Source organism: Pogoniulus pusillus, chromosome 2 (assembly GCF_015220805.1).
Source record: "Pogoniulus pusillus isolate bPogPus1 chromosome 2, bPogPus1.pri, whole genome shotgun sequence".
Classification (NCBI taxonomy): Eukaryota; Metazoa; Chordata; class Aves; order Piciformes; family Lybiidae; genus Pogoniulus; species Pogoniulus pusillus.
Window position 1 is genome coordinate 10,173,510 of NC_087265.1, and position 101,910 is coordinate 10,275,419.

The 101,910-nt window shown below is 42.9% G+C and overlaps 1 protein-coding gene across 9 annotated transcripts; it reads right to left on the minus strand.

Annotated features, from left to right (window-relative positions):
- Window positions 1–292: 292 nt before the first annotated feature.
- Window positions 293–88,660, minus strand: GPR39 (G protein-coupled receptor 39). 9 transcript variants are annotated; one of them, XM_064156080.1, is made up of 4 exons: window positions 59,963–61,304; window positions 46,291–46,365; window positions 40,368–40,430; window positions 39,683–39,917 (listed from the first exon to the last, which is right to left on the minus strand). In XM_064156080.1, exons 1-3 carry the CDS (start codon window positions 60,828–60,830, stop codon window positions 40,411–40,413), a joined length of 963 nt encoding a protein of 320 aa, XP_064012150.1. In that variant the 5' UTR covers window positions 60,831–61,304; the 3' UTR covers window positions 39,683–39,917; window positions 40,368–40,410. The 9 variants fall into 9 exon arrangements, with proteins under 9 accessions (XP_064012178.1, XP_064012170.1, XP_064012150.1 ...); XM_064156122.1 differs by lacking the exon at window positions 46,291–46,365; XM_064156072.1 differs by lacking the exons at window positions 39,683–39,917; window positions 40,368–40,430 and adding an exon at window positions 45,364–45,451.
- Window positions 88,661–101,910: the final 13,250 nt, after the last annotated feature.

Below are 101,910 nucleotides of genomic sequence, written 5' to 3' on the forward strand. Positions count from 1 at the left end.
CAAGCCCTCTGCATTAACTGGCTTTAACAACATGCAGCTAACACAGGTTACTCCAAAAGTTTTTAAAAATCTGAAGCCAAGCATTACAAGAAGAGGTTTATGAGGCAAATTCCACACCCCCACACACACCTCCCAGCATCAGGAAGCTACAGCTCAGCAAGGAATCTTGCCTATGGACAGGCTCAATTCAGCATGTCTGGCCACTTGTTTGCCCAGGAATTTTAGTTCCCTGGAAAAACCACTCACAGACATCACAGCACTCCCTCTCCTTGTCATGTACATTGGTTCTTTATTGTGTATCAGCCTGACAGCTGTTGTGGAAGTCGAGCATGGGGTTTAGCACTCAGCTAGAGGATGGAGAAGCTCAGCACACACCAGCACACACTGTTCCGCTTGACAAACAGGGATCTGTGAGTACAGGCAGAGGGAAAGAACACCTAAGGCAAGGCATAGGATTTTGAAGAGCTGCAAACACAATATGCCAGTGCTAAAAGCCACATCACGTTACTGAACGGTGACAAATATACCTCCTGTCAGTGCAGGGGCATTTCTCCCATTTTTAGATTGCAGCTTTGAGAGGAGCAGCTTGCCTGCTTGTGTACAGCTGCCACCACACGATTTGCTCTGCCAACACTCCTTGATCTTTGCCTGCCCGTTAATACATCTGTAGGCTTTGATGTTTGACTGCACTACTTGCAGCAGAGTGATGGCTGAGTGTTTTACCAACCACACTACACTTCTCTAGCTTCCACTGTATGAAAAGAAAATCTCCATTACTGCAGGGGCATAGCCAGGCACCAAGTTTGCTATGGGCACCCTCGCACAATTGAGCTGAAGATAAATGATCATCAGAGCTAGTCCCCACAAATCAGAGTGCTGTAAACATTTGCTCTGTAGTTCTGTTTTGAAGTTTTGCCCATAGCACTTCTAAATGTCCCATTTGGGGTTCACTGATGATGGGAAACCAATACTTTTTGGCTGTTGCAGAGTGGATTTTCAGGTTAGGACATTCTTTTTGGATGTTAAGTCCTTCTAGCCAGTGTAAAGCTGCTGGTTATCTGGAGCATGCATTTGCAGGAAAAAAACTCTTAAAATGCAAAATTAATATTAACAATCTTACAGACTTGCTAAATGGAAATTATTCCACATCCCCGAGTAGCTCAGCCTCTTTGATTTTCTTTATTCCGCTTTATTTAATCACTGGAACAATTAATTCCTCACTCTCCTTCCTGTAGGATTACACAGATCAGTGCTGGGTCCCCCTTCTGCTGCCAGCACAAATTCAGCTGCCATTTCCATGCTGACAACTTAGATCTGCCTCTCCATTGCAGACCTGTCTCAATGTGTCCCAGCAAGACGCTCAGCCTGTCTCCATGACATTCCCCTGGATGCCCAGCTGTCAGCTTGTGAGTGGTTTGGCTAGAGTAAAAATCGAAGTCCTGCTTTCACCACATCCTCTTTTCCTGATCTTTTTCAGACACTGTTGCCTCATTGGTGATCTCCCTGCTCACAGCTCAGCCTCCTGCCCTGCCTGCAGCCTGGGCTCCGTCCTCGCTGAATGCCTGGGACTGACCTGAGCTCGCAGTATACAGCACTCACTGTGCTTGTTTCTTCTTCAGACTTAGCAAATGTTGCTCTACTTTGTTTGCATCCACCCAAAGCGCTCAAGGGACCTTTATTCCAGTCTGCTGAGATGAACATCTCACCCTTACACCAAATAAGAGAAGGGATGCTGTGCTAGTTAGAAGCAAGCTAGAATGTTTTGGTAAAAGAACTAGATAACGGGCAGTGGGAAGAAGAAGTAAAACATTCTCCATTTTGTCTTTCACTTCTGCCTTTGCCTTCAGACCTGGTCACATCTCATTAACCTTGCTCCCACTAACCCTGCTCCCTAACCTCTTGGCTGCACCTCTCTTCTTCCTGAGAACTGGGGTAAGGTTGAGAGGGCAAGGGGAGGTGTTGGGGTGGTTTGAGAGCCCCTCCTGGGGACTCAGGTTTCTGGGAGAGGAGTTGTGCTTTTGTATTGTTTATCCTTTGTATATGTCTGTATATAATTGTATATAACTGTATATATTGTAAATAGCTGCCTGTATATTTGCTGCTGTAAAATAAATAGCTTCATTTATATTCCCAGAGGCTGTCTGAGTTAGCTGGGGCAATTCCAAAAGTGTGAGGGGGTGGGTAAGAGCCCAAACCATCACAAATGCCAAGATAGGACATAGCTTATACCACCCAGCATTGACTCCTCACTAGCAGATAAGACATCAGTTTTCTTACACTCTTCTTGATTTTAATTAGTAATTCATGCTCTGTCCCAGGAGTCTCCTCACTCTCTGAACATCTGCAAAACTGAGCTCAGCTTACTCTAGAAAACTTCCACACCCCTACAGAAGGGTTTTTTTGGCAGCATTTAGAAGAATTTTAAAAAGGAATGTGAGCAGCTATGTACCTACAGCATGACACCTGGTTACACGACCAGGGCTGCTATAAGCTGCAGTGCTGCTCTTTACCACTGAAATGAAAGCAGAACAAATAAGGGAACTAGAATTTAACTAGAGCAAGAGCAACCCAGAGGATAGTGCCTCCAAGGACAGCTTCACAACATTTGCTGAACATCTTCAAGCACTCATTTCCAGAGACCTGTGCCCTGTTGAAATCTCTGCTCCTCTCTGTTCCTTCTCAGTTTGAAAATCAAAAGCCCAATAAAGCCTCAAACATTATTCACAATTTTCCAGACTTTGGAATGTCACCTGGAGCAGAGCATCTCACATGGTGGGCGCTGTGGTCCCTTTGTGTGATGGTTTGGGTGTTACCCGCCCCCCCGCATGCTTTGGAAATCACCCAGACTAGACTCAGCCAGCTCTGGAAATTGAATGAAGCTTATTATTTACAGCTTAGCTCAATATACATGCAGATATTTACAGTATATACAGTTATAGACAGAAATACACAAGGTAGAAGGTAATACAGAAACACAACAGCCCTCCCAGAAACCTGAGTCCCCAGGAGGGGCTCCCAACTGCCCCTTCACCTTCCCCCTACCCCTCTCAACCTTACCCCAGTCCCAAGGAAGAATGAAGGTGCGGCCAGGGGGTTAGGAAGCAAAGTGGATTAATCACAGAAATGGCAGATAAGTTACAGAGAGATGCAGCTTGGAGCTCCCCAGCAGGAGAAGTAGCCTTATCTATGTTTTGATTCTTATACCTCTCAGCAAGCCTATGAGGGAAGTAGACATCACCATTGTTTTCCTTCCACAGCCTGTAATCTAATTCTTTGCACCAAAACATGCTAGCTAGCTTCAAACCAGCACACTATGGTACCCTCTTTACATCCTCTCCTGAAGCAGTGCCTATCCCATAGCACTTGTAAAGCACAGCTTTGAAACCCACTCGCTGCCCTTTCCTAACAAGCCTCTGACAGAGGACAGGGAAAATCCACTGCTGCAGGAGAACGCACCATGGTACATTAGTCCAACATCATGTTTTTCAGAAATAACTTCTTGTGTCAAAATCCCTCAGCTGGGCTCTTACACAGCTCAGTTTATTGTTGCTGTAAAGGGCACAGAGTAGATACTAAATGACCCGAGCGTTACTGGCATCAGCAAACAGAAACACTCAAAATGCATTAATTTGGTCTGGTAGAGAATGAAATGAGTTGTACCTACGTTTTTTAGAAGTGTTTACAGTTTGAGAGATTACTTTCCAGTCTGAGTCCAAAGCATGCCTCAGGCTGTATTTCCTTTCTTCCCTTGGAAAAATGGAGATTTTAAAAAGAAAACAAATAAAATCCTGATTTGCATATCATGCACAACAAACTGAATTTGATGGAGAAGTTGGCCATGTAGTTCAGAGACTAAGAGTATCAGATGGAAAAGCACTCCAGATGTTAAGTTTGCAAAACACCATTTAATTAGGATTTTCCCTCCTAACACTTCTCCCTTGGCTAGAAGGAAAACGGACTCCAGTATCAGTAAACACTGCCTTGGCTAAAGGGACTAGAACATATGGAAATCTGGGGCTAATCTCCAGTCATTGCAGGAGACCTACTGATTCAAGGTACTCTGACAGTAGATTACCACCTTCTTCCTAGTGATGAAACTGCTAATTCGTAGTGCTCTGAGCATGAATGTATTGCAGATACAGCCCCAAAACAGCAACCTTTTCACACGCTGTGGTGGAGAGGCAGCAGCCCCAAAACTGAGGCCTCCCGATGCCTCTACATGCCTGGACATGTTTTTTCTGCCAGGACCCATGGCAGCAAACAGGTTGTGTAACACACACACGCCCAGTCTGTGTACCCCTGGTGTCCACCCAGGTGATCCCCTATTTGGGAGGGTCCAGGCAAACAGCTACTGCCTATTAAGGTAAGGTTTGGGCTTACTGCTAACCTGATTGGTCACTGTAGATGGCCAAACGAGCCACGAATCTCGGCTCAGAGTCTATAAAGAGGGGTGCAAAGGAGCACCACCTGTTCAGAGTGTTCAGAGGTTCAGACTTAGCTGTTCAAGCTCAGCTCTGATCCATATAGCAGCACATAGCTGCCCTGACCTGCTTGCATGGCCTAGACACAAGATCAGGGCCTCACTTGCATACTTTACTGAGGCTCAGCCCTCTTGCATTGATCTCAAGGCACAGTTAAGCTGTCTGCATACCCTCTGAGAAGCAGAGCGCATTCACGCCTGCATTTGGTACATATCTGGGGAGCCGAGAGCCCCCTGCCTAAGCCTAGAGCAGCCATACATACTGGCTTGCTATCCTGCATTTATCTATGGAGCTCAAGTCTCCCTGCAGTCTGGCATATATTGCATGCCTGCTGCCCTGTAAGCCTGAAGAACCAGGATCAGCAGACCTTCCAGATTGTCTGTAAACCCACAAACACAGCCTGCTAGCTGTGAGAAGACCGTGCCAGAAGCTGCACGGACAAATCCTCCTCCTGCACCTGGAAATCCTGCCAGCTGACCATCCCTGGACACCCAGCATCCAGAAGAAGCAGCAGCACCGAGGCAGAGACCACTTCACACCAGGAGAGAAGGTCAGAGAAATCCTGTTTACCCCAGAGACTGGGAACACTTAGCATTCACCTGCAAGCCGGGACAGATTCCAGCCTCACCAAGACCTGAACACTGGGCACACGCTGTGACACAATCCCGGGAGGGTGATTAATGATTAATACTTAAGAGCAACACACCTAAGTAAGCTTTAATTCCTTTGTAAAATAAGTTATCTCTGTCTTAGAGCACACACAGCTTTCAGCCCCTACTGGGCAGACAGTATAGTTGTTAAGAGGCATTAAGCCTAAGGGAATCTTTCTCTCTGTCTATAGTTGATAATTTGATAATTAATAATCCAATCCCTGCAAATATATCATATCCTAACTGTTTTCATAACTTTGCACAAAAGAACTTAATTACATAGTGGTTGGGGGTGGTACAAAATTGTAAATATTAATTTTAATAAATAATTTTATAAAAAATTAATACTGCCTCAAATTAATTTCTCACCTTCCCCTAATAAGGAAGGAATAAGAAACCTCCCCCCTCCACAACACACGTGCAGAACAGCTGCACTGTATGCAGAGACAAATGGCAGACACGTCACAAATGTGATGCATCAGAGCTCTATCAAAATTTCAGACAGTTATCAACTGGGGCCACAAAATAAGTCCAACTTGCAAGAATGAGACCTTCACTTTTATACCTGCCAACATAAGCAGCTCAGTGCCACACTGTCCTTCCCACTGCACCAGAGTGCAAAGCAGAATCCAGTGTTCAAACCTTTGAGACACACAACTGTGAATAAAATGCACAAGTCTTCTAAAACCTACATAAATTTCATTGTATGATTGCACATCCTTTATGCAGAAGCTATTTTCTGAGCATATGTGTGGTTGTATTTAGATTTCTTTCTTCTCTCACATTCTTTGATCTGCTTATTACACCTTTACTGAAATAAAAATGAGTTTTGGGACCAGGATCAGATTCTGCTGACAATCACAACTAAGGTTCTCTGTTCAATGCAAAACAAATTATTCCCTCAGACTAGTTGTTTATAATGCTTACACAGTAATAATTGCTGGCATTTCAGCATTAAAGTATATTCATCATAGTTTGACTTAATTTCTGAGACCTCTTGGCCTTAGAATCATAGAATCAACCAGGTTGGAAGAGACCTCCAAGATCATCCAGTCCAACCTAGCACCCAGCCCTAGCCAGTCAACTAGACCATGGCACTAAGTGCCTCAGCCAGGCTTTTCTTCAACACCCCCAGGGATGGTGATTCCACCACCTCCCTGGGCAGCCCATTCCAATGGGAAATCACGCTCTCTGGCAACAACTTCCTCCTAACATCCAGCCTATGCTTTCCCTGGCACAACTTGAGACTGTGTCCCTTTGTTCTGTTGCTGCTTGCCTGGGAGAAGAGACCAACCCCTACCTGGCTACAACCTCCCTTCAGGTAGATGTAGACAGCAATGAGGTCACCCCGAGCCTCCTCTTCTCCAGGCTAAACACCCTCAGCTCCCTTAGCCTCTCCTCTTAGGGTTTGTGCTCCAGGCCTTTCACCAACCTTGTTGCCCTCTCTGGACACGTTCCAGCACCTCAACATCTCTCTTGAATTGAGGAGCCCAGAACTGGACACAGTACTCAAGGTGTGGCCAGAAGAGCAAGGCTGTTGATGTACTTTTCAGCATTTCAGAATGCAGACTAAAAAAACCCAGGATTTGTTTTCTTTTATTTAGCTATTGTTGTGAATTGAGAGATGATGAATGAAGGAAAAAGAATCACTTTTTGCAAGGTGTTGGTTTTGACCCAGCTGAGAATGGAGGTCTTTCCTCTCCTATCAGTGGCAGATGTCTATCACATTCAATTAGTCTCACAAGATTAATTTTAATACTCACACTCCCAAGTACAAGAGTAAAGAGTGGTATTGTGCTTTTTTAGTAGCCAACTGCTTTTTCCATTGCAACTGTCAATCAATCAATCAGAAGGGAGGGACTTGGAAGTGATGGTCCTAGGTTTTCAAAGGCAAAAGGGTAACACAATTTCTAAGTAAGAAATTGCTTTCTCGGTTGCTTGAAGTGTTTACCACTATGGCAAGTAGCAAGCAGTAATGATTAGTTTCAGGTCCTTTTGTGGACAAGGCTGTGCTAACACCTAGTATATACGATGGCAGCTTGCTGTCCTTAATCATACAGTAACCTTGAATATTATATATCCTCTAATACTTCCAATCCTAAGTAGCCAATATTTTTTGGAAGCACAAGTTTCAGAAATGAGATTAGTTATGGAGTGGGGAGAGATATGGCCAATGTCCTCTGAGTGACTAAAGCCATTTAGTCCCCAGGTTTCATTTTAAACGTGGTTAAATAAAAAGTTGCCCAGCACAATCCTTATCCCTGCACATTTACACTTTGATATGCTTCTTGAAAAACAACACTGTATCAGAAGAATACAGCATTTCCCTGTCCTCAGTGCACTTCAGCAATTCAGAGAGAATTACTAAATATAATAAGTAGGAACATATCACTAAAGGGATGTATAGGTCAAGGAGCCCAGTCCCTTGATATTGGAGACAACCACATCACGCAATCCCTTTAATAGACTGATTAAGATCCATCTGCAAACTAGTTAGGTTTTCACCCTCTAAATCCCAGTGAAAGGCTTTTCCAGAACCTCACCTTTTTGCTGATTAAAAAGCTGCTTCTAATTTCCATCTGAAATTTATTCACAGGCCAGTTTATTACCAATTTGTTCTTGTGCCAGCACTGTCCTCTAACTGAACTAGCTCCTTTCCCTCCCTGGTATTTACATCTCTGCTGTATTTATATGCAGCAATTCACATCTCCTCTCCACTTTCATTATGCTGGGATAAATAAGGAGACTATTCTGATACCCTCGTGCAATCAAACCACATGGCCCCTGTGTTTGTCTGACATCACTTCCACTGAAGTCCCTTTCAGTTCCCCACAGTCCTTACCACATTCCAGAGAAAAGTCCACTGCCACAAAAAGCTTTTGTTCCAGAGGAAACTCCTCTGATATAAAATGTGTTCATTTCCTCAGCTTCCCATCATGGATCACATTTGACTCATTTCTAAGAAGCCTGAAAGAAGTCCCTGTAGCTACAGATTTCATCTGCAGTTCTGCCCTGTGAAATTCATGAGCTTACACTAGACATACTTGCCAAGGATACCTCTATTTTCTTGGTATGAGAATCAAGTGCTCTATTTAAATAATAATTTAAAAATAATCCCAAGATTATGGTTGGCAGACTCTTACTAAAAAAGACCTGGGGCAGGTGAAAGTTATGAAGGTCTCTCAAGCCTGGAATACTCAATGCCAGTGCCACACAACAGCTGCAAATCCCCTCCAGGCTCAGGTGCTCAGCTGTAGCACAGTGGGTCATGTCATGGACATGGGATCACATGGGACACCATGGGATTACCTTGACTCCCTAGTCTAAAATAAGATGGGGTCATGTCTATGGACTCCATCCCTTGATGATCCAAGACAAAGTTTTTCCTTTCTCAATAATGCCCTAAGGAGGAGAATTTCAGAGAGCCCCTGATCTCCAGGGCTTCACAAAATACAGTGCCAGCTTTTTCCAAGCCTCACTGAAAAGAAAGGCTTTTCTTCATTGTATGGTATGGTAGTGGCTCTAGAGTGGCTGAAGTACAAGTTTCTTTCACTTAATTGAAGGGTCTCCAGCTCACATCGCTTTGCTGAGGACACCAAACTTACACATCTATGGGTAATTCTGAGCTAACAAGAAAGCAGTCATCACTAAGATGAGATCACAGAATCATAGAATCAACCAGGTTGGAAGAGACCTCCAAGATCATCCAGGCCAACCTAGCACCCAGCCCTAGCCACTCAACTGGACCATGGCACTAAGTGCCTCAGCCAGGCTTTGCTTGAACACCTCCAGGGATGGTGACTCCACCACCTCCCTGGGCAGCCCATTCCAATGCCAATCACTCTCTCTGGCAACAACTTCCTCCTAACATCCAGCCTACACCTCCCCTAGCATAACTTGAGACTGTGTCCCCTTGTTCTATGGCTGGTTGCCTGGGAGAAGAGACCAACCCCCACCTGGCTACAATGTCCCTTCGGGTAGTTGTAGACAGCGATAAGGTCACACCTGAGCCTCCTCTTCTCCAAGCTAAACACCCCCAGCTCCCTCAGCCTCTCCTCATAGGGTTTGTGTTCCAGGCCTCTCACCAGCTTCATTGCCCTTCTCTGGACACTTTCCAGTATCTCAACATCTCTCTTGAATTGAAGAGCCCAGAACTGGGCACAGTACTCAAGGTGTGGCCTGACCAGTGCTGAGTACAGGGGAAGAATAACCTCCCTTGTCCTATTGGCCACACTGTTCCTGATGCAGGCCAGGATGAGATTCAAGCTGCAAGGAGGAGGAAGACTGGCATAGCCCTGTGGCTCAGGCCTCATCAGCTTGTTGCTGTTGTTTCTATATTATGAAACATAAAAGGATGTTGATTGTTATCAACATCGAAGGATGCAGTGGAAATCATCCATTAAAGCCTCCAATCTTTATGAACATTATCATCTGCACTGCACTGTCTAAGAAAACATAAAGATAGTTTTCAGCTAGGTTGTGACTACCACCTGTATTTATTTGTACCTCATTTTCACAGCTCTCCATAGGCCTTGTTCTGTGAGCCAGATTCCTGTAACATGCTTCTTACTCAATGGAGGAGTATGATGAAACTTCAAGGAATCCATCTAATTTATCTCTTGTTGCTGTTTTACCTCTAAGCAAGAGAAAACAAAAAAAAAGGAGGGAAAGAAAGGGGAAAAGGGGGGGACAGAAAGGGGAAAAAGGGGGGACAGAAAGGGGAAAAAGGGGGGAAAGAAAGGGGAAAAAGGGGGGAAAGAAAGGGGAAAAGGGGGGGACAGAAAGGGTAAAAAGGGGGGACAGAAAGGGGAAAAAGGTAGGAAAGAAAGGGGAAAAAGGGGGGACAGAAAGGGGAAAAAGGGGGGACAGAAATGGGAAAAAGGGGGGACAGAAATGGGAAAAAGGGGGGAAAGAAAGGGGAAAAAGGGGGGAAAGAAAGGGGAAAAAGGGGGGAAAGAAAGGGGAAAAAGGGGGGAAAGAAAGGGGAAAAAGGGGGGAAAGAAAGGGGAAAAAGGGGGGAAAGAAGGGAAAAAGGGGGGAAAGAAAGGGGAAAAAGGGGGGAAAGAAGGGAAAAAGGGGGGAAAGAAAGGGGGAAAAGGGGGGAAAGAAAGGGGAAAAAGAGGGGAAAGAAAGGGGGAAAAGGGGGGAAAGAAAGGGGGAAAAGGGGGGAAAGAAAGGGGGAAAAGGGGGGAAGAAAGGGGAAAAAGGGGGAAGAAGGGGAAAAAAGGGGGAAGAAGGGGAAAAAAGGGGGCAAGAAAGGGGAAAAAGGGGGGGAAGAAAAGGAAAAAAGGGGGGGGGAAGAAAGGGAAAAAAGAGGGGGAAGAAAGGGAAAAAAGAGGGGGAAGAAAGGGAAAAAAAGAAGAAACTGCCTTTCTGAGTTTTACAGATCCTCAGTAACCCTTTGCCTCCTGTTGCTTTCTCTTTTCTCTTGTTTAATACTTGTAGCCTTTAACATAGCTATCTTTAACAAAAATAAAGGTAAATCTAAGTCAAATGAAGTCAGACAGAGATCAAGTCAAAAGGATTATGTGCTATTTAAATGAACTCCAAGATTTCTTCCAGTACTTGTAACTGAAGAGGCCTTCAGTGGCCCCAGAAAAAAAATAATGCTGTAACCTTCAGGCCAGGAACAAGAACTGAATGAAAGGTTTAATGAGTTTGGAGACCTCCTTGCACACTGGGGGATATTTGCTATTCTGCACTTAAGGGGATCATACTGGAAGACATGAAGGTGAAGGACTGGCACAGTGATAGCAGAGTGAGCTGCTTGTTTGGACTTCCTCTACTTCTTCTCTGACTCCTCTTGTTAGTAATGCAGCCCCATAAATGTGAAGGGCACCAGAATGCTGCAATTCATGGGTAACATCTTTAAAATCACCACCATCAGAAGTATTATTTGTTTCCTATACACTGTTTCTTTGAGGCTGTTCAGGGTTTTTTTCCTCCTCCCTTTTCTCAGGGGTATTTCAAATTCATAAGCAACCAAGTAAGCAACAAAGCAAGTTTTGTGAAGTATAATAATGTAAAAATCAAATTAAACAGGTCCATATTTTCTGAAAATAACCTAGGTCCCTCTGGGCCCAGAACTCCAGAGGATTCTCTAGCTGGGGTTTGTTTTCTACACTCCTAGCTTTGGGAAAAATACGTGCTAAACCAAAATTGTTACAGAAATATATGCATGTCTTCAAACAAAACTTTCTCCAGGGAATGACCATCCAGTTACAGAGAAAATTTCTCATGTAGTCAGAGAGACTCGACCTCAAAATAGCCAATAACCTGGAAATTCAGACTAGGTCATAACCATGGCTCTGCCATTTATCTTCAACAATATTCTGTTGTGCTGAGTTTGTGTTTAGCAGGGCCCTGGTAGCAGGGGTGGGGGTCATGGTTCCTTTAAGAAGCTTCCAGAAGCTCCCCCACCTTCAAATCAGACCTGGCTCTTGCCAAAGTTAACCCAATCAGTGTTGCTGTGGCAACATGTTTAAGAGGGGTGAAAAATGCATTGGGCAAGATTCTTTGTTTTGGAGAAGAGTGGGACATGAGATAGACAACCCATGCTGATACCCAGGTGAGTGAGAAAGGAGTAAGAGAAGCATTGGAGCAGCCATTCCCCTTTGGCCCATGGTCAGTTGGCAGACTAAGCCTCTCAGAGATCAATGGAGGATAGGAAACCCACCTGCAGCCAGTGGAAACCTCCATGCTGGAGCAGGAAACTGTACACAAAGAAGTCAGCGACCCTGAGTGAAGCCCATGCTGAAGTGGTCCATCAGTGAGAGGCTTGCAGCAGGGGAGGACTGTGAAGAGCTTTCCCCCTAAGGGGGAAGAAATGGCAGAAACAACACGTGGACAGGCCAACAGTGGCCCTGTTCCCCTGTACTGCTAAGGGGGAGAAGATAGAGGACTGAGCAGACATGAGCCCAGGAAGAGGGCAGGGGTGAGGGAAAGGTGTTTTTAAGATGTGGTTATGTTTATCACAGTATCTCAGTATCACCAAGGTTGGAAGAGACCTCACAGATCATCAAGTCCAACCCTTTACCACAGAGCTCATGGCTAGACCATGGCACCAAGTGCCACGTCCAATCCTGCCTTGAACAGCTCCAGGGACGGCGACTCCACCACCTCCCCAGGCAGCCCATTCCAGTGTCCAATGACTCTCTCAGTGAAGAACTTTCTCCTCACCTCCAGCCTAAATTTCCCCTGGCGTAGCCTGAGGCTGTGTCCTCTTGTTCTGGCGCTGGCCACCTGAGAGAAGAGAGCAACCTCCTCCTGGCCACAACCACCTCTCAGGCAGTTGTAGACAGCAATAAGGTCACCCCTGAGCCTCCTCTTCTCCAGGCTAAACAATCCCAGCTCCCTCAGCCTCTCCTCGTAGGGCTGTGCTCAAGGCCTCTCCCCAGCCTCGTCGCCCTTCTCTGGACACGCTCAAGCATCTCAATGTCCCTCCTAAACTGGGGGGCCCAGAACTGAACACAGTACTCAAGGTGTGGTCTAACCAGTGCAGAGTACAGGGGCAGAATGACCTCCCTGCTCCTGCTGACCACACCATTCCTGATGCAGGCCAGGATGCCACTGGCTCTCTTGGCCACCTGGGCACACTGCTGGCTCATGTTCAGGCGGGTATCAATCAGCACCCCCAGATCCCTCTCTGTCTGGCTGCTCTCCAGCCACTCCGACCCCAGCCTGTATCTCTGCATGGGGTTGTTGTGGCCAAAGTGCAGCACCCTGCACTTGGAGCTATTGAACCCCATCCCATTGGACTCTGCCCATCTGTACAGGTGGTCAAGGTCCCGCTGCAGAGCCCTTCTGCCCTCCAACCCAGCCACATCTGCCCCCAGCTTAGTGTCATCTGCAAACTTGCTGATGACTGACTCCATGCCCTCATCCAGATCATCTATGAAGATGTTAAAGAGGATGGGGCCCAGCACAGATCCCTGAGGGACACCACTAGTGACAGCCACCAGCTGGATGTGGCACCATTCACCACCACTCTCTGGGTCCGGCCCTCCAGCCAGTTCCTAACCCAGCACAGAGTGTTGCCATCCAAGCCATGGGCTGACAGCTTAGCCAGCAGTTTGCTGTGGGGGACAGTGTTAAAGGCCTTGCTGAAGTCCAGATAGACCACATCCACAGGCCTCCCCACATCCACCAAGCGAGTCACCTGATCATAGAAGGAGATCAGGTTGGAGAGGCAGGATCTGCCTTTCCTAAATCCATGTTGGCTGGACCTGAGCCCTTGGCCATCCCTCAGGTGCACAGTTATTGCCCCCAAGATAACCTGCTCCATCAGTTTCCCTGGCACTGAAGTCAGGCTGACCTCAGTTTATATTTGTCCTACTCTGATTCAATTTGTGAAGCAGTAGCGGGGTTGTAGTTTAAATTAAACTATGTTTCCCCAAGTCAAGTCTGCCTTTTGCCTGTGACCCTAAGTGGCGAGTGCACCCTCCCTGTTCTTTGTCTCCACCCTTCAAAGGAGGGTAGGATTGAGGGAGTGGCTGCATGGTGCTTTGTTGCCAAGTGGGTGGGCTTAAACCACAACACTTTACCACCAAATTACTGGAGTAAGGGGAATAAAGGTGGGGAGAGTTCATCCTAGTGCAGAAGAAGAGAAAAGCACTAATATTTTGAAATTGAAGATGGAAAGGAAAAATAATTAATCTGGTTATACTTCTTGTTGCTGCCTTCTTTATTAAAAGTCTACGTTTCTATGCTTCAATCAAAGCATCCACATATGCAAAGAGACATTTGCTATCTTCAAATGAAAACATGTGTAAATTGGTCCTGCCTGTCCCAATTTGATGTTACATGTGGTGTACTAGTGACAATCAAACATACTATAACATCACACATTGTACCAGAACGGTCTGCTGAAGCCTCTATGTTCACTTTCTTCTCAAGCACAGATGCCACTGATGCATGTTAATAACCCCAAATACATAACATTCTCATTTCTTTTGACTACATCACTTTCCAACCCTTCTTTTTCTGCTCATCCCAATTTACTTCCTCTAGATAAAGATGAGGAAATTACCAGTTTTGATTGACCTCCCTTCTTACTTTGAGTGAAAACAATCAGAAGTAAAATTTCAGCCTTAACATCTTGCTGTAAGAAGTTCAATACAGCAGCAACACTGTGGCCATGGTAGCTGGTTACACTTCACAGCGCCTTCAGGAAGGCTACCTGTGGAGAAGGCCAAAGTTTCAGGGAAAAGGGTAAAATATTCACCTTGCAGTCACTGACACAAAGGCATTTCAATGATAGTGTTTGTCATTTCTCAATAATGAGGAAAATTATTTATATCAGGCGACGGACAACAGCGACAGTAGTTTGGGATAATCTGCCAGCTGGACTGAATACAAGTCTCAGCATCATACTTAAAAGGAATCATAGAATCACAGAATCAGCCACATTGGAAGAGACCTCCAAGATCATCCAGTCCAACCTAGCACCCAGCCCTAGCCAGTCAACTAGACCATGGCACTAAGTGCCTCAGCCAGGCTTTTCTTCAACACCTCCAGGGATGATGCCTCCACCACCTCCCTGGGCAGCCCATTCCAATGCCAATCACTCTCTCTGGGAAGAACTTCCTCCTCACATCCAGCCTATGCTTCCCCCAGCACAACTTGAGATTGTGTCCCCTTGTTCTGTTGCTGGTTGCCTGGGTGAAGAGACCAACCCCCACCTGGCTACAACCTCCCTTCAGGTAGTTGTAGACAGCAATGAGGTCACCCCTGAGCCTCCTCTTCTCTAGGCTAAACAACCCCAGCTCCCTCAGCCTCTCCTCAATAGGGTTTGTGATCCAGGCCCTTCACCAGTCTCGTTGCCCTTCTCTGGACACGTTCCAGCACCTCAGCATCAAAGTTAAGTTGCAAACTCTCACCTTTTATAAACACCAATATAGTGCTTAAAATAGGTTCTTAGCATGCACAAAGGCTTCAGCATCAGGAGAAACCTGCGTGTGGAAACATCTAGCTGAGGCCTGGGTTTTTTGTTACTAGCTAGAATGACTTAAAGTACCTTTGATGCTTCAACAATGTGCCTTCCAAACAGTTTGCTTGATCTAAATTGGCAGCGTTATATTACAAATGAACCCACTGATACTGATGTAACTGATACAGTTTTTATGCATTTAGCTTTTGTAAAGCCGAACTCCCTCTATGAAGCAATTAAGGCCATTTGTAAATGTGCAAAGTTAATTTAGAAATTATAAAATTAAGGCTAATGGACTCAATTATAATAAATGCATGGGTCAGTGATTGTAGCAATTTCTTTATTTCTAGGTTCAGTGTAATAGCATACTTCATCTCACAGTGGTGATGGTGTGGCAGGATCTGATCTCCAGAGTGGTTGTGAAAGCAGGAGAGGATGGGCACTAGGCTAGGAGGGACCAGCTGCCTCTGTCTGTCTGTCTGGAACCTGTCTAAAACCCTCACCCCACAGCAGGTTCAAGGCAGTACCCCACACTCCCAGCTGCATGGATACTCTCTGCCACAAGATGGGTACATACATGGCAGATAATCCATTGCTTCACAATGAGAAAACTTGTTGGGAGTCTACAACTTCCACACAGTTGACCTACAGCAGGATGTGAGTGCTCTTATATTAGGACTCTGAGAAAAGAGGCAGACATTGCCTCTCTGACTACTTCCCCTAGTGCATATGGCACAGATCTGGGGCTCCTGGAAGCACACACAAACCATCTCCTTTCCCTCCTCTGTTGCACTCCTTCTGGACATGAGGACATCCATAGCACGCCAGGGCCATCATCCAGGGAGACTTGAGAAACCTCATTTCAGAGCACTTCTAGGGTCTTTTTTTTAAATTATTTCTTATCTTTCTTCTGCCTGGAATTTCTTTGTAGATCCAAAGACATTGCTGATTTTATTCTCCTAAACACATCTGCTTTTTCCCAGACTGAAGTCCTCAAAATCCTTTTTGCGATGTCACACTCAGTTACCGAGAGTGTTTTGAAGTGAGTAGAGGGCTTTAGCTTCAGAAACTGAACAGCAGGAGATGATTAACACTTAGGGAGCAAAGCTGTTTCTTGTGTTTTAAATAGTGCAAAAGAGTTTGGTTTTTAAATTGCCTCTAATTAGTATAATGTCCTAGTGTGTGCATGCGCACACCTGATCGCTACTTCACAAGCACCAAGGTCCTTATCAGGCTACTGAACAGAAGCACAAAAATCCACAACATGAAAGACTGGCTGCTTTTTTCTTCTACAAATGCATGCTCAGGTGGTCTCCACAGACTGGGAGGACACAGGAACTGAGCTGCCCTCACTAATTCTTGACACCCATCTTCAGGGAAAGAGAAATGCAAACAGCAGGTTAAGTCTCCAGTGAGTGCAACAATAGCATGAAACATCGATTGAGCCAGGCTCATCCTTTCTGCATTTAACACTTGTTCCCAAGATGCTTTCCTTCAGGGATTTTGAAGCACCGTTTGCCTCTTGTTACTCTGAGTAACAACTGATGCAGCAAAAGCAAAAACAGAGCGTTAGACGTTACTCTCTTCTTCAGCTGCCTGCACAAAGGTCATTTTAGGATGCAATATGCTTGCAAAAGGTGGCCCTGGCTGAGGAGACACGCAGGTGAGTGCAGACAGCTGGGACATCCCATGGCCACACTCAGCTCTCCTTTTAATTTCTTTTATCCTTGCCTTGCTTACACATGAATTTGACACTGTTCAAGAAGGAGTGCTTTCTCTATGAGTTCACAGCTGAGACTATGTACCACAAATGCTTCCAGAGCATGAGGTTGAAGCCATTAGCTGGCCCTGCAGAATGGTCAGGCAGAAGGCACAGGAACCTGAGACCCCGGGATTCCAGCTACTGCCACAAGGCAAAAGACAAATGTTATGCTTGTGTTCACATCTTTCTAATCATCTGGACAGCTTGGCTTGTCCCTGGTTATTCAGCATCCATCAGGACCACATTAAGATGACTGAGGTAGGAACCTCAGTGTTAACCAGCACGCACTTAGTTAATATGTTGTTAATCAGGTCTCTGTCTACAACTACCTGAGGGGTGGTTGTGGCCAGGGGGAGGTTGCTCTCTTCTCTCAGGTGGCCAGCGCCAGAACGAGAGGACACAGCCTCAGGCTGTGCCAGGGGAAATTTAGGCTCGAGGTGAGGAGAAAGTTCTTCACTGAGAGAGTCATTGGACACTGGAATGGGCTGCCCGGGGAGGTGGTGGAGTTGTCGTCCCTGGGGCTGTTCAAGGCAGGATTGGACGTGGCACTTGGTGCCATGGTCTAGCCTTGGGCACTGTGGTAAAGGGTTGGACTTGATGATCTGTGAGGTCTCTTCCAACCCTGATGATACCGTGATACTGTCTCTTCCCTTTATTTCATGGAAGTTTCTGGAAGGGGATTCAGAAGCAAAACCCTCACCCACAACAGCTGAGGGATGTTTGTTAGCAACATCTCTAACCTAGACTACCTCATCTGTAACGAGAATACTGCAATATCTCACCAACAATAACCCACACAGCTTAAACAAGATCTTTCTGTAAGCAGCAAACCATCAACTCTATCTATTAGCCCTACAGGTGCCTGATAAGAAGCAAATTAAAATAGGGGAGATCAAAGAAATGGGAAATTATATTTAGCTGGCTCACATTAAATAAAGTTTTTGACTCAGACTCACTGGAGACTGATGCCTAAATTGCTACAAATGGAACTGCCATAAAGACAAAAGATATTATTAAATTTCTGTGCCAATCATTCAGATATAGGACCAGAGCTCTGCATTTTGAAAGCATCTTTCAAGTAAGAGAGAGTGAAAGCTATGAACCAAATATAGCATTAAGGCTTAAAATACTTTTTGGTATCCACTCAAACCATCTGGAAATCTATTCCAGAGATGCCACCTAAAATGACAACAATCTTAAAATGTATATTTGAAAGGAGGCAAACATCTAAACGGTGCAGTCTAAATTTATGTTGCAACATGACAAAGCAACCACATCTCTCTAAAATAATAGCAATACATGATTTCACTGAAAATGGTGTCTACAGTCACTGTGACCTAGATTTACCCACAGCAATATCAGGGGTTACCCAGGCATAAGTCTCATTGAAAGTGGGGATATATTGTGGGGACAGTTGTCCTAACCTGGACAGGTCGGCATACAAGGTCTCTCAGTGCCACAACTATCACAGATGGGAACAGTTACACAGAGCCATCCCTTCCATTTACTGGAGTAAGATATGACAAGCTCGACAGGTTCATGTAATGCAGAATTGATGATCACAGGCTGAGTAAATGCCAGAGACAAAAATGCAAGCTGGAATTCAGAGAGAAATAACCGGCAAGAGCTCTTGGTTTTATACCTCTGAGTCCAAATTCTGGGAGAGGGTAATGGAGTGAAAGAAAAGTATCTTTACTGGTTTTAAGAAGAAAGCACTTTTTTACTGATCTAAGGAGGAAGGAAGAAATGTGGACATGATGAATCCCTCCAAGATTCTTATACACTACAGGAATGAAGTAGACATCATCGATAGGACTTGACATATGTTAAATTTCCTCCTTTAATAGAGACCTGAAGAATATATAACATCTGTAGTGATTTCTAGTGTCATTATCCTATACTCCTAATAGCTTCTAATTATCCTAATGATCCAGTCCTCTCTGTAAATTGAAGATGCACTACATGATTAAGGTATGGTTGAAAAAGTCATCTTAAATTAAAATTAAGAACAAAAAATAATACAGCATATCTTGCTTCACCATCGGACTACCCAACACAAAGCAAAGGCAGCTTTTAAATCAGGGCATCTTTACTGGGGAAATCAGGGCCCTGAGCAATCATTCTGTTGGATGAAGGGGAAGGATTTTGGAAGCAAGTTCTCTCAAAAGAAATGAAAGTGTAAAATCCTGATTAAATGGGTTTTGTCATTCTGATGGAGTTGATAGCCAGTTCTCCAGAAGCCCCTTGGTCTCTCACCTTGCTGCATGCATTCTCAGACCAGTCCTGGCTCTGCATCCCCCCATGGTGGGACCTTGCCAATACTCATGGCAGGTATTGCACACACAAGACCACAAGGGCAATAATATAAACATCTGTTGCTGCAGACATAGCTGCCTTTTTATCGCTCAAACACACCTATATTTTTTGGAAACTGAAACCATACCACCACACATGCAGCTTCTGGGATGGTGAATACAGCAATTTTTCACTCTGTGGACCCTAAGTGATGCACAGAGCAGCACAGAGTGTTTCATACTGTGCAGTACTCATCATAAATCAGACTGAAATAAATTAGTGCTATCTTATCAACTGTGTCAAATGTGTAGTTATTCCTTTACAGATATATCACAGGTCTTTTATCCAGGGTAACATCAAGGTTAAGATGATTAAGTAAGTGATTTCATTAACAATGATAAATGTTAACGATGATAGAGATTTTTGGATACATTTGTGCAGAAGCAGGTTATGCTGAAGGGCCACTAATAACTGCTGTTATGTACAAAAGTCAAATATATCCACCAGGACTTAAAGAACTGTCTTTCCAAGCCACACTTAATGCTCAGATTTTACATTAGAGATGCAGTACATTAATACAGCACAAAATTGGATCACTTTCCTGACATGCAAATGCAGCCATTTGGGTTAAATGCTGCAGCATAAAGCTGTTTCCTCAGGGCTTGGAAGCAGGCAACGAGCTGTGTGTGGATGGGGACATGCTATGCTGCACAACACCAACTGCATGCCCTCTGTGCCCCTCGAATCCCAAACGGCATCCCTCCTGGGACTTGCCTTTGCTTTTACGGAGGTTTTTAGCAGGTGCCTCAACTCTGACATTTCCTTTCCTGTGACAGAATGATCCTCCCCACTTTCCCCATCTCTCCTGCATGACTGTGGGAAGAGAAGGCACCAGGAGCTCAATTCAACGGCAAGCAGTGAGGTGAGAAAGACAGAGAGCCACCTATTCCCTTTCTTTCCTTCTCCCAAGTGAAAACAGCTCTAAAACGCATGTTACTTTGTGCAAAAAGGCATCCCTGTTAGATTTTGTACTACCACCTGCTTGCACTTGAAAGCAGACTGAAATCAGCTTAAGAAGAGGTGAGGAGGGGGGGGAAATATACCTAAACTGAGTAAATGCTAATATTGAAAATGCTCAGATCCTGAAGCCCAAGCACCCTGTCTGGAAAGAGGCAGTCCTGGCTGGTAGAAGCAGCAGCATTTGCAACACGGGCAGCACAGCTATGGGAGGAAGCAGAGTCTGCCCAGCAAAGTGCTTTCTAAGCAAGTAGGCCAGGAATCACTACAAGGCTGGGTAAGAACATTGAGATTAGGTTAATTTGCTTGTTGTTTTTGGCCCTTGGCTCTTAGCACTCTACTCCCATCAGCCAATACTTGTCTAAAGCAGGATTTGTATTAACAGTGAGTCTAAATCTTGAAGCAGAGTTAAGTATCAGGGTCTGAACTCTGGCCAGGCTGCTAAAGCAATGGCTGGAACCACAGGGACAAATTCAATTCCAGACAGATGTATGAAGTTGGTCTTCATGGGGCTTCCTCAGAAGCATGCAGGCACAACAGGGTGGTATGCATTGGTGCATTTAGAGCACTTATAGATTACTGTACACCTGTTTGATCCTGTGTGCTACAGAGCATATAACTCAGTAGATGCTGTAAATATTGTGGTAGAGGTCTTTGAAACAAATCCAGTCATTCTGAAAATGAAGTATTTCCCATGGTCAACATTGCATTAGAAACACTAGACTTGCATTATTCAACACTCCTCACTGAATTTTGGGTCTCATATACATTTATTTAGAAGGAAGGAAAGTATGCTACTTTCTGCATCCATGTGTGACCAAAGTGCTTTAGCAAGACTGCCTGAACAGAATATAAGAGTCTCCTAGCAATGCATCCTTAAGTGCTTGAAGCTGATTCAGGTTAAAAGCATTAGGGGAAGGAGAAAAAAACCACAAACATACCCCACCTAATGCGTGTGCATGAAAATGCTGACATTCAGAGCATTCAAAACTTAAAAACATGGAACCAATTTCTCCAAAACCTGGAACTCCCCAGTGAGGGCTATAAACAAGCTAATTTGACATCGCTAGTTCCAGCCAGCTTAGACTTATGAGTGTGCACATATTTTATTCTGAAGATATGGGAAAAACAAATTTTCCCCATGCTTGCATAAATCAAAACCAGCTGAACCAATTCTGCTTAAATTAGAAAGTAAGAGAAAGGAAGGAAGGAGGGGTGAGAAAGGAAGGAAGGGAAAGGAAAGAAAGGAAAGGCTAAAGAAAAAGTTTCAACCTTCAGGGTAAGAAAAAAATAAAAATTTAAAACTCTCTAACAGGAAACAAGGTGCAATCAACATTAGCAGTGAAATAATGCACTGCTTTATATTCTTTTAAGGATTAAAATCTCAGAAAGTCGTTGAAGATCTTCACATGACTTGAGTTAGTGCCTAATGTGCTATAGTAGATCTCCTATTCTCGCATTTAGTCATTTCGCCCACTTCCTCTCTCATCCTACTGAGCCTCTTCTCTCTAACTCCTCCATGTGTTCCTGCCATTCCTACAACTACATTTTCCTGGGACACAGGTATATATACTATCTCTTTCCCCATTATTTGAGGCAGAACCAGCTCCATCCATTGCTGCTACAGGAACAGGCTCTGGCAGATTTTGGGACCCTCTGACTCAGAGACTGACAAAGACTTCCCCATTGCTTATGACCTGCAGCTACAGTTCCTTTCTGTGGGTTTCAGAGACAGAGGCTGTAAACCTTGGGGCATAGGGGAGGGGGGGTTACAATATAGGACAGATATCAGGAAGGACTAGGGAGAAATTGCACTGTGCGAAAGAAGAAATTACAGGGATGCTGTGCAGCCAGCCCCAGCATGGACTATGTACAGGGCACCCGGTTTGCAGTCTCACAAAGCCTGCAATTAATGACCTGGAGGAGGTCATTTTACTCTCCTTTCAAACCACAGATTGAACTAATGCCATAAATCAAATGCTAACTGAAAAGCAATAGCAAGGAGAGACTGAACTTCCTGGAAGGATATGTCTACTGGCTGGTACAGCATCTGTGCCACCCAAAGCATGTGTTGTCACCTGCAGGGATCTGGAACATCAGGGACAGAAAGAGTCCTTCCAAGACTGTTAATTTTTCTTCTCCCTTTCCTGTTCTGTTCCCACTCCCACTCCCACTGCAAGTTCACCCCTCAGGAAAGCTCTCTGCCTCTCATTTCACCAATTGCACCCTCCTTCCCCATCACAGTCATGGCAAACTCCAAAGCAGTAAGTGCTGACGATGCAGAGAAATGCAGAACTCAGTAAGAACTCAACAAAAGCTAAAATTATCAAGCCACTGCCTACACCACCACTGCCACCACCAGCTGGTGTTAACAGCCAGTTTCAAGTTTAGGAGATGCTGCCTCTGTTGCTGTGCCTTCCCATAACAGTCTGCAGCACTGCTTCAAAAATCTGACTTCTAGCCATCCTTGAAGCCTGCCCTGGCTTCACAGCATTGCATGCTGTGGGGATGCCACTTGCTGTAGTCTGGCGCTAGCACCAAGCAGCCAACAACCTCCTGCTCCACAGCAGCTCTTACTCTCTGCAGCCATATGCACAGCAAAAGCCTCAGGCACACTGAGGCTGTACATCTACCTGTCAGCTCCAACTATTTATGGTCATTTATACTTGATGTCTACAGCATCTGTTTAGCTAGTTTGTTTATAAACAGATTTGGAATATCCAAATTACAATAATCTGCTCAGATTTTAAGGTCCTTAATACATTAAATGCAAATTAGAGAGTAAATGAAAAATTAAGTGATTGTGAGAATCAGTTTTTACCATGCAAAGCCAGTTTCATTATAAAAATGAGAATCATAATCTACTTTACATATAATTTTCTGCAGGGTTATGCAATTTACAGCTTATACAAAGCAACATGAAGATTAAAGACATCTTTTGAATTAAAACTAAAGTGCTCAGCAGACACTCCACAGTAACAGTTTACTGCACCCTATGCAGCGTGAAGGAAGCCAAGGAGCGTTTGTCCAGGGAGCGGAGGGGTGGCACTTCCAAGAGATTTCCTTGGAGAAGGCGCAAGCAGCAGATACGAACCCCTCCCAGTGCATCCCACTCCCGCCCGGAGCTCCTTCCTGGCAGATGCTTGATGAGTACCGCTTTGTTCTGTGCGGTGCCAAGCAATGCCGGGCAGTGCCGCCCCCTCCTGCCGCCGGGGCTGACTGCCGCTCCTTGCCCGGGGCCTCGGTCGGTGGAGCAAGAACGACTGCACCCTTTGCAGAGGCCGCGTACATGATGCTGACCGTGCTCGCTAACCTACTGCACAGTTTAGAAACCCATGTCGGGAACAGAGGCGAGAGGCGACACAGTGCCCGGGTGTAAGTGCCCCCTTCCGGACCCCGCAGTAGTCCCGAGGATGCTCTAAAGGAGGAGGTCTGCGGAGAGGTCTCCTGCAGTGCCTCACTGGCAGGTCTCACACGCGCTGCTGTGACACTGCTTTCAAGAGGAAGGTCAACGCAGGAGATACGTCGGAAAAAAACCCTATTTATTAGTGTTTCTTAAGAAAGCATGACTACATGAAATGACTGAGAAGAGGCTTCCATTTGGGCTTGTGTAATTTCTCTTGGATAATGTCTCTCTTTTCATAAACGTTTCATGCATAGAATGAAACCACAAGGTATCACCAAGACAGCAAACTCCTCCCTTACTTGTGAGTTAGAGGATGCCCCAATTCTTTCCCCACCAATGCCTCTGAAAGGCTGGTAGGTTCATGAGAAGTCCAAGCCTGGACATAACCCCTCCTACACATTTATTTTTAGCAATACTGTGAGTATTCATTGTAAAAAAAGAAAATAAAGCATTAAATGATTACTTAAAAACATAAAACTGTGCAGTGAGCATCTAGGGTTTAAGATGCATATCACAGATCTCCAGTGATCCAAGCAACAGAGTCTTATGAATTCAAAATTGAGTAGATTAATTGATTTTTTAACATGTCTCTTAGGTAAACACATCATCTTAAAAACAGATCTAAAGACAGCAGTCTCGTTTCAAAGAGCTGCTTGGTAAGCTCTTCATCCTAGAAAATGTTTAGTGCTCCACAAAGAGCTTCCTACTAAGTAGCCAGCAGGATCACTTGCTGGAGCAAGCATAATTCCAGTTTGCAAACACCCTGAATCGATATCCTGGTAGGACAAGAGAGGTTATTCTTCCCCTGTACTCAGCACTGGTCAGGCCACACCTTGAGTACTGTGTCCAGTTCTGGGCTCCTCAATTCAAGAGAGATGTTGAGGTGCTGGAAGGTTTCCAGAGAAGGGCAACAAAGCTGGTGAGAGGCCTGGAACACAAACCCTATGAGGAGAGGCTGAGGGAGCTGGGGTTGTTTAGCCTGGAGAAGAGGAGGCTCAGGGGTGACCTCATTGCTGTCTACAACTACCTGAAGGGATGTTGTAGCCAGGTGGGGGGTGGCCTCTTCTCCCAGGCAACCAGCAATAGAACAAGGGGACACAGTCTCAAGTTGTGCCAGGGAAAGTATAGGCTGGATGTTAGGAGGAAGTTCTTCACAGAGAGAGTAATTTCCCATTGCAATGGGCTGCCCAGGGAGGTGGTGGAGGCACCATCCCTGGAGAAGTTCAAGAAAAGCCTGGATGAGGCACTTAGTGCCATGGTCTACTTGACTGGATAGGGCTGGGTGCTAGGTTGGACTGGATGATCTTGGAGGTCTCTTCCAACATGACTGATTCTATGATATCTTGCAGTAAAAGAAACTAGTTGCCTGGGCTCCTAAATCAAACTTCAGCTTTTAATACCCATTCAGAACAAAAGACTTTACAATTCTCACACACACAACATTTAGCAGCAAAACTCCCCCAAATGACACAGCAACACTTTCTTCCAAACTTTCCTGTGTTTGAGAAAAAGGTTCAAGGAACAAGCCCACAGAGCACACTGGCTCATCACAGATTTTGTGACCATAAAACGTTCTGTTCAAATATGAAATAATCCAGAGGTCAAATAGGTTTCTGCAGATGCGTTCCTGCTGTGAAAGCTCAGTGAGGAGATAACATCAATGTAGAGGGTGTGCTTTGTTGACTGCACAAATGTGTCACAATGTTCACAACAGAGCTCTCCTGAATGCCTTTATTTCATTTTAAATGGGCATCTGTGTGTCTCCCCTATGCTGCAAGGCTTAATCTAACTTCGGCGTGGGTGTGCCAGCAAGAGGACTGGGTCGATCATATTTCTCTTATTTCCCAAGGTGTCCAAGCTTTGTTGACCATTTGTCTCCAGTATTGGAAAGTGCTCAGTGTGCCCTGGGAATTGCACTTTGGCAGCAACGAGAACAAAAGCCCTGGAGACTGGTTGGGCACCTGTGTCCTCTTTAGACCCTGGCCCAAAGCACCCCTTTGTGGCATCTGTCTCCTACCGGTGCTTGAGCAAGTGGTACCCACCTCATGGCCAGTTTGCCTCTACTCTTCTCACACCTGAGAGGGCTTCTGCTCCTAGCTCCCATCACTCTCCTAAGCCCACAGACATTTAGGGAGATCTGAGCCAAACTGCAGGGCTACAGGCTTCTCTCATAATGATTCCCTTCTGCTCACCCTCTCTCTTTCACTTGTGCCTTCTGGGTCTCCAGCACCCCAGCAGCATAATAGGGATTCCCACTGAAAGTAGTTCTGTACTTTCCAGGTTCCCTGAACAAAATCCATGCTTTAAAAATCAGGAAAGCTATCCCGGGAGCACCTCCCAAAGAGGAGTTAGTTGGTTCAATGTTGTTCATTATATGTCTCAGAATCAAATCAACATCCTATTTTTCCCATTGAACAACTTGGTTCCCATTCCCTATAGCCCTTTTATCTCAACCACAACTTAATGAGGCCTCATAAAAATGCATGGGTCTGCATGTGTATGCAGAAACTTGTTTCCAGTCCGATTCCTACTTCCTACAAGTCCCTCTGTGATTAGACAACAAAACCTGTTTGTGCTGCTGCCCACTCACAGCATGGACATGCTCACATGGTCCTCACTGGGGAAAAGTGTACACTAATGAAGGGTCCCAAAGTTGCCAGATTTCATGGCAACTTTAAAGCTCTCTGCTGGAGCAAAGCATTGGAAATAAGAAGTCTTCCCCAGTGCAATTGCAGGACACAATTGGTTTGGGAGCACTGAGATGTTCTTACATGTACACTGCTCTCAGGAACACATCCATTTTCTCTGCCTGGGTTTACACTAGTTTCTCACAGCAGCAAGTTCCTAAGCCTGTGTCACATAAAGTTGTTTGCTGTTATTTCTCTGAGTCCTTCAACTATAATTTAAACCTACTGTCAATGTTTGCACTCTATTGCCATTCCAGAAGTCATTAATCACTGGGAATGACAGTCTGTTTAATAGAATAAAATGCTCAAAGATACTTCCCTCTATAGCAGCATATGTCTCTGGATTTTCCATGCAGGAGGTGGTTGCAGCTCAGGGCTGCTCACTCCCAGCTCCCCATGCAGGACAGGCAGGACAGAGCAGGACCTGGGTTGCTGCAGCTCACTCCTGCATCTCAGCCCCTCTTTCAGACAGCACATGTGGCATTTCTTCGCCTCCCCTAAGAGCTCAATCATTGTGTGAATACAACACAAAAATACATTTGTATTAGGATGCTTGCTGGGTGTGAGTTGTTCTGGGGCGAAAATCAACCCAATTACCAGCAGTTTAGTTCTAGCTCAAATCACAGTCCAGCAAAAAAAAAAAAAAAAAGTTTTACTGGTCACAGCAATTTAAAAACACAGCTTGGATACAGAGAGTGAAGATACTGTTGCTAAGCCCTTATTTCCTTGGGCTGGCAAAACCCATGTCATCCTTCTCATCAAAAAGTGAGAGTGGAGGAGGAGGAGGGAGAGAGGGAGGACTAATAAATACATTGAGACAGGCCATTCAGAGGTTGAGTCTCCAGTCCTTATCATTTTTACTTTTTTTTTTTTTTTTTCTGGTTTGATCACTGGAAAGCAATCTGTAGCTCAGGCAGAACACTTAAAAACACACTTATTCCACACCATATAGCTACTCTGTTTTCCCCTGTCCTTTGCAAATGTACTCCGTACCTAAGGAAGCATATCTTAAAAGGCAGGTACAGTCCTCAACTCACACACAGTGCAATTGTAACAGCTTTTTAGTATTCATAATTATTTTTAGGGGAAAAAAAAAATCATTCCATTATAGATGTACACAGAATAATAAAACCTGTAATATGAATGAGGACACAGCACATTAAAAATGTAAATTAAGAATTAAATAGCAAAACAATGGAATTCTGCCAATATTTTTATAACCATACAAATTGCTCATCAGTATCCAGTGTCATGTTGGCAGATTTGTTCAACAGGGAGTATAAAGCTGGAGACAAGATGATAGACTATCCTTTCTGAAGGATGTACTCTCAGTGCTGCTCTGGCTGTTATGCATTCTCATGCTTTAAAATAGAGAGGTGAACACACTTGGAGCATGAGTGATGGGTTACGAGGAGCTCTTTTTTTTTTTGCCAAGTTGTGAAAAAATGGCCTCTTCTGCTTTATGCACATTCATCTGTAAGCTATTGTCATCAAGAATGGAACAGCCCCTGTGAGGAAGCCTCCCAAAAAGCACTGTTGTCAAAATATTACTATATGCTCATAACCCTTTTTCTAATTTCAAACCATGCATAGTGCACTGAACGCAATCTTTTTGTGCCAGTACCATCATACAAAGCACTTAAGTTCCTACACCAGGACTCACCAACAAGGTTTGCACCTAATGTATTTCTGCACAAGATTTTGACACTTCTAGAAAACAGCAGAGATTTCACTGAGACTGCAAAGAGGCTGTAAGTCCCACATGCCCTCCCCAGGAGGAAGGCCAGCTCTCTTCCCCATCATGCTGATGCAGGCCTGTAGCTGGAGCCTGACTCCAAACACGTATGCCCTTTTCCTTTTGCACAGTAACAAACAGCAGAAAGCTGCTTTGTGACATGGACACTTTCTCACCAGAATGCCTTTATCACGAGGGTCAGGTGAACAGCAGAAGTTAGTCAAGAGCCACACATATCCTTGCCATGTAGGCAATAAAGTCCTGATTACACTGTGGAAAGGTGTTTTGTTTAAATAAATTAAAATGTGTGTTACAGCACATATCCAGGTGCTTAGAACAGATCCCTGGGGTTAGTACTGATTTCCCCAATTCACTGAGCAAGTTATGCTTTCCCAACCACAGCAATGGCCATAGGAGAAGAAAAAAATGGAATGGATCTTGTTACACCTGGAGCCTCTCCATCCGTTTCCCTTCAAAGTACAACTCTGTTTATCCAGCTGTTTCGCTGGAGAGATCTCAAGCAGACATCCAAGGGACTACTGTTTCCACCAATGTCATGGTTCCTACTCTTTCCTAACAGCACCTGGAGACACATACCCATTAATAACAAAATCAAGTATCAGGCCAAGGTAAGACAGGGTTACTAATGAGGGATGAGGCAGAATATATCATCTCCTTGCTTATGCAGAGTCAATAGCCACACTGGCAATCAAAGACAGGGTCTCTTAAATCTTGCACCATGCCACAAAGCCAAGAAATCAATGCATCACAGAGCTTTGATTTTCATAATAGTGATAAAGGGGAAAGATAATTTAGCCACACTTACTCCTTGAGAGGTGCAAGTTACAGAGAAGAACCTGGCTTGCTCCTCACCCTAGAGGTAATTTCATGAATGAAACTGAACTTGGCAAGCACAATGAGAACCCAAGAGAAACATTGCAAGCCAATACTATGCCATAGGGTTGCCTCACTTGCATGACAGTGTTCTACAGAGGTGGGACATTTGTCCCACTGGACGAGTGCTGGGTCTGTCACAGCAAGCAGGCAGGAAGCCTTGTCAGGTCTTCAGAATGGAAATTCAGTACCAGAGCAGCTAGCAGTGACTGTGTGAGAAGGATGGCGTGCAGAGATCTCACCCTACCAAGGGGAGCAACATTTTCTGATGGCAGATGTGACCACGTGTCCCCTCCCTGGGGTCACTCCTATACTCCTGTCCCTCCACCTCCCACTACCTCTGGGACACCCACTCAGGTTTTCATCCAACCAAACAGCACATTTTGATTTATCAGTAAAAAAAAGAGGAGGGGGGGAATGGACATTCATAACGTGCGACTGCTAAACAATTTTCAGAGATATAGACTGATGACATTTTAAACCCCAATGCAAACACTACATAATTCATGACACTCACTGTATCAAAGCACACTTGGAAATGGATGTGTTGCTTTTCTCTCAGGAACTTGAATTTCTATATTATTAAAACAGTTTGGGAGGTGGGAGGAGGAACCTGATAGATTTAAGGTTTATACTTTTCTCCTAGTACATTGCCAGGAAGATAAAATATTTAGTGGCTTCGTATTCCCTAACCATATTTTTGACAATATGCTTCATGCTCTATTTGCCACAAAAGTTGTGACACTGCAGTCAGTCTTCAAAGAATAAAGTACACATTTTTCATGGCAAAAGATCAGAAAAAATCTCTTTTTTTTTATTGCCCTGCCATTGGTTAAGTCAAGCTCTGATAATTAGGGTATTGGATATTTATGAGGAGCTATTCTGCCTTTATTACTGCTTTAGGTGCCTGTTGACAGATGCAGCTAGACAATTTACATTGATGTGTGAATTTGCCAGTATATCAGTAATAATATGCAAGTCTAAGTCTATTAGAAAAAGGCTCCATATCTCACTCTTGGAATATATATTTTCAATTAATTCTGGGTTTGTAGCATTTTCTCTGGCATGCTGTCATTGAAGCTTTCTATCATTTGTTTGTGCCCTGATCAAATAGTAGCTCAAATTAATGTCCAGAGGGTAATTGAATAAAAGCAGGTTATTAGATTAGAAAGGCAGAATGAAGCACTATAATCTCCTAGTCTGACCCGCTCAATAAACACTGGCCATAGGACTCTCCCTCTGAATCGATCCCTGCTGCCATTGCAGCATGGAGGAAGGAGGGGAGGGCAGCTCCTTCCCCACGTCACACTGAAGCATAGAGACCCAGTGACAGAGAGCAAGTTACCAGAAGCCAGGAAGATTATGGGAGAAAGCACAGCTCAATACCAATACCTTTTCCTTGTGTACCCCTCAGCAGCTTGCTGGATTGTTTTTCTCTTCTGAAATGTTATTTAAACTAGGAATGAAGTGTGCTTACAAATATTTACTTCAGTTCTGGAGATACAAGTTTGCCCTGCATGTCACACCTCACTCTCTCAAGCTGTCCCCCATCTCCTTGTAACTGGTAAGAATTTGTACAGGGTTAACCCTCCAAGGGGAGTGACCTTGAACTTGACCCAAGGTGGTCTTGACCCCTCCCCAGAGGTGGGTCTGAACACCACTAGATGATTCGGGATTAGCCCACTCCCCCTTCCTGCCTAAAGGTCCATAAAAGCAGGGGGGGCTTCTTGTTCTCTCTCTCTGCACTCCCTGCCTCCCTGCCTGCCAGCATCACCATCCATCTTCCTGCTACTATTTGTTTTGCCACGTGGCCATCACCCACGAGGCAGACAAACCCCTTACCACCAAAATCTGGTTGTATTTACACATTTTCTATCTTGTTTTCCCTTCCCTGTACCTTTGTAACTTCCCTACCTCAGATACCTTTTCAATTTATTGTTGAACTTTTCTTATTTTAACTTCCAGATCGGAGTGAGATTATTTATTTGGGTGTGCTTACCTTTTCCTCTCTCTACATCTAATTCCTTTCTTTTGAGAAAGAAGGGGGAAGAGGGAAGGGCACTCTATAAATTGTTATTTGGGTCTATCAAATATATTTGAGTCTCTGGGAATTTAAATTAGAATCGAGACAGAATTATGTTTTTTTCTTTTCTTTTATCCCAAAGAAATTCCCATAGCATCCCAAAGAAATTGATGCTATGTGATAAAAGAGCACTGATCCATTCCCAGTTAATCTATGTCTATTCTACAAGTAAATGGTTCAATACTTCCTCTAATGATCTGTACATTTCAGATTTACTTATGCCTGAAAAAGCTCCTGCAGAAGTTTATGTGAGCAGAAGCATAAAATCAAGCATGGAGCAATATGTAATTGCAGTGGACTATATGCCTGAGACCACCTATCTAAGCAGAGCCAAGTGAAACCTTAATGCCTTCAATTACAGGCTCTCAAAATGTCTTTCCTGTCTCGAGCATTTCCAGAGAGGAACGAGACAGAAGGAAAGCTGTACCATTACAGCCTTGGCATTTGTTCACATCAGCATCGTACACCTTTCCTGCTTGTTGCCAAGAACAGTTCAGTGACTTCTAGAAGTGTTACACCCCCCAGAGACAGATGGAAAATTTGAGCCTCACAGCTGAAGTGACTCAAGACCCCACATCATAAAAAAGGAGTCCAGGGAACAAAAAAGCAGCTTACCCTTCCAGCTGAGCCCTCAACTAGCCTCTGGAGGGGGAGGTTCTTAGTGCCAAGGAGGAAAGGGTGCAATGAAAGCAAGGTGAAGAGCAGCAGCACGGGCTTTTAAAGTGGGAAGTCCAGGGTAATTTATTCTAGCAACAGCCTCTCTGGCCAGTTCTCCCTTTCACCATCTCACCGCTAATGCACAAGGTCCTCCCAGGTTCTTTGCACAGCATTGCAAATTAGGGCTAACCACTCTAAATAACCATGTTTTATTAATAGGGTATTTACAGCACTTAATGATGCTTTGGCATTTCGCTGTAACGGTCAACACATTTTTTCTCAGGAAGACTTTTAAATTAAGCCACATTTTTTTTGTTTTCCTCTGGCTTCCACCTGAAACATGCTTCTGGGTCAGAGATATTTACAACATGGATGGCTAGAAAAGAGCTTAAAAGGAATAGGCAGGCAAAGAATAACACTGCTTATAGCTCAACCTTTAATAGGGCTTTAATATATTCTCCCAAGTTTGATGGTGACTTTGTGCCTTTGGCCTCATTGGCATTGTGCTCTGTTAGTTGAGGTAGCTGTGAAGGGGAATGCATACATGGGGAAGGCAAAGAGCAGTATTTAACCCTACTGTATAAGTTACATTTGAATAACTTTTCCTCAGCTCTCAAGCTCTGTCAGGTTCATAAAGATCCTCCAAGCAAGAGAAAGGTCAGCCAAAGAAGGTAGGAAAAGAAGAGTTGCCAGGAAAAAGCCCCAGTTTAAATAATTTGATTTATTCATAATAGTCAACCCTACCATGGCTCTTCTGTAACAGGTTTATTTTGCATTAATTTGCCTGATCATGAAAGTTATCACAGTAAGAAAACAGATTTTGCTCTTGTGGTCCCTCTCTCCTTCAATTGGCAAGAATAAGGGCAGGGCAGAAGCTGTGACCAGTGTTAACTGTTACAGTTATATCCAGGCAAGGGCTTAACCAAGCAAACATCACAAAATTAATGACAAAAATATATTTCAAGTGGGAGTTGTCAGAACTCAATAATATTGCAGTAAATGCATTTCAGATGTCAATAAGAAACAAATAAAAGGAACACAAAGTAAAGCATCACCACTAGGACCCAGCTTACTTTCTCAAGGCTAAAGCATCCATTAGCTATAGGGCATCCAAAGACGCCAAATAACTTTGCAGTGAGTTACTACCTTCTGAGGTCCAAAATACTACACATTAGGTGCCCAAATTGAAGGAAGTCTGGAATTAGATTAAAGCTATCAGGCTTCAAAGACACAAAAATCTATCCACAAATCCAAAGGAAGAGCTGAAGAAATAAAAAGGAACAGAAGAAAAGTTATTTTTGACAAGTTTCTCATTTGCAGAAGTACCTGTGGAAGATGACAGACTTCTTGTACTTGGCAAATAAGAATGTTTTTCTTTTCCTAGTATGAGAAAAGCCAGTGTAAGACATGTTTCTAAATAAAGGAACTGATTAAGGTTAGCTTTCTTTTATGTCTGATTATGCCAGAAAGGCACATCTGAAAGAGGGGCAACATTGCTCAGATCTCAGTGCTCAGATCAGCACATCGATTTGCTGCATGTTAAAGAGAAGCTCAAGTAAACAAAGACAAGTTTGAAGCTCTGTGGACATGAACAACGAAGAGGAAGATTGCCAGGATATCAGCTGTGGGAAAGTAGTCCATGGGGAACGTATCACACAGCATACCTGTGCTAGTTTGAGCCTAGCTGGGATATTTTGGTGAGAAGAATTAGATATAGGCTGTGAAAAGGAAACAATGGTGATGTCTACTTGCTGAGATGTATAAGAACCAGAACACAGATAATGGAGTTGCTCTCTGGCTTCTGGGCTGCATGCACTTCTTTCCCTAACTTGCTGCCTAGCTAAGCCATTTGCTTCCTAACCCCTGTGGCTGATCCTCCAAACGCACCTTGAATGCAAGGCAGTCTGCGGTAAGGTAGAGGGGTAGGAAGAAGGTGGAAGGGTGGTGGGAGCCTCTCCTGGGAACTTGGGTTTCTGGGAGGGGTGTTGTGTTCTGTATTACTTTTTTAAACTTGTATGTTTCTGTCTATAGCTGTATATTTTGTAAATATCTGCTTGTATATTGTGCTAAGCTGTAAACATATAGTTTCATTCAATCTCCAGATGGGTTGAGTCTAGTCTGGGTGATTTTCACAAGTGTGGGGGAGTGGGTAATACTCAAACCATCACAATACCTGAGAAACCACAGGAGCTTTATAGTCCACTGAGCTAAGGAAGGCACTTTCCACAGTGCTTGTCTTGCTGCTTTTGTGCAGATGCAGATATTCACAGCACTAACTGTGGATCTAGTGCTAGTTAGAGATGAGTATAATTTCTCAGTATTTCCAGATTCCTCTCTTATGGCTCTCAGGCCCAAATTCCAGAAGGAAACTCACCCTGCAGCCGTGAGCTATGCCGGGAGCTGTGTGGCTGTGGTCACAGTTCCCAACGTTCAGGCACAATGCTATAATGTCTTCTTACTCAGTGGCTGCATAATCTTTTGTTGTAAAATCTTAACTTATACTTAGACCTCATAGTCTGTTTTGTGAATAGCCTGAGCCCACCTGATAGGAGCATTAAGCACACTGTAAGCCCCAAATAGCTTGTGCTTAGATAAAGTATAAGCCAGTGGTTGCCTCCTGCAGGCCTCCAGCCTCTGCAGAGAGCTTTAGTTGTGACGGCGACATCCCGATGGCCTTCCATTACCAGAGCCAGCGGTGTCTCCAAGGCAAGCTAAATGCCCAACTGTTCCTCTGAAAGGCAATTCAAAATCTATCCTGCAAGGCACGGAGCAAAAATGCTTAATTCTGCAAAGAGACTCAAACATTAGAGCTCAGGCCTGAGAGGTGCCAATATTGAGGCTGATACTGAGAGCAGCCATAAGCTTCTATACCACAGCAGTCATCTGACAGCAGCTGAAGGCATGTGAGGAAGGTGCAGACAGCTTGAGCCCCAGTGCAGGCTTTGCTTGGGATAATGTCAGCATTTGTGTTTAACCCCTTTCTGACCCCTGTGTAAAATGAAGGTGCCTGGGAGCAAAGCAGAAATAGTAATGAAACAGTTCATTGCTCAGTTCACAGTAAGCAAGGACATCAGAAAGTTTCATTACAGAAACCAGCAGCTACGGTAAGATCAGTCTATTTGATGTTTGAATTAGAGGTTAAGGGCGGAGGAAAAGGAGAATTTCACTGTTTATGATAAAACTCATCCCTCTCTCTGGATACTGCTAAGCCATCCCTGGCAGGGATGGACTTTTATCCCTGGCTCAGACTTCTGAAGAACAAATCTTTTTTGCATTTTGAATGCACCAGATGGTATGCCTTTACAAAACTGTCCTCCAGGGAAGATACCTCTAAAATCCCTTCCTGCAAGGACTTCACTCCCTCTCCCCCCCACAAATTACTCAGTTCAGGCAACTGCGTAACGCAGGACAGAAGCATATGCCTTTCCTTTGGCAATTGCATTGTGTTATGCTATTAAGAAATATGCCCAATCTGCCTTCTTTTCAGCTCAGTATATTGTACTTCTCCTAGATTGATGCATACCTCAGACCAAATAGTTCTGCATGGCCTAGACTGGGGTAATTGGATTACATTTATGTGAAACCCAAAGTGGTAGATGTTCTCTGGGGTGATTTTCTTTTTCAGACTGCCATTAGAGTCCCAAGGAAACCAAGTACAAAAGCCTAAACTAATCTCACATTAAACAAGACTTTTTTTTCCTATCAAGTTGCACAGGGAGGTTGACTTTTAATGGGAGTTGCACAGTTGAGAGACTAACATACAGGAAAAAAAAACAACTCCAAGTCCTTACCCCAAGGAAGAGCTTCAAAACAGGAAAAGTGAGGAAATCTGTGTTAATGCCCCTGCATGCTCAAGCTCACCCTGCTGTGCCCCTAGGTGCTAGCAGTCAATAATGGCAAAATCCACTGCAGTAAATAAAACACGCTTACAAAGGACTCAGAAACTGTTGCCCTTAAGCTGCAGAAGTGTCCAAAGCACAGGGAGAAGGTACAGCTTGAACAAGGTCGCTCAGAGGGACCACAAAGGAGCTGAGCTCAGAGCTCATATCCAAGGGGCAAGTGTTTTCACGTTTGATGAATACTGGGGAGATAAACCGACAAGTTACTGGCAAATTTGCTATTCTAGCTTTTCTTTCACAGTGCAAGAGATAAAAAAAAGTCCTCCATCTTGAACATAATAGAGGAAGGTACATGTGATACATTTTGGATGCCTGAGATATTGGTGAAATGTTTCAAATGGCTGCTGTGAAAGGTCCTAGGGTGCACACAGATGTGCCTGCTAGGAAACAGGGCACAATCAAAACTGCCAGGTGAGAGAGTGTACCTATCACTCCTTATTCCCAAAGGAGAAGTACTCATTCCACAGTGTCTGGATTTGTGCCCTGTGGCAGGCTTAGGACCAAGGTGATTTCTTTGAACTGTATGATATCCAAACCATAAATCAATTTGGACTGTGACAGGATTTTGTTATATTTCCATAGGGAAAAGATATTCTTGACTGGAAATACAATACAGAAAATCCTTTCAAGAGTACACTGAAGCAGAGGGGAGAACATTCTTTCACAGACATGAGGGGTATTAACTATTTTCCATTATCTTAGTAATTGTCTCATAACATCCCAGCAGCATTTTTTTTCCTTAGTGCAATGCAGCTAAATTACATCTGAATGGGGAATAATTAAACTAGTTTGCTCATTTTATTTTGCCTCCCTCGTAAACACAGACCCAATTTGGGTTCATCCTGAACGCCACTGCTGTGTACTTGGGGCTGAATGACAGGGAATAGAGCAGTAGTTTAACCTGCAAAAGAAACATGAAGAATCCCTGCAAAATGGAGTCAGAAAGTCTCTTCTGACTAGGTTTGTACTGTTTTTCTTCAGAACACAAGTCCTTTGTCCAGGAAACTATGCATTGTGTCTCCAAAATTAGCTAGTAGGCAGATTTTTGTGTGTGCTCACAACACAAAACAGAAACTGTAATGGTGCCTGCAAAGACAGAGAGTGACTGAGGGAGGAGAATGGGCCCAGAAAGAGATGCCAAGATCTAACAGAAGTCTCTAGTGCAGCAGGCTCACAGGTGTGGACAGATCCAGCTCAGCACTGCCAAAGCTTAGGTACCCCACTGGCCGTTTGTACGTGCAATGTGCAGTGCCCATACACCACCTTTGGTTTCATCCAGACAAATACTCGTCAGTTTGAAACCAGCCCTTGCAGATCACTGTGGAGAGTCACACTGTCTGGCTCCTGACTCTGGCAGAACACCATGTGAGGGGATTAGGCATTGTCCTTTGTCTCATGTCTCACACACAGACACTTTTGGGCGGCTCCCCAACCACCCAAGGGGCAAGTCAAGATGCACTGGCTGAGCCAACCCATCACACACACCAAGTATTCCTGCTCTCACTGGGCCCAGGGCACCTGTGACAGGGCACACTCAGCTCTTCCAGGACTCTCCCAGATCTCGCTGGGGAGGGTTACCTTTTAATTCAGATTTCTTTTTTCCTCTTGGCATCACTCCATTTGTCTTTCAGTCAATGGCTGATATCATTTGTTATGTTTGGAAAGGAAATTAGTCAGAGCTCAAGGACAACAGCATTAAGTTCTGATGTTGCAGCAGGTGTGTGCCTTTGGGCTTGTTCATGCGAGAAGTGACATTAATGTGTATTAGTACGAGGTGCCAGTGCAGATGTGATACAACCTGGAATGCCCCAAAACCAGGCTTTACCCTCAGTTCTTCCTTCTGCACTGCCTCAGATGGATTTGCTATTTATGGGGTTACAGGAACAGGGAACACCTCAAATATTGATTTTGCAGATGAGACCAAACCATCACGGCAATGCCTTTTGGCTCTATCTTCTTAATACAGTAAGGACTTTTTAGTCTCTTATTCCTTAGTGCTGAGATAGAGAGACCAGGAACATTTTAAGCTTTTTGAGGAGAAGAAAAACAAATAAACAAACACCACCTCCTCCAAACAAAACACCATGCCACCGCCTCCAAAAGCCCAACAAATATGCTGTTCTAAATAGCTCTGGTCTGATGAGAAGAAAAGCCTGAGCTTCAGTACTGAAACAAATGGGTGACCTTTTTTCCCCATTACCCCTCTCCTTTCTTTTTCTTCATGCTCCCTCCCTATAACTGCATGGTCAGGTCACCCTCGGGCTTATTTCAGCTAATAAACACAGAAGCAAGGACAAGATGAGAACTGAAACACTGAAGAAATGGAAGTTTACTTCTTTCTTTCAGACATTTTCTAATGTCTGAATGACACTAGAAGACTTTTCTAGTTTTTCAAGACAGCTTCAGAGCTCAAACAAACCCTAGTTTCAAAATATCAATCCAAGGAAGGTTGGTTTTTCATCAACCTGTCGAAATTAATTCCAGGATAAGCTGCTAACATGGGCTAGACAAGTCACATATAAATGGGAATAAGGGAAAAATTGAGCACAGGAACTTATAGAAAGAAGCTTGTTGGACCGTGCACACCTTATTAAAAGAGGATGTAAAAAGTAACTAGCTCAGTAAATTACTTTTGGTTTAAATGTTGTGTTCCTAAATTTGCTTCAAACTGAAAAAACTCCTGGTAATTTAAAACATTTTTTCTTAAAACCCAGCAACCAAATATCCTCAGACTTACACACTACAGATATTCAAGTTGGCTGTTATCATTAGGAACATTTTCTATGAGAAATATGGCAATATGACTGTGAATGTATCATTGACAAATTTACCTATAGATTTGTGTTATGACAAGCATAAAATCTATCTACACTACAATACAGCCCTTCATAATAGGTTTTGATAGTTGGATATGTTGAAGCTGTCATGAATACAAATGGAGGGAAACCCTCTTTCCAGCTATTCTGCAACACAAATCTTTTTGTGTGACATTCAAATAATTTCTGATGCTTTTTAAGAGAAAAAGAAAAATAAATCCAGGAAGGTTCTTCTTCCAGCTACAGCATTTGAAGTTGTCTAATATTTCTATAGCAAAACCAGAGGATGCGAGGGCATAGTCCCCGAGTGTAAGGGTTACAAATTTAGCAGTTATTGCTAGTAAACATGATTACTTCAAAGGTGTAAAGAATGAAACCTGTTAAATAAAAGCATGATGATGGTGCCATTGAGCCAGAACAACTTAAGGTAGGGGCTGAGGGAATGAAATGAAATCCTATTTACTTTTGGTTTGGGGGAAGAAAAGGAGAATGAGAGAGAATATTTGCTACTACTGAGCACTGAAAAAAAAAATTGCTCTTTGCTCCAGAATAGTGAAGGAGTTTTCATATTAGAGTTCTAATTGCAAGCAGGTTAAATAACAAATAAATCTGGCCAGATGTAAGCAAACTATAGGCATGTTTGTTAATGTATGGCGCTGGGGCATGGGAAAGGGGTTTTAAAAAGTAAAGTCTTAACTGGTTCTCCAAAAGAAACAAAAAGGCAGCTGGACAGTAGGATAAAATTTTGAAGTGGTAAAAGCTTTAGCTGAAGTCAGAATCCTGACTTATGAAGGGAATAAAATCTTTAGTATGCTGTGGTTGGGCAATTTCCCATATAGAAAATCTTTTTCTCTCCAGTGCTTTCTGTTATTAGTAGCTCCTATGTTTCAGATTATCTTCATCTGTAACAGTTAACAAGTAATATGGCTTTATGAAGCTGCCAACTCTTTCTCTAGCCACAGAAGTAAAAAGTCTTCTTAGGATGGGCTCCAAAAAAAAGAGAGCAGACAATATTGGCTCTTCTTCAATCAGACTAAGCTTGTATCTCTGGTCATCAGATTCGGTGCTTGTTTTCAGGCAACTGCCAGGCCCTCTTGAGGAAGGGCACAAGAGCTGTAAAAAAGCTGTTATGGGGTAGGATGTAAGAGGGAGCTGTAGATTCTAAGAACATGGGACATTCCTGGCTTTAGGATTTTATCAGCCACAGAAAGGATGTTGTCTTTGAGGCATAAAGTGGTGGCCACTTTGCAATCACTTTATGTTTTATGGGCATTTGAGGGGAAATCACCCTCTGTCAAGCCGCAGCCTATATAATCATATTTTCCACATATAAAATACCAAATTAAAGTCAGGGAAGATGCTCAAGAAGAGAGAACTTCAAAGCAATTTATTGTCTATCTGCAGGTACATACTCACAGACTGCTGTTCAGTCAGCTGAGGAGAAAAGGTTTGCAGGTAGGACAAAAAAGGAAGATCAGTCTCCCAAAACTGGTTAATTACTCATGTTTGGTCTCAGATCAAGTGCCAGTAGTAAATTGCACACATTTGTCCCATTTAGACATACCACATGTTTGTTCATTGCTGGTTGACCTGGAACTGGCATATGGCTGGAAGATGTAGAGGAAAAACGGGAAAGGAAGGATTGGTTTCAGCTTCATTTCTTCACATTTCAATATTAATGGGCTCAAAAAATCTGCACCATTAGCATCATGTCTTTTGAAAAGTCTAAAATATTTGGTTGTACTGCAAGCATTAAAGTGACACCCACATCACTCATACAAATGCCTACTCCTGTGGAGTGATGTGTGCCTGAATTAAACTGTACAGTTTAATTGCTCTGTTAATTTTTCCACACTCCATATAATTCTTTTGCACATGAAGCTACATATTAGAAATGCTAAGCCTACACTCTGTGTCCCAGGAATCCTGCCATCAGAAATGCATGAAGCACAGACATTTAATACACCAATGTATCTGAATGTGCAGGAGTATGAACAAACAAGCCTGCAGGCTGTCCTTGTGTTACTCCAAGACACAATCAGACAGAACAGACTCACTCAGGAGACCCGTAGTCAGTCCATTTGGAAATACGACTGCTCATCAACGACAAACCAGAGACACTGTAAAGCAAATAGTTAGACTATTGCACAGACTCAAGACAAAAAAAACCAAACAATCACCACTCCACCACCACCACAAAACCCCAAAAAACCCTTCCAACGCTCCATGCGCAAATGAGAAAGAGAGGAAGTGTTTAAAGCAGAGAAGTCCCTTATCTAAAACAGATTAAAAAATGAAGGCTATTCAAATGCAGATCAGGGAGAGATGAGGTTTTCTAATGCTGCCAAGGGAGAAATACAAACAGCCTGAAATTCAGAGCCTCAATGCAAGTTATATTAAGGAGTTTTCTTCAGAGAAGCAGAGCCTATGTCTAGGCTAATCTGCAAATAAGCAGAAGTTGTTTTTCCTCCGAGCAGCTACAAGCTGGTGAAAATAATCCTCTTCATCTTCCAACACCAGCATCAGAGGTGGCTGACAGTGAAAGTCTACTAGCAGCATTCCTTGCTAGTCAGATCAATCTCTCCTTGACAGCTGACTGCAGTTCACTTTAATCTACTAACCCATGATGAATATCTTAAAAAATGCAACACATTGGAGCTCCTGGTAATGATGAGCTCTTCAAAGAAAAATAATTGCTTTTACAATGAAGATTCTTGCATGTACGTTTTCAGCAAATGCAAAACTGAATCACTGAAAGCGTGCTACACAGTTGTCACATAGCCTGTAGGGCTCAGAAGTAGCTGGGCCACTTCAATAAATAAACATTTCTAATCTAGTTTCAAAATGTTTAGTATGCACACTTAATATACAACAGCTGTGTTAATAAAAGCTAGGGAAGATCAACTGCATATGTCATATTTTCTTTTTACCATTCTTCCTGGCTCTAATTACGTAGAGCAGGTATGTTTTGACATAGAGAACAGCACATATGAAGTGGTCCCCTGGCCTCAAACTGGGCTCCAAAATACTACCATGTAATAGACAAACGACAAGACATGTCACTGAAGTACCTACATTAGTATAAATCAGTACTGCTTCTGCTAAGTCAGGCTAGGCTACCAGATATCACTGTTTGCAGAATTTGGGGATTCTAAATGAGCAGCATCCAGCTGCTTTGAATTTTTTTAAACTTGTTATTATAGCCATAATAGGTTGCTTGCAGAAACATTTTATTCATGAATTGTCTGCACATCTGCAGAATGTACAGGATTTATTTTAACTTGTCTTTTTACAACTGGTCTGAGGATGAAATGCAACTTTGCCATAAAGTTCACCAGCTGCAGAACTTTGTTCTGTCCCATAATACTCCTTAGATGCGGTTCAAGTGCTTTGGCAGGGATCCATTTTTTATCTTCCCTCACCTTTAAAATGGTGTATGTTCCTCTGTGGGTATATACACAGAACTTGGAAACAATAATCAGTATTCCTATGGGAAGAAAGACCTAATACTGAAACTTTCTGCTCTGTTATGGTGCTCACCTCAATGTTTTCATTTATTTTGGCTAGAAGTGCCCATGATTTAGTCATTAATCCTGAAAAATTGTCATACTGAAGCGATAGTCACTGTAAAAAAGTGTTACTACATTTAAAAGAATAATAGTGTTTAAGAATCTCAGTGTTTCTCTCCCTTCACACACGTCAAATGCCCTTACAGGCTATTACCTACTACAAGGTATGAATGTGCTCCCAGCCCAGAGAAGACTTTGATAATATCTCAGTGCAAACATAGAGAACCAGTTTTAACAGGCTAAAGGGACTCCTGTTTTATGGTCAGCTTTTTAAAGTTAACAAAAGGGACAGCCAGGAACAAGCCTCCAAAATCTCCACAACGGCATGGCTCCTGATCACCTCCAACAGCAGACAGTACCTGCTCCCTTCTCCCTTTCTCAGTCTAGAGGATGAATGGTGGAGAAAAGGGAAGATGCAATTTTAGCAAAAGATGGACCTAGAAAGAGTTAACTCAGCCTGCTTGGCAAAACTAACAACACATCAGAAGCTGTGGCATTCTCTACCAGGGAGCAATGAATTCTCATTAGACTAGCACAACAGGCAAGGCCCACACAGACAAGTCACTTCATGATGATCTGCTGGAAAATAACTCTCAGCCAAAGCACCTTGATCCACTTGGTGTCACAATGAAACAAAGTTGCTTCACCCATTAAAAATTTCATATGAAAAACTGTTTTGTTTTCCTGAAGCTATTAATTTCTAATTTAATTATGCTGAATATTGAATTCTACTTGTGTAACCCCAAATTGTCAATACATTATTTTGCTCCAAAGAATTTCAGGTCCCTTCCTGTAAGACAATGCATCACAGTTTATTGAATTTCTATAGCATTGCCCAATTTTTCTTCTTTGCTTGTATACCAGAGTTACTTATTGTAAAATACTGTTTTTAAAACTCCAGTGATGACAAAAATATGTCCCCAATGTGATTTCAAGGGTACACTTTAAAGAAAAAAAATTAAACACCAAACCCTCAGTAATAAATAATTTGCATGTTCACGGGATACAAAGCAGAATAATTATTCAACTGCTTTAAATAAATTGTGGTACCTAATGTTAATGAGCTTTAGTAACCTCAAAAAAAAAAGGAAGTGAATGTACATTCATTTATATTCATTAACTAGGTAGGTTTTCTATTTTAGGCAAGCAGAAGGGTTATCATGAGATTTTTGTTTCTGTTCCTCCTATAGAACCTCAGTGCTTGGATCAAAAGCATGATGTTTTACTTTCAACAGATTTATTTCACTCCTCAGAATTCTCTCCTCAAAACCACATTCAGCAAAAATGATCAGAACCATCAATACACTAAAACAGGACCTGGACTGTGGGGACAGTGATTTTTGTTGCAGCCACTGTCTTGCATACAAGAGCTGCTGGAAGTGTGCAGAGTGCATGATTCCTTAGCTGACCAATTGCACACTGTCAAAATAATAACATTCCACGTGTGCCAAGAACAACATCCTTACATGTTGGCACCCTTTGATTAGAATCATTGAATCAACCAGGTTGGAAGAGACCTCCAAGATCATCCAGTCCAACATATCGCCCAGCCCTATCCAGTCAAGTAGACCATGGCACTAAGTGCCTCATCCAGTCTCTTCTTGAAGACCTCCAGTGATGGTGCCTTTCATTGACACCAGTTCTCCAGTTTTTGTGACTCACTCTGTCTGGTCTCCTAAACCATCAAATCCTCTATTACTAATTCCCCCCCAGACTGGAAAAGCAATGGGGCCCATTCAGCCTATCACCCCTCTTGGAGAGATTGGAACATGCTTGCAGAAGCCACCTCCTTGACACTCTGGCACCTCTTATTGGGAAAAGATTTTAGCTTGCATATGTGGTTGGGTTTTATTGGTTCAGGGATTGATAAGAAAGAGAAAATAAACAGCCACTCTGAGCAATAAGGGGGCTTAGGTCTGCTAAGGACTTCGGTTAGCTACTTCTGTTAAGGGTTTCCAGGACTACTACTGTAAATGGGACTCAAGACTCTGTAATGCTGGGAATTCTACAATGCTGTAATAAAGGACTATTGAGAAGACTTCTGAGATTCTCTGCATTTCTGGAATTCTGTTGCTAGAGCAGCAACAGAATTCGTGCCTCATTTGTTGCTCAAATGGCCCTTGCATCAGAGGGTTACAAGAGGTTTTCTCAGCGTTTCTCCAAGAAAAGAAGAATTTTAAAAAGGTGATGTAAGGATGGTAATTATTCCTGACCTGCAATGACTTGAAAGCAGAATTCAGCCAACAAGATTTTTGTCACCAAAACTCTAAATTGCTTCTAGATCATACAGAATTCAGTGTGTTAATCTGCAGTGCTCCCTGACAAGCAAGGCACCTGCCTCACTCTATAGGCTCTTGAGGCTTTTTCTGAATGAGATTTTTTCCAGAACATGGCTGCTCAGGATGGCACCTGGGCCCCTTTGAGCTGAGTCTGCTTGCAGACTAAACCAAACAAATCAACGAATCAAAAACCTACCCCGAAACTGAAATCTCCCTAAATTCCAGAGACACCAAGAGGGAGCAATTGCTTCACGCTTTTTGGCTGCTTTACTTGTAAAATGTAACACGTTGCCAGACAAAAAGGCTCTGGGCTGCTGTTAACTTCAAATTGTGAGGAAGCTGCTCAGCATGAGGAACGTGTCTTGAGGCATCACAAATGATTTGATGAGAATGGCTACTCCTAATTACTCAATACTCCTATCTATGTGTGTATGTGTATACGTACACACACAGAGGCGTGTCTGTGGGTGTATAAAATAAAGACTATTTCAGCATTCTCTGTGGGTTTCTAAGCACTTTGTTTTTGGTACCACATGAACCCCTAGAAAAGCAGAAACAGAGTAGCTCCCAGTCTACTGTTTCCTTTCTTTGAGCTGATACCAACCATTGGGCCTTAACATGCCCCAGCAGTGCAGACAACTCAGAGGTCTGAAGGAGCAGGTCAAAGTTTAACTAAATGAAGCAGTAAAGACTGACTGATGAAAAGCTCTTGGGAGTCACAGTGCTGAACTTTTAAACTAATTTGTGAAAGGCAGCTGACGTCTGATGCAGGAACTGAAACACCAGAGCAAGCTCAGGGCTTGCTACCCAGTGCGCATCCCCACACCAGGAATTTCAGAGGTCAAACACCACAAGGTTTATATGCTTAAGGTGGGGTTTACTAATTAGGGCCAATTATAGACTAAATTCTTCCTTTATTACAAGAGGGAAAATGGCTGTTCTTGAGCTGTTCAGTGAGCTGACCTCCTTTCTTCTACAGGGCAGACTAGTGGGCAGGAGAGGCGGAGGGCACACTATAAATTCACTTTCAGTGCAGAGAAAAAAGCCCTCTCCAATGACTGCTTTGTGTTCCAAGACAAAGAGAACCAGAAAACTAAGCATCCCAAATTACCAAGTTTTTTTTTCCCTTTTTTCTTTTCCCTGCTGTTTTTAAAGCAGCTTTTCATTAGAATGTAGCAGAGCATCCTGCTTTCAATGAAAGCACTAGGAAATATTTCAGGGAAGCATAGTGGCCAAAGGGTCAGGCTATCTGTTTCAACTAATATAAGACAACTGAAGTGAAAAGTGATATATCTGAAAAAGAGGAAGCAAAATGCAGAGTTTTATTACCAAGAAGATGAACCAGAAAATAGCATACAAAGATATGTGGACAATTCGGTAGTAAGGAGGAGAGGAAATTCACCTAAGCACTGCTGTGGACTGGAGTCCCAGCTGTGGGCTCGGGCTGCAGAGTATCCATCCCTAAGACTATGTGGACCAACATCAGATATCTTTAATTTTCCACTGATGTCTATTAAATTGCATTAATGCAGTAGAGCTCTCTCATGCCCCAAGGGATTCCCCACAGAGAGCAAAGCACAGGTGCCAGCTCTGAGAGAGGAATGTTTCTGTCTCATTTCCATTTCCAACCAGAAAAGTTAGCGCTTTGTGGAAGGCCTGTGGGAGCCTATTGTGGCTCCCTGACACTGTCCATGCATGTAGGAGCCTTCCTCCTGACATCTTAACAAATTTGAAAGTAATTCTTCACCTTGATTGTTAAAGACTAAAACCAAAACAACCATAATCAATTATGGCATTCAAGGCCCAAGAGGAAATTAAAAAACTAGCTTTCAAGGTCAGGGTTTCAGTGGAAATAGATCCTTGTTGGCAATAGGCAGAGCTTCCCGAGCTGACAGCTGCTTTTGCAGGACGACTACACTGTGTACCTTTCCAATGTGTTGGAAAAGCAAGCAGGAACACATTCAGCTGATTTGCAGCACACAGAAGGGTTAACCTTACATTTCATGGCAGATGTTAACCCAAATAAGGTCTACGCTATTCAGTCTGAAGGGAACAGAAATCAATTCTGGTTCCTAAGGGTAGGATTTCACCACTTGATTAGAGAAAGAAATGAATCTTTAAAGTATACTTACAGGAAAGGTATTTACCATTTGCATGAAAGATGGGAATGGCTGCAACCCCAGTTAATGAAATCAAGTCTTCTCTACCTGTTTGAGAAGTTCATCTATTTGAATTATGCAAATATAAAATATAACTGCATCCCATAAAACTTAAAAATGAAAATGCTATCCATACATCCAGGGAGGCCAAAATAATAGCTCCAATCCCCAAACTTAACATTGTTTCATTGAAAGCCAACAAGAGGTTATGATTTGGTCCCACAGCATTTCGTTTGAGCTGTGACAGTCAATTTAGAGGGCATTCCTGCCTGTCAGCAAATAAACATTAAGTCATTTTAAATTTCACCTCTATTTGATAAGGTTAAAGCAATTCTCTCTTGGAGATAGGGACTTAGAGGTAGGCTTTTGAATAGCAGTCATTGAGCACAGGGAGACTGATGGCCATGTAGGTTGTGAAGTGAGGTATCAAGGCAGACTGTCAGAGCAGATCGGTGGCATGAGGAGGAGCAGCACAGGCAATACCTTGCTCTTGATTCAGAGAGCAGAACACACAGGAAATGGATCCTTCACTTACAGCAGGGGACCCATGTTTGCACCAAGCTGTGTGGTACCAGATCAGCTTTGTGAAAGCCTCCTTTTGGCAACAGGTATTTGCCAAAAACGTGTTCATCCTGCATAAGCATGCTGGACCTTCTTTGCAAGTACAGCACCCTCTCAGTGGAAGGTATGAAGTCACACACTGGCATAGCAAAGAACAATAACTAACTTCTTCCTTCCAACCCAGCAAAGGCCTGGACTTCACAACCAGAGACATGTCTCTGCTGCTACCACAGCAATCACATGGTGGACTTGCAGAAATTATCACATTCTCTGTCCCAGAAGCTGAACAGGTTTAGTCCAGCTCTCCACTTGGAAGGATGTCCCTGAACATGTCCTTCTCATGATGAGAAATTTTCTCATTTCTGTCTATACTCATTCATGTCCCCTACAGACCTATTACTTCTCATGCCAATGCCATCATTTAGATCAATGCAGAGAACATTGCAATATTTTGTAATATCAGAGCGTTTGCACTGCAGGACATCGTTTACTAAATTGTCAATATGCTCCTTAGAATAGAAAAGAATGCATTTAAATCTTGGCTTGGAACAGAAGACAAATAGAAAGGGAATATTTGAATTCCAAGTCACTATCAAAAAGCTTGTTAGAATTCAGCAGATGTGTATATGAGCAGGAATAGGAAGAAGGAAGGGAATCAAGACCATGGAAAGTTTCACTCTCCAGACATTAACTTTTAACAATGAACTCTCAAGGCTGCTTCCAAGTACACTAGGTGAGGGAAAACTTTTAAGAAAGGTCACAAGAGAAGCACCAAAAGAGAGAAGAGGTATACATTCACAAATCTCCACAGGCACAGAGAAATCAGTTCTGCTCTGGCTTTGTTCAGAGACTTCTCCATCTGAGGGGTGATGGCCTTTCGTATCTACCAGACCAGCAGTTTCAGCAGAACTCTCACATTTTGCTCTTCTATTTCCAGGTGGTGTTGTTTTTTTTCACAGACCAAATTAGCAAATCCATATTCAGTATGGATTTAAAGCTCTGCAAATTTTAACAAGGGTACTACAACTTTCAGACTCAAGTCTCTAAACTGAAGAGGATGATTTGTGCCTGCTGGAGGGAAGGTCCTTGGCCCTACAAATGAAATAAAGGCAACTGCAATCTCCTTGATAGAAAGCTTGGCTTAAACAGGCTGGGCACCCATGGAAGTTTCTAAAGACACACAGCAAGTCTGCTAAGCTTAACTCATTGCACAAGGTACCCAGAGTCACTCTGCATATAGTCAGTTTTGCAAGACTTCCAAACCAGGGTACAAACCAGACCTTCTTCATTGCTTGGTACTCACTGCCTCAGTGTATGTACAGACAACTCAAAACCAGCCACATACTTCATTTTGACACACTGAACAATATACCCTTGGGTTAGATTCTGTTAAAGGTTTGTCTCCCCATTCTCCAGTCATTTTAGTAGCCCTTTTCTCCAATCTCAATATAGGCAGTTAATGCATTTTTTCCAAAGCTCAAGTTTAGGAAAAAACTTCTCTTAACCCAATATACTTCAGTAGCTGAATTACACCCTGAGAATCATTGTGCAATAATTTCAAAGGTATGTGTACATCTGAAAACACCACAGAATCAACCAGGTTGGAAGAGACCTCCAAGATCATCCAATCCAACCTAGCACCCAGCCCTGTCCAGTCAACTAGATCATGGTACCAAGTGCCTCATCCAGGCTTTTCTTGAACACCTCCAGGAACGGTGCCTCCACCACCTCCCTGGGCAGTCCATTCCAATGCCAATCACTCTCTCTGGCAACAACTTCCTCCTACATCCAGCCTAGACCTCCCCTAGCACAACTTGAGACTGTGTCCCCTTGTTCTATTGCTGGTTGCCTGGGTGAAGAGACCAACCCCCACCTGGCTACAACCTCCCTTCAGGTAGTTTAGACAGCAACGAGGTCACCCCTGAGCCTCCTCTTCTCCAGGCTAAACAACCCCAGCTCCCTCAGCCTCTCCTCATAGGTTTTGTGTTCCAGACCTTTCACCAGCTTTATTACCCTTCTCTGGACACTTTCCAGTGTCTCAACATCTCTCTTGAATTGAGTGGCCCACAATTATTCTGGCATTTTTCCCACAAAGTGTAAAATTTAGATTGTGGAACTTACTTGTTATGGGGGCCAAATGTAAAATAGATGCTTTTACACATTTTAGCAGGAGTTGATGCCATCATTACTACCACCAGAACTTGGGTACTTCAGCTTTCAAAACAAAAATATCACTTAAATACCATCTTTGGAGTACCTGTGATACAAACCATTCCATCTATTTCAGATCTGCATTTTCTTTCAACTGATCAGAAAGATCCATTTAATACACTTGACAGAAAGTCAGAAGGCTTTTAGCCATTTTACTGTCTGAAAGGCAAAAGCAAACTTGACCAGAGTGCTTGCTTTTGCCTTCTGTTTGTCCTTCACTGTACCACGCTAGTTCTTATCTAATGGTTAAAACCCTAGTATGTTAAAGCATAAAAGCTCTTTGAATCTCTGTATGCTATTGCTGAAGTACTGCAGTCTTTAGTTACCTTAAAAGTCTAATTCTAATTGTTGGCTCAGTCATAGGACTTGGAAAAACTTTTCTATAAATATCCTTGAGCATGACTAAGAGACTCAGTTCTGAGGGTGTTCATTCTTAGTACTTTTAAAGGAGAAATGTAAGATTAGGTTTATTTTCAAAATCGGGGAGCTCCAAAATTGTGTTTACTGGAGAGACAGAATTTGAAGCACAGGAACTTTTTTAAAAATCAACTAATACCAGAGCTTATCAAACAAGACAAGTTTTGACACACATAGAGATAAAAATTATGCACAGTAATGGATACATTTTTTTCCTTGAAAAACTGTGTCTGAGCAGGGAGAGAGGTGTAGGAAAAGGGGAACCAAAACATCAGGGACAGCATTTTAATTGATCTTTTTCTTTTCCAATCTAACTTTTTTGTTCTACCATGGTAAAAAGCTCGTGGTCCTGTAGCTGGCTTAAGGCAAACTGGTTACTTGCCTATTTTGGCACGTACAGAAAGTTTCACATTAAGAGCAGCCTACTGGGACAGACCTAGAACTCATCTACCCATTCATACCCATCTGTCATGATCCTACATAGACATCTGTAGGGGAAGAAACAAGCATAGAGAATTCACATAGAGATTTTGGCACTCAGCACTATCAGGACTTTCTAACATGGAGATTATAACCTTGTTCTTGACAGGATTATCCTTCAATGCTACATTTAACCTCTTTTGGAGCCCTTTTGTACATTTGGCCCCCATAACAAGCAAGTTTCACAACCTAAATTTTACACTTTGTGGGAGAAGTGCCAGAATAATTGTGGGGTTTGCAGTTTAATAGAAGAGGTACCCATATGCTGAACTCCAGGGATTTCTCTAGGAAGGAGCAATCAGGACAGTCTTCTGAGATTTCTTCAAATCAAAATTACCTTCAGCAGCACCATGCTAGATATACCACTAAAACAAAAGACTGAGCATGAGGCGGTATCTCTTTTAGCTATGCAAGACAGTCACGGCATTCAATGAAAACCAGCTGGCAATATCATAAGGAGGAGAACATCAAGGTGTATTTGCACAAATGCTATATGAATAGGGACAAAATATTTAGACTACTCTCTGAAAGGGGCTGAGGCCGAGTCCTTTTGCAGGGTACATCTAGAGATTGGAGCTGAACAGACTCTTGAATATCTGTGCAGATGCTACCTAATAGAACATGATAAAAGAAAGCCATTTACTGTGAGTGAGGACAAGGATGGGTAGCTAAGCAATGTTATCCTCTCTAATGCACCTATGTGTGTCTAGGTTTCTTTACAATTATGGATAAATTTTCATTTCATAGTAATTACTTCAAATGTACACCTGTCTGCAGGTGGATGTCAAGTGGTTTTGAGCACTCACAGAACTCTCTCTCTACATGTTCTCATAACAGGCATATACTTGCTGTCAGAGAGATCCCCAACCCTAGCCCCATAAGCTGCACTATCAAACTAAATGGCTGCCTTTAAAAAGTCATAAGAACAAACACAGTAAGTGCTTTTGAGAGAGAGTTAAATGCAACAACCTGAGATCTAAAAGTAGCCTAAAGGGAATGAGGAAATGTTAGCACGTTACAATAGCAGACCTCTTTATCAATTTCACCTTTCCTTGCAAGTCACTACGTATATGGTTAAGAGGTCACTGGCAGACATTGGTCATTTAATCCATAATGTTTTGGCCTTGATATTACTCACGCATCCAGAACAGAGATCAGAAGTATAACTGCTTTCCTCACTTAAGCATTGGGCTTTTCCCCACTTAAGTATAGGGCTGACACCTAGCATCATAAACACGTTTACAGCACCCTCGTAAAAGGCCACAGTACATTGTAGCAAAGCTGCAATCTTCATTGTTTATCTTCAGTGGAAAACATACAAAAATAGTAAGGAAGTATTTTGAAATTAACTGTACTACCTGTCCACTCACATTGTAGGATTAGGAACTTGCTTGCAACAATGAAAGAAGAAAATAACCTTTAACTTGTTGGTTGGCAGTTGGTGCTCACATTCTAACAGAAATGTTGCCCTTAGGAAACCAAGTAGGATAAAATTGAAAGCATCACATGACTAATAGGTGCTCAGATATTAATGTTCACCTCCATTAAAATTCACAAACTAGCAATCATTGTTGAAAGATAATGGTGTAGACATCAGCTAGGAAAACAAAATATTTAATTTTGTGAAATGTGGCATAATTGGATTATGAAACAATAGAGGAATAGATAATGCATCTAGTTTCCACGGGTGAAGTCTTCAATAAATCATCTGTGAACTTGCCACAAATCAGTTGTATCTATTGAAAATGAGTAGCAAGAGCAATCTACATTTGAGATAGTGTCTTCCTCAGAAGAGACAGCAAAAAAACAGAGAGAAACTGGGAAATTAATGCTTAAGACTATAGTCTCTTGACCAAAGAATGAGGGAAGTAGACCAATATCCATTGAATAGGGTTACTCAATGTAAGTCTTCTATGCCCTAACTGACAGCTCTCACTCGCCATTAATTTTATACCCAAAGCCATACCTGCATTTCTGTTTTCAGGAAAACAAATCTTCCTCTCTTTTTTATGCACTCTTTGAAGAAAAAGACTGTTTCCAAGGCTTCTATTTGTAAGAAATCATGTCATAGAGAGCATTTGCCATGATACAGTGTTTTTCAGAAGCTGAGATTACACAGTCAGATCTCAGCTCCCTAAAGGCAGCAGCCCCTGTCTGCTTCACTGTCATAGCAAAGGATGTTGGCTGCTCTTCCCTTCTTCCTTCTCTTAGCATATATCTAGAGACACCAGAAGATGCAAGGGGCAATAGGTTTATTATCTACAGCTTGTGTGAGAAAGAGATAGGTATTAATATTAAGTGTAAGGCCAACATCAGTAACAGTTTTTAATGAGGCTTAAAGACTTTCTGCAGGTGCAAGTAAAGGGAAATGTACTTAAGAAATCTCAGTTGTCTACTTAGCCTCTGGACAACACAGATGGCAGAGTATAAAGAAATTGAAAGATACATGTGCTGCATGTGCCACAGAATGAGCTAGGCCAAAGCAGCACACCAACACCTACAGATCACTAACAGGCAAGGTGAAAAAACAGTTTCCATGTAGGTGTTAGGTAAAAGACAAGTGTGGCCACAATTTTCACTAAACAGCAGTAAAGCTCTCCTTGTCCTCATGGGCTTCTTGTGCACAGAAAGACCATAGCCACATGTCAACAGACACCACATCTACCTGGGTATCACATACAGAGAATTATGTGGATTACATTACTGGTGAATTTGGTTCTCTACTACAGTACTTGATGGGTTGGGTTCTTTTTTTTTTTCTTTAAAGTACTCTAAAGCAAAGTATAATCACACATTGATTTTTCCATTAAAACTACAAAAGTCTTAAATACCCCAGAGGTGCTAGCCTAAATTAGTCCCTATCCTTCCATTCCTTTTCTCTCTGTACTATTTTGCCATCCCTCGGCATAGCGGGAAAGGAAGCCTGTCTACTTAAACCAAAAGCACAGCCTTCTATTACATGAGTCCAGTCAAAAGCAGGGCCATAAAAATCACTTTCTCTACAATAGGCAGGAAAATTACACTGGTTTCTGCTTATATTCATTTTTAAATTACAGCACAGGAAAACTGAACACAGAGATATCTGGATTTTGGAAGTTTGCCTTGACTCTATTTTACTGTGGCTGTGTTTTTTTTTTTAAACCAACAAAGTCCTACAGCTCTTCAGAGGAGGTTATTTGTACACAATTACCCTGAGAAGCCATGATCTCTGAATGCAGCCTTTCTATTGTCATCTCTTGAATAGCTGAGCTTCAGTTTTGTGCTACCGGCATTCAGCAGCATTGATCAGTTTTGCCTTTGACACTAGGTTAATACTTTTTCAGAGAAGAGGAAAGCAAATTTTACTGAACACCAGTCACTAAAGCCTTTGCTTTTATCTCTTTCCCAGAAAGCAGCACCTAAAAGAAAAAAATGTAGTAGTGGCAGAGGGTGGGTGTCCTATTCAGCTGAATTACAAGAGCTCAGTCTGCTTCTGTTTCACGTTTCCTGCTCAGCCCCTGCTACTCATTCTGGCGCATTCATTGTTGTAGTTGTCTTCTGTAATTTGAAGCCCTGATCAGGGAAATAGATGGATGAAGACAGCAGAGACAAAAATCATACCCAGCATATGACATACTCGTCTTTGGGCACCTCTCCAACAAAGTCTTTGAAGAAAGGCAGCTGAGTGGAACCATTAGAGAAATGAACCAAGAGGAGTCAATGAAGCTGAATTTTAAGAACATGAGCTGGAGCCACATTCTGGAATCTAATCAATTAGGTTAGTCTTTCAATTTTTATTCTATCCCTAAACTTTACCCTTCGCAGCAAGGAAAAACCCCAGCCAATTTCCAGCCTATGAAGAAGCATCTAATTTTCTTGTAACTGAAGTCCCACCATTGTCAGGTTATACTGTGTCTGAGTCATCTCTAGATGACAACCATGTATTTTTCACAACTATTTGAAGTAATCTGCCTCCTGAAAACCCTTTTGCCAAGTGTCTTATGAAACACATTTCTTTAGTGATCTCTGGAAAGGCTATTTCTACACACAATACCTTTATTCTGAGAAAAAAAATGTATCTGCCAGCACAAGTATATGGGGGCAAAATGGCACTCCATCTTAAGTTCTGAAAAGTCTTTTTAATTTCTGACTCAAGGTTATATCTAGCTTTCATTCATCATAGAATAATAGAGAGGTAGGAGTTGGAAGTGATCGCTTGACAGCATCAAGTCTAACCCACTCTGCCAAAGCAGTATCACCTAGGACAGGTCACACAGGAACCCATTCAGACAGGTCTTGAAAGTCTCCAGAGAAGGAAACACCACAACCTCTCTGGACAGCCTGTTCCAGTGCTTGATCACCCTTACAGTAAAGGAGTTTTTCCTCATGTTGAAGTGGAACTTCCTGTGTTGCAGTTTAACTATTGCCCTTTGTCCTATTACCAAACATCACTGAAAAGAGACTGCCTCCTCCTTCTTCTTGACACGCACTATTCAGATATTAGTAAACATTAATAGAATCTCTTCTCAATTCTCTCTTTTCCAGACTAAACAGCCCCAGGTCTGTCAGTCTTCCCTCATAACACAGATATTCTGGTCCCTTGATTATACTCATAGCCCTCATCCTCTTTTATGCCTAGGTACAGCTGTGTTCATGGTGCTAACAGTGACATCAGCATTGTTATAGAATAGCCTGAAATTGTTGTAGCCATTGCCACCAAAACGTGGCAGAAGAGAGGCCAGGTAGCTGTCTCGGTTCTAATTTAAATTCCCAGAGACTCAAATATAGTTGATAAAACCAATAACAATTTATAGAATGCCCTTCCCCCTTCTTTCCCAAATGAAAAAAGAATTAGATGGAGAGAGAGGAAAGGTATGCAGACCCAAATAAATAATCTCACTGCGATTTGGAAGTTAGAAGAAAAAAAGTTTAACAATAAATAAAAGCTATATGAGGTAGGGAAGTTACAAAGATGTAGGGAAGGGAAAATAAGATATAAAACATGTAAATATACAACCAGATTTGGGAGACAGACCACCCTGGGGAGGGGTCAAGGCCACCTAGGGTCAATTCACTGAGCCTTTCCAGACCTTCGCTTTTGCCTGGTTTATTTGGATTTGAGGTAAGGTCTCTCTTTGCTTTTACAGCACTTACTGGAGTCACAGTAAAGCCTCTAGCTACTACTGCTCCATAAAGCAAGCCAAATCTGAAGTTACCTATACCATATCCCATCACTGCTGCTGTCTTCAATTCAACACCAATGAGAAATATAAACCCCACTACCCCACTGCATTTTTCAGATGAAGGCACTGCCATAGATCATGGTAAGCAGTTCCCTCCCCTGCCCACTAAGGATGCTGTAGAATATTTGCTGTCCAGCCATGTAGGTAAAATTCATTTTGCATCTGAAGTTCCCAAAGCAGAAAAGCTGCAGTTCTGTAGTGACAGGAAAGAGATGGCAGAGAGAATTTTATCTTCCCTGCTTGACATGGGTCTGGTACCAGCATGGCCTCCAGTTAGTTAGGTCCAGATGCAGCTTTGGCTTTTGCCAGCTGCTGCATCTACAGCAGTGCTTCAATGAATCCACCTTCATATCAGCCCGAGTACTCTGGTACTTCTCTTCTTTGGAAGGAAGAGTTTGAAGTGGCTGATCAATTCATCACAGTCATGAGACAGAAAAAGGCTGCCCAGACGCTGCTTGGCAAACAGTGTATCACCCACAGTGCCTGGAGGCCCCATGCAGTGGGACCCCCTGTGCTGTATAAACAGAAGAGCATTGCTCTAAAGAACAAACTAGAAGTGTACACAAGAAAAGCAGAGGATGTAGCAACAGTGAAGGATTTTCTTATTTCCAAATAGTCACTATGTTGAGGCTGCTTCATACAAAATAATTAAGGCTTTTAACAGAAGCATAATACTGAAGCTGTGAAGGGAAACATTACAGAAACTTTGGAAGCAATACATTTTTTGCCTGGAATAGTCAACACTCACTGCACTGTAGAGTATGAATTCAGGTCAGTCAGATCTAGTTTGATGACAAACCATACAGCTGCTTTTGTATAAGAGTGGCTTGGTATAACTGACCAGATTAAGAAGAATGTAGCCATGGCTAGCAAGCAGGCACTGCTGGTGTGGAGCCTCTGGTGCCTAGGCCATCCCACCAGCAGCTTACTTGGAGGCTTGTCCCCTACTGCTTCCCTTTCCCAGTGGCCTTTCCCAATTAACCTTCCCTAAAGATTTTTAACTTGCATAGTTTCAGCAATGAAAGTGCCTTCTGTTTGTAACATGGATAATTATTGCGCTAGCTGGATCTCTCATTTTAGGATTCTCCCATTACATTCCCCTCCTTTGCCTGCTACAACCCAGTTACAATAAAAACAATACATATAAGCCTCCATACTCATCCTTTCTTAAGACCTCACTGCTATAGGTGCAAGGGCCTCAGCTCAGGTGTTAGAGCAGCAAGACATCCGCAGCAGCACTATGCCCTTTACAACCACAGTAGAAAGACAAAACCACAGGAGCACCATGCCCTTTACAATCACAATAGAAAGAAAACCACAGGAGAAAGATATGATCAAGTAGCCTCAAAGACTGAATCAGTCCCCATCATCAGGGTGGGTTGAGCACTAAGAGGTTTTAAATAAACTAAAAGCTTGTGCTTCATCAAAGTGCCATTAACCAAGTCTTTCCATAAACACTACAGCTATCCAGTTTCTGCTGCTGGCAGAGAAACTTTTATTAACAAATGCTGCTCTGAACTACTCAAAAAAAAATAAGTTTAACTGTTTTTTCCCTGCTATTCATCACAAGCAACACACTCAAACAGACCTATGCAGAACTTCATTAGAATAAAGATTTGGTGTCCCAATGTGAGCAAAGCTGCTTTAACAACAACAAACTCAGGTAACCCACATAGTGTCAAACCCATTCCACCTATGCTGCTCATATGGATGGGCTGACCCCCTGGAGGCTTGAGTTATTCTGCATAACTCAGGAGCTGATTACATAAATCACATAACAGAGGGACTGTAGAAACTATACCCAAGTCAACCCAAACCCATGAAATGCCTTATTTCAGGAGTAGGAGAATTAAGCAGTGACTTACATGAATTCATATATCACGTTTTTCTTGAAACCACCAGCAATAGTGGGAGGGAAGTTGGAAGGCATAGAAGTGCACAGTCTGATTCATAAAACCAGAACTGATTTTGTCAAAAACTCTTGGACAAATTTGCATTTCTTTAGTGGGACAAATCTAACGACATTTGTGCCCTTGGAAGCACCCTCTCCCCAACATCAGGCACAGAGTTGGCATGGCAGCCACTGGGCTAGGACCCTCTCCACCATGAGCATAACAAGGTAGCCAGAAACAGAAGAAACCAACACTTCTACACTAAGCCAATCAAACCATCTTTGCTTTAAGCCAAAAGATTCAGACCTTGAAGCCAACTTCCTTGGACAAAAGCTCTTCCCCATATGAACCCAGCCTGCCCAGCACAATGATACTGTCTTTGGTTGGCCTCTCATCACCCTCCTCCATCATGGCAGTGGTGTTGCTCCATCTGCAGCCCATCCTGCAAGCATCACTTCTACCTATGGCAAGAAGTCTTTCAACATTTACAATAAATTTTCATGAATTTTTGGAAGGTCACATGAGTGTGACACCAAGAAAGCATCAGCTCCTTCTTGTGCCTTCCTCTGCTTAGCTTTTTCTCATCGTCAGGAGATTTATGAATGTAATTTCCATTTTATAGAACTTATCACTTTTAACAACTAGAAGAAGAAAATGCTAAATTGCTTTTATTGCTGTTAGATGTTCAAAGACATCATGCTATATACTGTCATTTACATTTCACATTAAAAGTGAAATATGTTGGGAATGCACAAGTATTTGTTTTAATTTGACCCATCTGTTAAATGAAAAACAAATCTAAATCACTATATTTAAATTCAGCAATTTGTAAACAATTTATATGTTCATTTCTTCTGGGTTAAAAACTGCCCTAAAGCATCACTCTTATGAAATCTCCAAATTAAATTGCTTTGCGTTGTTCTCAGGGATGAAGGCCACTCTTTCTTCCTCTTCAGATTATTTATTTGCCTACCCAAGTAAATTAGCAAGACTTGTGTTAAGAGTCTTGCCACTAAAGTAATTTTGGGAAATTCATGGATCTATCTACTGGCTCCTGAGACAGCACAGAGGAAGTGACATATATGAGCAGCAAATTCCCTTAAGATAAAGGACAAGCCAATCATTTTAATGTAGCTCTTAACACTTCTGCAAGCAGTAGTAAGCCTGTCCTGTTCCAAGCTAGACCATTATCAAGCAAGAATAATCAAGGAGGGGGAAAAAGGCCACAGCAATTTACCTCTCAACCTAGATAGAATTTGCTACAGGATTTGGATCTTAGACTGGACTTTAATGTAGCTGTGGATGATAGTTTAAAGAAAGAGAGATATGTAGACATTTAAGGATCCCTCAGTAGCACTTAGCTTAAAGAGCAGAGCCTTATCTCTTTGGCTGCCTTCTCCAACGTGCTGTATTTAGCATTAGCTGCTACACCTCTAGCCCAGGAATCGGTATTTCAGTGGAGTACAGATACCAAGAGACTTTTTAATCACCCTGATATGTGGCATATCATCACAGACTAACACACCTTGCACAAGGAGATGATTTCTTGGTTGATGTACACTCTGAGCATGAGGAAGGGTTCTGTGTAGGTTGGAGTGTCACAAGGAAGGGCTCTGCATAGTCTAGAGTGTCTCATCTCCATCTGAAGCCCTTGTCATCCTCTCTGATGATACAGTGTGCAACATCACCCTTTCCTCAAACCTTCAAGTCATATGCCTCATCTGTGTGACAGGTCTGTACCACGTTCCCAACTCTAACACAGGTGCAGCAGAGAAGGACCTGGGTGCACCCTGGGCTCCTTACCCACTGCTTCACATCCCAGCCATAGACCATAGAAAAAGCAGGACTAGAGGCAAAGAAAAAAAAAACAACCAACCAACCATATATATATATATAAACAGAACATGCTTAAAGCTGTAAAAACAGAAAGACCCACAAGTTTCTATTCCTCCTCTGCAAGAGCAGAGCACCAAGAATCAACACAAAACTAGGATCTCTACAGTGCATACATACTTTAGATGGTTCATTTTTTGCAGAATCATATCAAGCAACCCAACAAAACAAGAAGGAGCAGTAATACAGCCACAGAATGACTAAGGGTGCCTCTAAGAGCATCAACTAACATGGCGAGTACATGGATCACAGCCTAGAATGATTCCAAGATGGTGAAGTGACAGCTTGATGAGGTTTTGTCTGACAAATGTGGCAAGAGATATCAGAATCAAACATAATTCCAAGGTTACGGGCCTCCAAATAAAATCAGTGGGAAAAATAATCAAAGATGGCAACAGCAATTTGCAAGATCTCCAATCCAACTTTCTTAAGGCTCAAATGCAATACAGCCACAACTGAACAAATACACTCTAAGAAGCATGCTTGATTAACAGGGACATGCCTTTGGAGTGGGACAAGCATCAGATCTTGCAAGACAGACTTCCCTCTCATCGAGATCTTTACTAAATATGTGTGTGTATACATATATATATAGTATTTAACTGAGAAATATGTGAGTAGAGCTACTTTACATCCAGGCAACTGCTGCCTATTGCTGGCCCAAAGGTCAGGCAGCAACACTCTGTTACCCATATAGCAGCACGTAGGCAATGAAACAACATAAATATCAGACAGTAAATTAGTTTTTCCTTCTTCTTTCCTCCCACCTGTACTAATAACAAAAGCAGCAACTAAAAAACATGCAAGGAAATGAGATTCCTTAAAATATACCATCACAACCAAAAGCATCACTCTTCTTCCTCTTGCATCAGTTTCAGAATTAGTGAGATAAAATGGACACCTCTAGGTTTCCTCTCCATGAGATAAAGGAGCAAGGAGAAGAATAAAAAAAGCGGACAGGTGTCTTACCTAGGAATAAAGTGATCTGTCTCCTGGAGCTCTTGCCCTCTGAGCTCTCATTTTTTCTCAGGTACTGCTCCTGGTGTCTTAGTCCACCTTTCACTGTCACAGTTCCTTCCTTGTGGATTGTCAGAGTTTTCATCATGCTGCGGCACATGAAAGTGACAGATGCCAGCACTATGATGTACACAGCAAAGGCACTGAAGATGCTGGCCTGAAAGACAGACCACTTGGAGGAGAGGCTGGTACAGATGGTTGTGTTGTACTTCAGCTCAGGGAGGTGGTGCCTGGGTGTAGGCTTGACACAAGCAGTTGTACCGTGGTAGCCCTCGATGGTTTCCAGGGGATATTCTGTTCCCATGGCAAAAAGCAGAGGCAGAGCCACTATGACAGATGTCCCCCAGACAAAGGCAATGAGCAGCTTCACTGTGCGGGGTCCAGAGAAAGACTTGAACTTGAAGGGGTGGCAGATAGCCACATACCTTTCAAAGCTGAGAGTGGCAACATGCAGCACAGTAGCATAACTGCAGGCTTCAAAGAGAAAGTAGTAGAGCTTGCAAGCCATGTTGCCATTGGGTGTGGAAAAGGGGCTCCAGATGGCACTGAAGAACTCCATGGGCATGCCTAGCAGGATGACCAGCAGGTCAGAGCAAGCCAGGCTCACCATGTGGTCTGTGACCTCCTTCTGCAGGTAGCCTTTCTTCTGCAGAATCCTGGTGGCCTTGATGGTGATACTGTTGCCCAAGATGCCCGCAACAAAAATGCAGATATACACTGACGCCAAAGTGATCTTGATCCAAAGGGACACCTCAAATTCAGGAATGTGGCTGTGGTCAATGAGATGAGAACAGTCTGAAGGAGAGGTCTGTCCTGCCATGAGCAGCTCCTGAGGGAAGAAGAGACTTCCTGCCCCCTCTGATCTTCAAATTTACGGCAAATAGATCCTTCCTCACTTTGCCCTTTCACCAAGACACACAGGTCAGAGAAGTCGGCTTACAACTAATAGGTCTCAGTCAGCCACACCTGTGGGTTTTATTAGCAGCAGCCAGTAAGTCAGTAAGCCGAGTGGGAAAGCGTTTCAGCTCTTACCTATCCTTACGGTAAACACCTCTCGCTCATTCTGGATTTTCCGCCTCCTTTCTCTGCCGAGCGAAGCTGCTGTTCAGTAGCCCTTTGCGGAGCGAACCGCTCCCCTTCCACCGCGCTGCTGTGCAGGCAAGGGCAGCTTTGGGCCCGGCCCCAGCAGGCGGAAGTCACTTTCTGTGCGGTAATAGCTGCTGTTAACCATTAACCTTGATCTTGGCTATCTCTAGCTATTGGCAGGCAGGTGGGGTGAGGGAGGGAAGTGGAAAAAAAAATCCGGCAAGCCACTCATGTCTTGACATTCACTTCCTGTAATAGGAGCTCCTTCTCAGGCACGAAAAAGTAAAGGGGTTAGGCTGGTGCGGTCAATCCGAATGTGTGAACAGGCACTGAAGAGAAAGTGTCTGCTCGTGAGATGACATTAACTTGGCTTCAGACTTTACTTCTACTATGTGTTAATGCCTGCATGCTTTGCTGCTTTACATTTCCCCTAACGAAGACCTCGGCATCTGCCGCAGCAGGTTCTTACACAGCTTCTGCAGCCACAAAATGATTTACATCAACAGGAGGTTCTGTTTTTCCACTTGCTGCTGAGTGGACTAGTGGCTTTCTAAAATAACTGTTCAGACTCTGAAGAGTGTTCTCAGAAGTTATATAACAATAAGCTGAACTTTAGATGTAGCCCATCAGCAGCCTCCCTTTTAAATTTCCATTGTCTCATGTTAGATAACAAAAATAATGAATTTAGTAATCCCAATCATGCTCATGCTTTCAGATAATCCCAAAGCAGCAGGGGATGAAAATGCACTTCCCCCTCCTGCGTCTCACCCCAAGGGGAATGAATTTAATGCACTCTTTAGTTTTAGTTTCAAACCATAGCACTGAAGGCTCCCAAGGTAACCCCTGGAAACATTTAATTAGAGGGTGTGTATATGGATTAGGAAACCTTTAAATTACAATGCAAAACGGCAGAACATCTTTTGCAGCTACAATCAAGAGAGAGGCCCCAGTACAGTGATCTCCTCCAATACCAACTCTAAGAACACTGGGTTCACAAAGTGATTTTTATTAACTAGACAAGCTCATGTGACACTTTCAGCTCATGATAAAAGAGAAACATTAGAAAGCTGTTATTAAGTAGTCTCCTCACATTCAGTGGCTACCACTGTATCTCAGCAGCCCAAGTATATACTGAACAAAAGATGCCCAAACCAGGATAATCAGCACCTGTTTCTATGCATTATTTATGCATCCCTGTTTCAGAAAAATCACAAACCTTGCACAACTTCAAGCTTGGTAGTCCCAGTCATCTTTCCTTATGTTTGATAATTCACATTTGTTCTGCTCAGACAAGCTTTCTATTATTACCCAATTTCTTTCACTTAATTTTACTTTATAAAAGTGTGAACAAAGATTACATATGCATGACTGAATTGTGGAAATGAAGCTAATTAAAATTTGCTGCTTACCATCAAAAGGGAAAAAGGGAGAGAGCAAAAGAGAGAGAGGACCCAATAGGATTAGATCTCCCCCTCTTTCCACACCAATTATAAAATGCAGAACACAGTTTTGCAGCTTTCAATATTATCTTTAGAACATACACAAAGTTTATTAACTTTCTAATAAAGAGCTGGGGCCACAAAGGAGATAGGGAGGAAAGAGGAAAATGTGGATACTCATAGACTGGGACCATTGCAAAAATTGTACATAGGTTACTGGACTGGATAAACCACTAGTGACTATTCCAGAGATAGGTATAAAATACCTACCATGGGTGATTACATAAAAATATATCTTCCTGGTGGGAGACATTTTCCCCAACTATATGTGCTTAATGCCTCTCTGTGGCATGGAAGTTAAGAGCTCACAGCCATTATCCTGGTGAATTTGATAGCAATTTATAAATGTATGAATTGTGTAATGGTCTCATTTAAGGGAATTTGCTAAGTTTTCCTTGACACCTTGTAGCATTGAGTTAATTTTTGTGGTACTGTCTTTCCCTGAGCAGTTTTGAAAGTGGATGTGGCCAGTGCAGTTGTACCGGGGAGAATACTGCACGAGGTCCCTTCTGACCCAGTTTGTTGCAGTCGCACACTATGGCTTCAGCTACCAGTACCAAATCGAGTCAAGAGTGTTAGGGACAGAGATCACTGAATTGCTTTCTGAAGTTAGCCCACGTGGATGCTGCACACTGTGACCAATCATTTGTCAACCCCTTGGTGAGAAAACCTGGAAGTCACAGACTACTTGGGCACAGGGTAGGAGTTGATTCTGCTCACCACTCCCTCAGCCACAGTTGTGCTTACTTGATAACTTGCAGTGGTGCAGTTGTTGGTAAGAGGTGACAAGTGGTGGGAGACAGAAAAAGGCTGAGGTGGAGTATGGATTGTTGTCATTGTAGTACATAAGGTGATTTTTCACTTTCGGAGGTAATAAAGCTGCTGTGAACATCTGCCCCAGTTTGTTCTCCAACAGTCTACAAGGTTTCCTGAGGGGCGGTTTGCTGTCTTGAGTGGCCCTTGGATAATAACCAGATGAAAAGTCTTTTGTGACAGAAGACAGTGGAGTTACATCATCAGTCTTCTAGGCCATTACACAAAACTCACCTTCTACACCTTGTGTAGTGCAGCATCCAGCACTCCACCATGCCTGTGGGCTGCTGGCTGAGCTGAAGGGTGGGAGGAGCTGCAAGGCACTCACTCTTTGGCCAGTTGCCACCTCATTAAAACCCAAGTCCCCCAAACTCCTGATGAGGTTGTGCCCCTGGAAATGGCATTTAGCACTAGTTGTAGCTGGAATGAGTCTTGGAAAAACAAACCCATTTGACAGATGCTGTAGCATTTTAGGTAAGTGGATTGTAGATGAACCTTTTCCAGTGTGCAGGGATATCGTATTCCTACCGCCTTGTAAATGGACTTTCTTCCCCAGCTGTGCAGTGCCAGCATGTGGATTGGCTCGGGGTGCCCAGTCTGCAGAATCGTTCTGTGGTTATTTCTCAATTACCATACAGGACGGGTGCCAGGGTGCTGTGATTGGTGGAGAGGCATTACCACACTTGCGTTATCTCGGCAGAATTATTTCTCGATAGCCGCGCTGTGAATATGCAAATCCACCCTAATTGGCTACGCTAATCACACTGCTCTGACGGGTTTCTGTTCTCAAATTGTTCAAGCTACTTGACAGGAACAAAGAAAATAACTTGGTTTCTTACTCCTTTTAGCTGAAAAACTCTAAAACTTAAATGGAAAAAAAAAGGAGAGCTATCTCAAAAGCAGAGGAAATGAGGCTCTGAAAGGGATTAAGGGTTTTTTTTTCAGATAAAAACACACTGACTTCTTCTTCTTGCCAGTCTTTACCATTCTCCATCTCAGCAAACCTCTTGTCCCTAGAATAGCTGTGATACCTTTGTCTTGCCAGTATTTGTTTAGAGAAAGTGAATCCTGGGCTTGTTCAATTCCCTTTGAAACACAAGGTAAACAAAATTGAGATTGCTCTTCTGTAGAAAGCAGCTACTCTGATCTGCACAGGCAGAGGGGAAAGTGCTGTGGTAATAAGAGGAGGAAACAAGACAGGCAGAAGTGAAGCCTCCAAATGATTTTAAATGTTTTAAGAAATCAATTTGTGTGAGACAGCTCCTGTTGGCTTTTAAAATTATTTTTCATTAAAAGTTTAAATAATTAAAGACTGCATTCAGGCAGCATAAGGTTTCTTTCTGTTTTCTGAACTCAAACAAGCCTCCTCTTTACTGTTAAGATCCCTTTGTATTCTTCTGGTGAGTTAGTCTTGAATTGTATTTTTCTTCTTTTGGAAGATGATGGTGGTGGTGGTGGTTAATATTATAAACAAGTACAAGTAATTTGTGAAATTTATTTCTTCTTCATTTCCCTATGAGTTTGGGTTTGGGTAATATAGCATATGATGTTCTGTTAATGGCTTGGCTTCTTTTCTTCTGGCAACATGAGAGACTGGGTTATGCAATCTGGGCAATGGATGCGCTCTGTAACCCACATACCCATAATGAATTCTAATTAGATTACCTCTAGAAAGGTGACATATGGAAAGCTGCCATTTGTTATTTAACAATGTGCAGTGATACCTGCTGTAATGCCACGCTTTTGGAATATCATATTACGAGTGTTTTTTTATCTGGACAATAGAAAAAGCAGTTTCAAATATGCTTCCAGGATACACAGTACTCCAAATCATTCTGTCTAAATAGAGACCAAAGCATTTCACTACTTCTAGGGCATTTTACAAATTGGCAAGCAACTTGAGGGGGAACTGTGGACAGTGAGGCTCAATGGCTTATCTGAGATAGAGGAAACCTGTGCAACACCTGAGCCTTCTAACTGATATGCTAGATTCCAGCTAACTTCCTCACAGAGAAGGGCAACAAAGCTGGTGAGGGGCCTGGGGCACAAATCCTATGAGGAGAGGCTGAGGGAGCTGGGCCTGTTTAGCCTGGAGAAGAGAGGGCTCAGAGGTGATCTTATTACTGTCTACAACTACCTGAAGAGACATTGTAGTCAGGTGGGGTTGGCCTCTTCTCCCAGGTAACCAGCAATAGAACAAGGGGACACAGTCTCAAGTTGTGCCAGGGTAGGTATAGGCTGGATGTTAGGAAGAAGTTCTTCACAGAGAGAGTGATTTCCCATTGGAATGGGCTGCCCAGGGAGGTGGTGGAGTCACCGTCCCTGGGGGTCTTCAAGAAAAGCCTGGATGAGGCACTTAGTGCCATGGTCTAGTTGACTGAACAGAGCTGGGTGCTAGGTTGGACTGGATGCTCTTGGAGGTCTCTTCCAACCTGGTTGATTCTATGATTCTATGATTCTATGAGCTGCAGCATACTACAGAGCAAGAAATGCATTTACACAGCTGCTCACTAGTTGCTCTGGTTGTGATATTACTTCATAATAATTAGACTGCATTTACAGCATCAAACCGCATCATTATTGTACTTAATCATATCTGAAACTGTTGAACAATACACCACCTGCTTTCTGATCACCTCGGTAAATGGAAGACATCAAAGCTTTCACACCCTTACAGCATTGTCTGAAATAACCCAAAGGCACTAAGAGGTCTGTGGATTCTGTGATGAAGTTGGAGTGCACTTTGACTGGCAAGAAGGTGAAAGGGTCAATATTCTACTTTTTCGGTAAAGAAAGAGATGCACTTCTCTCTGTCCTTTATCATTGCAGTAGCTGTTAGGACAGGCAAGTAACTGCAACTATTCCAATACACAGAAAGAAGCTGATTAGAGAGGCTGGGAAACACAAGTAAAATAAGTCTCCTCCTGGAATGAGGTGCTCTGGTTTTGCATCCTTTGGGAATGATGTGCCAAAGGAAATTAGTTTATTAATATCCCATGTGAAAATTAATATTCTGTTATGAATTCTTAATTTTATATGACTTTTTTTTTTTTTTTAATCAGGAAAATTCCCTGAGATTCTTTGGATTTTTGGTAGACAGGCAGCAGTTGCATGGAAGGTATTTATAAACATGGAATTAACAGTTTAGATAATCAGAACTTGGAAAATAGGAACACAAAACCAGGAAAAATTCTAACTATGCTTATGGAGTCTTAGCATTAACTCTAGCATATGTACTCACGACACTTCGGTCTCTGAGTAAGTTTGGTACAAATATGCTTCCAAACCCATGATTATGATCCTGGAATAAAATATTCCAGGCAAAGAGAAGGAGAGAAGAACTGAGTTGCCACTAAGCTGCTGATGCAAGCTGCAAACACGTGGCTGCCGTGATTCCCTGTTAACAGGCCATGAATGGTGTGGTGCTCCCGGTGGAGACTCAGTGCAGAAAGGGGGTTTCAAAATCACACTCCCCCCTCCCATTGAATACATTCATTTGAAAATGAAACTGGCCAATAGGCATTACCATCGTTGTCCTGGCCAAGGAATTCAAAGCTTCCTGCCTCCTGTGACCACACAGGCATGCGGAGGGGCAGCACAAGACACCTGACACGTGGTGCTAAGCCCCTAGCTCTCAAAGCTTTGCTGGGGCTAAACCCTCCATTGTTTGCTCATCCACTCAACTCCTGAACCTGCAACAGGAGGAGGAGAGCAAGGGTTAAACCAGCCTGGCAGGATTTATGCCCTACCAGCACACGGGCCTGACAAAGGAACTTTAGCTTAAAACCAAAATGAACATTTAGGGTAAGCTTTGGTCTCAGCCATCACAAATCGACTGTATTGAACTTATTTCTTTAAATACCCACTCAGGCTGCCCTCTGTCTGAAACACAACAGCACCAAAGCACATCTGGCTCAAGAAATCACCACTGTGAGCCTGGAGACACAATTCCCAGCACACTGAATCAAATCTCATTTTTCTCACTGTAACTAAAACTGCCTTGTCCAAAGAGATGTTAACGGCTTCAAAATACAATTCAAAGCACCCATTTAAGAGCACACTAACTCTTATGCTATAGTTTTAAGATGTCAAGTAAAACTGTTCTATGCAGTGTAGTTTTCCAACTCATCTTTTAACAGAGGTTCATACTTTTGCATGTTGTTATGCTATTACGCTAGAAAGATTTTCATATTTCTTCCTCTGAATGTTGCTTAAAGTTAGAAACCAGAAAGACTGTCTGTAAAAATGCATCATCTCATAACCTGGATCCTCCATAATTTTTGTTATGAGTCTGCAAAGGCAATAATCTTTGGAAATGGCTGTCACATGCAGGTACCAAAACATGTTGCTTCAGAGTACACACCTTTTTTTTCCCCTAACAAGCCAACTAAGAATCTAAAAAATGCTGATGTCTCACTCGTGGTCTCATGAAAAACATCTCTTAATAGCAAAAGTAAGCTTTAGTGTTGCAAAGAGAAGCAAAATGAAATCTCCTTGCTTCCTTGTGCTTGTCATCTCATCACCATGCACTCATATGCCCAGCTGAAAATCATTCTGCCTTTCTGCAAAACCCAGCTGATGGCAGTGCTTTGACCTGCTTCTAGAGTCCTAGCAGCATGTCACCACAGCAAGGGCAGTTGTTACCTTGTCCCTTCTCATTTACAAGAAGTATGTGGTGTGAAGGCTCAGAATATTTTAAGGAACTTGTACATTACTGTTCCTTTGCAGGAACTTCAACAAATTCAATGTTAAATGGCTTGCAAAAAAGGCAGTGTTTCACCTGTTCCTGCAATTGTACAGCTGCCTCTGAGTAGAGCAGGACATCTGCCACTACATAGTAACTTGTGGGTATAGGAGAGCACACATCTGGTTTCTGAAATGGTAAAATCTATCAGATTTGAAATGTAGACAGAATTCAGGGCTTCAGTACTTGTTCTCAAGGAAAATACTAAGTGAATGTGAGGAGTTTTGGCTCCAGGGTATGCCATCACCACAGGATCTGTAGAACACTGAACCTTCAGTGACTGTCCAGGTGAACCAACAGACTCCAATTACTGACTTGGGTTGCTCCCATTACTGCTCTCCTCATGCTGATGTGTATCACCAGGGCTTCCTGGGGCAGGTGTTCTGTGTTGCTGCATGCTGGGTGGTTCCTCCACCCCAGCACACAGTAGTCAGGGAAATGCTTGAACACTTTGAGGAAAATCTGTTCCTGAATGTTTTAGCCTGCAGCCACACTCTCCAGGTTAGTAGGCTGGCATCTTAAACTAGAAGCAACACATTGGATCTAATGTCAAAGTCCCATGCACAGCAGATACAGCTAAAGCATTGCTGTGCAGGTGACTGGGGAAGTGAGCCTGGAGAGCCTTGAGTCACCACCTGAGGACAGGGGAGATAGTGTGGAACTTCTAGAGAGAGTCCTGTGGAGAGCTACAAAGACAGCGAGGGGACTAGAGCAAAGAGAAAAGAGAAGACTGAGAGGGAAACTTATCAGTGTTTTTCAATATCTAAAGGTCAGGTGTAAAGAGGATGATGCCAGACTCTTGTCAGTGGTGTGCAGTGATAGACAGGGGTCAAGGGGCATAGACTGGAACACAGAAGTTCCACCTGAACGTGAGGAAAAACTACGATGTCAGGGTGACAGATCACTGGAACAGGCTGCACAGAGGTCTTGTGGAGTCAATTTCTCTGGAGATATTCAAAACTTGTCTGAATGTGATTCTATGCATCCTGCACTTACTTTAGCAGGTATGTTGGGACTGGATGGTGCCCAGAGTTCTCTTTCAATCCCCACCATTCCGTGGAGATCTGGAGCTGCCCTGGAAGGGCATTCGGGCTAGGGAGTGACACGAAGTGAAGGCTCAGTAAGGCTCACTGCCTCATTTTGATGCACTGTGCAACTGCTCCCCCCCAACCAGTTCCCACCAGATCTGTGTGTCTCCTGCCCTCCACTGGGGCAATAGCACACTTCCCCACCAGTTTGGTACTGACTTATGGGAGGACTGCACTTTTCCTTCACTGTCACTGAAATGCAGAGGCAAATATTGAAAGCGTAATGGGACTAATTGGTAAATATAAGTCAAGCAAAGGAAGTATAAAATAAACAAATGTGAAAGTGAGCATACACTTAACCTAGGAGTCTATGTCTGAGTTTCTTGCAATGCTTGTTTCTGAGGTCCCTGATGAGTGTATGTTCCTTGTTTGCTTCTAGTATGCAGTTGGTCATACTTTATCTGTGTAACTGTCTTCTGAAATTCTTCTACTAACCACAGACATAGGAAGTGGCTGGTCACTGTCCTACAGATCCAAATCCTGAAACTGCACATAAAACAAATAGAAAATGAGATCCCAAACTACTTCTTCAACGGTGTTTTCACCTGTGTTTATGATGTACCATGTTCTGACCAAGTGGCTGTTCAAGTACAAACAGGACTACCTATCAGTACTTATATATGATCAATAAATTGTTATGACTTCCCATGCCAGCTAAGCAGAGCTCTTCTGTTTGGGAAAAATACAGAAACTTCTTTGTCTGGAGCAAAGCAACTGCTATTATACAATTTTTGAAGCATGAATTATTTAAAAATTCATCTGAAAATATTTTACTTATCATTTTTTTCCTTTGCTTTCTGAAACTATAATTTGCTTCCCCTCGTTCTCTCTCCTCTCAACAATAGTTTCTGTCTTTGTTCCATGGCATACCATTCCTACTTAGAAAATATGTGCTTTAAACAGCTGTACATGCCAACCTGCTGCCACAAGGCTCACTGTGACATCTGACACTGTCACTCCAGGACTGCCTGATGCCAGGGAAGATCTTCCTCAGCGGAACCAAGACCTGATTGATACCAACTTAAAGAAGATGTGTAAAATATGCCTGCAGCCCCTAGAGTACTGATTTTTCTCTGTTGACAAAAAGGGCTCCTAGCACAAATAACAGCTGTAATATCTACAACACGGAGACAGTATGGAAAGGCAAGTGAGACAAATCCAGTCTTTGTATATATATCAGCTGATATATCCCACATGTTTTGTGAATGTTACTTTGATTGCCAAACCGTTGGGTGACTTTTCTTTGTTATTGTAGCTTCCAGTCTTAACTTCTCTTTGACTTAAGAGCTATCAGGAAGAATCATTGCACAGAGAAAAGAGCTAGCAATACAGAGTGCTCAAGAGTCATTAGTTTTACAGGACATCCATTCAAATAGATAAAAGACTTGGCTCTAGGCCAAAAGAAATCATTCTTGCAGGATGGACTTTTCCTGGTTTGCTCCTAAAAAATAAACGTTCGATAAGGAACAGAACTCATCTGGAGACAGTATGCTAGAAGGATAATCTCTCCAGATATTATCTCCAGATACTATGTGGAAAGAAGGAACTGGAATTTGTAAAACTACTAAGTTTTCCCTCAGACTTTCGTACTACCTACAAGATGAAAAAAACTGTCTAGAGAGGGAGAAACCTGGAAGTTAAGGACAAGGAGGTCTCCTAGGAGATGTTTTGCATGTAGGTGGTTGTAAGTTGTAGAGTCAGTCTTGGGTTTCATCTACACATGACTTAAGTTTAAAAACACATTTGCAAAACCTGCATGAGACTTGCATAGAAGTCTCCAACTGGATGATTGATTCAGAGATTCTGCAGCTGCAGAAGTGTGCTAGTTTGAAGCAGGCTAGAATGTTTTGGTGAGAAAAACCAGACCATAGGCTGTGAAAGGAAAACAGTGGTGATGTCTCCTTCCCTCAGAGTCTTGCTGAAGGAGAAATGTAAACATTAGACAACACTTTCACCTTTTTTTTTTTTTTTTTTTTTGTCTGCACTCTTGGGCTGGGCTTTGACTGAGCTGCAGCTCCCTAACCTCACCTGCCACTCACCTTTGCTTCTTAACCTCTTGGCTGAACCTCTTTTCTTCCTTAGGACTGGGGTAAGGTTGAGAGGGGCAGGGGGAAGGTGCAGGGGTGGTTGAGAGCCCCTCCTGGGGACTCAGGTTTCTGGGAGGGGAGTTGTGCTTCTGTATTTACCTTTTACCTTGTATATTTCTGTCTATAACTGTATATATTGTAAATAGCTGCTTGTATATTGTGCTAGCTGTAAATAAATAGCTTCATTTATATTCCCAGAGACGGCTGAGTCTAGTCTGGGTACCTTCTCCTTTTATGATCAGGTTACCTGCCTGGTGAATGTGGGGAGGGCTGTGGATGTAGTCTACTTGGACTTCAGCAAAGCCTTTGACACTGTCTGCCACAAGAAGCTCCTAGCCAAGCTGGCAGCTCATGGTTTGGACAGATTCACTCTGTGCTGGATCAAGAACTGGCTGGATGGCAGAGCCCAGAGAGTGGTGGTGAATGGTGCCACATCCAGTTGGCAGCTGTCACTAGTAGTGTTCCACAGGGATCAGTGCTGGGCCCAGTCCTGTTCAATATCTTTATTGATGATCTGGATGAGGGCATTGAGTCCAGCATCAGTAAGTTTGCAGATGACACCAAGCTAGGAGCAGCTGTTGATCTGTTGGAAGGTAGGAGAGCCCTGCAGAGGGACCTGGACAAGCTGGATGGGTGGGCAGAGGCCAATGGGATGAGATTTAACAAGGCCAAGTGCAGGGTTCTACACTTTGGCCACAACAACCCCAAGCAGCGCTATAGGCTGGGGACTGAGTGGCTGGAGAGCAGCCAGGAGGAAAGGGACCTGGGGGTACTGATAGATAGTAAGCTGAAGATGAGCCAGCAGTGTGCCCAGGTGGCTAAGAGAGCCAATAGCATCCTGGCCTGCATCAGGAACAGTGTGGCCAGCAGGTCAAGGGAGGTTATTCTTCCCCTGTACTCAGCACTGGTCAGGCCACAGCTTGAGTACTGTGTCCAGTTCTGGGCCCCTCAATTCAAGAAAGATGTTGAGGTGCTGGAATGTGTCCAGAGAAGGGCGACAAGGCTGGTGAAGGGCCTGGAATACAAATCCTATGAGGAGAGGTTGAGGGAGCTGGGCCTGTTTAGCCTGGAGAAGAGGAGGCTCAGGGGTGATCTTATTACTGTCTACAACTACCTGAAGGGGCATTGTAGCCAGGTGGGGGGTGGTCTCTTCTCCCAGGCAACCAGCAATAGAACAAGGGGACACAGCCTCAAGTTGTGCCAGGGTAGGTATAGGCTGGATGTTAGGAGGAAGTTCTTCACAGAGAGAGTGATTTCCCATTGGAATGGGCTGCCCAGGGAGGTGGTGGAGGCACCGTCCCTGGAGGTCTTCAAGAAAAGACTGGATGAGGCACTTAGTGCCATGGTCTAGTTGATTGGATAGGGCTGGGTGATAGGTTGGACTGGATGATCTTGGAGGTCTCTTCCAACCTGGTTGATTCTATGATTCTTCTAAAGTGTGGGGGGGTGGGGTACACCCAAACCACCACAAGAAGAAACCACATTCCAATTTTCAGCACCTGTCTCCAAAATAAATGCTTGGAGAAACAGAGACAAAGACCACTTTTTCCACACATAAAACTTGAAGTAGGTAGAATTGCACAGTTTTGTGAACATCCTTCTCTCTCAGGTGAGGTACATGCACACATGGTTTGGTGAAGGAAAGGAAATATAAGCGAGGAAATCAAGAGACAGTCTTGAGGCCACAGAATAATTGTTATCTTTCCTCTCACCAGGCTCGACAGGCTTGTAGTAAAAGACTCCTGTATCCAGAGGTTTCTCTCGTTTTGGTCTTAAAATGGCAAAGGCTCATGTTAGCAACACCGAGGTCAAGCCTGACTGCAGGAGTTGTAGGAATGCCCAGAATGAAGGCAGCATCTCTGGAGGTTATGTAGTACTGCAGTAAAAACAAATGTCAGTATTTCATGTACGTACTCTGTGCCTCTAACATCACCATAAGATGAATCCAGTGAGACAGAGCTTAAGAGCACTAAATGTGGTCAAAACAGCCATTCCTTTTTGTTAAATGGAAATACAAGCTCTTTTATTTGCTCACTTTGCTGTTATTGACTGAGATAATTTGCCTCCCACACTGAAACGTTCTGGAATATCCTATCATGCCTGTACTCTTTCTGTGACTGTGCCGTGTAAAGCATCCTTGTTTCATTTCCACTTTGATTGCAGCATCGCTCACGGAGACTGCTGTTTCCAAGGCATTCCATGTCTAGCTTTTAAGCAGTGAGAAATGACAGGGGAGGCTTCTCAAACTGAGGGGAAGCATGTCCTTCCCAGACAACTTAGGATATCTTCCTGAGAAATGCTCCTCTCTACCTGCCTACCAGAAATGTAGGAAGTGACTCCCAAGTGCAGAGCAATGTGGTCAGAAAGTTCTTCCCCTTTCTCCTGTGATGTGCTGTGGGTGGAGGGATCATCTGGATGTGAGGAGGAAGTTCTTCATCATGAGAGTGGTGAGACTCTGGAATGGGTTGCCCAGGGAGGTATTTGAGGCCCCATCCAGGGAGGTGTTTAAGGCCAGGCTGGCTGAGGCTCTGGCCACCCTGATCTATGGTAGGGTGTCCATGCCCATGGCAGGGGAGCTGGAACTACATGATCCTTGTGGCCCCTTCCAACTCTGATTCTATGATCTCTCTTTTTAAATACTGAGAATAAGCAGGGAAAAGAAACACTGCTCCTCAAGTGCAAACCTGAGAGTTTCTATTAGAAACTCTCCTGCCTAATACAGTCGTGAGGTGAGCAAGAGTGACAGCTCCATTGATATCGGTTCCCACAGCTGAAGGCACACTGTCTTTGCAAGACCTTCTTTTTGAGGAAGATTGCACCTGCTCCACAGCAAAGAGGTAGCTGTTGTACAAGATGGCAATGTTTATCTGACTAGAGAGGTTCTAAACAATCCAGATGGATAATTTCTAAATATTCTAACCATCCAGGTTACTTTTGTGTATTCTAACCTTCAGGAAATATGTTGTGATGAATTTCTACATATATGGGAACTCTGGCAAATCACTGCTCTTTTGTTCAGTCATAAGCTTTTTGGAGACTATTTGTGTCTCTAGCATGTTACAAATTGCTTAATAATTGTTTCTGACAGGTTAAACTGCCAGTGAGTATAAAAGAAAATAATCCCAAGATAGTGAGCTGAACAGTCCAGTGATTCTCTAACACATTACAGAACTGGAAAGCCTTATGGAACACAGAAGACAGGAATCCCATGGACCAAGGTTAGATGTAACACAGGTTAAAAATGAAAATTACTCCCTAGCCCTATAGCACCCACAGGAAAGCAAAAATCTCCTGCAGAATTTTAAAACTGCAGCATTAAAAAAAATAAACCAATCAAACAAAAAAGCCCCCCACATTAGAGCACCACGATTTTTATTACTAGTCTATGGAAACACTGTAATATCTTTTTATCTCCTCTGAGATCCTTCCCGTAAGGATTTCCCTAAATTATACCTCCTGTCCTCCAGTGTTGTGGATTAATAACGCTTCACTAATGAGGATTAAATAGCTCAAGAATTCTGTGATGTGTGCAAACAGCAACACTGTAAGGCAGGATTTGTATTCAGGACCAGGAACTTTGTTCAGTTTTCAAAAACCTAGAATTATGCTGCAGTACTTCTCTAGGCAAAATGGAACTGTCTTCAGTGGCAGCTCTGCTCTTTCATTCATAGGTCCATTACACTGAAGATCAGAAGTGAACAGGTTAGTTGGATCCCATGACAATCACTCGGTGCCCCTGCAGTGAGTACATTTACTTCTATTTAGCTAAAAGATCTATAGCCTTCTTAACCTGAGCACCTCAAGAAATGAAGGCACCAACATTTGTTTTTGTAGTTCCTTAAAAATGCAAGTGCAGTTTCTCATTCGTGCTTGTTTGATTTTTGCCTCCAGACACTAGTTTTTATTGTGACTTTAAGTTAAACAGCCCTTGAAAAAGTACTTAAAGTCTGTTAGTACCTACTTACTGTCACCTGTGTGTAGCCTTACTGATGATTTCTTCCTTATAGCAAGGTGCCACCTCTGACTCTCTAGTCATATTTGTTTGTTGTTTACATGAAACCTAGCTTTTACATCTTTTAAGTCAAGGTTTCACGTCAAAAAGCATTACTGCATTTAGTCTCACCAGGATGGTACATCTGGGAGATACTTTCTTAGTCCTATAAGCTGTTCCTCAGCTTATGCTTCTTTCTCTCTCCTGCTACAGCAACACGCTGGCAAGTTGCATTGAATTTCACTTAGCCTCCTAAAACATCTTTTAAGTTCTGTTTTTTGCAGATGTGTCCTTTGTAGCTTGTCTTCTTGAAATGGTTGCTTTTTGTATGTGGGCTCAGGTTATCGAATAACCTGTACAGTTAAAGTGGGGTGCCCTACCCTCATCCTGCAGTACAGCCACAGGCTTTAATTGATGCATCTGGATCATTAATGAAAACGTCCAGTAATTTCAGATGCTGTTTGAAATACATCCAATTTTTTCCCATCCCCAGAGGGGATGCCTGGTTCCAATTCTCGATTAGCCCTAGCTGCTCAGTCACATTTTGTTTAAGATTCCCCTAGACAACCTCCCTAGAGCACTTTCAGAGCTCAGTAATAACTGCCAATATCTCCTTTTGGAGATCTAGTCATTAACTAATTTTAAATGCATCTTTCACTGGAGCTGTAGAATGCAAAATTTTTCATCAGAACATAAGGAAAATACTATCAAAGTCCACGCAACCCCCATTATCAACACATTTATAATCTCATTCAAAATCAGGTTTGCTGCATAAGCTGCATTTTTTTTATAAAAACTGCTCTGATGAACATTTATTATATTTCTGTCCTTTGAATCTCTATCATTCAAATCCCTTATTAACTTTTCCATTATTTTGCCCAGGACTGGCATAAGGCTGAGAGTATAGTTTCTTACCCATGTCAAGTTTTTTATGGCTTTGGAATATGTTATTAGATGAGCTATTTTACCCTACATTTCCTGATGTTAGAAAAGCATCACAAGGCCAGGGATGCCTTTTTAAAAATCCTCTTTTCAGTTTTGTAGAGTGCAAGACATCCAAGTCCTCTGGTTTAATTTGTTTCACTCCTTCTGTGATACTGACTAGGAAACATCATTGAACATTTCTGAATTACAGAATCACCGAATACATCCAGCTGCAAGAGACCTCAAAAATCATCCAGTCCAACTCTCAGCCCTATACTAACCCTAAACCATGTCCCTTAGCACCAGGTCCATAGGCTGCTTCTTAAACACCTCTGGGGACAGTGACTGTGCCACTGTGCTGGGCAGATCATTCCAATGTTTGGGAACCTTTTCAGTGAAGAAATGTTTCCTAATATCTATCCCTAACCTCCCCAGTGCAGCTTGAAACCATTTCCTCTAGTCCTGTTGCTTGACACCATGGAGAAGAGGCTGTCCCCAACTCACTCCAATCTCCCTTCAGGGAGTTGAAGACTCTGAAGATCTCCCTTCAATCTCCTCTAGACTGAACAACCCCAGAGCCCTCAGAGTTTCCTTAGTACGTCAGGTGTTCCAGACTCTTCATGAACCTCATTGCCCTGCTCTGGACATGTTGTAGCACCTCAATGTGCCTTTTGTAGTGGGGCCCCAGAAATAAGAACAGTACTCAAGATGTGGCCTCATCAATGCTCAGATTGGAGAGACGATCATCTTACAAACAATTTTGCTGTTTTCACCTGGTAACAACCTAACACTCGAGTAGAATCCGAAGGATTTGGCTGTGATGTGACTGGAATATTCCACTGCATCACATGGCTGTATTTAGTTTCTAAGCTCTTCTTTTCTCTACCTGCATAGTAAATCCTACTACAATCAACTGCAATAATTCTTTGACAGATTTGAGCCCAACCCCAACTGAATTATGAATGAAAAAAAGATGATATGAGCTTTCCAGCTCCCCCACATCTCCTTACTATTCCTGAACTAGAAGTAGGAAGGCAGAGGAGATGAATCACTTCCTTTTACAATTTTAGAAAACTGATGTATTAGCACTGATGTAGGCTTCTTGTGGATTTTTACTGGGTTTGGTAGGAATGCAGACTATGGATGCCAAATTTCTACTTATGTTACTAAACTGCTCCTAGTTTGACATATATTAAATCATATACTGAGGTAGGAATGGACAACCTGTACCCAAGAGCTGCACTAATGCTGTGTGGGAAGATTCTGCTCTGTGTTCTGTTCTGGTTTAGGGTGCTTATAAGGACAGTTGTTTGTTTCTGCATCAATAAAGAATTAAGAGTTTTGGGTTCTGCTGAAATAAATCTGCAGTCTTCACACTGTGATTTCAGGACAGATGTAGCAAAGTACATAACAATGTTCTCAATTTTACCTTATTTGAACAGCTAACATAAGCATGTTGCCAGGAAAAGTCTGTCTGTTTTTAATGTTTTAATGGTGCACAGGCTGCATGTTGATCCTGAGTACTCATATTAGACTGGAATGCCCAGAGGATGGTGTGCAAGTGTCTGTCATTTATAATAAAGAAGTTGTCAGTGTAAACTCTGAAGCAAAAATTGCACAGCTGCTTTTTGTGTTCAGGAGTAGATTTCCAAACAATATACTTTGTACTGTGGTCATGTTTCAGCACTGAGCTGTATAACTTATCCTACAGATACCACTGCACACTCTCAGATCAGTGTGAACTTTGGACGTTGATAGAAACATTTCATTAAGTTGTTGTAATACATTGCCACTGTGATGAAGCTCTGGAAAGAGAATTGGTTTGGCTTGAATGTTTGAGTAAGATATTTCGCAATGACTTTAGAAATATCTCCACAGTAAAAAAAAAATGCACTGAACAAAGAAAAAAATTCAAACCCCAGACTTTAAAGGGAAATGAAAAAAGGTTTTGTTTGGAGAGATTGAACTGAAAGCTGTTCAAGTAAGAACTAAAATTTGTTGCCTCACTGGGACTGTCAGAGAACTGCATGACACAAGATGCTGGTGTCAGAGCAGCTTCTTGACAAAAAGGCTGTTCTGCAACTCCTGTTGCTAAACATGAGAGACTACAGGCAATCACCCTGAGACAGGCGAAATGCCACTTGGACTCACTACAGCAAGATGCAGACCAAAAGCTGCTCTTGTGCAAGATTCACCACAGGGCCAGCTCTGATAGTAGCTACTTGCTGCTAAGGCTAGCTTCACTCTGTCACAACTCTATTTAACTGCTGTAAAAGTTGATTCCACCATTAGGCACACCAAGCCTATTTCCCAGGCATGAGTCTCAGCTTGATCTCCTCTGTCCTTACCGACAGTCAGGACTGGGATGCTTTATCTACGTGGAATTACAACTAAAATAACTGTATTCTATCACTGATGCCAGGCAGGATAGGGCAGTAGTAAGTACACATTTGACTGTGACTTATATTTGATTAAGTTCTTAACATAGTGTAGATATATAACTGAGCCATAGCTTAGTAGACAGCTGAAAAACTGCTAGATGTGTGACTAAGTTTGTTGTGCTTTTTTTTCCATCTCCATGAGTCAAACTGATGAGTCCACAGCACTGAACTTACTGCAATCCTTGTGTTGAAAGGTCCGAGTTACACCTAGAATACATATCCAAGACACATCCTAAACCCCTGCCTGAATACCCACCTTGGTCCCCCCTCTCCCCTTCTTCCCGGGTGGAAGAAGCAGGAGAGCAGACGAAAGCCTTGGCGCCCCTCAGTCTACCACAGAGATACCACATTTGACCTTGTTCTGCAGCCTGCTTTGTCTTTACTGGTAACGATCGGTCACCAATGATAGGCATGTGCGTCTCCCTTTTTTGGGTGAAATAACCTAGGACTGGATCTAGGGGTGTTTCTGTCTGTTCTATTGGTCAAAGACACTCGTCGAAATGCTCTAAAACCTACCCGGCTTGCTTGTTTGCTGCTGCCGCCTTTGTTTCGCCCGCTGTTTCCTTGCGTGCTTTACTATCCACAGCACTCAACTGCCCTGCTCCAGCCCACAAAGCGGGATCCTGCTTCGCCCAGGTGGCTGAGCACCCTGATGACCGCCTGAGAGCCACAGAGGACTTGCCTCGCACCTGTGGATCTTCTCAGACAACGTGCTCAATCTGAGCTGCACAAGCTGCAAAGCTCTGCCGCACCATCACCACGTGGAAGGCCACCGTGTGGCTGGGACTGAATTTTTCCTCATTTATGCTTCTACATATACTTGTGGATTCACAGAATCATAGAATCAACCAGGTTGGAAGAGACCTCCAAGAGCATCCAGTCCAACCTAGCACCCAGCCCTATCCAGTCAACTAGACCATGGCACTAAGTGCCTCAGCCAGGCTTTTCTTGAAGACCCCCAGGGACGGTGCCTCCACCACCTCCCTGGGCAGCCCATTCCAATGGCAAATCACTCTCTCTGTGAAGAACTTCTTCCTAATATCCAGCCTATACCTACCCTGGCACAACTTGAGACTGTGTCCCCTTGTTCTGTTGCTGGTTGCCTGGGAGAAGAGGCTACCCCCCATCTGGCTACAGTGCCACATCAGGTAGTTGTAGACAGTAATAAGATCACCCCTGAGCCTCCTCTTCTCCAGGCTAAACAGGCCCAGCTCCCTCAACCTCTCCTCATAGGATTTGTGCTCCAGGCCCCTCGATTACAAATATCGAGACTCTGACCGGCGACTAAACTCTCTTTTCTGGAGTTTGTGAAAGTTTATGGTTAACATTTAAGCAGCAGCTTGTGCTGCAAGGCTCCCCAGTTTACATTTCCTAAACCCTTTCCTAAATCGTTTAAATTTAAAATCTGACTGCATAGATACATGGCTGGAAAAAAAAAAACATCAGTTATACCAACCATATCATAGAAGCTCTGTGTGTTAATTGTAAATACGTCTGGGGGAATTTTCTTTCTATATTAAACTATTTAATAATTTTTACATCGGCCTCATTACAATTCACTTCTAACCCAGATTCAGATTCCTCCTAAACAGTCCTCTAGGGACATTTGGCTGGCCATGTTAATGCTGGCAGCTTTAATTATGGTTATTTATTTTACCCATCTCTTCCATACTGCAGAAACCCTGGGCAACTCCGTAGAGAAGCAAAAGCAGACTGGGAGCAACACACATCCAGTTTTCCTACAGAACAGCAATATAACCTTAAGTAAGGATATGCAGATTTAATTTAATAACCTGCTAGGAAAATACACATTGTCTGTACTTGAAATTGGATCCATACAGCCTCTGAAGAGTTTAGCAAATTGTTTCTTCCACTTTTGTGTTGTGTGTATGAGTGGTCAGCTCCATTGGCATTTGCTGAGACTGCTGTTCATTTCAGATAGTTCTTGCCATTTTAGCCCTGGAAAAACCTCACTTTTTGTGACTCTGTAAAGTATTATTTAAAAGTCAAAGACTTCTGGTTACCTGGCAACCTATAAATGAGGTCTTTGGAGAAGGAATCTGAAAGGAGGGACCTACTGAATATCGGTCCTATTTCTACATTGTAAATGAAGCTATCTCACAAAAGGTGTCAAATGTAAATGGGTCTTTCCATGTGGGGACTAGTTTATAGTTAGGAGTATTAACAAAATGCAAAAATATAAAGGTATTTATATGACTAAATAAAGCTAGTAAGCCTTTTCACTATCCTGCCCCTGCCTGTAACTTCAACTGAGCTGCAAAAAACCCTCCAGCTCACTTTGAAAGACTGCAAGTGTTTAATTAATTTAACTTGTGCAGCCGGGCCATTGTAATTTTCTCCATTTTAGGCTTCAGCCCTTCATCAAAAGGCTGCCTTGACTTTCCATCAGAACCTCAATACTGGCTTCTATCCAGTAGCAATACATTGAGAAAACACTTTTATTTTAATTGCTCCTGTAATTCAGAAGCATGACCTTACTCTAGATGTGAGCTAAAGAACACTATTAGCATTAGAGAAAGCAAGACAAAAACTGAAGAGTGAAATGACAAACAGACCTTTCTGAACTGGGTAATGAGCCTGGGCAGGAAGGTTAGTCTTTCCTCTTACCATTGCTTACTAAGCACAGAAGTATCAGGCTGTTCTCTGCAGGTGAAGCAGCAGCACACTTGCAAGCAGCTGAACACATCTAGCACACAGATGTCTGATTTGTTATTAATATTATTTCAGATGTATATTAGGAGGGCTGAGGTATAATCTAGGACTGCATTCAAACTGTCTTGTAAGGTATAAAATAATCAGTAAGATTTTCTTCCTTTGTATGGTTGCTCATTCCTCCTTCTGTCCCTTAAAAACTAAAGAAAGAAAAGAGAAGGAGGGAAAAAAAAAATCTACCCTTTTCTTAAAAGATAGAACAACAGATTGAAGCATCACAGTCGAAGCAGTTCTATAGCACATCATCAAAGACTTGATTATCTCTTGAAGTGCGACAGCTTTTGAAGTTAATAAACATTTAAACCTGCCATACTGTAAAATGACCTTATTTAACTGTGGATCAGACCCTACTTAACAGCTAGTGCCTATAAAGAAGGGTCTTGAAACATGTTTAAATGTTTCTTTTCACAGTTCCTATCAACAGTTACCTTTGCACCCTCCCACAGAGGTGTCAGTTCTCTCTGCATTCCTGGCAGAGTGCACCATAGGATGCCAGGCATCAGACAGGACTTTGTGTTCATACAGTTACTTCCGAATGATATAAGCAACGAGGCAGAAATGATAGAAGCTACGGACACTGCTCACCTGCCTGGTAAATTCAGCAATTCAGAGTAGGGTGGGATGCCAGCAATCCCACATTGTTCCCAAATCCCATATGCTCTTATGGAAAAGAACTGCAAAGCAATTAGAGAAATTTTCATGTGTTCCTTTTGAATTATATAGACCACCAGGTAAAAGTGCAGGTAAATAGGCTGGAAGGGGGGAAAAAGCCCTGTGTATCTTTACCCCACCTGTAACAATATCCTTCAGAGTGTTGGAATAATATAGGACAGATCATTTTAACAATTAAGCTTCTTGCTGCCACTTAATTTTTACTGTACAAATGAGAAGAACAAAAAAGACTTTGCAGTGGTGCAATCAAAAATCATTCTTCCTGGGGTTTCTCCTTTGAGGACAGCTATAGAAGTTTCTATGCTGGAAGATTCTAACAAGAAAAAGGACTATTGTAAGGCTTGCTACCTATATTACAACAATGGCAAGTTCATCAATACAGACAGGAAGAAGATCCACTACAGCTATTGTTTGTTACATAGTACTTTCATGCCTAGTAGGGAAAGAGAACTACAGAACCTTGTGGCAGAGTAATTACAGTAATAACAGACTTTATTTTTACATCCCCCCAAAAAATCCTAGCCCTGAATCCAAAGATGTTTTTCCACAGAAATGTCACTTCCCAGAAACATCATAAAGGCTTTTTGGTGACTGAGAACTGTGATACTGAACCTCCATGACAGCAACAGGAGTGCTGGCCTGGGTTCCATTATTGGTGAAAAGACGGGAAACAGTCAGATCACTGCTGACAACTTGAAAGCTTAGCAAGAGATAAAAGAGAGTACAATGGGTTTTCACAAATCACGAGGATCACGGTGATAAAAAAGTTTTACTTACTGCTGGAGAAGAAAAGACATTTTTCCTAATCCCAAATCACAGGCTGCAGTCTAGCTGGATGCACCAGTCAGATCCAGCAAACATAAAAATGCTCAGGAAAGAAAATAATCACATTTGAAATAGATACAGATTACTGAAGTAACAAGATTAAAGTCCACCAAGGATCATTCAGCTTTAAGAATGCACAAATAAAAGAAAACCTGAACTCTGTATCAGCTGGAGAAAGTTCAATGGAGAGCTGTGAGAATGATTGCAGGACTTGAACATCTCTCCTGTGAAGAAAGACTGAGAGACCTGAGACTGCTTAGTCTCGGTAAGAAAAGGCTGAGAGGAGATCTTATCAAACATCTATAAATCACAGAGTTTCTTAGACTGGAAAAGACCTTGACTAAACCAAATCCCTTAGCACAACATCTAATCACTATGAATTGCTATGGTTGGGAAGGGCTACCAGGATCATCCAGTCATCATCCCAGCATCCTTAATCACTAGAACATAGCCTCAAGCGCCACATCCACACTTCTTTTAGACACCTTCAGGGATGGCAACTCCACCACCTCCATGGGCAGCCTGTTCCAGTGCCTGACCACCTGCTCAGTAAAGAACTTCCTCCCAGCATCCAACCTAAACCTCCCCTGATGTAACTTGAGGCCATTTCCTCTTGTCCTATCATTAGCAATTCGGGAGAAGAGACCAGCTTCAGCCTCTCTACAACCTCCTTTTAGGTAGTTATAGAGGGCAATAAGGTCCCCTCTCAGCCTCCTGTTCTCTAGACTAAAGAACCCCAGTTCCCTCAGGCGCTCCTCATAGGTCATGTTTTCCAGACCTCTCACCAGCCTCGACACCTTTCTTGGCACCTGCTCTAGCAGCTCAATGTCCCTGCTATACTGTGGTGACCAAAACTGGACACAGTACTCGAGCTGTGTTCTCACAAGTACTGAGTACAGGGGCACGATCACCTCCCTACTCTTGCTGGTCACACCATTTCTGATACAGGCCAGGATGCTGCTGGGCTTCTTGGCCACCTGGGCACACTGCCCAAATATCTGTGAGGTGGGTGTCAAGATGAAGATCTCTTTTTGGTGGTGCCTAGTGATAGGGTAAGAAACAATAGGTATGACCTAGAACACAGGAAGCTCCACCTCAACATGAGGAGACACTTCTTTATTATGAGGGTGATGAAGCACTGGAGCAGGCTGCTCAGAGAGGTTGTGGAGTATCCTTCTCTGGAAACCTTCAAAACCCATCTGGATGCATTCTTGTGCAGCCTCTTCTAGGTGATCCTCCTTTGGCAGGGGGGTTGGACTCAATGATCTCTAGAGGTCCCTTCCAACCCTTAACATTCTGTGATTCTAGGACTATTTACACTTACATTCCCAAACCCAAAGACCTTCCTTAGGATTCTTGTAGCTGAAATCAGTTAATTATAGCAGATGCCCATAGGTAGCACATACAGTGTAATTAGTCATTTGGAAACAGGAAACAAAGAAAAAGAAAAAAATATTCTATAATGATTGTTTTCATTTTCCTAAGACAAAAGAAAGAAGAAAGAAAGGGGGGGAAAAAAGCATCAGCAGATTAAACAAGCATAAATCAAATACCACCAGGTAAACTTCTCCACAATATTCAATCTAAAGATTTAACAGAATGCCGTCAAATGCCTGGAATATAGTACTGTGCACCATGCAGTGCAATAATTATGCACAATTAAAGCCTACTGTGCAATTTTGTTAGCATAAAAGCTCACTGACTCACACCAATTGAAAGATCTAAACCGACCTGCTACAGAATCACTTCCCTCGATTAAATGCCAATTCACAATTTCATCTCTCTGGCCAAAATACATTTCTCACTTTGGGCTGATCTTTTCGCAGTTGTGGTATTTAAAGCTCAAGCTCTGACAAAGTGAATGAGAAAGAATTAGCATTAAAATAGCTTAGAAAACACTTCCATGTTTCATTTCTAGGGAAGCACACTCCTTGTTCCACTCTTGGAGGCTCATAATAGGTACTGAATAATTAAGGCCATCACGGTTTGTAAGAAATCTTTGCAATACAGGAAAGCTTTGTTCACGCTGTCTGAGAACGAATGGTGCATACTCATTTCTTTGTATGAAATCCACAGTGTTTAAGTGCATGCTTATGTTTGTTATTTGATGCCTGGCAATTCATTTGGCCCATACACTTACACTTGGAGCAAAGATTTTATAGAGGGGAGATGGATATGGTTGCTTTGCAGAGTGCATGACAAAGAGTAAGAAATGTAAATACTCCTCTAAGTTTTAAAATTAAGAAATTAAAACTAATCTTAAAATAAAGAAATGTAAGACTTCTAAGCCTTAAAGTAAAAGTACTTGTCAGAGTCAGAAGATTTCAAAACTTACTAAAAGGCATTGTGATGGCAGCTGGAAAGGAAGTAAGCCCATGAGAGCATAACAGGCATTGTAGCCTCTTTTAATAGATAGCATCATAGATCTCAGGATGATGTATAAAAAGAGATATAAAAATATATACTCATATTTCCCCAAATAGTGTATCTTATACCTATCTTTGAATGAGATGTTTCCCCACTGACTTCAGTAAGGTTACTAATTCATTCTTCATATGTTTGCACAACTGGGGCTCAAGGGATCCTGAACACCACTGCTCTTGGGTGGATAAAAGCTCATAAAGGCTCAGTTACCAGCAGAGATGAATATTGTAAAAATTTTAGTACAAAACTATTATTAGATCTAAATTTATTCAAACAAATATTACTAATATTACCAAGATCTATATCCTGACAAGTAGAAAGCCAAAAGAGAATCAACCAGAAAATCAGTGGAATAAAGATGTTATGACAAGATTAAAAACAGATTGGTGAAAAAATACAGTGATTGTAGTTAGTCATTTATCAATCGCTTTGTGGTAGCTAGAAAAGAGTTTTTCTTAGGCACTCACATAAAGACAAACTCAAAACAGTTTGCTGCTTCTCCTGACTCGTGTTCAGCAAGAGCTCCTTAGATAGCATGACACTGCTCAGATCTCATCAGCATGATATTTGAAGAAGTTCTGACCAGACACAGAAGCAGAGATGAAATAACATGAAATATTATCTCCATCAGCTTGGGCAACCCACATACCATCAGGGAAATGGATTTTTAGTTTCTGATATTGTCCTCTCCCTGATGTATATCCTTTTCCTTCTCTAAACTGCTCTTCTTAATGTTTTCCTGTTTCTCTAATAATCTGTCTTAAGCAGCTAAGCCTGTGTCTTTGGAAACTCAGGGAGTTGTGAAATTAATAATCTGATATGAATTAGGAATATTAATTTCTGTAGGAATATTAATTTTGTTATTAGTATTTTTTAAATCGAGGAAATTCCCTGAGACTCTTTGGATTTTTTTGGTGAACAGGAAGTAGTTGCATGGAGAGTATTTAAAAACACAGAATTAACAGTTTAAACAATCAGAACTTGGCAAATAGGAACGTGAAAATGGGGAAAATTCTAACTATGCTTATGGAGTCTTAGCATTAACTCTAGCATATGTATTCATGGCACTTTGTGCCTAAATCTCCTGGACAAAGACACTTCCAAAACTCACAATAATGATCCCAGGGTAAAATACAAAATATTACAGGCAGAGAGAAGAAGAACTGAGTTACTGCTGAGTTAGTGCAAGTTGCATACATGTGGATGCCATGATTCCCAGTTAACGAGCTACCAATGAAGTACTGCTGCCTGTGGAGAGCCAGTGCAGAAAGGCAGTTTCTAAATCACATCCCCACCCCCCATTAAATACATTCATTTGAAAATGGAACTGGCCAATAGGCACTAGCATCATTGTTCTGGCCACTGAATTCAGAGCTTCCTGCCTTGTGCGACTACACAGACACCTTGAGGGGCAGCACCAGACACCCGACACGTCGTGCTAAGCCTCTAGCCCTCAAGGCTTTGCTGGGGCCAAACCTTCCATTGGCTAATCTACTCAACTCCCGGACCCGCAACAGGAGGAGGAGAGCAAGGGTTAAACCGGCCTGGCAGGATTTGTGCCCTACCAGGACACGGGGCCAGGGGAGAAGCTTTGAAAAGCAACACTTTAACGCAGCCTTAGCTGTCACGCACACTTCAGTCTCTGGGTAGCTAAGACTATCTGCTGTCTCTCTAACTCTTCAGCTGTGAGGCTGCAAATGAGAATTACCTCTAGACAAGAAATGTTTATTTTGCTGTGCTGTTGTGCATGGCAGTTTTATCTAGTTTTCAAGAAAGGTAATTTCTGGAGCATCAGCAACTGTGTCCATTTGAATTAACTTCCTTTCTTATGCAGAGGAGCACTTTATGCTATTGCTAATACTACCTGAAAGAGCGTCACTTTGTGATGGACATGTTCTTCCTTAGTAAAAAAAGACTACACAAAGATGTATGTTGTTGCTAAATTATTTTGCAGTTAATGCTTTATATTTCAGATCCTTTAGCTCCCCCCTTTGTATCATCAGCATTTTTTACTCAAGTTAAAGGTTGCTGCATGTGGACAAAGCCAAGGTCTCTTCCTCAGAAAACTGTAATCCATGGATCATGGACTCCTTACATTGGAGCCATTAAGTTTGGTTTGCTTACAAAGTCTACATATTCAACTGAAAATTGTACATGTTATTACATTCCTGGCTTGAAAGACAATGCACTGTCCTGAAAGAAAGGTTGAAAAAGAGGCTTTGAATTTTAACATTTAGTATGTATTTGTACATTACATTTCAAATTGGAGGACAGCAGACAAAAAGATATTGTCTGCTGTTAGAAATGGCATGTTTTCAGACACCGAGTTCTACTCAAGCAGTCAGAGAACACGAGCAGGAGCAACACGGCAGGGCAGGGAGTCACCTGCCATCCATTTGTCTCTGCTCTGTGATCCTCAGGATGGATTGCTAGCTGGATTGTCCACTCATCCTTTTACATGCCCTTGCAAGAGGTTAATCCATCTAGGTGCTATTGACCACACCCAGATTCAGAGCTAAGTGTTCAGAGACAGAGGCAATCTCTCTGCCTCCAACTTTCAGCCCAAGACTTCAAATCTTTCCTTAAAATCTCTGCCAGCAACCCACCAAACATCTGACCAAGCCAAGCAACGTCAGGCTGCCATCGCCAGAGCACTAGGTGCTGGGCATGAATTCTCACCTTTCACAAAGCAAGCAGATAACCTGCCAACTCCCCACAGCAGCCAGATCACACCAAGGCAAGGGCAGCACAGCGCCTATGGGAGCAATGAAAGCAGGCACAGGCACACACCAAGCAAGCAACACAGTAATTTGTTTTTCTGAGCATATTTACAGGGTCACATTGATGAGCACAGCGTGCCAGCTGCGTGGGATGGTGTCCCACTAAGGGCAGTGCAGAGATGAATTTAGTCGGCCTTGCATAGGCTGCAGTGCCATGTCCAGATGAAACAAAGGCAGTCTGCAGAGACCACGTCAGTAGCTCACAAGGAAACAGCACCACTATGAGCTTACGTTAATAAGATTATGATTTCAAGGCCGCATTTTGGCAGGTCTTTGAAAATCGTTTCGTGTCATTTAGGCAACAGGCAAACCACTTTGCCCACAAAATCCCACGGGTGTGCAACTGTGACTACAAGGCCAGGGAAGGACAAGGTTATGGGGAGACACACGGAAAGATGTTTCCTCATGGAGAAAGAGCAAACAAACAGAAGCTTAGCCGACTCCTGCAGTCCAGACTGCTGCAAACCCCCATACTCACACACACGGGTCTGCCGCAGGAGCTTCTCCAGTCTCCTTGGCCCTCCTGGTGTCAAGAAGATGAGCCACAGCCGCTGGGTCCTGCTCTCCGTGTGCGCACCACAGTCCTCCAGACGTGCACCAGCTCCGAATGCCTGCCGCACCTCTGCGAGCTGAGGGTAGGACTGCCCTGCACCAGCCACAACCGGTTCCAGCTGGAGCCACCACGAGGCGCAGCTGAGGCAGTCGGCAGCACAGGTGGCGCTGCTGTGGAAGGTAATGAAGAGCAAAATGCCCAGGAGCAGTGAGGGGCAAGATGAAAACATTAAGCCCAGTAAACGCCCAGGGCTGGGAAAGAGCAGGAGCTCCCAGTGCCCAGGTGTGATGGTTTGGGTGCTCCACACCCCCCCACACTTTAATATTCACCCAGGCTAGACTCAGCTGGCTCTGGAAATATGAATGCAGCTTATATTTACAGCTAGCACAATGTACAAGCAGATATTTACAGTATATACAGTTATAGACAGAAATAGACAAGGTAAAAGGTAATACAGAAACACAACTCCCCTCCCAGAAACCTGAGTCCCCAGGAGGGGCTCTCAACCACCCCTGCACCTTCCCCCTGCCCCTCTCAACCTTACCCCAGTCCCAAGGAGGAATGGAGGTGCGGCCAGGGCGTTAGGAAGCAAAGTGGATTAGCCCCTGATGGAGGGTGAGGTTAGAGAGATGCAGCCCAGCCAGCAGCCCCAGCAAGAGTGATGCCAAGAGTGGTTATCTAATGCTTTTATTTCTTGTTCCTACACTTCTCAGCAAGGCTGTGAGCGAAGCAGACATCACCATTGTTTCTTTCCACAGCCTGTAATCTAGTTCTTCTCACCAGAACATCCTAGCCTGCTTCGAACTAGCACACCAAGCAACAAACTAAATGAATTTCCCCCCAAGTTGAGGCTCTTTTGTTCACAAGGGTGATTGGTAAATGACCTCCCTGTCTTTACCTTGACCCACAAGCTCTTCATTCTTGTTTTCTTCTCTAGTCCTGCTGACGAGGGCAGCAAGAGGGCAGCTGAGTAGACACCTGACACTCAGCCAAATTCAACCCACATCATCTGCCTTGTGCTGCATTGGGACACCTCCAGCTTTCCCACGGGGAGAATTCATTGTCCACCTGAAGAACTTAAAACAATGGTTTTGAACTCCCTGAAGCCTCTTGTGCTAGTTTGAAGCTAAATAAAGTGTTTTAGTGAGAAGGACTAGATCCTAGGCTGTGAAATGAAAACAAGAGTGATGTCTACTTCCCTCATAGGCTTGCTGAGATGTATAAAAATATAAGTCAAAACATAGATAAGACACTTGGCACTTCGTTCTCACTGGGGCTGCTGGCTGGGCTACATCTTACTCTCTAACCTCACCCTCCGTTTTGGACAAATCCACTTTGCTTCCTAACCCCCTGGCTGAACCTCTGTTTTTCCTTGGGACTGGGGTAAGGTTGAGAGGGGTAGGGGGAAGGTGCAGGGGTGGTTGAGAGCCCCTCCTGGGGACTCAGGTTTCTGGGAGGGGAGTTGTGTTTCTGTATTACCTTTTTACCTTGTATATCTCTGTCTATAACTGTAGATACTGTAAATATCTGCTTGTATATTGTGCTAGCTGTAAATAATAAGCTTCATTCATGTTTCCAGAGCTGGCTGAGTCTGGGTGATTTCTAAAGTGTGGGGGGGGTGAGGAACACCCAAACCATCACACCTCTATCCACAAACACTGCTGGCAGTGACCTGCAGCTTCTCACTCCCCCGTCTCCCTTTGCTGTTTAAACCTGTGAGGCTGAGCACAGCTGTTACAATCCAGCACCCTCCTAAGCTTTCTCGACTGCCCACACGCCTTGCTGGTGTGCACACGCTGCCTGATGCCTCAAAGAAAACAACAACAAAAATCAGCCAGGGTACAAAAACGGAACTAAGATAGAAGGATGCATGTATTTCCTTTTGGCAAAACAGCCCATGCATCTGAGCCCTTCAACATCAGTCAGCATTGCACCCCATTACTTTGTTATTGCACCTTATATACCCAGAGCTGTTTTCTAAAGTGAATTCTGCAGACACACTTCAGTATGATGATCCATTAATGCAACACAGGCATCTGACTGGCCATGTCTTGCTGTCTGTAAGGCCAAGGAGAACTACTGAGCTGAACACCAGATACTGTGTCAGCTATCTCAGGTTGGGCTTCCTGCATTTAGCTTGCAATTGTCTGAACATTTGAATAATTGTGCATGTGTCTTACTATTTAGATAACTCATACGGTGCACATTAGAATGTGATCTCAGGTTGATAACTAAGCACCTGAAGAGTGAATCAGTTTCCTAATCTCTACAGCATACTTCACTACAAGGTGTCTTTGCCTTTCTTTCACTTAGGACAAACGATAATTGAACTGAGTGAATAAAGCTCGATCCTGAATACCAGACCAGTCTGCTAGCCTGGAAAATCCTATACTGCTGTTTGAGCAAGATGGATATTTACAGGCCATTGACTAGAGCCAAGGGGTTCAATTAATTGTATATCTTTGTCTCAGGCAAAGAACTTTTACCACCCCTGGATTTAAAATAAGAGAGCACCAGTAAAGAAGGCATGAATAAAACTAGTGTCATTTCACTCTGCACAACTGACTCTTGAAAGAATGCTCTGCAACTGGCAAGTCAAGAGAGTAGCAAATACTTATTTACTTCACAAAAGGATCAAGATTAGTGCCATAAGAAGCAAATCCTACACAAACCCAAACAATATTAACTAGGGTAAAGGGCAGCCTGCCTTTTTTCTCTCCTGGCATGTTTTGTTAAGCCATGTCCAAAAGTTTGTAACAAGCCTGTACCCATAAACCCAAGAAGCTATGTACTTGAGCTACTGAACTATTAGCAATACATAATTATTGCAACATGAATATAATTAATTAATAATTAATAATTAATTTTTAATGATCTTTTTAAAGGATATTGAAAGACATCATTCCAAGTACAGTGCAGAGAAGAAGAGAGGCAGTGGTTAAGAAAGAAAGAGAAGGATAAGGTTTAAAACTCTGTATCAGATTCAGGGGGGTGGACTCATTATATTAAAGGATTCATTCATGTCATCGACATTGCCTTATGCAGTCAGCAAGGAGAAAGACAATTCTCTATTCCTCCTCACTTTCTCACTCCTCACTCTCTCACTTTCACTTTAACAATGAGCCCCAGGTACATCTTCCCTTCTGGTCATATAAATTTTAATTTGCTGCCAAAAAAATAATTCACAGAAAAGTTCCAAAATCAAATTAACAGAAAATAAGTACCACAATGGGCACATTTAGAGACAATTACCTACTCTGGGTTTAACTGCAGATTATCCTTCAAAATCAATTTTTTTTTTGTTTAAAGTGGATGTAAATTAGCACAGTAAAATTCAAACAAGTGGGGCCATGTCTTTTTGTCCCATTTGATGAGCCAGCCTGTAACATGGATTTTGTTCACCTGAACAGAGACACGGTGGGATTGACAGTTTTAAGTCAGTGTTCACAGCAAGGAGATTTTCACACCACACCTGCTGAGATGTTTCAGCTAACCTGAATTCTCTAAGAGTCCATTCTGTCTGCAAAAGAAAGTGGAAAAAAAATAAGTCCCAATACAGCAGCAAATTAAGAAGGGGGGGGAGAGACACCCTATTTTTAAACTTCATAAAATGCAGTGAAATCTCAGCTCAGTGGGAAAGTGAGTATGTGGGCGAGGGGTAATTTTTGAGATGCCTCTTCAGAGAACTACAATTTACATGTGAGTAATTAACTGTTCAGTAAAAGACACACACTTCAGATTCACATCTTTTGGAAGCTACATTGTCTCTGAGGAGTATATTGGTGTATATAAAGACAGGGAGAAGAAAAATGGACTAGGTTTGTGAGACTACCAGAGGATTGAAAAACAGGCAAAAGCCACACTTAAGGTGCCACTCTAATCAGTCCATTTACCAGTGGAGGAATTTCCCCTACCTAACCTGAGCTTGGTGATTTGGAGAGTGCAGCACAAGCTTTTTTACAAGCAATGATGTGGCTCAGAAGAAGCAAACATCCAGTCTCTGTAGATCCTGAGTGGAGAGTGATGAAATATTATTGCCACCAGGATGTTTTCAAAATGTTTTTTTACTAGATGCAGATTTCTCTAAGACAGAAAATATACAGGCAGATATCTCCTGGGTGTTTTGATGTTGCAAGGCACATCTGGGCTAAGGGGACCTTGCTCATAAAAATTATTTCACTGCTTTAAAAAGAAACAGCTCACAGAATAATTAAACATGGAAAATGTTGTGTCTAGACTGGGTCTGGTTGTCGTGTTCTCTGTAAGTTATCCTCTGGCTATGAAAGCAGTTAGGAGACTCATACTAGGATAAATCTGCTGTTACAGGTCCTACATTGCATCATTAAAAGCACAGTTGTGCAAAAGGGATGCTGAGATGGCTCTCCAGAATAAGACATATCTCTGCACATAGATAAACTAATATCAAGAGCACTGTGTTCAGCACAGCCCAGCTTCTATTACAGCATTTAGCAGACTCCAGAACTTGAAGAACAGGCTCTGCTTTACTGCACTTTGATGGGGATTGCTTCTCAGTTTATCAAGTGCCTTGGCTTCATCTAAACATTTCAACATGACCTGCAAGATTCCTATGAATTTGTTGTAAATATTAAGTCCTCTCCAGAGACCATTTTATCAAAGTTGAGTTAATCTACAGAGATGTCCTGCATGGAGGGGCTTTCAAACTTGGGTTCAATCTGCTCCATTTCTTCTAGCTTTCTACCTTAAGAGGCAGAATTAGAGATGGGCAAGTGGAGTGTTCACTTTGCATTTGTACCACTCTGTTTACCTCTCTCTCTGACTCTTTCTCTCCTCCTTGACTTATTCCTTTTCTTAGCCTGCTACAGATGTGTGTCCTGGGGAGCCTAGGTCAGTTCCTCGAGCACTGTGAATCTCAGCTGTAGTTTCTAGCTTTTCTGTATCACCGTGACTGTGGTTCTGCTACACTGGTCTCTTTGATACAGGCACAGCATCTGCAGTAGCAGCAATTGAGATAAACTGACATTTGTTACATTGAGGAAATAAGTCTTTTAGCTGTTAGGAGCAATCCCTACTCTCTTTTAAACAGCTAAAAGACTTCCTTTAAAAATCTAACAAATAGTAGTTAATCTTCATTGGTGTCTCTCTAGTGGCATCTGTAGTAAACGTCCTGGCCCAGCACTGGCAATAGCACTGATCTATTAGTGTTGGCATCTCCAGTGAGGACTGATTAAGGACTTTGGAAAGTGGACCGACTGCCCAAGTAGCACAGGTCAGGCAGGGCAGGAGAAATTAAGGAGATTTAAGGGAATATGAGAGAAAAGATAGCAGTGTGGCTGCAGGACTTGGGCTGAAAGCTATAGTTATCATTTCCTCAAGAACTGGGGCATTGCTAAGGAAATGTGAACTACAGCTGTCTGCAGCAACCTTGCCAACAATTTGTTATCATGTTTTCACCTCATTAATAAAATCATAGTCACTACCATAACTTTAGGAAGGGAAAGCCCCAGACCACTGAAAGGCAAAGGGATTTTTCCCAAGGATAATCAGAAACAATAGGGAAGGTATAAGTAGTACTGTGCCCACTCTCAACATTCAAAGCATCACATGAAAGAAGGTATAGGTAGTATTGTGACCACTCTCAACATTCAAAGCACCACATAAAAGAAGGTATAGGTAGTATTGTGACCACTCTCAACATTCAAAGCACAACATGAAAGAAGGTATAGGTAGTATTGTGACCACTCTCAACATTCACAGCACCACATAAAAGAAGGTATAGGTAGTATTGTGACCACTCTCAACATTCAAAGCATCACATAAAGAAGGTATAAGTAGTATTGTGACTACTCTCAACATTCAAAGCACCACATAAAAGAAGGTATAGGTAGTATTGTGACCACTCTCAACATTCAAAGCACCACATAAAAGAAGGTATAGGTAGTATTGTGACCACTCTCAACATTCAAAGCATCACATAAAGAAGGTATAAGTAGTATTGTGACTACTCTCAACATTCAAAGCACCACATAAAAGAAGGTATAGGTAGTATTGTGTCCACTCTCAACATTCAAAGCACCACATAAAAGAAGGTATAGGTAGTATTGTGACCACTCTTAACATTCAAAGCATCACATAAAAGCAGGTATAGGTAGTATTGTGACCACTCTCAACATTCAAAGCATCACATAAAAGAAGGTATAGGTAGTACTGTGACCACTCCACCATTCAAAGCATCACATAAAAGACCCAGTCTTCATATAAGTAAAACTCAGAAGGAACACTATGGAGCTTACTGCAAGATTGTGGTATTTCTTTAGAACCCATTTTGTGCTGAATTTACACATAGCAACCTGTACCTCAAAACTATTACCCTCTACTGAAAGCAAACCTAAGCAGAAAGTACCATGTTCTCTAATGTAGAGTAGCACCACTCCAGAATGTTGTTATGAGAAACAAGCAGCTTTGTTAAGAGTATTCTTGAAGATACACTTGGAGGCCAGTGTGCACTTTCAGGTTGAAACAGTCTGGTATGAGGGGAGAAATCTACAAAGCCAGTATTCTCAGCTCCTCTGTTCTTGTGCCCCTTCATTATATTGCTCAGAGGCCTCTCTTGCCCATACTGCAAACAATTTAGAATTGAACAGTCTATTATTTTTTTTAACCTGTGAGAGAGACAAAAATAAAGCAGCGAAAAACCCAAGGGATTTATAAAGGGAGACAGAGAAATATCAGTTTGAGAAATCATCTGCAGAGGGAGCAGGTAGACTGGCAGGTGTATTTGCAGACCACAGCCAGAAAGCAGAGACACATCATTAAAGCATTAGCTGGGTGTTCTGAAGAATTACTCTGGTAGAAAGCCAATGTGACATGAGTATTATTTCATGACAGACTGTATGTGTCGCCAAATGCTTACAACAGTTAGACACCTAAAAGCAAATTAGTCTTTTTAAGATGAAGGAAACATTGCTGTCATTGAAGTTTTGGGGTGTTTCAGAACTTCTAATCAATGAGAACTTGAAGTTCATTCATCCACTATTCACTTAACAGTGGAGAATCTCACAGAATTTTTCTGTCTTGAACTTTCTCAAGAACTCCACCTCTCACCCTACCCTTTAGTACAAAAGAAGCACACAAGAAAAGAAATCATTTCAGCTCAAGCTGACTCCTTTTGCAGGATTTCAGGTCTGCCTCATTTACTGGAAATCCATTATGTATCTCCTCCTAGTTCAGAGGGGCTGTTCATTCCCTTACCATGGCTCTCCATCAGCTCCTGGTAGGTCATCATTTTGTTCTTATTCTTCTCTAGGTTAGGCTGGTCCCAATTGCCCCTTTCCATCTCAGAAAGGATACTAGCTTGGTCCATAACCATTTCCTTGAGAAAAATGCTTTGGTGAGACTCTCTTTTACACTATTCTAGGAAAATATTATTCAGGAGCCACTGAAGTTGACTATGGCCAACTGACTCCTGTGTGAAGACTAATGAATCCAACTTCATTTTTAAGCACTTCTTGCTTACAAGAATGAGCCACTTCGATCAGCACCGGCTCCTGAAGCCCAGATATATTTCCATTCACTGGTGGCTGATCATAGGCAAACTATAGGGGCAAAGTCACGTGCAAAAAAGTGACAGATGGAGCTGTACCAGGGAAGACTGGGGGAGGGTGTGTGTGTGGGGGTACAAGTCAGTGTTAGCACTTTTGTCAAAAGGTGTTTTTAACAAAAGACATTCAGTTAAATTACTAATGCACTTCCATAATATTTTAAAATATTTATACTATGAACTAATGATGTCCTGTCAACTCTTCTGCACATTCATTTTTAAGTGAGGAAATATAGGAAAAGCAAGGAGAACTTGGGGAAAGATGCCATTAAGATCAAACTCCATTCATCAGAGGTCCTGGCACCAGATGTCCTCCTCATCTCCCATCCCTCTCAGATCACAACCTGACCCATGGTCAGAAACCTTTCTTGGAGCATTGCTCTCCATTTTTTGCCTGCAACACTGCAGTCACAAAAGCCATCTTCTTATAAATTAGTTTATTGTGCTAGTTTGAAGCAAGCTGGAATGTTTTGGTACAAGAACTAGATAACAGGCAGTGAAATGAAAACAATTGATGTCAACTTCTCTCACAGTCTCGCTGAGAACTCTGGGAAGAAGAAGTAAACTTTCTCCATTTTGTCTTTCTCTTCTGCCTTTGCCTTCAGACCTGGTCACATCTCATTAACCTTGCTCCTACTAACCTTGCTCCCTAACCTCTTGGCTGCACCTCTCTTCTTCCTGAGAACTGGGGTAAGGTTGAGAGGGGCCAGGGGAGGTGTTGGAGTGGTTTGAGAGCCCCTCCTGGGGACTTAGGTTTCTGGGAGGGGAGTTGTGCTTCTGTATTGTTTATCCTTTGTATATTTCTGTATATAATTGTATATAACTGTATATATTGTAAATAGCTGCTTGTAAATTCTGCTAGCTGTAAAGAAATTTTTTCATCTATATTCCCAGGGTCCGTCTGAGTTAGCTGGGGCAAATACAAAGTGTGGGGGGGCGGGTAAGAGCCCAAACCATCAGTTTATTTATTCCAACAGACTTTAAAAAACCTACATATATGGCAGAGGAGCTGCTTTCCAGATGAGGACACTGTTACAGAAGACAGAATGCTCCTTTATGTCAATGAAGTTTCCTTCACTTTGTGTAAAACTTGCAGTGTAATTGTGAGCTTCCCATTATCATTAGCAGCAGGATCCTGGTAGGTAAATCAAAGAAACCCAGCAAATGGCACAACATTGGAAGGTTCTGTTTAGCTAATTGAGGTATCTTTCTGGTATGAACATCTTCACATCACTGAAAATTGTAACACAGTAAATAACACTACCAAAAAACAACCTGGAAACTTGCAAAGCCATAAACTAGAACTAGACTTTCTTTCACATAAGCTTGCAGTAGGCGTGGGAAGCAGAGAAGGGGAAAATGAAGGGAAGAAAGGAAGAAGAATTCACAGTGAGGTAAGAAACCATTGTTTGTCTAGAAAACTTAAGCTCTGTCATGATCTTAGGAAAAAAAAATCAATGTAAATGGGGTGTATTTGTATTGCAGATATAAACAAAACCCAAGAATGTCTCCCACATACATAGCATGAATAGATGAAATTTGAAAATAGGGTTTAAATCATCTTTCTCAGAAGCTTTAAACACCACCTTCTAAGCAAGTGACGTTGAGCTTCCAGCAAGAAGCAGTTCCATGCATGAAATGTGTCTCCTAAAACTGAGTATATAGAATAAAATAAGATAGTATGTCAACAACTGACGTCCTAGAGACCGAAAGCAATCTAGCCAGCCTGCACTAGCTGATCCCACTGCACACAGAAGAGTACCAGGTGTCAAGGTATCACAGAAAACAGTTTAGATCTTACTAGCCTATAAGAATAAAAACACATTGGTTCACAATTTGGGTAAGGACACTGTGCTAGTTTGAAGCAAGCTAGAATGTTTTGGTGAGAAAAACTAGATCATAGGCTGTGAAAAGAAAACAATGGTGATGTCTACTTCACTCAGAGTCTTGCTGAAGAAGAAATTAAAACATTAGAGAACACTCTGGCCATTTTGTCTCACTCTTGGGCTGGGCTTTGACTGAGCTGCAGCTCCCTAACCTCACCTGCCACCACCTTTGCTTCTTAACCTCTTGGCTGAACCTCTTTTCTTCCTTAGGACTGGGGTAAGGTTGAGAGGGGCAGGGGGAAGGTGCAGGGGTGGTTGAGAGCCCCTCCTGGGGACTCAGGTTTCTGGGAGGGGAGTTGTGTTTCTGTATTACTTTTACCTTGTATATTTCTGTCTATAACTGTACATACTGTAAATATCTGCTTGTATATTGTGCTAGCTGTAAATAAATAGCTTCATTTATATTCCCAGAGCCCGGATGAGTCTAGTCTGGGTACTTCTAAATTGTGGGGGGGGCAGGGAACACCCAAACCACCACAGACACAAAAACTCAAAAAGGGACAAAACACCCCCCACACTCCAAAAAAAAACATAAACCATGAAACTATTTCTCACCTGTCACACCAATGGCATCCTGGCCTGCATCAAACATGCAGGAGTAGGGAAGTGATTGTGCCTCTGTACTTGGCTTTGGTGAGGCCACTGCTTGAGCACTGTGTTCAGTTCTGGGCAGATGACACCAAGCTAGGAGCAGGTGTGGATCTGTTGGAAGGTAGGAGAGCCCTGCAGAGGGACCTGGACAGGCTGGATGGGTGGGCAGAGGCCAGTGGGATGAGATTTAACAAGGCCAAGTGCAGGGTTCTGCACTTTGGCCACAACAACCCCAAGCAGCGCTATAGGCTGGGGACTGAGTGGCTGGAGAGCAGCCAGGAGAAAAGGGACCTGGGGGTACTGATTGATAGTAGCTGAAGACAGTGTGCCCAGGTGGCCAAGAGAGCCAATGGCATCCTGGCCTGCATCAGGAACAGTGTGGCCAGTAGGACAAGGGAGGTTATTCTTCCCCTGTACTCAGCACTGGTCAGGCTACACCTTGAGTACTGTGTCCAGTTCTGGGCCCCTCAATTCAAGAAAGATGTTGAGGTGCTGGAACGTGTCCAGAGAAGGATGACAAAGCTGGTGAGGGGCCTGGAACACAAATCCTATGAGGAGAGGTTGAGGGAGCTGGGCCTGTTTAGCCTGGAGAAGAGGAGGCTCAGGGGTGATCTTATTACTGTCTACAACTACCTGAAGGGGCATTGTAGCCAGGTGGGGGGTGGCCTCTTCTCCCAGGCAACCAGCAATAGAACAAGGGGACACAGTCTCAAGTTGTGCCAGGGTAGGTATAGGCTGGATATTAGGAAGAAGTTCTTCACAGAGAGAATGATTTCCCATTGGAATGGGCTGCCCAGGGAGGTGGTGGAGGCACCGTCCCTGGGGGTCTTCAAGAAAAGCCTGGCTGAGGCACTTAGTGCCATGGTCTGGTTGATTGGTTAGGGCTGGGTGCTAGGTTGGACTGGATAATCTTGGAGGTCTCTTCCAACCTGGTTGATTCTATGATTCTATGATTCTACAATATAGGAAAGACATTGAGGTTCTGGAGTGTTTCCAGAGAAGAGCAATGAGGCTGGTGAGGGGTTTGGAGGGCATGTCATACCAGCAGTGGCTGAGGGAACTGAGGTGTTTAGCATGGCGAAGAGAAGGCTAAGAACAGATCTTATTGCTCTCTGCAACTACCTGCAAAAGAGGTTGTAGTGAGGCTGGCGTTGGTTTCTTCTCCCAAGTAATTAGTGACAGGATGAGAGGAAATGGGTTTAAGTTGTGCCAGGGGAAGTTTAGATTGAACATCAGGAAAAACTTTTTTACTGAGAAAGTGCTGAAGCATTGGAACAGGCTGCCCAGGAAGGTAGTGGAGTCACCATAACTGGATCTGGTTTGCATGACTGTAGATAGTGCACTTCAAGATAGTTTAGTGGTCATGGTAGTTGGGTTGCAGTTTGATTCAATGATCTTAAAGGGTTTTCCCAACCTTGGTGATTCTATGATATTGCCAGCAGCTCCCCTGCTCTTGGGGCTTGTGAACAATGACAAACCATTGCCAACTCCCAGCATTCCTCTGGGTCCCCACACAAGTCCCTGGCCCTGGCCATTTAGGCAGCCAGATGTCAATGCAGCACAACTCATGCAGTACTGACATAGGTCAAGAAACTGATACATTTTAGGTTACCTTTTAAGGAGAGAACCTTCCAAAAATAGAAAATTATTCCACATTCTACTTTTTTCTGACTTAAAATGAAGGGATCACACAATGACTGGGGCTGTAGCCATTAGCTAGGACACTACAAAAAAGAAGAGGCATGTTATTGCCAATTTGACTTTGCAAGAATATAGACATTTTTAAAGCCAGCTGGCTTCAAATTCAGGTTACACAATTCCTGTTGCTTGTCAGGGAACACAAAGAGATGAAGTCCATATTAACTAGTTAAAACGTGCCCCAAAGCTAAAAGTACTAAACTGCACTAGAGCTTTGACAAAGAAATTTTGCTAGATCAAATGTTTCTCCAAGTCCTTTGCCAAGTCAGATAAAGACACACACACCCCCCCACAGGGAGAAAAAAAAAGGCACTGTGACACTTGTCCAATTGCTGGACAAGTACTTCCCCTGTACTCAACACTGGTCAGGCCACACCTTGAGTACTGTGCCCAGTTCTGGGCTCCTCAATTCAAGAGAGATGTTGAGATACTGGAACGTGTCCAGAGAAGGGCAACAAAGCTGGTGAGGGGCCTGGAGCACAGCCCTGTGAGGAGATGCTGAGGGAGCTGGGGTTGTTTAGCCTGGAGAAGAGGAGGCTCAGGGGTGACCTCACTGCTGCCTACAACTACCTGAAGGGAGGCTGTAGCCAGGTGGGGGTTGGTCTCTTCTGCCAGGCAACCAGCAACAGAACAAGGGGACACAGTCTCAAGTTGTGCCAGGGGAGATTTAGGCTGGATGTTAGGAGGAAGTTCTTGGCAGAGAGAGTGATTTGCCTTTGGAATGGGCTGCCCAGGGAGGTGGTGGAGTTGTCATCCCTGGACGTGTTCAAGAAAAGCCTGGCTGAGGCATTTGGTGCCACGGTCTAGTTGATTGGACATGGCTGGATGACAAGTTGGACTGGATCATCTTGGAGGTGCCTTCCAACCTGGTTGATTCTATGAAAAAAAGAGAAAAGTCACAGGCCAATTATTCTTTAACAGACCATGCTGGTCCCAGAACATTCATAAGACAGTGCAACAGACATTGTGAGACCAGCTTCCATGAAAGAACTGTTTTGATAATGTCACCTTTGCTCAGTGAGTATCTATTTCAGACATTAGCACATAACAATGGCAGGTACACCCATGGGTCTTCTCTGTGGATTTGTGGAGATGAAGATGACGCGGGCAGAAATCTTCCCTGCATTAGTGTCCCAAACCCACACTGTGATTTGTATTTGGCATGATGTCTCTATGCCTACACTTATGATTTTGCTAAGAAACTCTGGTTTGAAATTTCAGATTCATCTATTTGGTACCTGCATTGGCAGTAACACCATGCAGCATTTTTTACATACTTTACACATGGCCCCTTGTTTTACTATAAAAGTCTGCTTCGTGCTACAGCTGTGCAGCAAGGTGGGTTACACCAGCAGAAAGAATTCAGGTGTACAAGACTCAGAAAATGCTTTTTGCTATTTTTTTCTCTTAAGTTTTTATGTACATGCCTATCATTCCCAAGAGATTTTTAATTATTAAAGACATTGACACTGAAAGTTCAGCTGCA

Coding starts and splice junctions, on each gene's coding strand:
- GPR39 (XM_064156066.1), bottom strand. CDS start 60,830: ATGGCAGGACAGACCTCTCCTTCAGACTGTTCTCATCTCATTGACCAC. Junction 50,598..59,962: donor ACAGATCACTTTATTCCTAG/GTAAGACACCTG, acceptor ATGTTCTATTAG/GTAGCATCTGCACAGATATT.